The sequence below is a fragment of the Equus quagga genome, chromosome 14 (genome assembly GCF_021613505.1).
Source record: "Equus quagga isolate Etosha38 chromosome 14, UCLA_HA_Equagga_1.0, whole genome shotgun sequence".
Lineage (NCBI taxonomy): Eukaryota > Metazoa > Chordata > Mammalia > Perissodactyla > Equidae > Equus > Equus quagga.
In genome coordinates this window covers 96,025,431-96,150,952 of record NC_060280.1, presented here as the reverse complement: position 1 = coordinate 96,150,952, position 125,522 = coordinate 96,025,431, and the positions used below count along the sequence as shown (strand labels likewise).

General features: G+C 58.4%; 4 protein-coding genes across 17 annotated transcripts; 1 reads left to right on the top strand and 3 right to left on the bottom strand.

Moving 5' to 3' along the window:
• Positions 1-17,102: 17,102 nt before the first annotated feature.
• MKNK2 (MAPK interacting serine/threonine kinase 2) lies at positions 17,103-29,624 on the bottom strand. 2 transcript variants are annotated; one of them, XM_046685831.1, is made up of 14 exons: positions 29,486-29,624; positions 29,218-29,334; positions 25,720-25,807; positions 25,474-25,575; positions 25,297-25,394; positions 23,269-23,348; positions 22,910-22,983; positions 22,525-22,629; positions 22,372-22,427; positions 22,199-22,294; positions 21,562-21,756; positions 20,277-20,441; positions 19,542-19,585; positions 17,103-19,237 (listed from the first exon to the last, which is right to left on the bottom strand). In XM_046685831.1, the coding sequence occupies exons 2-14, from the start codon at positions 29,266-29,268 to the stop codon at positions 19,000-19,002; spliced, it is 1,392 nt and encodes a 463-aa protein (XP_046541787.1). In that variant the 5' UTR covers positions 29,269-29,334; positions 29,486-29,624; the 3' UTR covers positions 17,103-18,999. The 2 variants fall into 2 exon arrangements, with proteins under 2 accessions (XP_046541787.1, XP_046541788.1); XM_046685832.1 differs by having other exon boundaries at positions 17,103-19,231.
• A 16,338-nt stretch (positions 29,625-45,962) lies between these two features.
• MOB3A (MOB kinase activator 3A) lies at positions 45,963-62,317 on the bottom strand. 2 transcript variants are annotated; one of them, XM_046684917.1, is made up of 4 exons: positions 62,189-62,317; positions 53,121-53,666; positions 49,288-49,490; positions 45,963-47,359 (listed from the first exon to the last, which is right to left on the bottom strand). In XM_046684917.1, the coding sequence occupies exons 2-4, from the start codon at positions 53,539-53,541 to the stop codon at positions 47,330-47,332; spliced, it is 654 nt and encodes a 217-aa protein (XP_046540873.1). In that variant the 5' UTR covers positions 53,542-53,666; positions 62,189-62,317; the 3' UTR covers positions 45,963-47,329. The 2 variants fall into 2 exon arrangements, with proteins under 2 accessions (XP_046540873.1, XP_046540874.1); XM_046684918.1 differs by lacking the exon at positions 62,189-62,317 and adding an exon at positions 57,052-57,182.
• A 138-nt stretch (positions 62,318-62,455) lies between these two features.
• Positions 62,456-66,523, top strand: IZUMO4 (IZUMO family member 4). 11 transcript variants are annotated; one of them, XR_006891878.1, is made up of 10 exons: positions 62,456-63,096; positions 63,182-63,262; positions 63,359-63,399; positions 63,805-63,831; positions 64,195-64,242; positions 64,327-64,341; positions 64,647-64,664; positions 64,930-64,944; positions 65,249-65,821; positions 66,390-66,523. XR_006891878.1 is itself a non-coding variant. In XM_046684912.1 (10 exons), the coding sequence occupies exons 1-10, from the start codon at positions 62,556-62,558 to the stop codon at positions 65,337-65,339; spliced, it is 984 nt and encodes a 327-aa protein (XP_046540868.1). In that variant the 5' UTR covers positions 62,456-62,555; the 3' UTR covers positions 65,340-65,559. The 11 variants fall into 11 exon arrangements, 7 of the variants coding, with proteins under 7 accessions (XP_046540868.1, XP_046540865.1, XP_046540872.1 ...); XM_046684912.1 differs by lacking the exon at positions 66,390-66,523 and adding an exon at positions 63,931-64,006 and having other exon boundaries at positions 63,359-63,430; positions 65,249-65,559; XR_006891879.1 differs by lacking the exon at positions 66,390-66,523 and having other exon boundaries at positions 63,359-63,430; positions 63,805-64,006; positions 64,327-64,398; positions 65,249-65,344.
• AP3D1 (adaptor related protein complex 3 subunit delta 1) lies at positions 66,497-107,139 on the bottom strand. 2 transcript variants are annotated; one of them, XM_046684907.1, is made up of 32 exons: positions 106,829-107,139; positions 93,681-93,776; positions 92,840-92,920; positions 91,636-91,716; positions 89,244-89,351; positions 87,583-87,712; positions 86,017-86,156; positions 85,773-85,846; positions 84,309-84,358; positions 82,902-82,951; positions 82,248-82,296; positions 80,945-81,090; positions 80,719-80,867; positions 80,412-80,642; positions 79,652-79,883; positions 78,836-78,981; positions 78,208-78,349; positions 77,394-77,465; positions 76,485-76,560; positions 75,964-76,157; positions 75,522-75,595; positions 75,091-75,295; positions 74,416-74,487; positions 73,722-73,832; positions 72,652-72,798; positions 72,204-72,251; positions 71,677-71,866; positions 71,162-71,250; positions 70,914-70,999; positions 70,240-70,361; positions 70,053-70,132; positions 66,497-67,731 (listed from the first exon to the last, which is right to left on the bottom strand). In XM_046684907.1, exons 1-32 carry the CDS (start codon positions 106,922-106,924, stop codon positions 67,636-67,638), a joined length of 3,663 nt encoding a protein of 1,220 aa, XP_046540863.1. In that variant the 5' UTR covers positions 106,925-107,139; the 3' UTR covers positions 66,497-67,635. The 2 variants fall into 2 exon arrangements, with proteins under 2 accessions (XP_046540863.1, XP_046540864.1); XM_046684908.1 differs by having other exon boundaries at positions 73,722-73,793.
• Positions 107,140-125,522: the final 18,383 nt, after the last annotated feature.

Genomic DNA, 125,522 nt, shown 5'->3' with positions numbered 1-125,522 from the left:
AGATTCTAGATCCTTTACCTCAGACCCCAGGACCCAGATTCTAGATCCTTTACCTCAGACCCCAGGACCCAGATTCTAGATCCTTTTCCTCAGACCCCCTCCAGCCCCAGATTCTACATCCTTGACCTCAGACCCCGGCCCCAGATTCTAGATCCTTTCCTTCAGACCCTGGGTCCCAGATTCTAGATCCCGTATCTCAGACCTCAGATCTCACACTCAGACTCGGATCCAGAATCCTGGGCCCCAGATCCCAGACCTCAGACCTCGGACCCCAGATCCTAGATCCTAGACCTCATACTTCAGATACTAGGCCCCAGACCCCGGAACTGGGACCCCAGACCTCAGACCTCAGAGCCCCGACCTCAGATCCCAGGTCAGCAGCCTCCGCTCCTACATCTTCAGACCCAGGGGTCCCATCCCTTTGATCTCAGACTCTGAACCCCGGGGCCTGGACCCCAGACTGCAGACCTTACATCCCAGACCTTAGGCCTCAGACCCCGGGCTCCAGATCCCAGAACCCAGACCTCAGGCCCCAACCCCAGACACTGAAGCCCAGTCTCTGGATCGTCGATCTCCATCTCTGACCCAGAACCCCAAGTCCCCAGTCCAGACCCCGTCCCAGACCTTGGACTTTGCACTCCAGGGTCCACACCTGGGATCCTGGACCCCAGTCCCCAGCCCCGGGAGCTCTGTCTGCCCGGCGGAGGGCACCCCACTGTGCACAGGGGTGAACTCAGGCCCAGGGAGCTGCCACTGAGTGGGAGAGGTGCTCTGGGCATTCAAGACTCAACAGACACACGGCGCCCCCCGGGGCAAGGGTGCAGCCACAGGCCCGGGGGCCGCCCCCACCCCGCCAGCTCCACGCCTTGCAGCCGCTGCTCACGGGGCGCTCCCCCTGGCCCCGGGCCCACCGCCTCCGCCCTTTGGGGAGAGAGATTCACCCCAGTAAACAAGCCTGACACTTACACCCACCGCCAAGGGCTCCCCGAACCTGGCGATAAGCTTTTTCCCAAAGCTTTATTTTTTTCACTCTAAGAGTAACAATACATGAAAAATAAAGGAACTTGGAAATGCCAGAAAAATATGGGAAAAGAAGACGAATGTCATCTATCGTCTTATTGTCCCAAAATAAGTAGTGTTAACACTTCGGTGTATTTCTTTATTGGTTTTTTTTTTTCTTGTTTGTTTTTCACAAAGAGTGGGAGCTTTTTATATAGCTGGGGTCACCCTGAATGCCCACCATTTGGTAAGGAGATGGCAGCCTTTAGGGTGGGGATGCTGAAAAGTGGTTCCTCCGAATAAAATCAGGCGCGGCAATTATTGTACACAAATTTGAGGCAGAAAACTACTTAAAGGCTACTTCACTGGTCGGGTAGTCCATACAGGGGTCCTCAGCAAGTACAGCCTGCCTGCGGGCCGGACTCGGCCCTCCAGCCGGTGTTGTAAATAAAGTTTTATTGGCACGCAGGCACGCCCACTCATTTGCATATCGTCTCCAGGCTGCTCTTCCAGGCGTCCAGGGTGCATCTGAGTAGCTGCCACTGAGACCACATGGCCGGCGAAGCCAAAAATGTTTACTCTCAGGCCCTTGACGGAAAACGTTTGCAGACCCCTGCTCTATAAATATATATAAATTTATATATAAATGATATATAAATATCATTTCACCCTTTTCTTTTAGCATTTGGTGAACCCCGCACATTCCTAAAGATCCCGATTATAGCTTATGTGGCTTCTTTATTCGTTTGATCTGTTAACGTAAAATATAAGCCCAGGCCCTAATAATCATATCGATAGTATCTTAAATAACTGCTAGTTGAAAATTAAGATCTAACATCCCGGAAGCTACCCAGGGGATGGGGTGGGGCCGGGGTGTGTGAATGACTCGCCTGCTGATTGGTTCAGGGACTGGGCACGTGACCAGTCCTGGCCAATGAGATGCGAGGAAGAGTCTCCAGGGATGGGGGATTGGTGGGGAAAAGGTTTGCGTGGAAGGAGCCTCAGGATGGCAGAGCCGGGAAACGGAAGGAATCTGAGACTGGGCCGGCGGTGTGAACCGTGCTGATCCGTCAGGGCCTGGAGGCCGCCCCCGCTCGGGGCTGTCTGCTCTGCGAGCTGGTGAAGGTCTTTATGGAGTTGGGCAGGCAGCGTCAGGTGTAGCTCAAGGCGCCTAATGGATGCAGCTGTCCCCGTGGCCTCCTCTGCACCCCTGCCAGGAAGGACAGACGACGAAATGTCTCTGTTCCTGCCTCCCTTATGATAATCCTGACGTCGTGGGGTGATTTACACAGACAGAGGCCTGGTGCGCATTTCGGTTATCAGCATGGAGCAAAAACACTGGAAGATCTCGGGGCTTCACTGGGAGAAGGGGCAGGAGAGGAATTTCGGGGAGCGTGCATGTTTCTAGGGGCGCAGCAACAAATCAGCACCAATGTAGCCACTGAGAACAGCGCACGTTTGTTTTCTGACAGTCCTGGGGGTCAGGAGTCTGACATGGTCCCACGGGGCTAAATCCAGGGCTGGTCCCCCCGGAGGCCCCAGGGGAGGAGCGTGTCCCACCTCCTCCAGCTTCCAGAGGCGCCGCGTCCTGGGCTCAGGGCCCCTTCCTCCGTCCACACGGCCAGCAGCGCAGCGTCTCCATCTCGGCCTCTGACCCTCCCGCCTCCCTCTGCTCAGGACCCTGGGGTGACCCTGGGTCCCCTGGGTTAATTTCCCTGGGTTAATTAGTGGGATAATTTCCCCATTTCAAGATCCTTAACGTAGTTCCATCTGCAGAGTCAGCTTCTGGGGCTCAGGAAGTGGACATACTTGAGAGCCATTATCCAGCCAACCGCGGGGTGAATAGAATGTTCTACACCTTAATGGAGGTTTCAGTTGCACAGAAGCGTGCATTTGTCAAAACTCAGCAAATGTATACTTTTTTTTAAACTACTCTTTTTTTTTTTTTCTTTAAGGTGTGCTTTTTGGTGAGGAAGATTGGCCCTGAGCTAACATCTGTTGCCAGTCTTCCTCTTTTTTTTTCTCCCCAAAGCCCCGGTGCCCAGTTACATAGCCTAGTTGCATGTCCTTCCAGTTCTTCTATGTGGGACGCCGCCACAGCACGGCCCAGTGAGCAGTGTGTAGGTCCACACCCAGGATCTGAATCCTTGAACACAGGGCCACTGAAGCCGAGGGCACAAGCTTAACCACTAGGCCACAGGGCTGGCCCCAGCAAATGTATACTTAAGAATGTATATTCACAGGTTCAGATCCCGGGTTCAGACCTACACACCGTTCACCGAGTCATGCTGTGGCAGCATCCCACATACAAAATAGAGGAAGATTGGCACAGATTTTAGCTCAGGGCCAATCTTCCTCAAGCGAAAAGAGGAAGATTGGCAACAGATGTTAGCTCAGGGCCAATCTTCCTCACCAAAAAAAAAAAAAAAAAAAAGATTTATGCAAGTCATCACCTATAAATTTTACTTCGAAAGAAGAGATATAAACGAATATTGAACTCTCATTTATCATAAGCTGATGATACGCACACCAGATCATTTAGGGGCTGTGGACTGATATGTGCAACTGTGAAATGCATCACAGATAAGATGGAGCGATGGCTGGACAAGGGGATGGATCACCCATAGGTACTGTGAAAGGGCAATGGTAGAATGTATGTGTCAGGCATATGAGGGTTCCCTGCAAAATTATTTAAACTTTGTTATACACTTGAAAATTTCCATAACCAAATGTTGTCAGGAAAACACTCAAATTATTATTATTATTTATTTTTTTGAGGAAGATTAGCCCTGAGCTAACTACTGACAATCCTCCTCTTTTTGCTGGGGAAGACTGGCCCTGAGCTAACATCGGTGCCCATCTTCCTCTACTTTATATGTGGGACGCCTACCACAGCGTGTCCGCACCCGGGATCTGAACCTACCAACCCTGGGCCACCGAAGCAGAATGTGCGCACTTAACCTCTGCGCCACCAGGCCGGCCCCTCAAATTATTTTTCAGCATTCTGTGGGTCGGCTGGGCTGGAAGGTGCAAGACGGCTTCCCTGGCATACGGGGCGGTTGGCGCTGGCTGCTGGCTGGGAGGCCTCCGTTCTCCGTGGAGCCCGCCAGCCTCCGAGAGGCCACGTTGACTTCCTCACATCGTGGCGCTTGGGCTCCCACACCTCGCTTCTGCCACATTCTGTAGGGCAGAGCGAGTCACAGGGCCAAGCCCGGGTTCAAAGCGGATGGAGGAACAGACGACCCGTCCGGGGCGTGCACACACAGGGGTGTGCATGTGGGGATGGAGAAATTTGGGGCCTTTGCACAAGCCACCGAGGTATTCCAGCCCCGTTGTTTCAGTTCATGTTCTGTTAGAAGGTGTTTGGGCTCCTGACATTTCTCGCTCTGGAGCTTTAAGCCGCCGGGTCTTACCTGATGATGGCGTTTAGCCCCCAGAGGGTCGCGGAGGTTAGCTGTGAGCAGTTCACTCATGAGACGGAGGGAAAACAACGTGGGCCATTCGACGTCTGAAGCTTTCACCAAGAGACCCCGCCACCGCCCACCCGCGATGGAATTTGTCCGTGGAGACAAGTTAGGATTCAAATGCACACAGCCTGCAACTCACTCTGAAGCTGGAGGGCTTCTGGGCTTGCCGACCGGAAGGCTGGTGAAGCGGATGATGTCCCCAAGGGTTTGCATTTCTTCCGGGAATGAGCGATCCAGGCAAAGGTTACCCGTGTCGTGGAGACCCTTGGGTGCGTTGTTGATGGGGACTGAGCCGTCATACTGCTGGATGCTCATCACGCACACTGCTGTCTCGTATCGCCATCGAGACCTCTCAAACAGGGGCCAGCCGAGTGGCGCAGCGGTTAAGTGCACATGTTCCAATTTGGTGGCCCGGGGTTCGCCGGTTTGGATCCCGGGTGCAGACATGGCACTACTTGGCAAGCCATGCTGTGGTGGGCGTCCCACATATAAAGTAGAGGAAGATGGGCATGATGTGAGCTCAGGGCCAGTCTTCCTCAGCAAAAAGAGGAGGAATGGTGACAGGTGTCAGCTCAGGGCCAATCTTCCTCACCAAAAAGCAAAAAAGAAAAAAGAAAAAAAACAGACACAAAATAATACATGCAGTATAATTCCGTTTATGTAAAGTTTTGAAAGAGGCAAATTAAATGTATTTCGGCTGCATACTCCTGTGGTCAAACTATAAACAAAGCGAGAAAGAAATAATCGTAAAATTCGAGTTACTGGCTGCACTGGGGGAAGGGAGGACGGGGTCCAGACGGCTCCTGTGGTGGAAGGGAGCGAGGGAGAGCGTCTGAGGTCCGGGCAGTGGTCATCTGTTGGTTTTGCAAGAACTTGTTAAACTATCCATTTGCACTGCATGCATTTTTCCAAAAATGCATTGTATTTCACAATAAAAGGGTTTTCACAAATAATGTTTTAAAAGACATCAGCCAATTAAATTATAGCGAATTTTGGTCATAAAGCCATTTCACAATTTATTTTACATAGTAGTAGTCCCCCTTCTGGCAGAGTTTTTATTCAAGTGCAGAGAAGAATTCAGAAAGTTTTCGCCATTTCAGCTTTGGTGCAAAAATGGGAATCTTTGCAAGGATTGAGACAAATAATTCTCAATCGCCAGTGTGGTGTCCTCTCGTAACCGCCCTATTGCTAGAGAGATGGATTAACGCTAAAAAAAAAAAAAAAAATCTCTGGGACATATTTCTTTTATTAATAAACAAGGAAATATTCTGAAATGTGAGAAATAGATGTTTCCATTTTAACACGCCACATTCTTTATTTTATTTTAAGCGGAAAGCCTTTCACAAAAGCCCGTAAATTTGCAACCATTTTGAATCGAGCAGGATGATCTTTTCTAAACAAATCAGCCTGAGACACAGAAGCTGGCGGATTGACGACAACGGTTTTTTCAAATGACCATTTTTACGACTGACCCCCTCAGCGGTCAAGGGGGTGAAGTTGCCTTTGAGACATAGTTTACAAGATCCTTATTTATTTTGGTTTAAACATCTCACATTTCCATGCCCGGCCAGGGGGGCAGAGAAACCAACACAGCCGTCAAGAGAAGCGTTTATGTTTCAAGGAAAAAATGCTCTCAGTTTCTCGGAACACGAACTCTCATACCTCTGGTCACACGTTTACGAGGGGGCAGCTCTTCAGCCGGACGCTGGGGACATCCTGCTCGTCCCAACTAGATGGACATCCCGGAATGGGCGTAACTTCTGCGGTGACAGAAATCAGGAAGATGGCTGTCCGGGGAGTGGAGGGAGCTCTCTGGGATGCCGGAATGTTCTAGAACTTGATGGCGTGTGGGTGGCACAGGTTCCTGCCTTTGCTGAAACCCATCAAATGACTCTTTGGGTGCGTGCAGGTCCCTGTAAGTAACTGCACCTCAGTTCAGTTCCGTCGGCATTAGGATATTACATCTTCAGCTCCTGGTGTCTTTCTGAAGACACACACACACATTAGCTGTGAAAGCAGAAACCTGAGCCGCCTCGGTGACAAGGAAAAGCCACCAAGCCTTTCTGCCCCACCTCATTGACAGTTTTTGCTGTTTGCTGATCCAACACCTGTCCTTGAACCGCCGCGCCCTGTCTAAGCTGGTGTTGGCCTCTAGGGGGCGCTGTTTACATAGCCAATCCAAAGAATTTTATTATTTTTTCCTTTTTTTCCTTTTTTTTTTTTGTGAGGAAGATTGTCACTAAGCTAACATCTGTTGCCAATCTTCCACTATTTTGTATGTGGGACGCCATCTCAGCGTGGCTTGATGAGCAGTGCTAGGTCTGTGCCTGGGATCCGAGCCTGCAAACCCCAGGTCACTGAAGGATAGTGTGAGAACTTAACCACTACACCACGGGGCCGGTCTCTCCAGGGATTTTAATATCATTCACAACAAAAATGCCTGGCATTGAGACAAAAAAAAAATAGGAGGGCTAGCAATAATTTTGGGGACTGCAACTGAAGGGGATCAGGATATGCTTCCCCAAAATATGCCACTTTGGCATAAAAATTATTTTGAGCTGAAGGCATTTGAGTTCCTGAAATCCTTTATCTGCCAAAAAGGAGAGCCTCCCAAAAGAACTCAATCGTCATAAATCCCTTTCCAGATCAACTCTAATTTTCCCTCCTCGGAGAAGAGAAGTCAGCCCTGCTCCCAGAAAAACTTTGTCACAAACTATCGCAGCTCACATTTGTTCTCCTAAAGCCCATTTATCTTCCTTAAAATTCATTTGCTCTCCCATAAGTGGCCTTTCTCCCTTCATTTTCCCCTGTTACGAGGGTACATGGACTCTCAAATCTCGCCATTCCGTTGGGCATTCACTTCTTCCTGTGATACCCTGAGTGTGTAAAATTCTATGCCTTTTCTCCTGTTAAAATACCTTTCATCAGTTTAATTCGCAGGCCTCCAGGAACAGATCATAAGAGGGAAAGGTTCTCATCCTCCATGCAACTCAAGTTTGCCAATAAGATCAGCTGTGGGCTAGCACTTCTTGATTCCACTTGCCCAACATTAGCCTGAGTTGAAGGCGGAAACACTTCCGACAAGCCAGCCCAGGCTTCTCCTTGACACCCTGGCACGGGAGGGGACCTCCTACGAATGGGTCAGTGACCCTGAACGGGTGGGGCTGAGCCCAGGCCAGTTGCCTAGTGCCAGTGGACTCAGCCTGGATTTACTCTCTGGGCCATTAATAGTCTCACACTCAGTCAGGCTGTGGGATTTGCCCCGGCACAGAACGGAATATTCACTCACAGGGACAGCATGGCCCCGTTAGGTCATGAATGGGGCATGTGAGTGGGTTTACGGAAAGAAAGAAGACACCTTCGACTGAGACCGGCCAGGAGTCTGCAGCTCTTGATGAAATCCTGGATTCAAGCGATGGTGATTGGTGGCGTTGAGATAATTAGGTGAGCCGTGAAAGAGGAACCAAGCCAGTCTGTGTGCTGGGATCTCATCACACGGGTCACATCCACGTGACTGGCATCGCTCTAGCACGAGGATGAATCGTAGCACCTCTAACTGTGGAACGGCTGATATCATGAGAGGTGATGCAAGATGAGGTACCCAGCGCCACCTAGAAAGTGCTGGAGCCAAAAGTGTTAAGTGGACTCCACCAAAAGCTTGGGATCCAATATCCCACTTCTGAGAAATTCAGGGGGTCAGGAAAGGAGCTAAAGCCAGTGGGTGACCTTCTGCAGGAACAAGTGGCTAAGTCCACCTGCTGTTGGTCCCCACCTGAGGACGTCTCCACAGCACAGCGGTGTCCTCACAGCATGGCGGCTGGCGTCCCCCGGAGCGAGTAACCGGAGGGAGCGTGACGCGGAAGCCACAGCAGCTTTTAGGACCTCACCTCAGAGGCCACACTCCATCATTTCCCCAACATCCCGTTGGTACCCGGGTCCGCCCTGTTCCACGGGGGTGAGAGAACCACGCAAGGGCATGAGCATCCGAAAGCACGGTCACCGAGGGCCACCGTGGAGGCTGGTGACCACCAGGAGCAAAGGGAACGAACCGCGCCAGGAGCCCGGACCGTGGCGGGCAGCCAGTGTCAGCAGTTCCACCCTAACGGCCCCCAGTGCAGGGTTTTTAAATGGGTCTCCCGCCCTCCCGGGGCAGCAGGAGATCCGAGCCTGGGGCCACCTGCTTGGTCGATGGCCACATGTTGGGGGTTGCTGTGCATTTTTATTCCGCTTACACAGCCCGTGGGGCAGACGCTGAGTGTCGACCCCTCTGATCCTACTAACTTTGCTCGTGCACACCTGCCCCCCGGCAGCCGGCACCCTCTTCTCTCTGCCCTTGAACAGCCCTCAGGCAGCTGGAAACTGCTTCACCTGAACTCCGGTCGAGCTGGGGAGAACCTGGGAGTCACGTCCCCATGGGGATGCCCCTAGCGGATGACTGACGGGTGTGGGGTACAAATAGCCCAGCTCCCGTGCCCCAGGCTGGATGGCTCTTGGTGTAGGAGGCCGTCTTGGGCACTGGAGGGTTGAGCAGCATCCATGGCCCCCACTCACTCGATGCCAGGAGCTCCCCCAGGGTGACAACCACAGGTGTCCCCAGACATGGCCCAGTGTCCCCCGGAGAGGGGAGAGCCAGGATCGCACCCCAATAAGAATCATCACCCAACTGGGTTTTCCTGGGGAATCCTCATAAACCACAAATCCTGTCTCAGGACCTGATTCTAGGGATCCCGGCCCAAAAGAGACAGCAAAGGAAAAACTAGAATTGGGGACCTCTAGTTTTTCAGATAATCAGAAGGGCCTCTGAGACTCATAGAGCGATGGGTCGGACTAAACGCATTGATTTGTTTACAACCCAACGGAGCAAATCTGTTCCCCACGTCAAACGTCTTCTAGAGACTGGCCAACAATCTAATAATGTTTTACAGGCTCCAAGGTCAATCGTTTTACTCCAGGAAGGTGGACCAGGAATGTGTATTTAACGAGCTGGAATGTTCTGGAATGTTCCGGAATGTTCTGGAACATTCTGGAATGAACGGTGCAGCTCTCGGGGACCTTAGTCAGAGGAGTGGTGGCACCCAAGCCAAGTGGTTAGGATCGTACCTGTCTCCCTCCACCCCTCCTGGAAGTTATCAGGGAGGGTCACCCGTCAGGACTGGAAAAATCTGAAGTCCCCACAGAAAGAGATTCTTTCTTTACTGACGAGGTTGCATCAACGGTTTGCGAGGCATCCCGCCTCCTTCCCCGAGCCGGCCTCTGGGAAGAGAGAAATGTTAACCGGTGATGCTTAGAGCCGGGGACCCGTTTTGCAAAGTCCGGGGTGGCGACGGGGCTGACGCGGTTTCTGTGTCGTTTGCCGCGGTGTCCCAGGTCTTTACACGGGGACACAGAGGGGAACGGATGAGAGGTGTGCGGGTGCAACGGCGGCTGGACGACAGGGAGCCTGGCCTGACTCAGTGGTGAAGTGCGGGTGTCGATTCCGCCCCGGCCGGTTGGGTGACATGAGGGGGACGGCAGCGCCAGGTCCCGCCACGTCTCGTCTATTCCTCTCAATGTGCTCCCCTTGCCCACCAAGTGCCGGTGCCAAACCCCGTTCTCCGCAGAGCTCCCGCCCGCCAGCCCCCACCAACGCTGCAGGACAGAGCCGGGCCCGGTGGACCCCTGGGCCCAGGCCCAGACGAGGAGCCAGGAGGTCTGCTGTCCACGTCTTCGGCTGCAGGGCCGCGTCCCTGAGTCCCTGAGGCTGGGCGGGCTCCGTGCAGGGTCTGGCCGATGAGCTGTGAACAGAAGGGGCAAGACCCTCCAGGTGCCCGTCCCTTGCTCCCACTGGAAATGGAGCCTGCGTGTCCAGGATGGGGGGCCGTGGGCAGGGCCCCAGCCACCCGGGAGCTGAGCCGGAGATAAGCCTGTGGTTCTTTTTTTCTTTTTTTATTATAATAAAATATACATAATATAAACTGACCATCTTAACCGTTTTTCAGGGCACAGCTCAGCGGCATGAAGCACATTCCTGTTGCTGTGCCACCATCCCCTCCATCCGTCTCCAGAACTTTCCATCTCCCCAAACTGCAGCTCTGTCCCCATGAAACACTGACTCCCACCCCTCCCCCAGCCCCTGGCCCCCCATCCACTTTCTGTCTCTGTGGATGTGGCTCCTCTGGGGACCTCCTGTGAGTGGACCACACAGTGTGTGTCCCTCTGTGTCTGGCTCACGTCCCTGAGCATCACGTCCTCCAGGTCCATCCACGTGGGAGCAGGTGTCAGGACCTCCTTCCTTTTCACGGCTGCATAATATTCCAGGGTGTGGATGGACCACACTGTGTGTATCCATCATCCATCCAGACACTTGGGTTGATTCCACCCTTTGGCTGCCGTGAACATCTGTATTCAAGTCTTTGTGTGGACGAAACTGATGTGGTTTTAAGCCACTAAGGTGGTGGTGCTGTTTGTCACTGCAGCGTAACCCAGAAGTGTGACTACCGTGCTGTGTCTGGAAACTTCTAGAAGGAGAAGCACCCTGTAGAGACAGAGAGAGGCCCACCATGGAGGAGCCAGCCCTGTGAGTGATGTTACTGTCTTGGACGTGGACCCTCCATCCTGGCGGCCTCAGCTGATGGCATGAGGGTCCCAGACACACCCCCCGGCTGAGCGCTTCCCAGATTCCTGGCCCACAGCATCACGAGCAAAACAAAAGGGTTGTTTTCAACTGCGGTTTTGGGGAATGTCATGCAGCCATAGGTCACTGGAACGCGGCCCTCTCCCCAGGTCCTTGCACGGAGAAGGTGCTGGAACTCTGTCTCGGTTTTGTATGGCTCCCCGTAGCAGGTGGGATGTCGTCCCATCTTCGCCCCACCCCCTTGGGTACCGAGTCTGGTCTTGTTCCCGTGACACGAACCCAATTGCAAAGCGCAGCCCTTAGCTCTCCCGACCAACCTCCCAAAATGGATTGTGAACATTCTGACCATTTGGGGAGGGGGGGCGGTCCCATCTGAGCTCCCCCATCCCCCGCCACATCTCTGTTTCCAGTCTCTCACCTCCTACCCCTCTGAGAAGGTTCTGGATTCCCAAATTCTTCTTACGGAGAAATCCAGCCCTCCCTGGCCCCTGCAACCTGGCCAAGCGACGGGAGGGTCCAGGCCACACCAGACCCCAGGAAGCCAGCTGGAGAGGCCACCTTCCCCCGACCCACCCAGGCGGGATGGAGACGCCAAGACGTGTCACGGACCTCCCGCCCCACCCCGCCCCACCGATGGTCAGGAGAACAGTCATCCCCACCCCCCCAGGGTGGACATGGTAGAAAAAAACAATTATTCACTTGGGAATGTTTAAAAACCCACAGCACAAATATATTTTAGATATATTCATCCTGGGAAATAAAGCAGTCCTGGATATACAGCAAAGAAAGTTTATGCCGCTTCTTTTTATCATGGAGGGGAAGGGAGGGAGGCGGGAGGGAGGGAGGGCGGGGTCAAGGAGAGAGAGAGAGAGGGAGGGAGAGGAGACCAGAGAGTAAAACGACTAAAACTCTGGATGATGTCAGAGAACCCAGCTCCACCTGCAAATACATTGGCCATTTGCCCAGGGGCAGATGACTTGACATGGTCGTGCCTCAGTTTCCCCATCTGAAACTGCCTCCTCCTCCTTGCTCGGGATGCCCGGCGTGCTCCCTCCTTGGCCCCAAGTGGAGGGGTCAGGGGCTGTCTTCCCACTGGGACCTGGTCCCTTGCCTCCACCCTTGCTGTAGAGTGGGGGTCCGGGTGACACCCTCCCCCAGATGCCACCCACTGCTATAGAGTGTGTTTATTATTCTAGGTGGTTGTCATGGGCCGTGAACCCCAAGAAGCTGCACATGTGAGGGGGGAAGGTGCAGAAGATGAGGGAGCCCCCCTCCCGGCATTACGACGCCCCCACCCCATTTCACGGATGCGCATAGTGAGGCCCTGGAGGGGACAAGCCCAGTTTCACCTGGAAGGGTCAGAGTTGGGGGTAGAAGGTCAGGAGGGACCACCCATGCAGAGACCTCACCCACTCAGCCTCTCTGCCTCCATGAGCATTAATTGAGCGCCAGCTGTATGCCCAGAGCTCAGGACTAACGAACCGAAGGCGTGAGAGCTGAGGATCAACCAAAGACAACGCGGGGGGCCGGGCCTCCTGGGCTGAAAAGGGAGGGCTTGACCTGCCGCATAAATTTAACCGATTAAAATGCACTAAATGAAGCATTCCATCCCTCGTTTACACCGACCGCGTTTCGCGTGCTCAGGAGCCACATGCGGCTGGTGGCTGCTGTACTGGACAGTGCAGATGGAGAGCATGTCCATCATTCCAGAAAGTTCTATGGGAAGGCACCAGGTTTGATGGTCCGGTCTGATGTGCTTTTATTTCCAAGTGAGAACACGCGGCGAACAGAGCGTCCTCAAATTCAGGGAGGACACTGTTCTGTTTTGAGTGAAAGGGGCAACTTCCAAATAAGACACTTTGTAGCCGTGTCAATATCCTGGTTGCAACATTGTCATCGAGTTTTGCAAAATGTTACCACTGCGGAAAACTGGGCAAAACGTTATTTCTTACAGCTCCCTGTGAATCCACCAGTGTTGCAGCAAAAATTCCCAGCACAGAGTAGTGTTATCTTGACGGCTAGGTTTTTTGGTCCTGCCTTAAACTTTGCACCCTGGCAGGGGTTGTGCTCGCCTCTCCCTGGTCCTGGCCCCGACATGGGGGTGGCTGTGAGCCGGTTTCTCGCCATTGCATGCCTGACACCAGGAACCGGGGAAGGGATAAAGCCACCCCGGCAGACGGCGACGGTGACGGATGACAATGAAGGACCAGAGGCTGGACAGGGTTGAGACACTAGGCTGACGACCTCAGGTTGGGAGTGACCAGCGCTCAGATACACAACCTCGATGTGGCCCCTGTACCCAGGGAGTAGATGCCGCTTTGAACATGCGGATAAAACGCTGGCCACTTGAGGGGCCGGCCCGGTGGCGCAGCGGTTAAGTTCGCACGTTCCACTTCTCGGTGGCTCGGGGTTCGCCGGTTGGGATCCCAGGTACGGACATGGCACCGCTTGGCAAGCCATGCTGTGGCAGGCATCCCATGTATAAAGTAGAGGAAGATGGGCATGGATGTTAGCTCAGGGCCAGTCTTCCTCAGCAAAAAAAAAAAGAAAAAAAAAAGAGGAGGATTGGCAGCAGATGTTAGCTCAGAGCTAATCTCCCTCAAAAAAAAAAAAAAAAAAAAACGCTGGCCACTTGAGCGCGTCCCTGTTTGTCTGTGAGTCTGTTCTGGGACTCGGTGACCTCATGTCAGATGCTGCCCCAAGGGCCTTGAACACGGGTGGCCTGGGCCCCAGACCCCGGAGGTCTCCCAGACCCCTGAGCCAAGGGTGCAGCTTTGGGCAAGTCCCCCTTTGTTGGTGTCTGAGCCTTCTGCCACCTCACATGGAGGTCACAAAAGGGAAACTGAGGCAGGGGAGGATGGAGCTGTTGCTTTCCCATTCCACGTCGGGAAACTGAGTCTCCATTGGGGTGATGATGGACGTGACGGAACCCCCACAGCATCTTGCCAAGGTTGCCCACACACACCAAACCCTACGTAGGGGAGAGTGCCATGCCTGTGTGACAGAGGGTGTGGACGCAGCCCAGAGCGGGAACAGACGGGGCCAATGGCACATGATGGCCGGCCCAGCTCCAGCTGCCTCTCCAAACCCCGGAGGCGAGCAAGGTGGGTCGGGTAGATCCCGTCCTCCCCCAGGTGTCCCCGACCCCAGGAATCCAGCCTTCCCTCCCTCCCTCCCACTCCCTCCTGCCCAGGATCACCCCATCCAGGCTGCAACCAACGAGGTGACTTCTTCGTCACGTCTGACTTGATTTCATTGCACTTTACTTTGATCCAGTTTCTCCTCCTTCCCGGGGAGTCTAAGGCCAGGACAGGTCACGGGCTTCCTCTGGAGATGGGACGACTAAGAAGAACAATGAGATGGGGCGGTTCGGAGGAGGGCCCGGCACGGTGACTAGTGACAATGACGGGAACAGACTCTGGCACGAGTCCCTGAGCTCTAGGGAGGAGACACCCGAGCTGGCCTCCTCCCTTCCCTGGGGATGATGTCACTCCTCCATGCATTTATTGAGCATTTGCTGTGTGCACCGCACCTTACACAGACTCAGTCTCACTGCCTTTTTAATTTTTATTGAGGTGAAATTCACATAACATAAAATTACAAAGTTAAAAAAATAAACGTTTCAGTGCCATGTAGTACATTGAGCATGTTGCACAGCCATCACCACTATCTAATTCCAGAACGATCCGCCATCCCAAAGAGAAATCCCGTCGCCATCAGCATCACCCCCCCCCCCCCCCCCCCCCCAGCCCCTGGCACCCACGAGCCCGCTCTCTGTCTGTGGATCTGCCTGTTCTGGACGTTTCACGTCCATGGGGTCACACGCCGTGTGTCCTTCTGTGTCTGCTTCTCTCACTTTATTATTTTTTTAATACAACTTATTTTTTAATAAACAGTCTCATGTGGACAGAAGACAACACACAGTTTTCGTGCCCCCCCTCCTCCGGTTGCCTGTTGGCGCTGACATCAGTGTGTGGCGGCTCCCCAGATCTCGGGTGTGACCTCAGGGTGACCGTCTGATCTGCACGCGCTCCGTGCTGGCTGGGACTCGTGGGACCAGGGGAGCCCCGAGCTGGCGTCCCCACTCCAGGGGTGGAGCCTGGGCCCAGGCGGTCGGGAAGGGCTGGGTTTCCTGCCACCGCTGGAGGCCAGCGCTGCGGGAGGGGCGGGCGAGCGGCAGGAAGCGGGGCTGCAGCGAGTGAGGCTGGGGAACAGGCTGTGCCCGCGGCCCGGGCTTGGAGGGCGGCAGGGGGCAGGGAGCGGTCAGCGGCGGGCCTGGCAGGGCTGGGCAGGGCTCGCTGCCACCTGCAAGGGAGGGCGGTGGCTGGGCATGTGACACCCCCTCCCCCACGCATATGCCAGGCCCGGCCAGGGCCAGGGCGGGGCCCCGGGAGTTGAGGGGGGACATTGGGGGTGGCGTGGGCCAGGAAACCAGGCGGGTCAGTGGTCCTGGAGGGGGCTGGTGGGGGCCAGACTGGGGGTGGGGTATCTGTGGGGTCTGAGAGGAGGGTCTTGGAGGTAGCTGAACAAATTTTGGGGGCAGGGACCAGGCCCAAGGGTGCCCAGGCTTCCTCCTGATGGGCCGGGTTGGGGGGTGTGCCACCTGCTGATGCTGGGCTCTTAGGCAGGAGGGGGGTGACCCACTGCCCCCCACTGCCCCAGAGGATCCTGGAGCCCATGCCTTGCCAGGCGAGCCTTGCCCACAGCCACAAGAGCCCCCCTTCAGCCCCGACCCATGTTCAGGTTGTCCCCAGGCACTGCCAGGCCACCCCCCCACACGGCCTGGCGTTTGTCCTGTGGCTCCTGGCCACAACGCCCACCAGGCCCGTCATCCCTCACTGGGCTGGCTCTGAGGGTGACAATGGCTCACTGGGTCCCTGGGACCCCAGGTCCATATTCCATGGGACGGCCAGAACGGTTCTTCCGAAAATGACATCCTGTTGGTCTGTGCCCTGCTCACATCCTCTCCGAGGGTCCACCCAGAAGGATGAAAACAACGTCCACACAAAACCCGGACACAGATGTTCTCAGCAGCACAACTCACACAGCCACAAAGTGCGAACAACACAAATGTCCACCAATGAATGAACAGATCCACACACGTGTGCACCCACACGCTGGAGTATGACGCGGCTGTGAAGAGGAGCGAGGCCCTGACACGGCTGCACGTGGACGGACCTGAACACACGGTGCTCAGGGAGAGGAGCAGACACAGAAGGCTCCGGGGGCTGATGCTGGACCGGCCCATCCAGCACTGCCTGCTCCCCAACCCCAAGCCCCATAGAGTGATGGCACCTGCTTCTTCCTTGTCCCCTCTCATCACTGTGCTAGCTGCTTGTCACCTCACGTGGCTTCTCTCAGATCCCCACTCATCAGATGAGGAAACTGAGGCACACGGCAGTCTGGAGGGAGCTGCGATTCCAGCCCAGGCTGATGTCCTCAGCCACTGGGCTTCCCTGCCTCCTTTGGGCTCCTGCCTCCAGGAAGTTCTCCTTGATTCACTCCCTTCCCCCCAGGATCTGAAGTCAACCCTGGGCTGTCCGGCACAGAAGGCTGCATCCAGCGAGAGCTTAATCATGGCTGAGGGGATGGAGTCGAGAGGGAAGAGGGCCAGCCACACGGGGGATGTTTGAATGACTGGGGCTTCCCCCCGTGAATCTGGGACAGCTGAGCACCTGACCATGGACGTGATGGGCAGGTGACGCCAGATCACCTGCAGCTTCTGCTGTGGGCCGGTCTTGGACCCATCTGCCACATTGTGAGGAGGCCCAAGCCACGCAGGAGGCCACGTGTGGGCGCCCGGCCCTCCTTCCCGTCTGAGTGGCCTTGAAGCCAGCCCAGCTCGAACCTGCAGACGATGAGGCTTCCCGGCCGGACCAGGCATCCCTCGGCAGGACCAGCCAGCCCACCCGCGGGGGGCCCCAGCCCATCACCAGGAGGCACTGAGACAGTGGGGCCACCAGGTTGGGGGTGGGGGTGGCTCGCAACGCGGCCCCAGAAAACCAGGACGCACAGGCCCACGCGAGTTTTTATGGTTTTATTAAATCCTTACAAAACAGAATACAAAATTCCGGCTTTGACAGTTGGTTGTAAAGGAAACCTTCTGAGCTGTATCAGTTTGCCTGGTACAGTGGAGTTTAAAGTGCTTTGATGTTTTTCCCCCACTTTTAAAAAAGATTTGAGTTTTTTTTTTTTTGTCTTTTTTCACACTTCTTAACATCGAAACACTGCCGTGCCCCCCGCGCCAGGGCGGCCTGGGACCCAGCCGCTCGTTCACAGTTAAGGGTTCGGACCAGCTCCCCCAGCCGCCCCGTCGAAGTGATGGGGGAGGAGGAAGTGGCTGTCCCACCTTTGGGGAAAAGAAAAAAACAAAAACAAAAACAGAAACAAAAAACACAGCTGCTCATAGCCCAGCTTTCCAAAGGAACATGGACACAGCGCCTGTTGCGTCTTTTTACAAAAAGGCGGACTCCCCCGTTGCGAAACGTGGGGTCGCTGGCGGGTGAGCCGTGGAGGGGTGGGGCGGCCCCACCCCGGGTCTTTGGGAAGGCCAGTCCACAGATCCGGGCGGGCGGGGGCCGGGAGGGCTGGCGGCCCCCACGACCTGCGACAATCGAACGAGACTCGAGGGGCTGCAGTGACGGCATCCCAGCCCCCCAACCCAGGAGGCCCCCCCCGACATTCAAGTATTTCTTAACAACGAGGAAGGGAAGTCAACCGATGTTTTTAAAAAAACTAACAGAATAGGATGAACAACTAGAAGCCGTCGGCCGGGCGGCGGGAGCCCTGCCCAGACCACGGGGCCAGGCTGCCCGTGGGGCACGGAGAAAAGGAAGCCAGTATTGCATAGTGTCACCGCCCCAGGACCGGGGTGGGGTGCGGTGGCCAAGGCCGGGGGTCACGGGGTCACGCACGTGTGACCTGTGCGCTGGGGCGGTCGGAGGGGTGCCCGGGGGAGGGGGTGGTGGCAGCTGCAGCCGTTTTCCTGAAGGTGGGCGGAGCAGAAGCCTTGCCCCAGGTTGGCCCTGCTCCAGGAGGGGCTGACAGCGCTCACACCAGCCCCGAGGGTGAGAGGGGCAGGACGTGGCCATGGTCAGACTGAGCCCTGAGAAGGGCACTCGGGTGCCCGGGGAGGGGGTCAGTGGGACCCCCACGTTGGCTGACGGGTGCCTGTCCAGCCCCTCCCACTTGCTCGGGGCCACCCTCCTGGGGGGCAGAGCCCCTGGTGGAGCGGGCAGTGGGGGCGGCCCCCATCAGCTGCAAGCTTAAGGTCAAGGTTCAAGGGAGCCCCGATTGTCAGTCAGTGGGGGGGGTCCGGCGGCCATCCACCCTGCCTGCCTGCACCCAGACCCCCCTCCTGCCACAGGGGAGACCTGAGATGCCCCGGTGCCCACCAAGCCGTCGGGCTGTCTTTGGGGGAGGGAAGAAGGACCCGCCGTCCCATGAGGGGGGCGCCGAGGGGGGCCCATCCCTGAAAATACTGTGAGGGCCGGGGAGGGGCAGGCGTGGGGCCTCCTGCGCCCCCGGGGTCTGGAAGACGGCCGACGCCCTCCTCTCCTGAGTCACTCACGTTGGGGGGGCGGTGGGGGCAGCGGGGGCCTTTCACAGTACAGGCGAGCAGCGGGCAGCGGGCGGCAGACCCAGCCACACGCCCCACTCCCCCCGCCAGCCCCGGGCCTGCTCTGCTTTAAACACCGTTAAGAGGAGAGAAAAATGGAGGGGGCGCAGAGAACGAGGAAAAAACCCAGAGCAAAAACCTCATATAAAAAGACCCCCCCAGTGGAGCTCGGCGCCTCGGGATCCAGCCGGGGGGAAGGGCAGCCTGCTGGTCACCGGCTGGCAATAGCTTAAAAAAATCTTTAGATTTGATGGGGGTGGGGGCACCTATGTACAGAGGGAGGGAGGGAGGGAGGGAGGGGATCACGCGTGGTCTCCCACCAGGACCACGGGGGCCGCGGACAGGCTGGCTCGCTGCCGCCGCTGGGCCAGCTTGGACTGCGAGGGCGGGGACAGCTGCAGGCAGCGTGAGGTAGCTCTGATGACCACGGGCTGGCCCTGCCCCGCCTCCTCGGCCGCGTCCTCCTCGCGCTGGGCCAGCTGCCGGTTCATGGCGATGGCCTCGGCCGCGAACGACGTGAGGTCTTTGGCACAGCTGTTCCTGGGGGCGGGGCGGGCGGTCACCGAGGACACGGAGGGGAGCTGCCAGGCGCACCCCTGCTTCCCTGGGGACCCCCGGGGTCTGTGCAGGGCCCTGGGGGAAGGGCTGCGAGACCTCAGGCCCCCTCAGTCTCCCCAGGGGGCCAGGACTCCAGCTGGGGGCCCCATCAGTCACCAGGTATGAAAACACTCAAGCGCTTGGGTGACTTCTCCCCAACTTACACATATTTTAAAGCTTTTCCAAACACCTTAACATATAGCCCCACCCCCGGGTGTGGAGCTCCCCTCCGAGCCGAGCGCCTCACCTCTGCAGGACCATGGGTGTGGGCAGCGTGTTCTCCGGGGCGCACTGCAAGGACACAGGAGACGCAGCTGCAGAGCAGACACCACCGGGCCCCCAGGACGGCCCTCCCCCGCAGGCTGTGACCACCCCAGATAAGCGGGTGCACGTGCCAGGACCGAGCCAGGCCAGGGGGAGGGGACGGGATGGATGACGACAACACTGCCCGAGCCCAGCTCCCCAGGCCAGACCGCTCACCAAAGCTGACCCCTCCTGCGGTTCCAGCCCAAACCCGTGGCAGGGGCTCCCCTTCCCGACCCTGCTCTCCTGACACTCCTGAAGCGGGGCAGCCCCTGCACCGGCTCACCTCAGGAGCAGGGCCCCGGTCTGTGCTCCCCACGGGGGCCCCGGTGCCAGCTTTTATTTTTGGCTAAGCTCCCTGGCCTGGGGTGGCAGCCCGGCTCAGATGACCACTGGGCGGGAGAAACACGAGCTCCGCCGACAATGGTGCTGGGCGTGGCAGGCCTCTACTGACCCTGGCTCCAGGCCCGGCCAGAGGCTCGCCCCCCAGCTGACCTCAGCTCCGGTGGTCCCGACCCCTCCCTGGCCTTCCACGGCTGCGCCCCCCCAGCCCCCCACTGTGCCTGGGCTCCTAGCAGACACCACCACCAACCGCCTGACCACATCTCAGAGTGGCGACACGCGCTCCAGGTCACCCCCGGGCCGCGGAGGAGGCTGGGTGGGGGCGGCCGGCACTCACCCCCCGCACCCAGGGGTGCTGCAGGACCTGCGCAGCACTGAGCCGCTGCTTGGCGTCACGGACGAGGAGCTTGGAGATGAGGTCTTTGGCGGCGAAGGAGATGTGGGCCCAGTCTTTGTCGGGAAACTCGTACTTGCCCTCTTGGATGCTCTCAAACAGCATGTTCTGGTGGACGCGGGGCGGAGGATCAGCCGCAGCCAGCGAGGGCAGAGGCCAAGGCCCCGATGACGGGACGGCCGAGCCCAGACCCAGGTAGGGACCGAGACACTGCTGAGTGACAAGCTCCTTCAGGGCCCCAGACCCCACCACGGGGCCTGACCTGTGACCCGGGGCCCAAGTTCAAGGATCCCCGACTGGCCGCTCGGACAGCAGGATGGCTGGAGAGCTCTGTGGGACTCAGGACTGGTGTCCTCAGGTTAGTGGGCAGGGCGGGGCTCCGGGGGGCGAGGGGCCAAAGGTCTGGGGGGTCTGGAGTAGAGAGCCAGTCTCGGGGGGGGGCCCGCACTGGGCTCTGCCCAAGGGAAGCCTGCTTCACAGAAAAGCAGCTCCGGGGAACCGGCCCTGAACCCTCAACCTCGCCATGCGGGCAAGAAGGCTGGAACCCTGTCACCCCAAATCACAGGCCTCACCCCCTCCTCAGCTCCCTGAGCCCTGAATGCTCTTCCCTGTGGGCCAGGGGACCCAATGAGCCTCGGGAGACCCAGAAAGGCCACACTGGCACTGCCCAGGGGATGTGTGGCTGATCTAAGGCCAGGCCCAGGGAGGGACACTGGGCAGGACCCAGGATAGGGTGGGGTGCGTGTGTGTGCGCACAGACTGGGCCTGGAGCTGTGCACGGGGAGTCCTCAGGGTTCATGATAGTACCCAGTCTAGGTCCCAGGGTAGGAACGGGGGTGCACGGGGTGCCCAGGCCAGGTCCCAGAGCGGGCGATGGGGTGCATGGGGTGCCAGTGCAGGCCCAGGGTGGGATGCCCGATGCAGATTCAGGGTGGGGGTGCCCAAGGTGCCACTGCAGGGCCCAAGTTGGGGCAGGGCTTCCGGAGTGCCTTGGGCAGGGCCAAGAGCAGGGTGCACGGGGTGCCCAGGGTGCCTGGTGCAGGGGCCCAGAGCAGGTGCACGGGGTGCCTGGTGCAGGGCCTGAGTGGGGGCGGGTTGCCTGGTGCAGGCCCCAGAGCGGGGTGCCCAGGGGGCCTGGCGCAGGTTCAGGGCAGGGTGCCCAGGGTGCGGTGCTGGGCCCAGGGCGGGGTCCCCGGAGTGCCTGGTGCAGGGCCCGGGGCGCGCGCACCTGGCAGGCCGGGCAGGCCTCGCCGCGGTCCCAGCCGCAGTCGCTGCCGCAGTGGCCCACGAAGGGCGGGTAGCCGCTGAGCAGGATGTAGAGGATGACGCCCAGGCTCCAGAGATCGCAGCGCTTGTCGTAGATGCTGGCCTCCTCGCTGAAGGCCTCCACCACCTCGGGGGCCATGTACTCAGCAGAGCCGCACTGCGGGCAGAGGGTGGGGTTGAGGGGTAGGGGGGGCCCGTCAGCGCCTCGGGACTTCCCGACGTCACGTGAGGCGCTTGAACTCGGGTCACCCGAGCCCGCCGCGCCTCAAGGCCCCGCCCCGCCCCCACCCCCGGCCAATCAACAGGCACCAGGAGCCCGCCCTGTCCAATCAGGAACAAGTGCTGGGAGCCCGCCGCGCCCGCCCAATCAGCGGCAGGATCCGGGAGCCCGGCCCGCCCCGCCGCGCCCGTCCGCCCAATCAGCGGCAGGCTCTGGGAGCCCGCCCCGCCAATCAGCGGCTGTTACCAAGCGGAAGCCCGAGCTCGCAGCGGAGCCTCGGCCCCGCACCTCGAGGTTACGCAACCGCAGCCGCAGCTGCAGCCGGACCGGATCTGCACCGGATCCGGGCCGTCCCACCCCCCGTCGGGGCGCCCCTCACCGGGGTGAGCAGCTCCGGGGTGGAGATGGGCGAGCAGTCCCCGTTGAGTTTGATGCCGCTGCCCAGGTCGAAGTCGCAAATCTTCACCGGGGAGACCTGGGGGCGGCGGGCGTGAGCGCGGGCTGGGCCTGGGGTCCCCGGGGAGGGGGGGGGCCGCCCCCTGCAGCCCTCACCTGGTTGGGGTGCTCACAGAGGATGTTCTCGGGCTTTAGGTCCCTGTGGGCGATGCCTGCGGGAGGAACCGCGCAGAGGGTCAGTGGTAGGTGGACAGAGGGCATGGCTGGACCCTGGCGGATCCCCAGGACCCCTCCGGGGATGGCACCTACCTTTGTTGTGCAGGAAGTCCAGGGCGCTGGCCACGTCCTGCACGACCACGCTGGCCTCCAGCTCATTAAAGTGCCGCCGCTTGTGGATGTGGCTCAGGATGGAGCCTGGGGCCGGGCCATGGTGGCGGGAGAAAATGCTGTAGTCACCTGCGTGTCCCCAGGCCACTGCCCAGTGCCCACCACCCCACCCCACCCCACCCAGCACGGACAACCCGGCTTTAGCCTCACTGGGCCCAAACTGCACCCTGAGCTGCTGTGTGGATAGAAAGCGCAGACCCCACAAGCCCCCTCTGATGGGCAGGACCCTCTGACAGGTTCTCCCTGGTGGCCCTGAGTTGGCGGCCCATGAGGACCCAGCTGGAGATGTCCCCCAGGCCCCACGTACCCCCTCGCATCTTCTCAAACACCAGATAGAAGCGGTCTTCCTCCTCGAAGAACTCGATCAACTCTAGAACGTTCCTGGGGTGGGAGGTGGAGAGGCAGGAAGGGAGTGAGGCCTCCCGAGGCCCCTGGACCCACAGCCCAGCCCAGGAGGGCCACCTTCTCCACCCCTGGGCCCACAGGAAGGCTGGGACTGGGGCCGCCCACCTCCGACTGTCAGCCCCCTGCTGCTGGGCCGGCCCACAGCGCCCAGCATACAGTGGTGCTCACTAAGTGCTTGCTGGGGGCGGCGAGGCCTTCGGGCCCATTCGTCCCCTGAGGGACGGCTGGGGGCCCGGCGTGTGACAGGCTGGGTCACGTTACCTGTGTCCCTGGCACTGATACAACATCTCCACCTCCCGGAAAACCCTGCTCCGAATGTGGCCCGGCTGCTTCTCGATGATCTGAGAGGGCATGCGGATGGGGGGGGGGGGGGGGAACACAGCAGCTGGGTCAGGCAGACCCTCCATGGCCTGAAGGCCCCCCCAACCCAGAAACTCCCCCCATTTCACGCCTGAAAGACCTTTAAGCTCTGCAAGGCAGAACTCTCCTATGGGGGCTCAGAACTTGCCGGAAATCAGAACGGTGGTGTGAGCAGCAGCTGGGGACAAAGCGTTTCCCCTGAACTGTGTGTGTGTGTGTGTCTGTGTGTGTGTCTGTGTGTGTGTGTGTGTGTGTGTAAGGGACAGCAAGAAGGCACAGAGGTTTCCCAACAGGCCTGCAAACAGGACCCATGTCAGGGTCTCTTGGACTGGCCGGCCTCCCCTCCCTGACTAGGAGCCTGGTGGCCACTGTGCCAGCTCACACACCATTCAGGAGACTAGAAGGGCCTCGGGGTACCAACTACCAGCCAAGCCATCCCCATTGGCCAAGTCTCACCCCCAGTTCCACACCGGTCTGGGCAGATGCCCTCAGCCTATGGGGCCGGGTCTATTTCAGGCCAGCCCAGACTGGCCGCCTGCCCACCAGCAGGTACAGCCTCCCAGGAGCCCAGAGCTCAGGAAGCCAGCCCGTGCCTCTGCTCCCAACCCCCACTGGCACCCAGGAGCTCCGAGGACCCGGGAGTTCTGGGCCACTCCCCTAGGAGCGACCCCAGCCACCTAAAGGTGGCAGCCAGTTCTCGCCCCGCAACCTCGGGCCCCACGCACCCACTGGGAACCTCTTCCCAGGGCTGGACCCTTGAGCTCCACCACACAGGCTGGGTCCCCACCCGCACCCAGGCGCCGGGCCCAGCACCACAGCCCGGAGGAGGAGCTGCCGTGTGTGCCACTGGCCACCAGGGCTGGGCCACTACCCTATGCACTGTCTCACCTGTCTAGAGACAACACACCTGTCCCAAAGAGGAACAGAACAAGCAAGTTCTACAATGCCACCAGCCACACCCTCCTGGAGTAACCTGAACCTCCTCCTGTCCCTGGGGAATCTGCTAAGAGCCCCGCTTCATGGAGAAGGCAGCTGTCCCTTGCACGAGGGGGACGGCCTTCTAGGTCACACACCACGTGACCCGGGCTACCTAAGCACCCCGAGCCTCTGTTTCCATGTCTGTCAAACGGAGACAGGAAGCCAGAGTACCGACAGGATCCGCAGGAGGAAGGGCTCAGGACACCTCGTGCGCAGAAGGTGTGTGCGGCCATCCCATCGCCCACCCCTCCTGGGAGCTCCCTGGAGGCAGGGACCACAGCCACCTCTGTTGCCAGACCTCCCCCACGACCCGAGGCTTCTGGCCAGCCCACAGTGCCCCCCCAGCCCAGAGGCAGGGTCATGGGGGACCTGGAAGGCTTCTCAGAACCTCCGATCTGACCACCTGGCTGGGCAACCCAGGTGGCGAGGCCACAGCTGCCAGGCCACTCGGCCACCCCTGGCCAGACGCTGCACGGGGTGAGCAGGAGCTCTCACAGCCTGCCCTGATCTCCCCCCCCAATGCCGAGCCCCCCGGGGCCACGAGAACTGTGTCGCCCTCCTAATCCTCGTAACCGATACAGAGAAGCATTTGTCATCCCTGGGGACGGGACTGGCCTGAGGTGACCCAGGAGACGAGCGCCAGCTCTGACCAAAGTCCCTGGCTCTCAGAGGCCACTCAGCACCAGGCCCACGGCCTCCTGCACAGGGGCTGCCCCTCGCCGTCACTTCCCATGGGGACTCGGGGGCCCAGCCTAGGCTGACCCAGATTCCCAGGGGCGGCCTGAGTCACCACCCCTGAGGCCATTTTTAGACACTGGTTTTCCCCAGATGGCTGCTGGTCTGGGAGCTCGAATGCCAGCACGCCGCCTCCTGCCACCCCTCTGGCCAGTGCCGGATCCCAGGCCTGCGGGTGGCGGGGGGAGGCGAGTGGAGCCGGCGGCATGTGCCCACCTTGACGGCGTACTCCTGGTTGGTGATGAGGTTGACGCAGGTTTGCACGCGGGCGTGGGCACCCTCCCCGAGCACGTCCTCCTGCAGCTGGTAGACATCTGGGGAGCAAGGGACAGTGAGAACCGCCCTGGGGGGGCCCCTCGCCCCGCCAGCCCTCGCCCCACCGGCGTCCCTCACCTTCGAAGCGGCCCGAGAAGCTGTCGGTGGCCCGGCACCGCTTCTTTTTCTTGCCCCTCTTCTTGGCGTCGGGGATGTCGATGGGCTGGCTCGAGGGCATATCTGGGCAAAACCAGGAAGGGAAGCCCACCAGGTTCAGGAGGTAGCCCCTGCCCCCACCTGCCCCCGGGGCTGGCCTGCCGCTCTCAGGCCCAGCCCAGCCCTCACCCCTCCACCAGTAATGCCCCCTCCCTCCCGGCCCCTCACCAGGGCGGGCCGGGCACTCCAGGCTGAAGTCCGCCTCCCCGAGGTGCGCCTGGTCTAGGGAGAAGGCCAGCTCGAAAGGATTCTGCCCCTGCAGGGGAGAGAAGAGGAGAGAGCGCTCTCAGCACCCCTGTCAGGACAGCCCCACCCCACAGAGAGACCGGCCGTGAAAACACACATGCTCCCCCCCACCCAGCCACGTGACCACACGCCGATGGGGAGAGCCTGGCTTTGCTGACCATGAGCAAAGGGACCTTCTACCCCGAGCCCAGGGTCTTTGGGGTCTCTGGGGAGGGGGGCCGTGTGGGAAGGGGCCGGACAGACACAGGAGCAAGGGGCGCTGCCTCCCATGCCAGGACCAAGTCCCGTGGGGCCCAGGCCACACCTACCCTTGGTGTGCTGGCCTGCAGAATGGGGACAGCTCCACAGCCCGCCTGACCTCGGGCACGCAGTGGGAGGGGTGAGTCACTGGCTCCTGGGCCAGGCACCCAGCGGGGAGGACTTGCCTACGTTCCCACGGCCTGCTGGGCTCCATCCTACCTGCGCAAGGCCCTGGTCCTCCTGGCCTCAGTTTCCTCTCTGTGAAACAGGCACCACTGCCCTCCTTGCCTCACGCTGCCCTCTCCCGGCACCACCGTGCTCTCTGCCCCTGGATGGTTTTCTTCGTCCCCCTGCCAGCCACACCTCCACTCCTGGGGCTGCCTGTGAGCCCCCCAGCTCTGGGCATGCTGAAGCCACCGCTCTGTGGTCTCCCGGTGCAGCCCCACCCAGCTCCGCCTCCTCTCTCCCAGCACCCCGCCGCTGATACTGGACTGCAGCACACTCCCAGGGGTGACGGGAGAGGCACCCACAGGCTCCAGTGTGAACACTGGGCCACCCTCTGCCTGGCCCTGCCCAGGCCACAGCCTGCACTGTCCTACTCACCCCTGACACCCCCAGGAGGGTGCCCCTCACGGGCCCCAGTGCCCAGCTAAGAGACCAGCCCTGGTGAGGAGGGGCCCACTCAAGCTCCCTGCCTGCCCCCAGGACTGGGCACAGGGTGGGAGAACCCACCCATGCAGGAGAAATGGTTTTCTGTGCCCCAGACAACAGGTTGCTGGAACGTAAACATTTCTGCAGAGCAGATGATCCAGCGTGAGGACAGGCGGTCCCTGCCTCATGGGCGAGGCTTTAAAGCTGGGACTGAGGCCCAGCCAGGTCTCTTTAGGAATCAGCTCTAATGGCCAGGGCCTCGGGTGGACGCCCAGGGGTGGTGCCAGCACCGATGCTGGGCGACCTGAGCCAAATCACTGCCTCTCTCTGGGCCTTGGGACAACTAGGGCATGGGCTTTGGCAAGAGGATGATCCAGCAGATAAGAAAGTCCAGGAGAGCCCTAGGGAGACCCCAAGGGGCGTGCCGGCAGGAGGGGCCAGGCCAGATTCCTGCAGACAGGAGCCCGGAAGCCAGGCTGGCCTCAGAGGGGGCAGGCGGAGGTCAGAGGGAGCGGCTGACAAACAGGCGTGGGCCCTCCCCGCCTCCCCACCCACCCTGCAGATAGCTGCTGGGAGGCCCGGGCAGGGGAGGGGAGCGGGAGGGAGGGGGCACTCCCGCCAGCCGGCGTGGGGCTTGTCCACCAGCCCCTGCCCACCCAGGGGTCCGGCCCCCACGGGGAGGCAGCCACACGGCATCGCCAGTGCCCACATCAGCACTCTGATAAGGCTCCATCCACAGGTGCCTGGTGACCACTTCCCCCTGGGAGGGGGGGGCCTCAGAACGGCCACATAAGGGGGTCATCAGGAGGGAGAGTGGACGTGAGGCTGGCAGCCAGCACTCGGCCTAACCACCTCAGCCCTGGGCCTGACCAGCATCCAGGGTGACACGGGAGAGAGCTACCCCCAGCTCGTGCGACCGCATAAGGGCGCAAGGATCCAAGGGGGCTACCAGGTCCCATCACTGTCCCCACACGCCTGTTGAGCCTCCAACTCAAAGCAGACAGAAGAGACAGCCAAACCACCCAGGTGAAGGAGCGCGACATTCAACAAGCTCTTGTGTCCTGGTCACCACCTGCAGGGGAACCCAGGACAACCGCCACTCTTTCCGAGCCTCCACTTTCCCATCTTAAAATGGGGAAAATCTGTGGTCGACCCCGGCAGGCGTGTCACCCTGCTGAGCTGCTGCCGGACCTGAGGGAGGGTGGTGCCTCTAGCCCAAGGGGGCAACCCCAGGGCAGTGGGAGGAGACTCCAACTAGGGTGGCCGGCCCAGGGCCACCTCAGAGCCAGGACTCCCTGGCCAGTGTCCCTCCTACCTCTTGTGGGACTCCCATAGTCCCACCTTGGCTCAGGGCTGTCCGGCAGCCTGCAGAGGCCAGCCCGCAGTCCCAGGCAGTCTGGGCGGGCTGGGCCCAGGGCTGGCTAGGGGACTCCAGTCAGCAGGCCTTGGCAGGAGGCGGCTGGAACCATCCAGAAAGTTCGCGTTTGCTTTGGCTGCTGTGCTGGCCCCACACACTGACCCCATCTCGGCTCACACCCAGCCCCAGGAGGAGTGAGACCACCGCCAGTGACGCCTCATGTCCACGCCCCTCCCACCCAGCCCTGGACACTTGGACTTGCCAAGGCTGTTGCTGCCCTGGGGGGGGGAGCGAGAATGACAGGCGTGTGGGCAGGGGTGGGGCGCTGGCCAGGGACGCTGGCTGGACAGGCCTGGGAATTCTAACCCAAACAGTCTCAGCTGGCTCCTCCCACTCTGGCACGCCAGCATATACACATACACACACACACACTCACACACACCCAGGTCCTGCCTCCTCTACTGGGCAACAGGTCCCCGTCCGAAGCGGCCCAGAGAGGTCATTACATAACTCCACCGGTGGGGTGGGGCGGCGGTGACATCACTGCGTCCCCTGGGCCAGGCCCGGTGAGGCCCCTGCCCAGCACCTGCCCACCCCCCCTGAACTCGCTCATCTGAGACCAGCGCTTGGCAGCCATGGGGCCACCGCAGAAACTTCCCGCTCCGACAGGAAACAGTGCTTGGGCCTAGAGTGTCTGGGAGGTGCAGGACTGGCGGGGCATCCGATCCACTCCCCCATTCTGCAGACCACCTAGGAGGGCATGCAGGGGTGCCTGCAGCCCTGCCTGGGGCTCCTGGAGGAAGACCCCTACAGATCCCACAGGCCCCATGGAGCTGGGGACAGGACTGGGGCCTGCTGACTCCCCCAACAGCGTGCACCGGGCTACAGCTTGCAGGGGACACACAGGCAACGGTCTCCACGGGTAGGGGGCCCTCAGCCCTATTTGGGGATCCCGGAGGAAGGACCCCACAGGCCCCATGGGGCCGGAGACTGGATTATGGCCCACTGACCACCCCCCTTCACCGTTGTACACCCGGCTGGGGCAGCCCCAGGCGCACGGCGGGGGCGGGCACGAACCCCGGGGGAGATGCTGGGGGCGGGCTCCGCGCCCCCTCCAGCGGCCACTCGGGTGGTCTCACCCGGAGCGCCCCCCAAACCAGCCTGGCCCTCACCTTGAACGAACGGTGGAAGCCCTGAAGTTCGGCTGTTTTCTTCTGCACCATCTTCTGTCCGGGCCCCGCCAGCGGGGGAGGGGACGCGGGGCCCGGGGGGCGGCCGGGGAGGGGACCCTGCGGGCGGGAGCAGACAAAGGAGGGCGTGAGTGGCCGCGGCCGGCGCGCCGGGAGTCAAGGCCAGCGCGGCCGGGTTCCGCGGGGCCCGATCCGTGCGCCCAGGTCGGGGCCGGGCCGGGCCGGGCCGGGGTCGCCGGGCTGCACTCACCGGGGTCGGGCTCGGGCCGGGGCCGCAGAGCCGCCGCCGCCGCCGCCGCCGCCCGAGACGCGCAGCCCCGATCCCGCTGCGCGGACCGCGCGGGGAACAGCGCCGCCGCCACCGCCGCCGCCACCGCGGACTCCTCCGCCTGGGCCGCCGCCGCCGAGAGGAGCCGCGCGCGCCGCGCCGCCGCCGCTTTTATAGGCCAGGCCCCGCCACGCCCCCAACGCAGGCCCCCGCCCCCGGCCCCGCCCACACGCGCACGGCGTAGGGGGGTCGGAGGGGGCGCTCCGGGTCCGAGTGCGGCTGCGCGGTCCAGCCGCGGGGCCCGCCCGCGCGCCTGCGCAGTGCGGCGCGGGGAGGGGCTCTTGGTGCGCGAGCCGGGCAGGATTCTGTCGGACGTGGGCGGGGCTGCCCGAGGCTCGGGGAGGCCGGCGGGACGCAGGCGCGGAGCCGAGCCCGAGCCCTGCCCTTTGACACCACCCCAAGTCTCTCTGCCGGAGCCTGGGATCCACCGACTCCCGTGGGCGATGCTCCAGCTCTGGGACCTGCTGTGGCTGCCTCGTGCAGTTCCCGATCCCGGCTCCGGCAGGCGCACCCCAACACGCTTCCAGGTCCAGCCGCCTCCCCCGGGGGGCTCTCCAAGAGTTCGCCCCATCGTTGGCAGGGAAGGAGGACCACAGTAGCGGGTGGGGACAGATCTGTGAAGGACCCTCTCTCAGTCCTGCAAAGGAGCGTTTTCCTGGCCTGATGGGGAAAAAGCCCAGGGGTTGGGGGCAGCCAGGACAGGACAATCCTATTTTGGCTGGGCACCCCTTTCCCCAGGCCCCGAAAGAAGCAGCCCATCCTAAGCTCCGTGGCCCTGCAGCCCTGCGGTGCCAAGTCCTCAGTCCCTGAGCTCGGGGCACAGGCCTGCGAGGTGGACAGTGGTCCCTCTTCTGGAGACCCCAGCCTGTCCTTCCAGAGGCTGCCCACCTCCCACCCCCAATTGTTCCTCAGCCAGGCGTGGCTGACCTGAAGCTGGCTCAGCCCCTTCGCCGCCAGCCAGCCTCTGCTTATGTGTTGCCCCCCCAAGACCACAGCTCAGGCCACAGGAGCCGGGAGGCCGGACCTCAGCCAGCCCCAGGGCGTCTGGGGAAACCTGGAGGGGACTCCCCAGCCCGTCCCCTGCGTGTGCATGCGTGTTATGTGTGTAGACACGCACGTTGGCTCCAGGTGCCTGGGGTGGGGCTGCTAGACCTGCCAGCTCAGGGAAGCCTCGGGCTCCCTCCTCATCCTCCCCACCCCTCTCCTCACCTGGCTGTCCCCTCCCACTCCTGCCTCGGGGGACATGGCCCTGTCTCTGTGTACGTGGTCACCTGCAGGTCTAGGTGCCATTCTGGATGGCAGGTGGGTACAGGTCGGCTCTGCCAGAGCACAGACCTGTCCGCCGCTGCCCCAGCGCCTGCAGAGGCCTGGCGCCCAGAAAGGGCTGACCACGTGTTGCTGAGGAGAAGGGGTGTGTCTGAGTGTGCCTGCGCATTTGTGCACGAGCACATAGGGTCGTGAAGTGTATGAGCTTCCCGGGCTGCTGTCACAAAGTACAAACACGCCGGAGGCTTCAAACAACAGAGATCTCCGCTTTCACGTTCTGGAGCCCAGCAGTCTGAGATCTAGGCGACACCCTGCCCGCAGGCTCCGGGGGAGGAGCCTTCCTGCCTCTCCCGGCTTCTGGTGTGGCCGGCCATCCTTGGCGCTCCGTGTACGCACACCGCCCTGAACTTCACCTCCGCCTTCATGTGGGCGTCTTCTCTGTGCCTGCGTCTGCTCTCTTATGGGGACGCCGGTCTCCTCTCTTATGGGGACGCCGGTCACTGCTTAGGGCCACCCCACTCCAGGACAACCTCATCTTCACTCGATTACACCTGCAAAGATCCTATTTCCAAAGGTCCCATTCACAGGCCCCCAGGAGGGTTGGGACATAGACCTATCTTTCTGGGGCACACGATTGAGCCCTGACAGTGAGTGGAAGCGTTTTCCGGCCGGTAGCTATTCTGTGTCCTGGCGTGGGTGTTAGCTGCGTTTGTCCCTGTACCGACCCACATGGGGCTGCCGTTCATGCTGACCTCAGGGAACAGAAATGAACTGAGGTCTCACCCGGGGCCATCTTTTGAGGTCCTGATTCAGGAGCTCGGCCTGTGGGGGCAGATGTGTTCCCAAAGCCAGAAGCTGGGCCCAGCCCTGGGCACCCGCTCAGAGGAGCTGCTTCCCCTCACACGGGCTAGACACGCAGGCCCCTCGTGTCTGCAGGGTGCAGGTGGGGAAACAGGAAGCTCCGAGACGGGCGGGCAGACGGCTGCTGCCTCTGGGGTCTTTCTACCCAGGGGCTCTCCCCCGCCTCCCCTCAGCACTGCTGACATGGGGGCCGGGTCACTCTCTGTGGGGGGCCATCCCGGGCACTGTGGGGTGTGGAGCAGCATCCCTGGCCCCCACCCATTTGATGCCAGGAGCACCCCCAAGTCATGAAAACCACAGATGTCCCCAGACATCACTCAGTGTCCCCTGGGGGGACAGGATCACCCCAGAGGAGACCCACTGCTTCTGGGCACCTGGCCCCGTGAGTCCTGCATCCCCCGCCCCGTGCGTGAGGAATTGGGGGCCAGGCATGTGTGTGTACATGCATATACAACACTTGCAGGAAATATGCAAGTCCTTGCACATGTATGTATGTCCCTGGGGGCATACATGTAAGTTCAATCAATGGACATCCTGATGCCCTGGAACAGGACAGGTTGGAGACCCTCAGGACCCACCAGAGTCCCCCGGGGCTCAGCACTGGTCCAGCCTGCACTGTTGGGGGGGTAGCCAGCGGGAATCGGGGAAGAGGAGGGACCCCTGTGCCCAGCCTGCTGGCTCTCAGCCTCAGCCCTGTCCTGCCGGGGGTGGGCCACCAGCCCAGACCGCCAATTCTGGTCATCTTCCTCGAGACAGACCCTGTTTACAAGCCGAGGTCCCAGAGGTGCTGGGGGCCCAGCTGGGCCTGGACATCCTCCCCACCTGTCCCTGGGCCCCCAGGGGTCTTGCCTGCCTCCAGGAGGGAGATCGGCCCTACCCCGGGGTAGAAGGGACCTGCCAGGCAGGCAAGGCAGGAAGCCTGGGCCCCGGTCCTGCTCCTCCTCGGGCCCCGCTTGCTGGAGGCCAGTTTCCTCCATCCTTCCGGAGCGGGGTCTGGGCTGGGGCAGCGGCGGTCGGTGGGGAGCAGGTTCAGCCAGGTCAAAGGACCCAGACAGAACTGGTGGGCAGGACGGGCGGGGCCCAGAACGAGGATACTCCCCAATGCCCCCAAGGATGCCAGGGGAGGCGGCCAGCCTTGGAGTGGGGCTCAGGGTTGTCCTGGGGGGCCAGGCCAGCCTGAGGCTCCCAGAGCAGGAGGTACTGGCCTGAAAAAGAAGGACAGGAGGAAATGAGGTGGCTGGGGCAGCCTCTTGCATCAGCTGCAGCTATACACTGGCTCCCGGCGTCCCCTTCCCCTCACCTCTCCCCCCACCCCCTGCAGTTCAGCTTCCCTTGTGGCTCCCTTGGGGCCCAGAAGCTGAGGGGTGCTGGCTCCCTTTCCCGCGCCAGCCATGGAGCGGGCTTGGCAAGCCTCAGGCCTAGGGAGCAGGGAGCCGGCTCTCTCAGAGGCGTCCCGTCCCCAAGAAGCCCCTTGCTTCTGCAGGTGACTCTCAGTGGGATCTCCTCAAAACCCCAGAGCAGACACCAGGCAGGTCCTGACTGCCAGCCCTGGGGCCTTTGCTTCCCCCTGCCCCCTTGGAGCCAGGAGGAGGCATGCTGGCTGGGTGGTGTCCACTCTGACCACCCCCTCCTCGGCCTGGCCGGTGGCTGGAGCCCTGGGATCCTGGGGGCTCAGTCATGCAGAGTTCACCTCCTGGGCAGCATCTGGGGGAACCCAGGGCAGCTCAGGGCCTCCACAACCCAGCAGGAAGAGCTCCCAGATCTAGCAAATAAAAATACAGACGCCCAGTGAAACTGGCATTTCAGATAAACAATGACCAACTTTTCAGTGTAAGTCCTGAGCACAAGTATATCCCCAACAATTGTTCATTGTTTATGTGAAATTCAAATTTCACCGGGCGTCCTGTGTTTCATCTGGCCAGCCTACCAGGGGATGACGGTAAAGACCTTTGTCCCCTAATGTTAAAAAAAAGGGCGCTAGTTTGGTGTGCGTGAGTGTGAGCAGAATGAGGTGTGTGTGTGTGTGTGTCTATGCACATTTAGAGAAGCATTGAGCCTGGGTCTGTGTAAGGCAAACCGTGTGAACGTGTGGGAGCAGAGTGGAGGTGTGTGGCCCGTGCACACACCTGCTGGTGTATGCACACACATGAGAGAGTAGGGGGTGCCCAGGTACAGGGCTGGAGCGGTCGAGCCAGTGCTGGGACTATTACAGTATCCTCACAAGCCTGTGCATACAGGAGGAAGGCTGTGTCCTTCCCTCCTCTGCACAGAGCTGAGCACCTGAGGCTCAGAGGGGGCACAGGGCTGGCCCTAAAGCACTGAGCTGGTGTGGGGGGAGCCCGGATCCCAGCAGAATTTCTAAGCTAGGATCCGGGTGTGGGAATCGGGGCCAGCACCTGGGGCTGGAGCAGCTGCAGATCCAGGAGGCAGGCGGAGTCGGAGTCCTGGGCTGTTGCCCAGCCTGGCTTGCGCCCCCTCCACGTGTTCCCACCTGTCTGGCCCCCCCAGGGACAGGAACCACAAGCCCCAGGAGGTCCCCAGATAAGGGAGGGTCACAGGCAGGGCTATTGCTGGGGGGCTCCCTGCCCGGCTGGGGCCTCTGGCCATGGGGCCACGCGGCAGGAACATCTGATGCAAGTGGCTGTAAGTGTCCCTTCCTGCTGGCTGACTCACGGCTCACTCCATTCCAGCGGCTCAGCAGTCCTGGGGATGGAGCCAGGGCCGCTGTCCTCCGTGGGGGTGGGGGAAGGGCAGGGAAGCGGGAAGGCGGGGGTAGGTGTGGCCAGGAGCTCCCTGCGGCCCCGCCTGCCCGGCTGTGGGTGTCTTGGGCTGCTGTGGGGCCCGCCCTGCTGTGATGGGGGGAGCACTGTGAATGTCCTGCCTCCCAGGGGTCAGTCCCTGCAAGTCCCCAAGGGAGGGGTGGGGCGGGGCCGGGGGCTGGGCAGGGCTGGTCCAGCAGATGGCCAAAGGCCACCAGCCTGCCCCAGTGACCGAGGACAGGGCACTTGGCTTGTCAGGCCGCTTCCTCTCCACCCTGTCATCCAAGGCAGTGGAGACCCAGGTGGCTCTCGGGGGAACCAGGTGGCCCACTCCCAGCTGGTCTGCTCCCCAAGAGCGACCTGGGGCATCACACACAAGGGCCCCTAGTTTTGAGGAGGGTGGGGGCCTTCAGGGCATGTGTGCAGGTCCTGGGAGGGGCGCAGCGAGAGGACAGAGAGGGAGGTCCAGGTGTGGCTGGACGGGTGTTGGGGGCAGGGAGGAAAAGGGAGGCGGATGTTGGGGGAAGCCCTCAGTCTGGCCAGGCCACACCGCTCAGCTCACGTGCCGCAAACCCTCTCGCAGCACTGGGCCTCTCCCTGCTGGCTGACTCCAGGCATGGTTCAGAGGCCCCCTCCTTGGGGCAGCTCCTGCCAGGCCAGGCCAGGCCCCAGGCCTGGGGTGGCACGGAGTTCTGCATGTCATAGTGACACTCCTTCTAGGGCCGGGCAGCGGGCAGAGCTGGCTCCACGCTGCAGAAACCTCAGTCAAGCCTTGGAGTCGGCAGGATAATGGCCCCCAAATGCCTCCCATCCTAATCCCGGGACCTGTGCACGCATCACCTCATGGGGCAGAGGGAACTCCGCAGACAGGTTGTGTCAAGGCCCCTGGGATGGGGGTGACCCAGGATTCCCAGGGCTGAGGGTCATCCCAGGGTCCTGAGCAGAGGGAGGCGGGAGGGTCAGGGGCTGAGATGGAGATGCTGCGCTGCAGACAGAGGAAGGGGCCCGGAGCCCAGGACACCAACGCCTCTGGAAGCTGGAGAAAGCGCCACACGCTCCTGCCCTGGGGCCTCTGGGAGGACCCGCCCTGCCCCGCCCTGGGTTTTAGCTCAAGGAGGCCAGGTCCCACTCCTGACCTCCAGAACTGGAAGAGAATAAATTCCTGTCATTTTAAGCCCCCAAATCCGTGGCACTTTGTCACAGGAGCCCTGGGAGACTCAGACAGACACTAAGCCTGCGGCATGCCAGAGTTCCCATTCCCCAGGTGGGCAAAGTGAGGCAAGTCCAGCCAGGCCCCCAGGAGGCCGACCTGGGCATCCCGACCAGGGTCCCCTGATGGGGCTGGGAACAGGGGCGACGCGTTCAGCGGGGGGAGGCCTGGCAGCCCGGACTCCCGGGCCCGGCGCCCGCTGACCTGCCGAAGGCCACGGAGGCGGCGGGTCCTCCTGAGCACGGCGCGGTGCAGGACCAGCTCCAGGAATGTCCTCCCCCAGGGCTGGATTTGCTTGTGCCGCTAAGTGGCCCCAGCCGATGTGCGCTCGGGCGCGTGACCAGCGCCCCTGAACCCGGCCCACCCCGTGCAGCTGGAGGCCAGCGACCCCCGCCAGGCGTGCTGTCTCCGGGGCGCCTCCCCCTCCTCCGCGGGCCATATTCCCCGGACGCCCCTCGCCGACTGCCTGGGGTCGCGGGCAGAGGGGACGGCGCGGGGCGCGTGGGCTCAGAGATCCAGGCCGTTCGCCCCGGGGAGCCGCGGCGGCCGCGCCTGCGCACTGGCTCCGGCTCCGGGCCCAGGACCCGGTGGCGGGAGCGGTTGCCGGGGCAACGCGTTTACGTCACCGAACCTGGCGCGGCGCCCGAGCTCCCAGAGTGGGAGGTGGAGCCCTGGCGATGGGCCAATAGGATTCCAGGGACCGAGCGCGAAGGGCGTGGCCTTGGCCCGCGCTCCAGCCAATGGAATGGTTGTTGTCGGGCCGCGCGAGAAAGGCCGCGCCCCTCTTAAAGGGACCGCGCGCATCTCTCCGCCGTCTGTCTCCGGGGTCCGGGCCCGGAGAGCGGCCTGCGGTTGGGAATCCCAGGTCCGGCCCCCCGGGTCTCCTTGAGCCTCAGTTTCCCTAGATGCGCCTAGCAGGGGTGCGGGGACGGTGCATGCAGAGCCCACTGCTCCCACGAAGGGCGCCCCTGCGTTTATGCGGCGCCACTGTGTGCACCTCGACCCCATGCTGCGCCCGCCCCCACCCCCCACCCCGGAGGTCACCCACGCCCCGCGGCTTTAGGGCGAGCGCGCCCCCAAAAGGCCACACTACAGGTGGAGGGCTGGAGTCGTCCCCTCTGCCCCGGGGCCAGGAAACGTCCCCTATGAGAGGACCCCTTCCCCACCTGGAGGGTCGGGGAGGTTGGTCCCCCTGGGTCTCAGGTCTCGATGCCCGGGCGCTATCCCCACCAGGGCTTCGTTCCCTGGCGATGTAAGACGTTAGCTTTAGGGGAGGCTGGCTGGGGGTGTCTGGAAACTCAGTACAATTTTTGCAACTTTTCTGTGTCTAAAACTAGTTCAGAATAAAGGGAAATGAAAAAGCACAACGTGAGTGTTAGGTAATTTCTAAACATGGTTGTTCCCCCATGGCTGACCCAGAAGAGATGACCTCCAGGCGCAGCATGGCCCCCCTAGGCACGCAGCCCGACTGTCTCCCAGGTGCCACGGCCTCCAGCTGTTCTGGAAGCAGCCCTGCCTGCCTCCAGGCGGGCCATGGCCGGGGAGGGCTGGCTTAGGTCTGGGTGGGCAGGGGCTGTCCCCTGTCTCCACACTCCCCTGGGGCCCCCTGGCCAGTGGGAAGCTCGCCCACGTGTCCAGGATTCTTCAGAGGCTATGGAGGTACCACAGGATGGGCTGTCTGTGTGCAGCACGCTGCGCTGCTGGCCGTGCGGACGGAGGAAGGGGCCCCGAGCCCAGGACGCGGCGCCTCTGGAAGCTGGAGGAGGCGGGACACGCTCGTCCCCTGGGAGCTCCGGGAGGACCCGCCCTGCCCAGCCCTGGATTTAGCCCCGTGGGACCCTGTGGGACTCCTGACCCCAGGACGTGAGGTGATAGATGTGTGTGGTTTTAAGCCACAAATTTGGGTGAATCATCACTGTGGCCACAGGAGACCAACGCCCCCCGACTCCAGCTGACCCTAGGGGATGAGGGGGCACGGGCCTTCTGTGGCTGCTGTCACAGACCAGCGTGGCTCTTCGGTGGCTTTGGGGACTGGACTGACGGACGAGGGTGGTCACTGACAGAGGGTGGGATGGGTGCACCCACTATGGGCCCTTCCTCCAGGACAGGACGTCTAGCCTGTTCTTCTCTTGGCCGGGCTGGGTGGTTGGAAGTCACGGCGGCACCCGGAGCTGAGCTGGAGGAACAGGCAGGAAGGTCTGCTCACAGAGGCGAGAGGGGCCGGACGACAGGAGGACAGGGGGCCAACAGATGCAGGGCGTCTGTGGGGACCCTGGGCTCGTGGCCGCCTCCCTGCACGATGACCGACCAGGGGGCCTTGCCGTGGGGTCCTGGCCAGTCTTGTGCCCGTCCCTCGCTGAGGTCAGGACCAGGGCTTAGTGCCCTGCAAGAGGGAGAAGCTTCCAGCAACTTGGTAAATGGGTGCTGGGGATCCTGGCCTGGACCTGACTCCATCTCCACTTTCCAGTGAAGTGCTGGGGAGGGACGAGCGTCACCAGTGTGAAACTCAGGTCAACCCTCCACCTGACGGACGCTCAGACAGACCCTTGAGGCCAGGCAGAAGAGCGACAAGGGCCCCAACGGCCTGGCCACCGCCCTCATCTGTTGAGGACGGACAGAGCTGTCTCCCAGGTGGCCGTGCTGGGAGCAGAGTTCCCACCCAGGGCTGCGAAGCCGCAGCAAGGGGTGAGGGGGGTGTGGGGGGGTGGCAGCTGCTTTGGTTTTTCATCCAGACGGCTCCAGAAATATCTAGGAATGCACCCCCCCGGGTGATGACCTGCGGTGGCATCAGAGGTCAGCAGAGGTGCAGTGTCCACGGGAGCTCTGAGACAGCAGCGCCCGGCAGAAAGCTCTGCATGTGACTTGTGACAAGCCATGGTGGCAACAGCCCAGATGTTACACAGTTAGGACACAACGTGTCCACCCACACGCTGGAGCACCACGCAGCCGTGACGAGGAGCGAGGCCCTGACACGGCTGCACACGGACGGACCTGAACACACGACGCTCAGGGAGAGGAGCAGACACAGAAGGACACACGGCGTGTGATCCCACGGACGTGAAATGTCCAGAACAGGCAGATCCACAGACAGAGAGCAGGCTTGTGGGGGCCAGGGGCTGAGGAGGGGGCAGGGAGTGACTGCTGATGGGGATGGGGCTTCCTTTAGGGGTGATGGAATGTTCCGGAACTAGATAGAGGTGCTGGTTGCACAACCTTGTGAATGTACTGAAAACACTGACTCGTTCACCGTTAAGTGGGTGAACTGTCCAGTATGTCAATGACGTCTCAATAAAGATGTTCACCAACCACAGGACCCTGCACGGTCGTGGCTTGTGACCGTGTGCGGGGGAGGTCACCAGCGCCAGGCGGCCATCCAGGGGGCTGCCGTCCTGTTAACCAAGCGTGGCCCCGGAGCTGCCAAGCACAGACCCCGGTGCCTGGCACGTTTCCTGGCCGAGACAGGTCAGCGAAGGAAGGAATCTGTGGGTGAACCGGCAGGAGGAAACCACTGGGCACCCACGGGAGCCTGCGACGTGCATCTCTGGAGCTGAGCGCTGTGGACCGCGCTGTCGAGAAACATCGATGAACAAAAACGCCTGCTTCTCACAAGAAGTTTCAGGAGAACGAGCTGTGCGCTGAGAGAGAACATGAGCCCTCAGTGGTGAGGGTGCGACGTCAGCAGGAGCCCCCAGATCTGCCCAGCGGCGGGTGCAGAGGGCGTGGAGGGTGCCGACACCCTGTGCCAGGGACGTATCCTAGACCCTTCGCGCCCAGAGGTGATTCTGCCCCCAGGGGACACCGGGTGACATCTGGGGACCTCTGTGGGTGTCACACTGGGGGTGCTCCTGGCATCGAGTGGGTGGGGGTGGGGGATGCTGCTCAACCCCCCCCCCCCAGTGACCACTTCTGACCAATTGCCTCACTGGTCACAGCAGATTCTAATGCCCGTCTGGTCCACTCTCTCTCTCACTGGCTCTGATGAAGCATGTGGCCATGTTGGGGTGGCCCACGTGGCAGGGAGATGAGGGTGGCCTCTGGCCAACAGCCAGCAAGAACCTGAGGCCCGGGGCCGGCCCGGTGGCACAGCTGTTAAGTTCACACGTCCCGATTCGGTGGCCTGGGGTTCGCCAGTTTGCATCCCGGGTGTGGACATGGCACCGCTTGGCAAGCCATGCTGTGGTAGGCGTCCCACATAGAAAGTAGAGGAAGATGGGCACGGGTGTGAGCTCAGGGCCAGTCTTCCTTAGCAAAAAGAGGAGGATTGGCGGCAGATGTTAGCTCAGGGCTAATATTCCTCAAAAAAAAAAAAAAAGAACCTGACGCCCTCAGTCCTGCAACCACAGGGAGCCGAATCCTGCCAACAACCACGAGAGCACGGAAGCAGATCGAGGCTCCAAGTGAGACCCTGGTCCCAGCTGACATCTTTACTGAGCCCGTGAAACCCTAGGTCCCCACCCTCGACCCCAATAAAAGCAGAACCCCAGGCCTGTTCGCTCTCTCTCTCTCCGTGTGACCTGGCTGTGTGGCCCCAGGCGTGCCGTGTCATTTCCAGGTCCTGTAAGTAATAAACCTTTATTTTTTTCCCCCAAAGTTTCCTGATGGTTATTGCTGAAGGGCATCTTGCAATCATAAAAAGAACCATAAAGGCCGGTGGAGCCACAACATTGGTTATTGATAGGCTGAGACCAGCACATGACTGCATTCTGATGAGAGGCAGTGGCCTGGACAATTTTTGGTGTTGTTTATGGGGTTTGGAATTTGACATTTTTCATATAGTCGAATATAAAATCAATTAAAAAAGAAAACAGATTTTTGCAAGGTGTGTTTTTTTTTTTTTTTTGCTGAGGAAGATTCACCCTGAGCTAATGTCTGTTGTTAATCTTCCTCTTTTTGCATGTGTGCTGCCACCACAGCATGGCCACTGACAGACGAGTGGTGCAGGTCTGTGCCCAGGAACCCAGCCTGGGCCGCTGAAGCGGAGCACGCCAGACTTAACCACTAGGCCGCCGGGGCTGGCCCTGACAAGTGCTTTTTATGGTCATCAGGCAAAAGAAGAGACTCTAGGGGCCAGCCCGGTGGTGTGGTGGTTAAGTTTGCATGCTCCGCTTCGGCAGCCTGGGGGTCCCAGGTTTGGATCTGGGGTGCAGACCTACACACAGCTCATCAAGCCATGCTGAGGCAGCAACCCACATACAAAATAGAGGAAGATGGGCACAGATGTTAGCTCAGGGCCAATCTTCCTTACCAAAAAAAAAAAAGAGACTCTAGTTGTTGAGTAAAAAACTTTAAAAATAGCCAGTAAATAAACTTTGGTAAATTACATACATAAAAACATTATTTTAATTTAAATTATATATTAAATTAATGTATTAATTCATAAATGATGTCACAGCTGCTCAGCCCCCCCCCCCCCCCCCCCCCCCTAGTGGAGAGTGCCCTAGGTGATATGCAAATGAGCCAGCAGGGCCGTGTGCCAATAAAACTTTATTTACAAAAACGGCCCTCGGGTTCCAGTTAGCCCATCCCCGTCCATGACTGATGGGCTTGGTTTTCCATGAGCTAATCTTCTGTTATCCTTTCAAATATCCATCCTTGCTGTTTTCTGTATTTGCTGTCTTTTGTAGATGCTGTTTTTCCTGTCTGTATTCCTCTAGTTAATCTAAAAGGATGTATATTATTTTACCTTTTACTAGTGGTTAACTATATATACGTATTTTAATATATTGAACTTAATTTTGCCAGTTATATCATCTATGAAACGGTTTCTACTGATTCTTGCCATAAAAATGGATATAGTCAATGAACATCATCCAAAATGTGATTGTTTGCCTAGAAAACGCAGGAGAATCAACTTAAAATTCAGGAAAAAAGCCAGTTGCAAAATCAATGGCAAAATACAGAGATTTTCTACAAATTCAAGATATAACCCTTTAGAGAGTACAATGGAAAAAAAGACGTCATGGAAAAACATCTCATTCATAGGAATAACCGAAAATAACAAAGAATTAACTTTAAAAGAAATGCGCAGCTATGAAATGTCCAGAATAGATAAACATCCAGAGAGACGGAAAGTGGCTTCACAGTTGCCAGGGGCTGGGGGAGGGGATGGGGAGTGACTGCTGATGGGGACAGCATTTGTTTTGGGGTGACGGAATGTTCTGGAATTTGATGGCAATGCTTGCATAACGCTGTGAGTGTACGAACAGCCACTGAATCGTGAGCTCTAAGACGGTGAATTTGATGGTATGTGACATGTCTCAATTTTCAAAATTACATCAGGCAAAGGAAAGAAAGAGCAAAATACGCCAAACCCTACAGGATGGAAATACAGAGGGATGTGCGCGGCTGGAACAGATGGAGAGATGCACGAGCCTCCCGGCCCAGGGTGACCAGCTGGGCTCACGTTATTGTGCAAATTTCCTATTTTCACCAAAATTCCAAAGGCAATCGTTTTGGAACTTAAAGTAATTGTAAAGTTCATCTGGAATACATACTTAGAATAGTCAAGAAAATATTAAAAAATAAAAATGGGGAAATTATATTGCGAGATAGGAAAATTACTCTAACTTTATAAGGCACATTAAAACTGGAGGTGGAGGGGGCCGGCCCAGTGGTTCAGTGGTTAAGTGCGTACGTTCCGCTTTGGCGGCCCGGGGTTCGCCGGGTCGGATCCCGGGTGCGGACATGGCACCGCTTGGCAAGCCATGCTGTGGCAGGCGTCCCACATATAAAGTAGAGGAAGATGGGCACGGATGTGAGCTCAGGGCCAGTCTTCCTCAGCAAAAAGAGGAGGATTGGCAGCAGATGTCAGCTCAGGGCTAATCTTCCTCAAAAAAAAAAAAAAAAAAAAAAACTGGAGGTGGAATATGAAAATTCCCAGAAAATCCAGAAACAGACTCGCAGGCAAATAAGTAGCATTTCTGATCTGTGCAGAAGGGGGTACCATGCTGGAATAGGGGGTTCACTTGTTATTTAAAAAATAAGCATTTCCGAACAACCTTACATGATACATGGAAATTAAACTCTGTAGTTTATCTGGTGTTGAAAAAAAAATAGAGAAGCAGAAGAAATCAGGAGAATATTTACATAAAGACCTTCCCCAGCCCAAGTTTATAAGTTTATCACCAAGAGTAGAAACCACCAAGGAAAAGATTGACCAAAAATGTCAAAGTTAAGAAAAACGATCTCAAAATGGTCACAAAGTTAAAGAGAAAGAAACCAGGAGGAATTTGTGTAACCTATATGACAACTTATATATAAAAAAGCTTTTTATAAACAAGTGTATAGAAAACGTTTATAAACCCATATGTAAAAAGTTTTAAGAAATCAATAAGAGAAGACCACTTCCCAATGGAAAAATGGACAAAGGATATGAATTGGCAATGGAAACGGTCCACAATGCGTCACCACAGTGAGGATGTTTCCCTGTCAAATTGATGAAGGACACAAGGCCTGCTATCCAGTGTTGGGAGAGGATGTGGCAAGATGGCAACCAGGAAACCTGCTGGTGGAGGTGTCAATTGGCACCCCCTTTCTGCAGGGTACTGCACAATGCATCGAAAATATCCTACAATGTAATTCCCTCTGACATCGACACCAATCCTGGCATTTTACCTATGTCAACAATTAGGGATATTTATAAAGATTCAACTAGAGGAATATTTATTGCAGCTATAAAATAATACCAACAACCGAGAGGGAGTTTCTTAAGTTATAGGGCATCCAGAAAATGCATGATTCTCTAGGGGCCGGCCTGGTGGCGCAGTGGTTAAGTTTGTGGGCTCTGCTTTGGTGGCCCTGGGTTCACAGGTTCAGGTCCCGAGTGCAGACCTAGCACCTCTCATTAAGCCGTGCTGTGTCGGCGTCCCACATACGAAATAGAGGAAGATTGGCACAGATGTTAGCTCAGGGCCAGTCTTCCTCACCAAAAAAAAAAATAAATAAATAAATAAGGCATGATTCTCAACAGAGAGACAAGTATATCTGGGCTTTTTCAAATCGCCCATCCTTCCCCAGTGCCAACTCCCCCACGTCACCCCGGGCCTGCCCACCTTCCATGACCCCACGCTACCTCTCCTCCATTTGGTGGTCAAGATGAGAATCACTCCTCAAATTTCGGGACCTAACCATCGATTCTCATAAACTGGAAAGGACTCAAACTGTCTCTACCTTGACTTTCGTTCCAACTCAGGACCTGCCTCTGGAAGCAGTGTGCTGACCCATCACGCCTCCAGCCGTGCTAGAAACAGGTGGCCACTGAGACCCCACTGATGGGGACATGTGTGATGGAGGAGCTGAGGGATTTTTCATTCTAAATAATTGTTTTTTTTGAGGAAGATTAGCCCTGAGCTAACTGCTGCCAATCCTCCTCTTTCTTTCTTTTTTTTTTTTTTTTGCTGAGGAAGACTGGCCCTGAGCTCACATCCATGCCCATCTTCCTCTACTTTATATGTGGGACGCCTACCACAGCATGGCTTGATAAGCGGTGCCATGTCTGCACCCGGGATCCGGGTGGAACGTGTGAACTTGACCACTCCGCGACCAGGTCGGCCCCTAAAGAATCTTTAATGAGACTTCAAACAGCCACGTGTGGCTTGTGGCTGCCGTGCGGGACCGCGTGGGTCAGGACAATTCCAGCCTCGGTTTGGAAACTTCAGGTAACGGCGGCCCCCAGTCTCCTAAGACGGCCCGACTGAGCAGTCCGCGAGCTCCTGGCAGGACGGCCCTTCTGTGTACACTGGGATGCCTTCTGGGTTGTTTTGCCCTCTGTCACATCATTGGGATGATAGAGATCCGCACGCACTCCGGAATGACAGCCCCTCGCTGGTTCCTTCTCGCACCACCCGTCCGACCGGATTTCCAGACACCAGCACTGTCCCCCATCCGCTCTCCTGGCTGGACTAGTCTTGGGGTGACCCGCTGCTGTCAGGATGAGCAATTCTCAGGCCAGTGCAGGGAGGAGTCAGCCGGAAGGAAGCTGGCCTCTCGGTCTTGTGTTCCCGGTGGCCCAGGTCAACGGTCTGAAGGTGCTCTGTGTGCAGACCGTTTCCCTCTAAAGGGTGCATGACTTTCCTCCAGCTGCCGTAACAAACGACCGCGAACTCAGTGGCTTAAATAAAGTACGTTTATCATCTCACGTTCTGGGGTCAGGAGTCCTAAACCCAGGGGCGGGCAGGGTGGGTCCTCCCGGAGGCCCCAGGGGAGGAGCGTGTCCCGCCTCCTCCAGCTTCCAGAGGCGTCGCGTCCTGGGCTCGGGGCCCCTTCCTCCGTCCGCACGGCCAGCAGCGCAGCGTCTCCATCTCGGCCTCTGACCCTCCCGCCTCCCTCTGCTCAGGACCCTGGGATGACCCTGGGCCCCGGGAATCCAGGGTCACCCCCATCCCAGGGGCCTCGACTTAACCCATCTGCAGAGTCCCCTCTGCCTCATGAGGTGACATGTCTGCAGGGCCCGGGACCAGGACGGGACGCCACATAACAGTAACAGCTCCTGAATTCTTAAACTGGTCCTGGAACCCGCTGGGATGCATTTGCAAAACCAAAGGGCAAGAAAACAACAGATTCTTTGAAGGTCTTTCCAAATAACGCGGAATTAAGACCTCTGCCTTCCACGGGGCCAGGGTGCCCTCTAGCGGCGAGAAGCCACACACGGGGCTCAAGGGTCCTCAGCGGCCCACCCAGGGCTCCGTGTCACCTCCGTGTCCTCCAGGCCGCCCTTCCCCATCTGCTCTTGCGCGGCACGGGTTGCTGTCGGCCCCTGGAACTGCGACATCGTTACCCCTGAGCGTCAGGAGTCGGTCCCATTTTTCACACACAAGAAAAAGGTTTTAGGGTCAATTCATCACGAGTCCAGGATCACAGGCTCGTTCGTAACTGGCTGGGACAGAAAACCCTCCTCGCTCTTTCCCCTCTCAATCTGCTCTTCTGTGTTCGGTTCAAAGTTCTCTGGAAACTTCTTTTACACAGCAAAAGGCAAAGAGTTAAAATTGTGTTTGGAAAGGGCCAAAAGGGACTCATTCCGAACAGAAACGGGAGAGCAACGCGGAGGCCTCCGTCACGGCGTTTCTCAGCCTGGTTCCCACTTTGTCCCAATCGCCCCCGACCTCGCACCCCAGGAAATTTGAATCCCGCCTATATTGTGTGTGTACTCCTGTTTGGGGCGCTTCGGTGAGCCATAAACCGTTGGGACATCTAAGATTTCCTCGCCCCTTGGGGACGAGGGCACCCCGGTGACAGTGGTGGGGACGTGTCCCAATGCCAGGCCTTCGTGCAGGAGAATAGAGACAACCAGCAGCAGCTGAGGGTATGAACATGGCACAATTTATTCTGAGGTTCATGTGGGGCACCCACGGGCACAGGAGCGCGGGGATGGGGCCCTCCCTGCCCCCCGGGGTCCTGGCCACCTTCCCGACGTGGCCGGGCTACGGGGAACAGCGGGCGACCCTGGGGGACACAGTGGTTATGGCCTTCGGCTGTGGTTTTGCATTTAAAAGGAGCTACATTCGTTCGGACAGTTTCTGGACGTCCTGCAGGTCCATCTCCCAGGGGCTCCGAGCTGGACCCCAGTGGCTTCTGGGAGGATGGAGGCAGAGGTCACGGTAATTGCACTTGGTCGGTGTCGGTGACGGGACCCCAGACCCCCAGAGGCACTCGGAGTCACTGTGGTCCGGGAGGGAGGGCTGCCCCGGCGAGGGGCCACCGAGGACGCTGCGCGGGAACAGGGCGCGGCTGCCGTGGTCCCTTCAGTGCGGGCCGCGGGGAGCCCCGGCCACACCTCCCAGTGCTCCACGGGGGGACAGTGCTGGGAGTCTGGTCCTGGGACCACGGAGGGCCACGCACACAAAGGCTTTTGACAGAAAGCAGGAGGCCTGTGAGGAAGCGCCAATTCCAGCCAAACGTTAGGCACAACTCAGCTTCGAAACCTGGAAGAGGCGATGCGCGGGAGGCGCACTGGGGTCACAGGGTCATCCGTAAGCGGGAGGGCACGGTTTTCGAGAGGGCGCACTATGTCTGGCTGAGAGCCTTGGCCCTCGACGTCTCAAGGCGGTCGCTGGTGACTGTGTAAAAATTACATCTTTTTTGATAAACGAAGGGGCCACAGGAAACCCGGGGCGCAGGCATGGGGAGCTCTAGCCAGGCGGGGCCGACGTTCTGGAGGGACAGAGTGGACAGAGCGAGACGAGGCGGGGACGGAAGCGGGCCACGGCGTACCTCTCGTGGAACAGGCCCGCGGCTGCCGGAGGAGCGATGGTGACCCGCGGCTCCCAAGCCCGGGAGGCGGCCCTGGGGCCCCGGGTGTGCAGGCTGCCCCGCAGGGAGGGGTCGGCGGAGGGGCTGGGGGGCCGCCCGGTCAATGCCAGCGGTTTACAGACAGAGTGGGTGTTCCCGGTGGCTCACAGCACACGGCATCGCAGAGTTCAAGTTCAACCCCCTCCTTCCTGGACGGCGGTGGAGACAGCGCTCAGGGAGGCCGGGGCGCCACTGTGCAGCGTCCCCCGGCGGCCACCTGGGAATCGGAGAGGGGACTCGGCCCCGGGGGGTCAGCGGGGCACCGACAGCTCCAAGCTCGCCCTGACGCTGGCCTAGAACACACGGGTCCATGCTCCGGAGACGTGGCCCTCCCGTCGGGGTGTCCCCCGGGCTCTGCCTTGGTGACAGCGGGCCGAGGGGCTCTCAGTGGCACATCCGTGCGGTCATTTCTTTCTGTTGAGAACAAGCAGGACGTCAGGCATCGACACAGGAGGCGACGGAAATCACACAAACCGAAAAGCGGGGGATTCGGTCTCAAGGGACCCAGGGCCCGATCTAACGCCAACCTCACAGAAGACGGACAGACAACGGCTCGCTGGGGACCGGGGCGGGAAGGGCCGGGCGGGCGACGCCGTCTGTCCAGCTGCTCGGCTCTGCCCGGTCGTGGGAAAGCAGTGGTGGCAACGTGTAAGCCACCGAGTGTGCCCACGTGCCAATAAAACTTTATTCACGAAACCAGGCACTCAGCGCGGGGGCCACAGATTACCAGCCCCTGCCTTGTACAGTCGATCGGACACTGGAAAGAAACTTCTAGAAAGCAGCCTGGAAATAAAGATGAATACTCGTAGGATGACCTTGAGACCCTGTGACCCCAGCCTTGGCAATCTGTCCTCACAAATGACATCACGTCACATCCAACGGGAATGATCTGGAAAAGCTCCTTATGCAGGACAGCTGCCCGGACCATGACACGGCCCGTTCCACGTACAGAAAACCCCGGGGACAGCCACCAACTTATTACTTTATTCGCTGGCTGTCTCCAGAAAGAACTCTGAGCCTCCATGTGGGAGAAATGATGACAGGATTGACATGAACTCAAAAACAAGCAAGCAGATCGCAAAGCTGGACGCTACAATTTTTACTATTTGGTAAATAGTATATGGAGGCGAGAGTCACAGAAAATTAACCGTCGTAAAGCAAACACTTGGTGCATTCACACGCACGACGGCGCGCAATCTCCACCTCTCTCTCGTTCCAGAACATTCCATCACACCAGAGTAAAATGCCTCCCCCCATAAACACGCGTACTATGACTTTAGCTGTGGAAAAGTGTTTACTGAAACATGGAAAAGCTATGTGATGATGTTTCTAGCAATTTTCCAAAACATCCAAGCTTGGGGAGACGCCCAGAGAGGGGGACGCGGACGCTCCAGCCCCCCATGATGACCTGGGGGCTCTACGCACCAGCCCCAAGTTCTCACACGCCGCCCCCAGGGCCCCCTTGGGGATGTTCTAGACCCTCGGGAGCAGCGGGGGTGGCTGGAGGGCCCTGAGAGAGCAGCCAGCTGCCGCCCTTTGACCTCACAGGTCCTGTGTCCTAACTGGGGAAGCATCGGACGTCCACCATGGATCGGCTCCATGTCCCGGCCTGCGTGATGGGGGGTCCCAGTGAGCCGCCCTGGCCACCTGAGTCGTTCCATCTCCAGGGTGGGGTCAATGCCATCCTACTGGCAAATCCACGGAGACGGAAAGTGGGGTCGTGGTTCTCAGGGGGTGGGGGGGGGGGGCAGTGACTGCTAATGAGGATGGGGTGGTGGAATGTTCTGGAATTAGAAGTGATGGTTGCACTAAATGCCAACTGAATTGTAATTTCAAGTTATGCTAATTTAACCTCAATTAAAAGCAAGAATAGGGGCCTGCATGGTGGCTCAGTGGTTAAGTTCGCTCGCTCTGCTTTGGCGGCCTGGGGTTCACGGGTTCAGATCCTGGGTGTGGACCTACACACTGCTTGTTCAGCCATGCTGTGGTGGCGACCCACATACAAAATAGAGGAAGACTGGCACGGATGTTAGCTCAGGGCCAATCTTCCTCACCAAAAAAAAAAAAAAAAAAAATCATTCCTTGCTCTCCTGCCAGGCAGAGAGAAGGAGAGTATGGGAGATGGGGACACCGGCTACCAGGCTGCTGGGCATTCAGCACCTGTCCAGTTTGTGGAGACTCAGTTTCTCCTGCAGGGGAGGGGGGCAGCTGCAGGAAGGAGCTCCCCGTCTCCGGGGCCCCTCCAGGGGGCACCTGCGCCCCCAACGCCCAGCAGCAGGTGGGTGGCCCAGGCCAGGCCCGGGACAGAAGCGACCCCCGTGAGCCCCACCCCACCCGCTCACCAGCGGCTCCAGCTCCTTGGTGTCGATGAGGCCGAACTCACGCACGAAATAGTAGAAGTGCTTGTAGCAGGTGTTCACGTGCGCCTCGGAGCCCAGCTGCGCGATGCGGTCGAAGTGGTGGATGTAGACGTGCACGAACACGCGGAACAGGCGCGACAGGATCTTCTTCACCACCTGCAGGAAGTTCTTGGGGAACGGTGTGCCTGCGGGGGGAAGGGAGAGGCCGGCCGCTCAGCACATGCCGCTCCCAGCCCGGCTCCCCGCCTGCGGCGCCGCCCGGGCGCGAACTCGTGGGGCTCAGAGAGGCTGAGACACCAGCCCAGGGTCACACAGCCTACGTCCCAGGTTCCTTCCAGAAGGCGGGTGTCAACGCAGCGGGAGGCACCGGGTCTGTCCCAGGAAGACAGGGGCCGCTTTCTCTGGGACTGTGGCCTCCAGCTCCCCTCCTGCAGCGACCGGGGCCCTCTCTGAAATGCCACCTCTGCTGCTTAACAATGCCTGGGGGACAGGCCAGCCGTGGCTTGTAGGTCACGCCCACAGTGGCTGGGAAGGTGCCGGGAGCCACATTCCTCCGTCTCAGCCCGGCCGGCCTCTGGCGCCAGCGCGTTCCCTCCCCAGCCCGTCCCACCCGCGTCCGGCCAGCTAGGGACGTGCTCTCCCCCTTCGGAGTCCGGCCCCAGGGCTGCCGTGCGTGCGTCTTTCTAGTTTCATTTATTTTTCTTAACAGAATGGGACAACCTATAAAAACATATTTTTTGACATTTGAAATTTTCCTCTTGATGTATTCCTCTCTCCCCATCTTGTTTTGCTAATGTCATTTTCCTTGGAGGGTGCTCATCGCGGCTTAACTGCGTGCATCCGCCACGTGGCAGTTTTTCTCCTGTCGTTGACGTTGATACCGTTTTATTTCTTTATTGTTTTGAGTTGCGGTAAAACCCACACCGCGTGAGATTCCACCCTGGCCATCCAGGCGCACAGTTCGTTGCTGGGGCCCCCATGTGCTCCTTCCTGCCACCCCCACCCACCATGACCTCATGGCCTCTTCGTCCCACAGGACAGACGGAAGCCCCGTGTTCACTCGATCCGACCAGACGGGGCGCCCGGGACCAGGATGGACAGACTCCCCCGTCCTTGAAGAGAGGGGCTCACCAGCTAACGGCGTGGTGGGGACACAGAGATGTCACCGACTGCGGGGGAAGCCAAGGTGTGCCAGGCCCAGGCTTCCGGAAGGTGGGGACGTCAGCACTGGACGGCACGGTGCTCTGGGGCCTACGCTCGGCTGAGCACCAGCCCCAGCAACACCCAAGCAGGTGCCGGAGGTCCCCATGCGGGAAGGGTCCCCACGAGGCGTCCACAGCCAGCACCCGGCCCGGGGAAGGTGACACAGCGGAGCCCACATGGCCGCCCAGCAGCAGGAAAGGTCCAGGACGTCGAGAGAGCAGACTCGTGAGGACCGGCCGAGGCTGCTGCGCGTCCTCGCTGCTGCTGTCTCGCTCCCCTCCGTATCTGGGACGGAGGACGTCACCAAGCGTCACGGCTCATGGCACTTGCCTTCCGGCCGCCCCCAGCGCGGGGACGTTTCCGTGTCACGGTGAACGGGGCCCAGGGCTCCCGGGGGACTAATTCTGCAGAAGGTTCGTTCAGCATCAAACAGGTGTCTGAGTTTTCTCTGTCGATCTGACTTTGTCCTTGAAGACCTTTGAAAGCCACATGGGGGGACGGTCACCTCAAGGGGGTGGTCATCCCTATGCACGAAGGTCCTCGAATAGTGGTTACAGAATCCGAGAGCACGGCAGGCCCACGGCAGGCAGAACGGAGGGGGCTCGGCACCAGCCTAGGGGACCCCAGGCCTGATGCTGCCGCCCAGCTCCCAGGGGCCGAGGGTGCAGGCGCCACCAAGGGCGATGCTGGGTGAAGGGGAGCCATTTAAAGCAGCCAGACTAGGGGTGGGGAGCATAGAGATGGAATCTTCCAGGACGCCACTGCCCACCTTTGTGACAATGCTCGCACAGGGCTTGCCCATCCGGCCCACCGCCTGTTTTTGTAGATAAAGTTTTATTGGCACACGGCCCGCCCGTTTGCTGACACAGTGTCCACGGCGGCTTGACACAGATGGCCGATCTGAGGAGTCGAGACACAGACCATCTGGCCCGCAAAGCCGGAAAGATTTACTCTCTGGCCCTTTCCAGGAAAAGGTCACCAACACCTGCTCTAGTGTTCAGAGCACAGGTCTTGGGGCCTCAATGCACGTCCAGCCTGACTGGCACCGAGTGGGACGCAGGAGACAAGCTGGACCCCGTCCCTTCTTTGCTCAACTGCGGGTCTAACCCTGAGGGGCGGCCGTAGGCTCTGGTTCCTGAAAGGACCACAGACAGAAGCAGGGACGGTGCCCTCTGTGCGGAGCATCACACTCCGCGGGCCGGCCAGGGGTCGAAGCAGGCCGGGGGGCCTGCAAAGCTGGCCCCGGGGAACAGGGCAGGAAGGTGCGGCCTGGGCCAGGTGGGACCCCAAGGGAGGCGGCAGCAGCCCCAGAAGCCGGGATGTACACGTGGCAGGGGCCCAGGGCCGGACAGCCAGGAGGACTGGCCTTAGATGCCCGCAGGGTGGCCCCGTGCAGTCTGCCATTTGCACATGCTCTCGCCTTCCAGAAGGTTCTTCTCTGGGAAAATTACGAGATCCACCTTTCACAGCAAGGAGCTGACCAGTGGCACTCAGGGTCTCCAGTTCTGGGGTGTAGACATCTCGGGAGCCGGCAGGACTTTCAGGGGTGCCAGCGGGGCTGTGAGTCAGGACGATGGGGAGCACGTGCAGAGGCGGACGCCAGGGCCGCACACGGGCCTGCCCACCCGACAGGGGGCTGCCGGAGTCTGTGCTTTGGGAAAGTGCCGATTGTGGGACAGCCTTGCCCGGGTCGGCCCCCTCACCACACAGACAGCGAGGGGGCCAGAGGGGCGGAGGCTCGACGGGCGCTGGGGCCCGAGACCCCTGAGGACGTGGCCCGGAGCCCGTTCACTGGCAGGTTCTCTGCGACGCGGTGCTGATGCTGATGGCGAACAAGAGCAATGCCCGTGTGGGTCTCCCAGGGCCGCTCCAACCAGTGGCCACCAACTCCACGTGGCGTCCCTCCACAGTCCTGGAGGCCGAGCCCCAGTCAGTCTCCCTGGGCTGGAGTCACGGCGTCGGCAGGGCTGGTTCCTCCCGGGGGTCCATGGAGAGGCCATCTCCTGCCTCTTCTGGGCTCGGGACCCCGTCCTCCTCCCACCGCCCCATCGCCTCGGCTCTTCCGTGCGTGTCGAATCTCCCTGTGCCTCCCTTGTATAAGGACCCTTGTGATGACACTGAGGGCCCACACGGATAATCCCGAATAACCTCTCCGTCTCAAGATCCTTAACTTGAAGCAAGATGTGGTCCCCCCACCCACTGGAACATGACGCAACCGTGAAGAGGAGCGAGGCCCTGACACGGCTGCACGTGGACAGACCTGAACACATGACGCTCAGAGAGAGAAGCAGACACAGAAGGACACACGGCGTGTGACCCCATTGACGTGAAACGTCCAGAACAGGCAGATCCACAGAGAGCGGGCTCGTGGGGGCCAGGGGCTGGGGAGGGGGTGGGGGCACTGTTGATGGGATGGGGCTCCTCTTGGGGCGATGGAATGTTCCGGAACTAGACAGAGCTGATAGTTGTAGGACTCTGTGAATGTACTAAATGCCTGGGCCTGGCTGGTCCCTTCTGTTCTCCGCTCGGCGCCACTGTCGCATACCCGCCCCATCGCTGAGGCCCCTCGCGGGTGCCGGGAACCCACCCTGCGCCAGGCGTGCCCGACTCACCGACGTTGGTGGGGAAGACGTCCTCGTTGTTGATCTGCACCTCGATCCAGTCCATGAGCAGGTCCATGTACTGGGGCGCCGAGAGCGCCGTGGGCTTACGGAAGCGGTGCTCGTCCTGCCAGCGGTACTCGTATTTGGGGCCGCCGGACATGATGGGGCAGGAGCGCTCGGTGCAGCCGTCGCTGATGGTGCCGTAGATGAGGTTGACGCGGTTGAAGAAGTCCACCACGTGCACGGCCACCCAGTCGTGGAGCTCCTCGCCGGGCGGCAGCTGCACCGCCAGCTTCAGGTCCAGCCCCGCGTTCAGCGACGCCTGCGCCCTCTTGTGCAGCTCGAAGCGCTGGGTGCCCGGCTCAAACTTGCGCTTGGGGCGGAACGTCTTGTCCTTGTTGAACACTTGCTTCAGGAAGGGGTTGGACATCGTGGCCGCCCACGCTCCCGGCACGCTCCCCTGCGATGTCTCCTTGGGGATGGCCTGGGCGGGACGCGCGTTGTCGGCCGAAGGGCGACGGGCAGCTCACAGGGCCCCCGGGTCCTCCTCAAGATCTGGAAGGCAGAAGGAGGGAGCATCGTCACCCGTTCCTGCAAAACCCGTTCTGGAAGCATGGGGGGGCGGACAGGGGGATGCATCCCAGGACTTGTGGTTTTTTTTTTTTGAGGAAGATTGGCCCTGAGCTAACATCTGCTGCCAATCCTCCTCTTTTTGCTGAGGAAGCCTGGCCCTGAGCTAACATCCGTGCCCATCTTCCTCTACTTTATTTGTGGGACACCTGCCACAGCATGGCTTGTCAAACGGTGCCATGTCCGCACCCGGGATCCGAACCAGTGAACCCTGGGCTGCCAAAGCGGAATGGGTGAACTTAACCACTGTGCCACCGGGCCGGCCCAGGACTCGTGATTTTAAGTGTCACGGAAAGGGTGCCAGTTCCTCGGGGACAGTGCAGTGTCCTCAGGGCAGAGGACGCTGAGATGGGCCCCCTGACAACCCAGACCAGCCGGCATGCCCCTCCCCAGGCCCAGAGGCTTTCCATAAAGTGAGAGAGGGCGAGCCGAACCGTGCACACTGGCTAAGGGGACAGTGTGCTAAGCGGTGGCCTCCGTAAGGAGATGCCACATCCAGGGACCTGCAAATGGGACGTTACTTGGAAAAACGGTCTTTGGAGATGAGAAGAAGTTAAGCATCTCGGGATACGCTCATCCTGGAGTACCCGGGAGGCCCTAAATCCAAGGATGAGTGTCCTCATAAGCGAGGACACAGACGCACAGGGAGCCGGAGGAGACCTGGGGCAGACGCCCCCTCGGAGCCTCCGAAGGACCCAGCCCCGTGACGCCGATTAGGGCGCTGGCTCCAGAACGGGCGGGACAACTCCCTGTGGTCTGTCTTCCCTGCATGTCTCTCGTCCCTGGATCAGGGCCCGCCCCAACCCCGCATGATCCCACCTGACCACGTCGATGAGATCAGCAAAGACCCCATCAACGGGTGGACATGGACTCCGGGGCACACGATGCGCCCCAGGACGCTATCTAAAGTCTCAACGAGCTCGTCAGAGTCTTGTCCCCACCGGGGCTGTGTCACCCCCTGGTCACCGTGGCTCTGCTACGATGACGGTGCCGCCTCGGGCTCTCCATCTGCAGGCCTGGGGTACACGCCCTCCCAGCGTGGACCCGGAAGGGACAGAAGGGAGGGCAGGGTCGTGGGGCCGGCGGGGTGGGGGTGGGGGTCCCCCGGGAGGTCACCGGAGGAGCAGTCGCGGAAGGAGAAGTCGCGGAGGGGAAGGGGAAGTGGCTCCCGGCCCACGGCGGGAGCCCACGCAAAGGACCAGCCATGAGAACAGTGCCACACCCACCCCGCTCCTTCTTTGCTCAAAGTGCGGGACTTCGCGGCTGCCCTGTGACCTGGCCCGGTGGCCCGCCCCTCCAGGCCTGGCACGATCTGTAGCAAATCATTGCCAACTTAGGGGCTTTGAACAGCCCAACTTCCTCGTCAGAAAGTTCTGGACGCCCTGTGTCTGCATTGGGCCCCATCTCCGTCTTCAGGGACCCCGAGAACTCCCTCCCGGCGAGGCCGGGCTCCGTCTGCCGGGAGCCTTCGAGGGCGTTCTGGAGGCCAGATCTGCACCACGCAATGCTCACCCAGGGCTCTCACCGGCCGACCCCGCCCGGGGCAGCAGCGGCAGGGCAGACCCGGGTCGAGCGGTGCGGGCAAGGCGGACTCCGAGCGGTAAGGACCTCAACAGAGAGAGGCTGCTTGGGCTCAAGGCAACGTGAGCTCTGGACCGAGGACACGGGGCCTCCCATCAACAGGCCAGAAGTGCCTTCACTTCCCAATGCCAGCCCTGGGGCCCTGGCTGCCGTTGTCACTTCCTGCCACCTTGGCAAACACCCGGCGAGGCACTTTACTGTCACCTTTGAGGGAAATGGTATTCCTACTTTAGAGCTAAGAAGACCGAGGCCCAGGCCGGGTCCCCCTCGGCACTGCGACATCGGGGCCGGGTCATCCTCTGGGGGGCGGTCCTGGGCGCTGTGGGGGGTTGAGCAGCATCCCTGGCCCCACCCACTCAATGCCAGGGGCTCCCCCAGTGTGACACCCACAGATGTCCCCAGACATGGCCCGGTGTCCCTGGGGGCAGGATTGCCCTAGTGAGAACCACTGGGTTAGAAGAGAATGCCTCAGTACTAACTAGTTAATGACTAGTTAAGCCAGCCTTTCAGGCCTCGTGTGGCTGGCAGAGAGGGAGGGAGCGGGAACCCTGGACCGGTCCTTTCTGCGGGGCCACGTGTGCCTCCACCCTCCCCACCTCTCTGCTGTTCGGGTTTCCATCTGTCTAACCCCAAGCCCAGCCTCAGACCCCCAGGAAGAGCTGATGTCAAGAGGCCACCGCTGCGCCCCCCTGTCTCCGAGACTGGCCGCATCCCCGGGGTTGGGCAGCCGAGGACCCCTCCACGCTGCGGGCATGTGTGCTGGACGCGCCTTGTGGTGACCCTCGGCCCCCACCTGTGACAGTTCACTGCCCAGGCGATTAACCTGCAAACAGAGGCTCCCAGGCCACCCCGGCTGCAGGTCCAGGGACAGACACTCCCTGTGGGCCGACAGAAAAGAAAGCAACCTTCTGCCGGCCCACTGCCTGGTTTCTCCCCCACCTGCTGCCTGGTTTCTCCTGCACCCAACACCTGGGGACACTTCCTCATCTGCGGTCTTACTTCGGCCTCCAGACGGCCTTCCCCTGGGGCTGAACGTCAACCCCCTCCTGTGATGAGAAGACGAAGGGGGGCGCCGCATCCCCCGTCCGGCTGGAGGGGCCGCAGAGCCCCGGCCCCCGCCTCCATGCACTGACTCGCCTCCAGGCTCTGATTTCTCCCACAGCAGCCTCCCACCCTGAGGGCAATCCCGACACAGCGGGAAACGCAGCCCAGTGCTGCCTTCTCTTGAGTTCGGGTCCTCCCCAGGGAAGATTTGGGGAATTTCACCTCCGACAAGGTCGCCTGCGCACATGTGGCCTGCGTGGATGGGAGTGGGGCCACCAGGCGGGTGAGCAGGCCCTCAGCAGCTCCGCCTGAGCCTCAGGAGCAGGGGCGGCCCCTGGCTGGTCCAGGCAGGCCGACAGCTTGTCCCGCGCACAGCGCACGCCACAGGCGGGACGCGCCAGGACGGTTCCCGGGGACGGGGCAGGGCGCCGGGGGGCCTGCAGGCTCTGCCCGCCTTTTTGGCTCTTCCCAGAAAGGGGGAGGGTTTTTTGTCTTAAGTGGATGCAATGATTCTCTGAAAGACTTCCTGGATGGGCCGAGTTCCTGTCAAAAGCAAACAGCTCTCCGTGGGAAACACACACGTCCCCCGGCCCTGGGGGGGCCCGGCCACCGGAAAGTGCCTTTGCCTTGAGAAAGGCCGAGGAGGCCAGGGCGGCCCGGAGGCGACCCCCCACATCCCAGTTACCGTCTCTGGTCCCCGTCCCTCGGCTCTTCCCAGAACACCTCCAAGGACGGCGGGGGCGGTCTTCTGGAAATTCAACGCCAAGAGCGAGTGCTCCTGGCTCCCCGGCTCGTCCCGCAGCAGAGATGTGTGTGGCGCTTAGAAACTTCTAGAGCGACACAAGGTAAGATGACAAAATTCCCCTGCCACACACACCCAGCCCTTTTTTTTTTTTTTTCTTTTTTTCTGAAAACAAAACAAAACACAGTTCCTCTAAGCAACCGCCTCGCGTGACCCTCCGGTTGAGGTGCAGTGGGCGCCCGCTCAGCGCCACTTCCTTCCGGTGCCTCCACATCCTGCCTGGGCCGCTGACAGCGCCACCGTGGCCACTATGGCAGGGACGCTGCCCCGGGGCTCAGGGGCACGGCGGCCAGGCCCCACCCTCAGAGGCCGGTCCCGTATGTTCTAGATCCTGCGAATCCTGGCTCCGCGGCCGGCAGCCCAGGCACCGGGCAGGAAGATGCTCGCGGCCCTGAGCCATCAGCCACCACCGACATGTGTATTTTCCACTATGGAGACGCCCCCTGTGCATGCCGGCCGCCCGCCACCCTACGGGGCCACATGGGGCCCACACTGTCTCGGTGTCTGGCCCTCGTGTCTTGGTTTTCTGGGTGAAGCTCCCCAACTTGTAGGAAGGCAGCAAGTACGGTTTGTGGGGGCCACTCGAGCCAGGTGCTGTTGAGGAGCCCCTATATTCCAGCCGTCCTGAGAGTCTTTTTTAAAAAATTGAGACATAATTCATATACTGTAAATTCCAGTTTTTTTTTTTTTGAGGAAGATTGGCCCTGAGCTAACATCCGTGCCCACATTTCTCCACTTTATATGTGGGACGCCTGCCACAGCATGGCGTGCGAAGTGGTGCCTTGTCCGCACCCGGGATCCGAACCAGTGAACCCCGGGCCGCCGAAGTGGAACGTGCGCACTTAACCGCTGTGCCACTGGGCCGGCCCCAAAATTCCACCTTTTAAGGTATATAATTCAATGGCTTTTAGAAACATCAGAGAGCAGGGCAACCAACACCACTATCTAGTTCCAGAGTATTCTCATGACCCCAAAGGACCCGCCCCCCTTCCCGTGCCCATCAGCTGTCACCCTTCGTTCCCCCGTTAGGGGTGAATCGAGTCCCCCAAAATGACACGTTCAAGTCCTGTGAACTGGCTCGTTTGGAAACAGGGCGTGGCAGGTGTCATTAGTTATGGAGGTCGCACTGGACTGGGGGCCCTGAGACCAGCGGCTGACGTCCTCGTAGGAAGAGGGAAGTTGGACACAGACACAGTGGTAGCTGTGTGACGACGGAGGTGGAGACTGGGGGGGGGATGTGGCCACAAGCCCAGGAGCGCCCAGGACTGCCGGCCACGCCAGAAGCTGGGAGAGGTGGCAAGGACCCACCCCCAAGCGCACTATGAGCCCACAGGGCAGACGTGGGCCTGGGTCCTGGACCCGGGGTCTCTGCGTCCACCGCCTCCATGCTGCCGGGGACGGAGGTGGGGTGCTGGACCGCCCGGAGCAGCCGTTGATCCTGCAGCTGAGGAATGCTGAGCCTATGCCTGCTGCCTCAGTTTACCCCAGGGGCAAACACAGACACACTGTTTTACAAAACCGCGCCCCCCCGAGGGGCGGAGAGGAGAAATGTGAGCGAGGTCATCTGTGGTTGTGGCATCCGCTTAGGGGACACGCCTCTTCCTTCTGAGGACCCAGCCCGAGGTTTCAGAAGAGGCCATTGCATGCGAAGGGACCAGGGGCGCGTGTGTCAGAAAGCGTAGGACCCCAGAGCCGGGCCCCGAGCTGCCTCGGTGGCTGTCCCTGCTTCCTGTTAATGCAGGATCCTTGGATGTGGACTTGAGTGTGCACGGACCCCAGGCTGAAGCGGGCGGGGGAGGAGGCGCTGCTCTGAGCATGCCCGCTGCCCAGGGGGCTGGGAAGAGCTCCCAGCTACAGCCGTGGGTCTCATCCGGGCCATCCTGCCCCCAGGGGACCCTGGGGACATCTGTGGTTGTCACACTGGGGGCGCTCCTGGCATCGAGTGTGTGGGGGCCAGAGGGATGCTGCTCAACCACCCCCCCCTCCAGTGCCCAGGACGGCCCCCCACAGAGGATGACCCGGCTCTGAGTGTCTTACTTGGCACACAGGAGCCGCCAGAGTGACCATCTCTTTCCCAGAACCCGGCTTCTTAAGTCACACTTGCCTTTTCTGCTTAAGAAATCGGAAGCTCGAGATTCCAGGAACTCAGAAACAGGGCTCCCCAGCCGGGGCGTGTCAAAAACTTCCCGGAGGAAAAACCCCAGTTCCCAGCCGGCGGTGTGGGGGGATTTTCTCGAACCCTCCACCTTAGGCAGCGCTGGAGATGGGAGAAGAGCTCCCGGAAGGGTGACTCACTCGGACTCTCCAGAACCTAGCGGGCTTCGGGCGTTTTTACCCACGGAGCAGGCAAACATTAGCATATGAAGCGTCTGAGTTCAGGAACTGAGACGGCCCTTCTGTGAACCCCCCGAGGGACTAAAATAACCGCTGGGGCCGAGAGAGACAGACGGGAACTCCGAATTCAGCGCGTCCGTCACAGGGACGAGGGGCGCCCGGCTCTGCGGGAGACTCGAGGATGAGGACACGCTCTCCCCTCAAGTAAAAAGTGAGCCATCGAGCCCGGAAAAGACGCGAGGAACCATAAAGGCACGTTACTAACTGCACGAGCCAGGGTGAGAGGGCGACGCACTGTGAGTCCAACTCTAGAACCTTCTGGAAAAAGCAGAACCCGGGAGACATACAGGATCTGTGGTTTCAGCGGTTGGGGGAGGGACAAACAGGCAGAACACGGGGGTTCCTAAGGCAGTGACACTTTTCTGTATGGTGCTATGACGGTGGACACACGACACGCTTTTGTCCCAACCGACAGAACACACAGCACCGAGAGTGAACCCAAATGTCAAGGGTGGACTCTGGGTGACAATGACGTGTCCAGGAGGTTACTGGGATGTTGATAATGGGGGGGGGGGGGGGCGCCGTGCATATATGGGGCAGGGGGCATATGAGAATTCCCTGCACCTTCTACTCAATTATGCTGTGATCCTAAAATGGCTCTAAAAAAAATAAAGTCTCGGGGCCGGCCCCGTGGCCGAGTGGTTAAGTTCGCGCGCTCTGCTTCAGCCGCCCCAGATTTCGCCGGTTCGGATCCTGGACGCAGACACGGCACCGCTCATCAGGCCACGCTGAGGCGGCGTCCCACATGCCACAACTAGAAGGACCCACAACTAAAAATACACCGCTATGTACCAGAGGGGCTTTGGGAGAAAAGGGAAAAATAAAATCTTTAAAAAAAAATAATAAAATAAAGTCTATTTAAAAAAATTATAGCCAACACTAATTCATCATTACGACACCCCAAGCATTTGGCTGGTTGTCTTGGAGGAGCTCACCCCACTTAAGAAACAACTGGAGCCACAAACAGGAAGCAGAAAATGACGAACCTGATGAAAGCGGGAGTTGGACATGTACGTGTGAAAGGAATCAATGCCACGGAAGGTGCTAGAAATACAACGTGCACCGCATGTGTAATTTCAAATTTTCTAGTAGCTACATTGAAAAGTAAAAAAAAATGAACAGAAACAGGTGTAATTAATATTAATAATATATTCTACTTAATCCAGGAGCACCAAAATACCATTTCGACACCTAAGGAATATAGAAAATATTAAGGGGATGTTTTCCCTTTTTTTCTCTTTAAACCGAGTCTCCAGGACCCGGTGTGTAGTTTGACTTATAGTGCATACAATTTGCAGCGGCCGCGTTTCGAGGGTTCATTAGCCACGTGAGGCCAGCGGCTGCTGCCCTCGACGGCTCAGCCCGAGGGGGCCGAAGGAGAGGGAAGACGGGGCAACGGGACGGGTGCTGTTTGAGGCGGGTGCTGGATTCAGAGCCGGGGATGGGGCTCTGCCTTGTTGGGGGTGAAGGAGCAGAGGGTGCCTCCCAGGAGGGAGGGGAGAAGCAGGGTGCTGTCGGGCGCAGGCTGGGGCAGCCGGGACTTCACCTGCTGGGTTCCCACTCCATCATCAGTGCACTGGTTCAACCTGACCCACGACACACGCAGGGAAATAGTCACTTAGTCCTGAAAGCGTCAACTCGGGGGCACGGGGGCTCAGGGCTCATGCGAGGCTGCAGGGCCCTGTCCTGATGTCCGCCGGGGTGGGACCCTTGGCCCCACTCAGCGCTGAGTCTGTGAAATGGGCTAATTAGAGTCTCGGACCTTTGGGCTGGGTGGAGGGGGAATGAGGAAGCGGCTGGCGGGGCCCCGTGTAACAGAACCAAGTTTAAACCCAGAAGTGCAGGCAGGCGGGGAGGGGGGCATCGCATGTCAAAATTTACCCAGCTGTGTGCTCTGCACACGTGCCGTCGACTGTATGTCAATTAAACCTCTATAGGACTGCGAAAAAAGGATGCGCCGGGGGAGAGGTACGCGTGTTCAAACACCGGAAGACGCTCACCCCAAAATTAACAGTGGCTCTTGCACACTCATTTTCTGCTTTGTGAGTTTCTGGGTTTTCCAATTACCCACCTTCCCTTTTCAGTGACATTTATAAAATACAGTCACGCGTAAAACATACCTAAGAAAAAGGAGCTGTGAGGTCACCCAAGGTGTGCTGACCCCGGCCAACACCTCTGGCCCAGTCCTTCCCAGGGCTCAGTGACTCTGGGCACCAGGAAGCAAGAAGCCTGCTTTTAAAAGGCCGGGGTGCCCCTGGTTGGGGGGGGCCCCGAAATCCTAGGAATTTGGATCCCAACCAGGAGGCGGGGTCCTGGCGATGGGGACAAGGCGCGGGGTTGACCCCAAAGGGACACTAGTAACCACGAATGCCACCGAGGGCCCACAGAACCCCCTCCCGCCGCCCGATTTCGCCCCTCCCGACAGATCTGGCCTCCCCGCCGACCGCGTTCGCCCCTCCAGACGGATCTGGCCTCCCCGCCGCCCGCGGTCGCCCCTCCCGACGGATCGGATCTCCCGCCGCCCGCGGTCGCCCCTCCCGACGGATCAGACCTCCCGCCGCCCGCGGTCGCCCCTCCCGACGGATCGGATCTCCCGCCGCCCGCGGTCGCCCCTCAGAGGACCCACCTGCCGCCTCACGCTCGCCTCCGTCCTCCGTCCCCGGTCTCGGTCCCCGTCCCCGTCCGCAGGCCGCCCGCCAGCCCCGGCCTTGCCGCCGCCCGCCGCGGATGGACACCCCACACGCCCCGCCCGGCCCCACCCGCCCAGATGGCCCTACTTCCGCTACAGGCTGAGGCCTCCCCGGAAGCGGAGCCGGGGCGCGGACTTCTAGCCCGAGGGGGGCGCGCCCGGCCGCCGCGCTCTCCGTCGCCTGGCAACCGGGGACGGGCCGTGACGCCATTGGCTGGTGCCGGAGGCTCGCGGCCTGAGGGCGGAGCTTGGGCCTCGAGCAGGGGCAGGGCGTGGAGGAGGAGCCTACGCCAGCCGTGGGCGCATGCGTGGGGCGCGGCCTGAGGGCGGGGTCGAGCCGTGGGTGCAGTTTCCTCTGGGAGTGGCGGCTCGTGGGCGGGACCTGGGGGCGGAGCCGGAGCCGTCAGTTATCTTCTGCTGGGGCGGGGCCTGGGGCCGAGGAGGGCGCCGTTGGTTGGTCGGTGCGCGCCGAGGGGCGTGGCACAGGGCGCTGTTGGTTGGCTGGCGGCGGAGGGGCGTGGCGAAGGGGCACCGTTGGTTGGTCAGTGCGCGCGGAGGGGCGTGGCGCGGGGGCGCCGTTGGGTGGTCCTGGTGCGCGGGAGCCATGGGGGGCCGGGGCGGCGGGGGCGGCATGGCCCTGTTGCTGTGCCTGAGCCTGACAGTGGCGCTGGCCCGCGGCTGCCTGCATTGCCACAGCAACTTCTCGGATAAGTTCAACTTCTACCGCGACCACGTGAACCTCAAGTCCTGGTGGGTAGGCGACATCCCCGTGTCGGGCTCGCTGCTCACCGACTGGAGCCAGGACACGATGAATGAGCTGCACCTGGCCATCCCTGCGGAGATCAGTGAGTGCCGGAGCCCCGCCCCGCACCCCCGGCCCGGCCAGACCCCGGCCCAGCCGGCCCGCTCACCTGCCTCTTCCGCCCGCAGCGCGGGAGAAGCTGGACCAGGTGGCGAACGCTGTGTACCAGAAGATGGATGTGCTGTACCAGGGGAAGATGTATTTCCCGGGTAAGGTGGAAACTGAAGCTGGGCCGACCGGCCCCAGGACCCCTGCCTCTGCCCATGGCCCAAGCCTGACCACCCTCCTCCCGCCTCCCCCATCAGGGTATTTCCCCAACGAGCTGCGAAACATCTTCCGAGAGCAGGTGCGCCTTATCCAGAATGCCATCATCGAAAGTGAGCAAACGAGGGCTGGGGGAGCCAGGGCTATAGGAGGATTTGAGTCCCCTTCGAGGCTGGGGGCCCCGGCCAGGGCAAGGCGAGGTTAGAGTGCTGTGAATAGGGAGTCTGTGCACCATGCAGCCGGCGTTAGAACTCGGAGCCTGCAGCGGCTGGGGACAGAAAGCGGGGAGCAGGGCAGCTCCCAGAGGAAGGGGCTCTTTCATCCTGGGGCCTTGAAGGATAACCCCCACCCTTCCCTGCCACCTCCCTGGAAGTCACGCTTCCTGGTGATTTGCCCCATCTCTTGGGCAGGCCCAGGAGAGTGGGCCAGAGCGGGAACGGGCTGGGTCTGCTAAGGCGGCGCTGTCCGGGCTCTTGTCCCCGCACAGGCCGCATCGATTGTCAGCGTCACTGTGGTGAGTGCGCCTCTGTCCAGGCCGTGGGGGATGGTGGCGGTGGCAGCGTGGGGCCCCGGAGGCCGAGGGGAGCCCGCCGCGGCCTGTCGTGTGTTGCAGGCGTCTTCCAGTACCAGACCATCTCCTGCAGCAACTGCACAGACTCGCACGTCGTCTGCTTTGGCTACAATTGCGAGTAGGGCTCGGCGGGCGGCTGAGGGCCCCGCTGTCCGAGCGGTCTGAGGTCCTCCCCAGAGGGGCCCCTCCTCCGCCTCCCCCGCCCCTGGCCTTTCACCACCTGGGCAGGCAGGGTGGGCTGGAAGCCCCCCTAGCTGGCCCCCTGAATTTGGGGCCACGCCACCTCCACACCCCGTGTCCCCGCAGGTCGTCGGCGCAATGGGAGATGGCTGTGCAGGGTCTCCTCCGTTACATGTGAGTCATGCAGCTGGGCTCGGAGGGGACCCCGACCGAGGCCACATGGCTTCTGACTCCAAACTTGCTGTCCTGTCGTTGTAGAAATATATGGCACAAGTAAGTCCCCTCCCCCAACCCCAGTGAGTTGATCAGAGGCGGCGTGTGCATCCTCCGGTGAGTATGCGCCAGGTGGGCCACGGGAGGTGGTGCCTGGTCCTGTGCGCTCAGGTCGATCACTCTGGTTAGAGTCCCCGTAGAATCTGGTCCTACCCCTGCCCCAAGTGGGAGGCAGGGCTGTGGTCGGAGCTGGGGAGGGAGGGCGCTCCAGGATGGATGCGTGCCCCAGTGGAGGGGCCTGGGGCCACAGGCACAGCTTCAGTCCCAAAGCTCGGGGCTAACCGGGGCCCTGTCGTGTCTTTCAGACAGAACACCAAGACGAGGTAAAGCCCCCTGGCCCATCTCCTCCAACGCCCTGGCCTGGCCTTCCAGAGGGAGGAGAGGGGAGGGGATGGGGGGGTGAGGGAAGCAGTGCTCTGGGGTCCTTCGGGTCAATGGGGGTGGCCAGGGGGTTTGGACAGGGCGAGCACAGCCAAGCAGGGGTCTCTCTGCACCTGGGACACCCCAGACCTCACCTCTGCAACCACACCCTGCAATCGCTTCGTGAATAACCATGCGTCCCTCTCCCCCTCGCTGCCGGATGCACAGGACCACTCCAGCCTTGTGAGCCACCTGGAGGGACCTGGGTGGGCTCTGGGGGTGGGGATGTACCTAAGCCAGACAGCAAAGCTATGGCCACTTTGGCGCAGGCCCCCCCCCCCCATGCCCTTTTGACACCCCAGTCGTGGGGATGTTGGTGTGACAGAACCCAGTGCAGTCTTGGGGACACAGAACAGGCAAGGCCTTGGGGTCCAGCCCATCCCATGCCCCACTTAGGAAGACAGGCCCAGGCCCCAACAAAGGCCCCCCAGGGAGGGGATGGCAGGGAGGGGAGAGAAGGGACTGAGGGCACCGTGTCCCCCCGCAGCCTGGTGTCGCCCAGCTTCACGTGTCTAGAGCCCCCAAACCTGGCCAACCTGACTCTGGAAGACGCTTCCGAGTGTCTGATGCAGCACTGACGGCCGCCAGGCCTGCCGGACCCACCCCAGCTGTGATGCGGGGCCAAGTCGGCTGGACTCTCCCAGCCCGCACATGCGGAGCAGCCTGGCTGTTGCCTCGGGTCCTCGCCGCCATCCAGCCGGGCCGGCCGGGAGGAGGGGAGGTGGGTTTGTATATAGTGTTGACGCCGAGTGGGACCACAGAGCTACTGGACGGAACGATTAAACTCCCTGACCTTTCTCATCTCGGAGTGGTCCTTGTGGGGCAGGGAGAACGGCGGGGGCTCGGGGGCTCGGGGGCTCGCAGGGCTGGGTCCCGGCAGGACGGCGGGGCGGGCTGGCCGGACAGCAGCCTCCACGGTGAGTCCAGGCGCAGCTGCAGCGGTGGACAGGCACACAGCTGACCAGCGTGCTCCGCGGCTGACTGCTCACCACAGCGAGGGAGGCCTGGGAGACCGGCACCGCCAGGAGACCACTCTGTCAGAAGAGCTGCCGCCAGCCAGGCAGGCCTCCGGCTCGGGCGCTCGCCCCTCTCCCCACCAGCTCCCTCTTGCTCTTGCGTCCAAGGGGGTCCCAGGACGGCTCTCGAGAGCTGATGGACCCCAGCCCTGCACACGCCCTCCCGTAGCGGCTTCACTGACAGAACCCGGCACTGCTTCCCTGGGAGCGTCCGTGTCTGGGGTCGGGGAGATGCGGCATGGTTGAAAATGGTGTGGGGAGCCTCAGGGACGTCCCGGGGAGACTGCAGAGTCTGGTGGCGGAGTCACATGGCCCACGTGCTGGCAGCAGGTGGTGACAGCCAGGCTCTGGTGCTCCTGGTGCCCCCCCATTGGCCTGCGCAGCCCGAGGGTGGCGAGGGCGGTGTGGATGCAGGCGGCGCCTACGTGTTCCCACTGAGAGCGGGGAAGGAGCCTCCTGGCCAGCATTTCTGGACAGGACAGTCTTCTGGAAGGGACATTGGTGGGGCGCCCTGAGCTGGTTCAGCCTGGGCTGTCTGTGCCCGGCTCCTCGCCCTCCCACACTTTGGCATTCAAAGTGGAGTTGATTTGGGCTTTCCGTCTGCTCACACAGCCTGACCTGTCTTGAACTGTCCATTGTCCACACGGTGTCACCAAAGCCAGCGGAAGTGTGGTGAATTAAACCCCCATGGAAGGCAGGGCCGGGCAGGACAGCCGACATGGAGACGTGTGTTTGCGAGTTTATTGAATCATCCTGACACAAAATCATACAGCAGCGTGATATGTCTCTCTCCTGTATACGGGAATGTCGATGGCAAATAAAGTCTGTATAACACATCATACAATGTCGAGATTCTAGAATCACTGCACGGGATTCTGTAATAGATTACTCTACATGCTAAAGTGACAGTTTTCATCAAAAGGAAAAGTTAAAACGTCATTGAGGACCATCGTCTCTGAGGAAGGTTCAGTCTCGGGGTAGGCCGGGGTCCCCTCGCCCTGGCGGAGGTGCATTTCAGGGGCCCGGCCGCCCCAGGATGCATGTGCCTCGCTGTTGGGGCGACGATGACCAGGACTGGCCCCCCGGCAGCTGCAGGGACAGCCCTGCGGGTGTTCAGTGACGAGACGCGGCAGGCAGAGCTGCAGCCCTCTGCCACCCACCCCAGTGGGGCTGACGAGACACTGTGCCGAGCAGGGCTGTCCAGTCCCTCTCCGGGAGGGGGCCTGGCTGGATCCCCCGCCTCGGCTGCAGCCCCCCACCTCTGGTCTGCCACCCTTTTTCACCCGGCACACGAACACGGTGGTGGGACGCAGAGAAGACAGTGGACGACAGGCAGCACGACCCTTTCCCACCGTGTCCTGGGGAGAAAGATCCTGACCCACGGCCGACAGAGGAGCAGGGAACGTCAGCGCCGGGAGCAGCCAGCCCACTCTTCCCACAACGCGCCACCGGGCAGGGTGCCTGGGGCTCATGGGACTCAGATGACTCCACAGAAGGATGCGCCACCCTGCCCCGACGGCTGAACGTCCCTCACCCTGGACCCGCCAGGTCCCAGCCGGGGTCCCGCTCGCCCCTCGGGCAGCCCCTGCAGCCATGTGCACAGTTGGCCTCCAGCTACAGGAGCCCCTGCTGCTCTGAGGCCTGGAACGGGGCTTCTCGCCAGAGACAGTGGGAAGAGCCAAAGTAAAAAAGATGATAGGAGAAATCAACGCAACAGAAAACCCTGACGTCTAAACGACGGACGACAGTGGACTTAAATTAACGCCCGAGCTGGGTGCAGTCCATGCGACAGAGAGAAACCTATCACTTGGAACCGGCTCTCCCTCGTGTGTCCTCCGTGGCGGGTCGCAGGTGGCACTCAGCACGTGGCCAGCGTGGCTCGCATCTCCTCCAGCAAGTTGCTCAGCAGCGTTGAGTCGTTGCATTTCCCGTCGACCGACACGGACTTCTCGCCCTGAAGAGGGACAGCAACGGGCAGTGTTCCCACCCACTACACGCAGACACCGCCCCCGGCTGCACGCCCCCACTGGCAGTTTTCCAGATACTTCCAAGGGCAAGCGCTCTGACAACCGACCAAAACAAGGAGCGCCGGGTAAGACGGAGCGAGCATGCTGGCCTGTGTCCCCTACACGAGGAGCTATAAACCCGGGACGGAGGCGTGGAGCGGCTGCCTGCGGGTCTGGGGACAGGACCAGAAGTGGCAGGGCCCGGGAGGTCCTGGGTGGAGCGTGGGGAAAGCGAGCCGTCGAGTGGTTTATGCCCTGCTGGGTCCACCGGAGCACGGGCGGAGCTCAGCCTAAGGAGCGCACTAGAGACGCCGGGAAGACAGACCACCGGCCGGCCCCACGGGGGTGCACGGAGGCGGCTCTGAAGAGTGGGACAAGGGCTGTGGGAGTGGACGGACACATCATCCCCAGAGGATCTCAGCGAGCCCCACAGGCTCATCGTGTTCAGACGTTCAGGACAGAACCCAGAACTGCTAGGGCAGTCCCGGCTCCCACGGACAAGACAAACCCAGGCCGAGACGCAAGGTCGGAAGAAGCTATCCCAAGAAGGCTCCAACGAGCGAGCACAACTCTCTCCAAACGGAGAGAGAGCAGAACATCTCAGCAAAGAAACGGAAGACCCAAACACCCACCAAACACGTGTGTTAGCTCTGAAAAACACAACCACCAAAATAAACAACTCACCGGATGGGCTCACTGGCAGAATGGATAAGACAGAGAAGACAGTCAATGAACTCGACAGAGTGTTACCAGAAATAACCCAACCCGAACAGACGGGAAAAGAGGTCGGGGGAGGGGCAGGGGCGGAGCCCAGAGACCCGAGGAACAGCAACAAAAGTCTGAGATTCACGCCATCGGGATCCCAGAAGAGAGGCTAAGAATGCAGTGCTGAAAAACTATGTACCTAATAGCTGAAAACTTCCCAAACTTTGAAAAGACAAACGCATGGATTCCAGAAGTTCAGCAGACTCCAGAGAGAGAAATCCCAAGAAAACACCCAGATACGTCAAAAATGGCTGAAAACCGAGGACAAAGAAAACTCCGGAAAACACCCAGAGAAAAATGGTGCACGCCCTACAAAAAGAATAATGGTGCAGGTTTCTCATCAGAGACCACGGACGCCGAAAGAAACGGCGTGTTTCTAACGTACTGAGAGAAAAGACCATCGAAGCAAGAACCACCTCGAGGAGCAGGGAGATAAACAACTGGACGAGGAAAACCGAGGCCTCGGCCCCCAGGCTGCTCTCAGGAGCTGCTGGAGGAAGGTCGTCGGAGGGAAGGGGACCACCGGCACACGACGCGCAGCAGCCGCACGCAGAGGGGCGGGGCGGCCACAGGCGAGCAGCGGGCCGCCCCCTCGGCTCCGGGAGCTGTCTGTCCAGGGCGAGGGCAGCAACTGTGACGCGGCGTGACGGAGTCTCTGATGTCCGTGAGGCCAACGCACAGGACAAGTGCTCATACAGAGGGACGGGCAAGGGACCAACGCGTCCCACTCAAGTGGTCAAACGTCAGTTCCAAGAAAACTAAAAAGCTAAGCGTGCGTAGAACGTGGCCCCACACACAACGCCCAGGAGCCAGCGCCAACAGCACAGCCAGATCCGAACGGGACGCCGGCACCGCGCAGCTCAGCCCGAGCAGCAGGGGCGGGACGGAGGACGGAAACAGGAGGAACACGAGGAAACAAGCCAGACAGACCAGCAACGCTTCCCACGCAAAGGCTCTCCACACACGCGGTAAGAGGCAAGAGGCTGGCGGGTCGCACAGGGCGTCTCCAAGGAGTTCTTCCAAACGCCACGGTAAACACAGGGCCAAAGTAAAGATACACGGTGTAGACGCCAATCGAAAGACAGCGGGAGTGGCTAGACTGACAACACACAAGACGGACTTCAGAGCAAAGAAAATAACCTCGGCTAAAGAGAGATACCGCGTCTGTGCAGGAGGCTCAGCCACCAAGAGGATGCCCTGAGTCTAAGGGTCCACTTGTCGCCCTGGTGAATTCCACGAAACACGGAAGGAAGAACTACACCAATTACACACAATGCCCCCGGGAAACCCAAGAGGAGGGGACAGCTCCCCGGCTCGTTCAACGAGACCCTCAGTGCCCTGACGCCAAAGCCAGACCAAGAAAACCGAAGGTGGGGACTCCTTGCGAGCACAGGCTCCAAACCCTCCACACGACAGCCACAGACTGAACCCAGCCACGCGCTGAAGCAGAGGAACCCACAGTGACTTGAGGGAGGGGGGCCGGCGCGGACGGGCCCGGGCTCACCTTCTTCATCAGGAGGCAGACGTGGTGGCCCTGGATGGAGCGGCTGTACATTGAGGCGCACGAGTTCACTCGCTCCACGACTGCAACAGAGCAGGCAGGGGTGAGGCCGCTGCCGCCCCCTCGGCGACAGGGGACACCACGTGTGCACAAAACTGTGCCATCCATCAAGTCATGGCAAATCTCTTACCGGAAAAATGGTGATGAAAACAGATCTTTGCCAGAAGGTTCTGGAAGGACATACTAATGCCGTCGACTTTGATTGAGCTCATGCTCAGGTCCCCAGACTCCAGCAGCTTGGCAAAGGCGTCGCTGTGGGGAGGACACAGGACAGGAGGCTGACAACAGGCAGGCTCGCCAGCACCCAGGCAGACAAAGCCCCCAGCCCCGGCGTTGGGGGGACACCCTCTTCCGTGTGCTGGGGCCTGGGAGGTCTCCAAGGGTCTTGAAAGACGTCATGGGCTGAACTGTGCCCCCAAAATCCCTATGTGGAGGTCCTGACCTCCAGGACCTGAGACTGTGATTGTAATCGGAAACAGGGCCCTGATCCACCAAGACTGGGGGCCTTAACGAGGGCATGAGAACACAGACACGCACAAAGGGGCGACCACATGAGGACACAGGGACACGACGGCCCCTGTACGCCAAAGGAGCCTGAGGGACCAGCCCTGCCGACACCGGGACCTCAGACCCCTGCCTCCAGCACTGGGAGAGCGCCAACGTGGCGTCTGAGCCGCCCAGACCAGGGGACTCGTCACGTAGCCCAGCTGGCCGACACATCAGAGGAGCTGGACTCGCCCGCTAGCTGCCCGCTGTCACTGACCCGCCGCGCCCTGCGCTCTTGAGGGCGGCGGGCTGGCACACCTGTAGCACGGCGTGGTGATCAAGTACGAGGTGCAGCTGAAGTGCAACTTGAAGTCGAGCTTCTCGTGGGTGGAGCCCTCGTCGTTCTGCCGGGAGCAGGGCAGGGGGAGGGCGAGCAGGCCAGGCCGTTAGCTTGGGGGGGCCGGCATCTGGGCATGGCTCCCACCCCAGAACTGGGTGCTCTTGGCAGGTGGAGCGGGCAAAGGGGGGTCCCGTGGGCCCCCGACGGCACCCTGAGCGCCGTGTACCTTGGCAATGAAGGTCAGGGTGCCCTTGAGCTTCTGGGCCATGGCGATGCTCTGGATGGTGAACACAAACTGGGCTTCGTTGGAGATGCCTGGTGAGGGCGAGAGCCGGGGCCTGAGGAGGAGCGTGGGGCTCGGCCAGGAGGGGTCTGGCCACCCTTCTGACAGGTGGCAGTAACGTGACCCCACCCAGGGTCTGTCCTCAGTGCTGCCTGCCCTGGTTTGGAAGCTGTGCTCAGCCCCCAAGGGGGCGTCATGAGTCAGACACAAATGAGAGCCTCCTGGTGTCCTCCGCGTGGGCCCGGCCCCACCCACCCACAGCAAGCTCGCGGGCGCCCCTCATCTAGGCAGAGGCTCGGCCATCAGAGCCCCAGGACCAAGGAGGAGGTGGGCGCCCAGGGCTGACCTCAGGGGCCTGCTAGCCTGGGGACCAAGAAGTAGAGACCCAAGAAGGAGCTCTCAATCCACGCGAAGCCTCAGCCTCCGAGCTCTGGACGTCAGTGCAGTGGCTGCCTCACCTGGGGGCAGCTGGAAAGGCACGGGGACGCCGTCGTGGACGGAGGAGCCCTCGGGCCGGGCCAGCTTGGTGTTGAGCGAGTCCAGCACGTTGAGCTCCATGTTCTTCAGGAAGCTGCTGCTCTGGTTCTCCAGGACGATGGACACGGTGACCCGGCTGTCCTCCTGCAAGCTGCCCTGCACCTCGTAGGTCTGCACAGAGCAAGGCCGGGTCAGCGGGCGTGGCAGGAGCCAGCACACAAGGGGAGCGTGAGCAACACTCGTTCCACAAGCACAGAGAGGGCAAGGAAAGGAACTCGAGTCCTCACACACAGAAAGCCAGGTCTCAGCTCTGTCTGCGATTCTGAGCCCTTCCTGTTCTCTTTGAGAACCACCATTGCCCATCCCAGCAGCCCCTGGCCCCACCCACAGGGTGGGGGCCTCCCCTGGTGCCCTGGGCACTCACTGATGCCCCAGGGCGCAGCCACCCCCACACCCAGAGCACAGACCCCACCCCGCCTGCCGCACTCCGGAAGGCCTAGCCGCTCACCATCCTGATGTAGGAATTCTCAGCCAGGAGGCAGTAGCTGGACATGGGCTGGAACGAAAGCAAAGAGCTCAGCGCTACGAGTGGGGCCTGAGTGACGTCCGCTGACGTCTGCTCACAGAACGAGGCTTGTCTTGAGCTGCCAACTGTTCGGGGAGGGAGCCACGAGGACCACGAGAACAAGGTGGGGGGAGGCAAGGAACCCCCACGGGCCCCAGACAACTGTGGCCACACTGCACGGCTCCTCGGGCTGGCACCGCTGGGGAGGACTGCCAGGTGACAGCGATGCCTCCCTGCCACCCAGTCCCTGGGGCCACCAGCCTGCTGCCCACCGAGGCCCTGCTGCCCGCCTGCCGGCTCCTCGGCGTGGCTCGGCTCTCCCCCAGCACGGAGGCCACGGCAAGCGGTGGGGACGCCCTGGGCCGCGGGAGGCGTGTGAAGTACCCCTCACCGGGAGGGGCTCCTCATCCAGCGAGCCGTTCTCCACGGGCTCTGCCGCCCCGCCGCCCGCCGGCTGCTTCTTCTTGGATTTCTTCCTGTCTGCAGACCGCTCCTCCTGCTCCTTCCGGTGTTTCTTCTTCTTATGCTTGGAAGGTTTCTGCGACCAAAGGAGAGATCAGGGTCAACCCTGAACTTCTCCAGCGAGTGGCACACGGCGATGCTTCCCCTCATGTCACACGGCTTGAGACGTGGGCCCAAGTGCACCAAGGTAAAGGGCACGTGTGTTAGAAGGGACAGGCCAGCAACCCCTGGGTCCATGGAGAACAGATGAGACGGGGCCCAGCTGAGCCCAGGACCCGGGGACTCAGTGCTCGGCTGGACGGTCACTGCCTACGGGGCAGACACGCACGGGAGACGGCAAGAGTTCAGACACGACAGCCCAGCAACTACGGCAGGCCTGAGCATCCAGCCCAGAGACGAGAAAGCAAACGTCCCACGGAGACCTGGACACGTGTCCACGGCAGCACGACCCACAACAGCCAAAAGGTGGACACAACCCCGCTGCCCATCAACTGAAGAGCAGACGAATGAGACGTGGCCCACCCACACACTGGAGCACGACGCAGCTATGAAGAGGAGGCCCTGACACGATTGCACGTGGATGGACCACAAACACACGACGCTCAGGGAGAGAAGCAGACACAGAAGGACACACGGTGTGTGACCCCACTGACGTGAAACGTCCAAAACAGGCAGATCCACAGAGAGCGGACTCGTGGGGGCCAGGGGCTGGGGAGGGGGTGAGGAGTCACTGCTGATGGCAACGACATTTCCTTTAAGAGAAATGGAACGTTCTGGAACGAGACAGTGCTGGTGGCTGCATGACTGTGAAGGAACTGAAATCACTGATGGCTCGCTCTGCAGGGGACTGGTCGCCCTGCAGCAGGGCTGTGACAAGAACCAGGCCCTACAAGCGCAGCGATGGGAGAGCAGTCGGAAGCTGGTCCTGGCGCTGAGGGCCGCCAGCCGTGAGCGCAGGCGTGTGGCCGCCTGTGAGGCCAGCCGGGGCGGTGCCCTCACCTTCTCAGGGTCTCGCTCCTCCTCCTCCTCCTCCTCATCCTGCTCCTCCCTCTTGGGCTCCTCACGCTCCTCCTTCGGGGCAGAGATGACAGCGTTCACCTCGGGCTCTGCCTGCAGGCAGTCAGGGCCAGGGCTCAAGCGGGCAGCCAGGCCCCGGGACGGGGTGTCTTCCACCCTCAGGCCCTGATCTGCCCTCATGCTGGGGACACTTCCTCTTGCAGCTGCATTCTGTCAACACGCAGGCGTGTGGCCATCAGGCAGTACAGGTGGCAGTAGCGGGAAGAGGAGGCCCCGCCTGAGGCCGCCTGGGTGCTGACCAGGGTCACTGCCTGAACCCAGAGCCGCCAGGCCCCATCCGCTAACACAGGGCGACTGCTCAAGGCTGCTGCCCGGCTCGAGGGGCGCCAGAAGCCTAGCCACCCTCTTTCCTGCAGCCGATGCCTGGGGAGACCTTGGGCAAGGGACCAAGCTGGCCCAAATCTGGCTCAACGTGTGAGGGTTCCCCAACACCCACCCCTGGGGCATAGGCTGCGGGGCAGGGCTGACAGGCAAGGGAGGGCAAGGGCCAGGCTGGGCAGTGCCTAGAGCGGGCATCCCTAAATGCCTGAGAGAGGGAGCTGTGCCAAAGTGGCAAACTGCACGCGCCCAGTGAGGACTGTGTGGGGCTGGCAGAGGCCACCTGCCAGACTCTTACCGTTGCCAGGGCGGGAGCAGGAGCAGTGGCAGGCGGCGGCATGGTGGACAGCCAGAAATCTAAGTCCTCACCCTGAAACCACAGGATGACAGGCCTTTGGCCGAGGTAGCAGACGGCCCCCAGAGGGCACAGGTGGACACGCGGAGGCCCCGTTGGCGGGGCCCTCCTGGCTCCCGCCCGGCAGAGGACAACTCTGGCTCTGCAGGCCTTGGGAGCTCCAGTGTCCGAGGAGCTGAGGACAGTGGCCAGACCAAGGGGGGTGGCATCTCTAGCTCTAACTGTCCTGTCATAAGAATGGCAGCCACAGACAAACCCGCATGGTTCCAAATGCCAGCACAGCCACGTGCCCACCAGGACACCACAGCTGTGGTCACAGTACTGCGCGGACACATGGAGTCACCCAGCTCTGTGATGACAGAACATGGCCCCAGGTACACGGTTCTTTACACACCCACTTCCTGCCCGGGGCACAAACACGCACATGAGCACTGAGAAGGGCCTGGGGCTCACAGGGCGGCTGGCGGGGCTCACTGGCCCTCCATCACGACTCGCGACAAACCTCACAGCCGCCAGGGGCTGGAATGGCTGTTGCAGGCGCCCTGTGTCCCAGTGCCCCGCCGTGGCCGCAGGGCCGTGGGCTGCGCCTGAGGGAGGGAGCGGGAGCGGCCGCCTCACCTTCCCCTCCTCTCCCTTCTCCTCCTTCTCTTTCTTCTCCTTCTTCCTGCCTTTCTCCCGTCCCTTCTCTTTGTGCTTCTTCTCCTTCTTCTTGGGCTTCTTGCTCTTCTTTTCGATGACGGGGACGTCCTCCTTCTCAGGGGACTTGGAGGTCTCGGCGTTGCGGTGTTTCTGGACGGGCAGCTTCTCGCTGTCGGCTAAGGGCCTGCGGAGGGGACCAGGTCACAGGAGCCACCGGCCTGTCCTCCTGCATGCACACACTGCCTGCACGCAGTGCGGCCTGTGATGGGGCCTGGAGAAGGGGCAGGCCCTATGCGACCCCATCTATTCACGTGGGCCACGGTGAATGGGCAACGAAGAGGGACAGCGAGGACAGGGAAAGCCCGGGCCCACATCCAGTCGTGCCCCTAGTCCCCAGCCCCCACGCTTACTTATCCAAGTCAATGTCCAGAGCCCGGTAAGGGTCATTGGGGTCTTTGTCATCCTCATCACTGGGCAGGGCATTCTGCAGGAGAAGAGGAAGTCAGCGTCCACTTCAGCAGCCCTGGTCCCCGATTGGCGGAGCCAAGCCGGTCGGGTCTGTGGGACCCCCCCCCTGCACACAGACAACCAGGCCCACCCCCGTGAGGGGATCCGCCCCGGGGCCAGGTGCCCTGAGTGCCCGGCGAGGTCGGGACATGCCAGGGCTGCCATGCCATGGGAAATGGACTGACAGCAGGGAAGGTTTGTGTGCTGACGACGGCTCGAGCCCCCCACCAGGACCTGGGGCACAGGACAGGGCAGGCGCGTGGCCTCCCGGGGCCAGAGAGGCAGCGACGGGAAAGCTCCCTGGAGCGGGTGCGAACACCGGCAGGCCCAAAGGGCATGACTGACCTCGGGCATCTCCTCGGTGACGATGTCCACCTGCTGGGCCGGGGCGATGTCCTCGTCGCTCTCCGTGTGCAGCGCGCTGTGGCGCCACGGCCTGCCCTTCTCCTTCTTCTTTTTCTTCCTCTTGTCCTTCTCCAGCCTCTGCCGGTGCCGCCGCTCCTCCTCCAGCTTCACATACTGGTCTGACATGGGCAGCCCTGCGCGCGTGGGGACACTCAGCCCAAAGCCGCGCAGACGTCTGGCCCGAGGGCCTGTGCAGGCAGCCCCTCGGCCCCCATCACGCACTCTACAGGGGGCGAGGGCACACGGGGGCTCTCTGAGTGCCGACGGGCAGCGCACGGGGGGGCGGGCAGCTGGGGCTGGGACTCGGGGGAAGAGACGAGGTGGCACCTGCACACAAACCGGTAGGCTGGCGTGTGCCTCTGTCCACCCAGGGACCAGGGACCAACGCCAGACGAGCAGGTAGGACAGGGAGTGGACACAAGCTCAGGGATCCCTGCCCCTGTGCTATCAGCCACACTTGCCTGGCACCTTCAAGGGCACGGAGAGGTCGATCTGCACCACGGGGATGTGCTCCACGCCTGGTGCGTCCTGGTACCGCTGGAGGAGCAATGTCAAGACGTTATCAGGCTGGACAGACAGACGACACCTGGACAAGGGTCATCACCCAGCGTGACGCCCTGGGGCGCTAGGGGTCATCCTGGGGAGCACCGTTCCTTAACCACTAGGGGAACAGTGTATCAGCGTAAACAAGGACAGGGTGACATGCAAAAAGCCTATCAATTTTTGCCATCTAAAACTTCTTTTTCAAGTTGAGAAACTAACACAGGCTTGACAGCACAGTGAGCCAGCATTTCAGACCCAGCAGTGCAGCTGGGATCAAAAAGCCAGACAACACAGGTGCTGGCCAGGCTCGGGGGAGTCCCAGCCCTCAGCACAGCGTGCGGGACACGGGCTGCAGCCTTTAGGAAGGTCGAGCAGAGTCACCAGGTGACCCGGCAATCCCCAGAGAAGGAAAATGCTGGAGTGTCTCCCACAGGGAGCCCAACATACCCTGAATGGGGGGGCCGTGGGGCGGAGAGCATGGATGAAGACAGTGAGCATCACCTAAACCAAGCTCTAGAACATTCCAGCCAAATTAGACATCTCCTATGTCCGCTCCCTTCCTGCCAGGAAGCGCCTCCTCTGCAGCCCCACCATTTGTGGGGGCGGCGTGCCCTCCTGTTGGCCCCCTCACCCACAGGGGGTGGCCTGACCGCAGGCGAGTGAGGACTGCCCTTCTCCCAGGCCTCAGTGTCTGGAAAGGCCCTCACAGTCTTGTCATCTGGATCGGCCACGACAACCCACAGCCACTGGTGTCCACCAACGGTGGGTGGACAGGAGCCCAGTGGAGCCAGGGAATGTCCCTCGAGAATGATCCGGGCCAACCTCACCTTCTGGGGGGATGGAGAGCTCTTGATGTAGAACGGGTTGTTGGCCTGCTCCTGCTTCCGCGCTTCTCGACGCTGCAGAGAAAGGATTCAGGGTGCGCGTCAGGGAATGCGTGGACTATGAGCCCTCGTGTCCCCCATGTGTGGGCTACCTCCCAGCAGCAGGCCCTGGGTGGGGGCTGGGACCCCTCAGCACTTTGATTTCTAGCCTGTGACCCACAGGGAGCCGAAGGCCCCAGGGGGAAGAAACCAGTGTGGGTACAGACAGCAAGTCGGTGGTAACCCCAGGAAATGGGGATGACATCTCCATTTTAAGGATGGGGCTCAGAGAGGCAGGGTGAGCTGCCTGAGGCCACTCAGCTCCGAGGGAGTCGAGACAGCAGCAAACCAGACCATGAGTGACAGAGGGATGTGTCTGTCCCTAACTTCAGAGAAAGAAGAGCTCCACACGGGGGAGGAGGGACCTAGGGGGCGCAGCATCCCGGTCCTTTTCCAGGCTGTCTGAACATTGCACATCGTTACAAGATGCCATGCCAAGGAGAGCGTGGAGCAGACAGTCGGGGCGTGCCAAGTGCACCCATGGGCCCCTGGGCACCTGCGGCTCTCTCTGGGAAGCTGCTTCTGGTTTTGAAAAAACCCAACCTGGACATCAAAGGCCAGCTCAGTGCTCCCCAGAGAACAGCGGGACACAGAGCCCAGATCCGACAGAAGCATGCATGGCCCCCCGCGGACATGGGGTCAGAGGCTGCTCTGAGCAGGGCCGCCTGCCTGGGAGCCCCGGAGAAAGGCAGCCCTGCCTTGGGCACGGAGTGCTCACCCGGGCCAGCTCCTCCTCGTCCGCCTCGGGCTGCCGCGGCTTGGCCTGCCGCTGCTCCTCGTCGTGGAAGATGGCCTTGGGCTTCTCATCCTCAGACTCGCTGTCCGAGAGCGGCTCGTTGATCCAGGCATCTAGGTCCAGGCTACAAGACACAGCAAGGTCATAAGGTGGCTCCGGCCTGAGTGCCCAGCCCTGGACACTCACGGTGGCCGATGAGGCAGGGACTCTGCTGTCCCCTTGGAGATAGGGACATGAAGGCCAGGTGGCTGCTCAAGATCATGGCAGGCAAGGCAGAGTCCAGGGGCCCTGGAATCCAGGCTGGCCCTCATGGCCCTCCCCATGTTCTGGGGCCCCCACAGAGGCTCACGGTGCCCCTGAGATATGTAGACAAGGGCTGCCAGGAACCCACTTTCCATGGGGTGGCCCCAGGACCTCACAAGAACTAGTGAGTGCCCTGGATACAGTCCGCGTGAGGGGGTCTGCCCAGCCTACGGGGCTCAGGCCTCAGGGGCCTTCCTCCCACATTCCTGCCTCTCCTGGCTGGACAGCAAGTCCAGGGTGTGGTTCTGCTCCCGCTGTCCCTCCTGCCGCCCCGGCCTCCTGTGTCCCGACAGGCCGTGTGGCTCACCCTTCTGGAACCGGAACCTTCTTCTGCGCCTTGGGAGCCACAGGGTTCAGCTCCCCGGCAAAGAGGGCGCTCACTTCTTCCGCCACCGGCACATCCTTGGCCTGAAGCTTCTGGATGTGCTTGACCAGCTGCAAGATGCAGGACGCCTGTGGGGGCCAAGGAGGAGTCACGGAGGAGCCACGGGGGACTGGCCCTGAAGGCCACTCAGCAACCAGAGAGCATCGCTCACACCACACGGATGCTTAGCCCAGGAAGGCGACACGGCCGCTCCCCGCTGAGCCCCAGGGAGAACATCTGGAAAGTTCTACAAGTGGCCGTCGGGTGCGGAGGAATCCAGCCAGGAAGAGACCAGCCTGGCTGCCGTCTCCTTTAGCAGGAGGAGAGGGAAGAGGAAAAGAGGCCCACGAGAAAAGAAAGTGCCCTCCTACGAGAATCGCGGGCAGCGCCTGCTCCCAGGAGGCACCTGGGCAGCTTCGCACTGCTGGTCTGCACGCGACTGTGACCGGGACTCCACTGGAGTGCGGCTCCCAGGAGCGCAGGAACCAGCCCACAGCCCCCAGCCCAACACCGGCCTTGGGATCATCTGGCACAAGGCGAGCTAATGTCACACACATGCCCCCAACAGTGGAAGGCCCCCTTCCTCCCCAGTCCCCTGGGCCGGGTAGAGCAGGCAAAAGGGGATTTCCTCAAGTTGCTTTTGGGAAAGGAGCGCTGTCCACTGCTGGGAAGACCGAAATGCGGCCCGCAGGCTCCTCCTGAGGCGCAGCTCCCCGTGGAACCGCGACCGCGCAGCGCCCGCCCGCCCGCAGCTCTCACCCGCTCCTGGACCTCCAGGTCCGCGCTCTGCACAAACTGCGGCAGCCGCTCCAGCATGAGCTGGGTGGCCTCCCGGGCCGCTGCCGTCCCCGCAGCCTGCTCCTCCTGCCGCAGGACGCACGCGTACAGCTTGACGACATTCTGCACGTAGACAGCCTGGATGTGGCCGGGCAGGGTGGTGACCTTCGGCCGCAGCATGGCCTCGAGGGTCTGATGGGGCTCCTGCAGGTGCCTGAAGATGCGGGGGGTTGGCGTGAGCACGCGCCCCGACGGCTCCGCACCACAGCGATCCGGAGCTGGGCGCTCGCCCATCCCGCCCAGGCGCCGGGGCTGAGGGCGGGGGCTTAAGGAAGGAACCATGGCCACGAGGCGACAATCAGGGAGTAGCCAGCCAGGTAACAGTTACAAGGACAAAGGAAGGAAGCAGATCAACGGCGCGAACGTGGAGACGGGAACCACTCACACCAGGCGGGGATGTGAGGAAACCGGGACCAGACCCGGCCTCGTGAGGGCACGGCCAGCGGGCCCTGGGTCACACTGCCGCTGAGCCCTCACTCGCCCTCAAGACCAGACCCGCTTATGACTAAAGCAGCTCTTCCCTCAGTGAGAAAGGAACCGACAGGGGAGACGACGGGCTGCGGGTGCGGCAGCACCGGGGAGCGAGGGCCCTGCGCGATGCTGGGGGCATGAGGTGGGGCACAGCCCTCCTCTCGGGAGCACAGGTAGGGTGGCCATCCTGTGGCCACTCCCACTGACTCACTCGGAGAACTCCCCGCAGATCCAGGCGGCCGCGTAGAGCACCTCGCAGATCCCGTTGCGCTGGGTGCTGCTGGCCACCAGGTGGGCGCTGTCGAGCAGCGCGGACATCTGCGACACGGCGAACTTGCGGATGGCCTTGACACGGATGGCCACGTCCAGCATCTGCGCAGCGATGAGGTGGCCGTGGCGGGTGCCCTCCAGCCGGGTCAGCTCCACCAGGATGCTGATGTACCTGCAGGAGGGAGCAACTGAGAAGCGTGCAGCGTGCTGCCGGCCCCCCACATCCACCTGGCCGTGTGGGGACGGACCACTCGAAGTTGGTGATGTGCTGGTAGTTGGACTGGCTGCAGATGTCGATGATCTTTGTGAGCAACTCGTCGCGGTAGGTCGTGCCCTCGGCCTTGTCCACGTGGGTCATCAGCTTCTTAACAATCTCCATCAGGTTCTTCTTGGACACCTGGGGCGGGAGGGCTGGTGAGGGTGGGCTGGGTAGGAACACAGGAGCGGTAGCCAGCCAGTGGGAGAGGCACGCACCATGCCGTACAGGAGGTCGAGGGCCCGCAGTCGGATGGACTCATCCTTGTCGTCCAGACACTGCAGGACAAGGTCCTTGTGGGCCTGCACGGACTTGGGGTGTGTTCTCAGGATCTTAGACATGGCCAACAGCCCCAGGTACTTCACTACAGAGAGGGCGACACGTGGTTAACCCAGCCATGCCTGACGGGCTTTGGGGCCGCCCAGAGAGCCAGGCCAGGTCTGCAACACAGCCCCGCCGCCTGGCCCTGGCAGCCGGGGGGCCCTTGGGGCGCATCTCATGGCCGGACCCCAGGCATTCTGGATGGCATGGTAAGTGTGGGCAGAGCCGGCCTGGGCCTGATAGGGACCTCACACTCACCAGGCGCCACTGTCCCACCCTGCCCAGCCCAAATACACGCTCATCTAAACCAGGGGCAGCGAGCATAGCCGGAAGCCGGCCTCTGTCAATGAAGGCTACGGCCACGCCCACCACCTACACATCCAGAGCTGTACAGCCTCAAAGCTGAAAAGAGTTACTGTCTGGCCCTTTCCAGGAAAAGTTTGGTGGCCCCTGTTCAAAACAGACAGATCTGGACTCAAAATGAGCAGCCGACACGCGCAGGCCCTCAGAAGCCCTTGCCACCTGTCCCAGCACCGGGTGAGCGTTACTGGCTGGGATCCTTCGAGAGGTGTCGATCACAGGAAGATCGCTCTCGTACAGACACATGAGCAAACGGACAGCGAGGCTGCTTCGTGCTCGGCAGGAAACCACCGGGACCGCCAAAGGGCAACTCTCTTACTCATCACAGGACCCCAGGCAGCCCAGCAGGAATAGACACAGCTTCACGTGTCGCGAGACCCAGAAGCAATAGATGCTAGCCTGGCTCTGTCCTTCGGCCAGTTCTCTGCTTCCGTTTCAACTGGGCTTCCACGGCCCCTCCCTCAGGGCCTCCCGGGAACTGGGGCTGGAAAAATGAGCCGGGTCCTTCGCAAAGACCTCACCCGGGGCCCCCTCCCGTGATGTGAACACATGGCCCGGAGGCTGAGCACAGGAGGGCTGTCCCCGGAGCCATACACTGAGACAGCGGCCGGAAGGTGTCCGCCGGGCAGACGAGGGGAGTGGGTGCGGGGGGCCACACCACGTTGATAGAGGAGGTTCCTCTAGAGCCCCGCTGAAGCCCAGCTGTCAGCCTGCCGACACTGGCTTCCAGAGGAAGGGTGTGGGTAACACGGCGCCTGCTTTCTTCTCACAGGAAAGAGCCTCAACTGCACAGTTTAGGGCCCAGGACCCGCAGGGCTCAGACAGTGGGGAGCAACTCACGGTTCTGATCGGAGTCTTCTATTAATATTCTCAGCTTCTGAACACAGAGCTGCACGTGGGGAGAGGACACCGGTTACATCTCATACACTAGCGGTGAACTCAGCGGCCCTGGCCTGCCCCACGCCCGAATCTACCCCCTGCCGAGGGCCCGGCCAGCAGCCCAGGGGAGGTAAGGAGCGCTGAGGCCAAGGAGAGGCATCACAGACCCGCGGAGGATAGAGGGTCTGCACTCTGGGCTTCCAGCCCAACATGCACCCACCACACAGCAGGGGGGCTGCTGGAAGCAATGACGAACACAGACAGCAGGCATGCTGCAGGCAAGGACCGCAGGCGCCCAACACGGACACGAGGGGAATGCCCACAGAAACATGAACGGGACACCCTGGTGACTTCCACGGGTGCCAACACATGTGTCCAGAGCACAGATGTGCACTGCACAGGATGCAGCCATGCCCACCCACGGCACAGTCAGGGGCCAAGAGTGAATGATGGCAACATACATGGGCGGGGTGGCACCTGTCGGAGCACAGGGGCAGGGGACTCCCAAGGTGGGGACAGGGGAGAAGTGATCTGGCTGGCCGGCTGGTCCTTGGGCCCTGCCCCCTGCCCGTCACCGACTCCACTACCTGGTGCTGCCTGGCACTCAGGACCCACCTGGATGCTGGCACTGTGGTTAGGCATGCCGGAGGACAGGGAGATGAGAACTGAAACAGACAGCCTCGAGTTAGGAGCCTGCCCCCAACCCAGCATGCAGATGTCCCCTCACACAAGTCCACTGTGGCCATGGCCCCTGTGCCCGGTAGGAGAGACATGAGGTGGAAGTACCACCACGTCTGGAACGGCTTGGCCCAACTGACATTTGTCAGTAAAGGGCTCTCACTGCAGGCTGGCTGCTCTCCCTGGAAGGGCCCCTCACGGCGGGGTGCCTGGAGCTGCACTGGGGCTCCAGATGCCTAAACACCAGCGCATGAGGTCCCTGCCGAGCACCTGCCCTCCTGGGCGCTGGAATCTCACCCGTGCCGGCCCTGGTGAGAACCCTGCGCGCAGGGTCTCCAAGGCTAAGAGTAGACAAAAGCCCCAGGGGCACCAGCGTCACCATCCAGGCCAGTTCCAGGGAGCTGGGGCCAAAGCCGCCTGCCCTGCTTGCCACACCATCACCTGAGACCCTCTGCACTGTGACAGGCCGGCCCGTCCCCTGCACCCCACTCCTCAGCCGTCTCCAGGGCCACCTCTGCTCCTGCCACGCCCGGCCTCCCCACTGACCTTCCCAGACGCAGGAGCCCGCCCTCCGAGTCCACTCCCTGGCCCCAAACGCCCCCCCTTCCTCTCCCTGTCACTGTCGCTGAGCCTCGGGGCAACTCACAGCCCACGCAGATGCAGTCACGGGGCACGGCCCTGGGGCCGGCTGCCTGTGAGGTGCAGAGTGAAGGCCACCCCGGGTGCAGGAGGAGGGACCAGGGCAGGCAGGCAGCGAGCAGCCGCAGCCCTCGAGCCACCAGCTCTAAGTGCCAGTCTCCCAGACACCTGGGCACAGGAACAAGTGACCCGGCAGTAACTCAGGAGGTGGCCAGCCGGGCTGGGGAGCAACGACTCCGGTGCCGACAAATAAAGGGGTCAAGGAGCCTCTAATCAACTGCACGGAAACACGCCAGCCAGTGCTCTGTGGCCCTCGGCTGGATCTCGACCCAAACAAATGGACTCTAACGAAACCTGAGAAACACGTTCTAACTCCGCTAAAACACTCAGAAAAGATAAGGTGCTGTTGGTGGGTTGAAGGGCGGGCCGAGAGCAGCAGGACTGGCACTGGAGGCGGGGGATGGGCAGCGCACTCTGGCGGCAGACGTGCAAGGAGCCCCTCACCCTCCAGAAGGGCCTCCAGACAGGCTGGGCCGCCGAGCGGCTTCAGAGCCAGAGACAGACATCCAGCACAGGGGCAGGAACCTGCGACTCCAGGTGTCCTCGTGCCACCTGGCGAGGCCAGCGGATGCCACCGGGGACCAGGGGAGGGCCTCCCACCAATGAGAGCCATCTGCTCTGGAGCCGGGGAACGCGGGCTCTCACCTGCGATGACAGTGTTCACACATTCGTAGAGCAGGGACATAGCAGACGTGCTGGGGACAGAAACAGAGAAAAGACATGAGGACCAGACGGACTGCTGTGCTGGACTCAGGAAGATGCTGTGGGCACTGCCTCTGAGAAAACACGGTCGGAGGGCGACAGAGCCCAGGAAACCCGACGCCAGAAAGCCACTGGGTGCTGATGCCTGGGGGAGGCTGGGGCAGGAGTCCTGGCGATCACCCGGCCGCAGACCCCGAGTCCTGTCTGACTATGGGTCCTCAGCACCTCTACCGGTCAGCGCGGCCCAGCCACACTGTCATCTGGGTCATCAGAACCCTCCGAAGGGCACAAGCATCCCCCTTCGAAGCACCGAAGGCGGCCTGAAACGCTGCCCCCACTGGAGGCCAGTCCCCCACCCTTCTAATGCTGTGATCCCCACGAAAAAGCCCAGTTCCCTGACGGCCTCCACCAGCCCAGACCACCACCCCCTGGCTCCGCTCTAACGGGGGCCTGAGGGCCAGTCAGACGTGGCCAGGCCTCAGGGGCGTCTAGGGGCCTGGGGAGCACAGCCCAGGACAACGGCGACCAAGGGCGGGCACCAGGCGCATCTGCTCCCCCTCAATATTCTCTCGGGTGGGCCCTGAGCCCAAATCACGGGAAGCCAAGTACACGGACGCTGTGCGTTCCAGAGAGCACGTGCCGTCAGAGCCAGCCCAGGGCCATGGGACCCACAGCTTCTTGTTCTCTGGACACACAGCTACCTTGTGAATTTGGTGCTAAATTATTATCTAAAACCAAATTTTCCAAGGCCAGACATCCATGTTTACTATCTGTTACCGTCTGACCCACTTACAAGTCAGGAAACTGAATCCCAGGGGACGGCGGAGACGTGCCTGAGGCCTGGGCCGCGCAGACAGCACGCAGCTCTGACGTCCTGCGTGGCCTCGAGACCCAGCTCCTCCTGCTGCCCATGCCCACCTCCCTGGGGGACAGCACGGGCAGGATCTCCCGAGCAAGCTGCTGCTCAGCCCCCGATTCAACCACAGGCACCCAAAGTGGTGTGGAAGCTCTTAGAACATTCCAGAACAGGCCAGTGACCTAAGTCACCTAAGGTTCCACTGGACCACTGAATCGACTTGTGAACCTGGGAGGCTGCAGGGGGTCTCCTTCTTCCTTCTGTTTTGTTTTCGCAGTTGCTGTTTCAAAAAGTGAATCAAAGGGAAAGCAAGCCCCAGCCCTGGTGTCCCACGAGGGCCAGGGACGCTCCAGAGACACAGCTCGCTGCCTGGAGCAAAACCACCCAGTGTGTCTATTTCCTTCTCGATCCTGGGAGACTGTCCTCGAAGCTCACCCCTCCCACACGACAGGTGCGGGTCCTCATGCGGGGCAGGAAGCAGAGGCCCGCCCGCGGTGGACAGCAAGGATGGCAGGCTGCCCCAATGGGGCGTGTGGGGAACCAGGGCTCACCTGTGGATCAGGTTGGTGAGAGGCTCAATCAGCTTCTTGCCCAACCTTGGCTCCAAGGGAGTCAGAGCACCAAACTAGGGGACGAAAACCAGTGGGTCACTCGCAGCAGGAGCAAGACCACACGTCCTTGTCCACAGCCAAGAGACGGACGCCCAGGGTCGGAACCTGACTCCACCCCCGCCCACGGGCCCAGGGGCACTCCGGGACACCCAGTCACTCCCGTGGAGACAAGAGGAATGCTTGCCAGTTTGATGATTTTAATGAGGACCCAGTTGTTGGTCGAGGAGGTCATCAGCTTGAAGAACAGCGGAGCGAGCGAAAGGTAGTTTTTGGGGTTGCGCCTGGCTAGCTCGCAGATGACGTTGACTGCTGCGGACTGGACTCCTGTAAAGTGTGAAGGCATCCTCATCAAAAAGGGGGCGTCTGCAGGGCCAGCCCCACGGCCGAGTGGTTAAGTTTGCGTGCTCCACTTCAGCGGCCCAGGGTTTCACTGGTTCGGATCCTGGGCGTGGACCTAGCACCGCTCATCAGGCCATGCTGGGGCGGCGTCCCACATGCCACAACTAGAAGGACCCACAACTAGAATATACAACTATGTACTGGGGGGATTTGGGGAGAAGGAGGAAAAATTAAAAATAAATTAAAAAAAGGGGGCGTCCTCATCACTGGGGGGCCCTCATCAATAGGGAGGGTATCCTCGTCAATAAGAAGGGCCCTCATCAATAACGGGGCCTTCATCAATAAGGTGAGGTCCTTATCAATAAGGGGGTTCTCATCAATACATGGGCATCCTCATCAATGGGGGGGTCCTCATCAATAAGGCGCATCCTCGTTAATAAACGGGCATCTTCATCAATAAGTGGGCGTCCTCAACAATAGGGGGTCCTCATTAGTGAGGAGCGGACGTCCTCATTAGTAGGGGAAGGGCCATCCCCTCAGCAGGCTGCTGGTTCCGCGTGCAGGAGCCCTGCCTGCACCCAGCGCTGCGCCCATCACCTTGGGCACGGCTCAAAACCCGACCACCTCAGGGCTGTCACCACCACCTCCTAGGGAAGAGGGCCCGAGGCACCAGGCATTGTCCCTCGCCTGAGGCCACAGGCCAGGCCCCGGCAGGATCAAAGTGACTCCAGGGGCAGGACACCCACCAGGGAGAATGACTCCATGTTCCCAAGGCACAGCCCTAGCCCAAGGGGCCTGCTCCAACTTCCCCAAGCAGAACCTTCCTCACCCTGTGACCCTCCGTGACGCAAGGCAGATTTCCCTGCGACAGACGGTGTTTAGAGAAGCTATTTTATGTCAGCACAGCTAGGGTCTCCCAGCTGGAGGAGAGTTACAACAAGGACAGACGAAGGCTGGAATGCGCCCTGTGCTGCAGGACTGGCGTCAAGGCACTGGGACAAGTCGTGACTGCTAACATGCAGCCAGCCAGGCGGAGCGCTCGAGGTGTGCGGGCGTGGGTGGGCGTCTGCCGAGGGCCAGCAGCAAGGAGCACACCAACCCAGACCGCCTCCAGATCCCGCCCCACGCACAGCAGCAGGGCTCCCTGGAGAAGGGGCGGATCCCAGGCCAGGGCAGCGACAGCGGGAGACGAACCTGGCATCTGAGGTGCCAGGAAGTAAGAAGGTGCCCTCTGGGGGCATTCTAGGAAGGGGGCCTGGGACCTAGGGCCCCTCGACTCCTTCCTTACAGCACCTCGCACCAGGTCTTCGCAGACGCTGGTGGAGTGCCACCACCACCGTGTGGAGTCCCACGTGGTCCCCGAGTGGTGACAGTGTCTGGGATGCCCCCATCTTAACTCAAATCCACAAACCAGGATCGGGGTCCTCCAGCTTCTCCTTCAGGCGGGGGAAGGCAGGGCGCAGCGACTCGGGGTACTTCAGGAACACCTTGTACATGATCAGCACAGCCTTCTTCCGGATGTATGGCTTGGTGTGCGACATCTGTGGGAGCAGAGCGCCATCGGTGTCCCCTCAGCACTGCTGCTGTCTTTCGCACCCCCGCCGCGTTCCACTCCGTCCCCCGGAGGAAACCCTCTCTCCCAGCTGGTCTGGCTTCTAGCCTCGGGGCCGCCTGCACGCCCGCTCTACTGCCCCGCCAAGCCCAGGGATCACACACAGGGTCGTGGATGGAATCGAAACCTGCCTCCCTGTGTTGTGTCCATGACCGTAGGCCAGCCTTCCAGAGGCTGAGACCTCCGCCCAGACTCCCTGGGGCCATCTGAGGGATGGCAGGTCACACTGCAAAGAGAGCCTCGGCCCATCAACGAGGGCCTCAGGCTCTTCTGGCTGCCGAGGCCTGTTGCCAAAGCGGAGCGCCAAGGGGTGTCCCAGGCTCCCCTTGTCAAGCCTGGGTCCCCTGCACGCCTCCACCAGACTGCCCTGGAGCTCCTGTGCACTTTGGGGATGTGCTCTGGCCGGAAAGGTCTGCCGTCCCTGGTGGGCACACTCCTCACTCGTCAGGGCCCCCGGGAGCCTCGCCCTGAGACAGTCACGCAGCCCACCGTGACCCAGCCCAGCAGGTGCCGGGAGCAACTCCCAAATGGCCTCCCGTGGGCATGTGACCACCGTCACCGAGGCCAGGGCGCACGCTTTCTGAAAAGCGCCTGCCAGGCAGTATTTTTGGCTTTGCGGGCCAGACGGTCCCTGTGCGACTCCTCAGCTCTGCCCTCGCAGCTGGGAGGTCACCAAGGCGGGGCTGTGGGCAGACAAAATGATTCACAACAGGAGGCCACTGGATGTGGCCCCTGATCCAGAAGCTGATGATGCCAGCGGTCTTCGAGACCATGAGCCGAGACCTAAGCATCCGCATAGCAGACAGGTGGACCAGGACAGACAGAACTCTCTCAGGAGGAAGGTGAGCACCCTCCGCAACGCTTTAACGTGACCGAGGGGAAAAAGGCCCTCCCGGTTAGCTAGGGATGCAGGCGGACAGCCGCCATGCCGGAGGCCATGATGTGGACGAGGACAGCCACACTTGAGAACAACACCCCAGCACCGTGGGGATCAGCACTGGCTGGGCTTCCTGCCCTTCTGACCGACCGAGCCGTGAGAAGTCAATGCAGCCAGATAAAGATGCGTGGCATCGGGGACGGAGCACGAAGGCTCACCCTGACTGTGCGCTGTCGAAACAGGAGCGACCGCCACCTGCACCTCACAAGAAAGTAACTGACGGGTCACTCGTGACCATGCAGGTGAGCATCCTCAGCCAGACCTCACCTGTCGGTGACACACCCCTTCTCCCAAAGGGCTTCGAAGCGGGGAAGACTTGCGGCTGCCAGAAGCTGAGCCCCATCAGGTGATGGACAGGGACAGGGACTCGGTTTCCCACTTCATGCTGGGGACCCTGGCCCGCTTCCACACGCCCCGGAGTTCTTGGTGTGATGTTTTAGCCTCAGTTTTCCCGGCACCCAAACAGCCCAGATCACGTCATAGACCAGAAGTCAAGGGTGGCCTGGCACGCTCACAAACTCACCAGTGTCATGATGTCGTTGGCCAAGTCTCTGGCAAGGTCTGGGGTAACAAAACAGGACAAGCCAGTCAGTGCAACGCCAGTGTCGTACTGGCTGGGGCTGCTCAGGTCCTGCAAAGGGAGGGAGGAGGGTCAGCGGGGGCACTGACCGTGCATCTCCCGGCCTAGCTGTGCCTGCCAGCCTTGCACGAGGCCTAACAAGACGCAGACAGTTCCGCACTGTCACCAACAGAAGGGCAGGGGCGGGTGGAAGAGGAGGGACAGAGGTGAGGGGAGAGCTGCCCCTGGCTCCGGGTACAACCCAGTGTCCCCAGGCGCAATCGGGGCTGAGCCAGCATCAGTCACTGGGTCTTGAGGTGGCTCCCTGCTTAGAAACCTGGGGAATGAGAAGGCGCAGCCAGCCAGTCCCAGGCGCCGAATAAGCACATGGCGGGGGAGCCCCCCAGCAGAACCCCAGAACCTCTGCTTCCCCTGGGGGGGTCTCTCCTACAGCAGCCAGGGACAACAGCGCTGGGCCCCTCCCAAGGGCGAGAGCAGCTTTGGCCTGGGCTTCCCCATCAGGCAAACAGGAGAACCAGCGGAGGAGGAGACGCCAGGCCTGGCCGCCATCATGCTCTGAAGTCACGCCCCTGCGGCTCGTCTACAGCTCTCCCTAAAGCGAGCGGAGAGCCTCGGCTCAACGCCGGGACAGCGCTCTACGTCACTCACTCGCTCTCGGAGCCGGCCTCTTAAGGGACCTCCCCAAACTTGCTGCGCACGGTGGAGAATACACCGAGAGGCGTTTTAAGAGCTAAGCCTGCAGGCTGTGCTAACAGTGTGAAAGCACCGGTTTTTCCAACCCACTCCAGCCCAGGCTGAGGACACAAAACCGTGTCGGAACCCACAGCACAGAGCCGGGCCCTGACCGCCCGCTGCCAGCTCCACGTCATTTACAGGGAGGAGAACGGCAGAGGCCACGGAGCCGCCGGCGCCCGTCAGAAACGAGGGTTTGCAGAGAGGACGCTCAGGCCAACGTCCGCGGGGCAGGCCTGCGGCAGCTGTGCTGCAGAAGTCACAGGCTCATTTAAAGTGACACGCATGGGGAGTGCCAACACTGGGGCCTCAAGGGAGCAGGACAGCAACGGCAGCGGGGCTGCAGCTGCACAGCCAGGACCCCGTGCCCGAGGTGAGACGGCGACAGGCCAAGGAGGGAGCAGCGGCGGGCGGCGGTCACGGTCACCTGCCCAGATCTTCTGGTAATGGGGCGGGTGCACCGCCTGCTCGGCTGTGAGGGCGCCTCGGCTCAGCCGTCCCTGCAGCAGAGTGGAGCTGAGTGACCTGCTCTAGCACATCTCAAGTGGTGACCGGTCTGTGTCTAAACTGAGGTTGGCACACAGGGGCAGGCAGCGGGGGGGGGGCCGAGCCGAGATGGCCACCAGGAAAGCTCAAGCTGGGCCTTGCCGAGCTGGCTGGCAACCGGGTGCTCAGGAGGTGAGAGCCCCTCCGCCCTGCTCTTTCCCGCTCCTCGCTCACCGTCCCAGTGCGGCCGCCCACCCTCTCCCTCCTCCTCTCCAAGGCCGCCTGGCCAAGCTCGCCCCTTGTAGCCCATGGCACCTGACGCCTGGTGCTGCTGCTCCTTGGCCGTGAGCTGGCCTCCCCAGCACCGTGAGAGTGGCAGGCTCGTGTGCCCAGACCTGCATCTGACCCGTGCCGGGCACCAGCACCTCGGCCACTGCCGACACGGCCTGACTATCCCATGGCGCCCACCTGGGAGAGAGCCCAGGTCACCAGGTCACCCTGCGGGGCAACCACAGCTCATGGGGGTCCGGGCCTTGCCCCTGGCCATCCGTGAGCCCAGGGCTACAGCCTCCAACATGTGATCTGGGGCCAGGAAAGGAGGGGGTCTCCAAATCCTGGGGCCAAGGAGGAAATTTACTACTCAGTGGTCTTCAAAGATCATTTCAAAACATAAAAAAAACTACACGTGACTGAAACACGCATGTGGTTTGACCCACGAGACCCAGCGGCAGGAAGTCCTACACCAGGAAGGGTGTACACCCCATGCAGGCACGCCCTCAAGAGGGAAAGGCATCTGAAAGAAGGGGGGTGACTGCAGAGGCAGCCCCAACGCCAAGAAGTGGAAACGAGAAGAGGGGAGTCTAGCCACCCGCCAGCCCTGCCCGTCCGCCTGCGAGCCCCAGGGCAGGCGCCCCACCACTTCAGGGCATCTCTGAGAAGACGGGCATAGGCGATGTGCTCGCTAAGGGGCTCGCAGGGGGTGCGGCTGGCCTGTGCTTTCTACTCGCCGCACAGAGCGACAGAACAGCCAGCGTGGAGAACAGACGTGCAGGCGTGGGGACAGCAGAGCTGCACTGTGGAGCGAGAAGGTCGAGGTGCTGCGGGAAGGGCCACCTACCTTGCGGATCTGGTTGGTTGTCAGCATGATGACGTCGGTCCCTTCGTGAAAGCACTGAGAAGCAGCGAGGTAGCCGATGCGCTGTCGAGGGGAACATCGAAGGCGTCAGAGGTGAGACGGGAACCACGCCCCTCGGGGCAGCTCCAGCCCCTCTTGAGCTGCTGCCAAGCCAACCCCCAGGCCCGGCAGCAACACCCCGCAGCCTGGCCCCAGGGGCACAGGTGGGTGGGCGCTGGGAATCCATTCATGAACCAAGACAGGGGTCTTAGTCTGACCCCGGCAGGGACCCGCAGGCGGGCGCTCAGGGCTGGCAGCAGCCTTAGCCTCAGCTGCCCAGCGGTGGACGGGCCCACCGAAAACTGAGCCAACTCAGGAAAATTACAGAATACCCACCAATGGGCCATGGGTGTGGAAAAGCACTTTTCAGAACGTTTACTAAAACGGGAGACATGCTTATGTCATGAGATCAAGGGAGGAGAAAGCAATGTCACAAACTGCTCCCAAACAATGGGACCCCTGAGGCACAGAGAATAAGGGCTCAGAAAATGACTAAGAGGCACCGGGACAGGTGACAAGGTGGCCTCTGAGTGGGATGATCAGTGTTTGCTTGGCTTTTTTGAGGAAGATTAGCTCTGAGCCAAGATCTGCTGCCAATCCTCCTCTTTTTGCTGAGGAAGACTGGCCCTGAGCTCACATCCATGCTCATCTTCCTCTACTTTACATGTGGGACACCTGTCACAGCATGGCTTGCCAAGCGGTGCGTAGATCCGCACCCAGGATCCGAACCAGCGAACCCTGGGCCGCTGAAGCAGAGCGTACGAACCTAGCCACTGTGCCACCGGGCCCAGGCCCCCCTCCTTGTTTTTTTTAAAGAGTTACAAATTTATTTTAATTGGTATTAAAGATATATATAACCAATCCTACAAACCCATAATTTCACGGACATTACTTAAGATTGAAAAAAAAGCGTTATGTAAACAGTATGAATAAACAACTTGACGAAAGCTGTAAAGGGGACATTTGGCTCCAGCCTGGCGGGACCAGGTCACCAGTGCTTTTCCTGTTGTTTTTCACGGCTGGGCCTCTGGCCTCAGGATGGGCTGCAGTGATATCCGGGGATGCCCCACTTCCACCAGGGACCCCCCAGCCGCCTCCCGCCCCAACAGCACGGGGTTTGGGACCCACAGCAGGCTCCTCCACGCACCTTGAATGTGAACTTGGAGGCGCTCATCACTTCTATGATGTTGAAGGCGGCCCAGCTGATGTCGTATCCCAACATCTGTAACTGCAGAGGAGCGAGGCACAGTGACTACCTCACGAGCCAAAGCTGAAGCCAGAGCACGCAACGTCCCGTCACGGCACGCGGAGAACGGGCGCCACCCGCATGCCCAATACGCGGGCTTCACCAACACACGCCCTGGCGCAGGGCCCTTCTTCTGACAAGCTAGTCTCCACGTTAAGACACAGAGACAGGTCAAGAACAAACACTTCAGAAGGATAAACGCCTGCGGCCGAGGTCCCAGAGCTCACACGCACTGGTTAAAACCCCACAACCGTTGCCAATCACTCCTCCTAGACGTTACGCCGCGACGGGACCTCTGGCAAGCCCTTGTCGCCCTCCCCAACCAGGAAGAAAGCCCTGAAGGGGACAGCCCAGCCGGCTCAGGGCTGAGCCCCACCCGCTGGCTTCTGCGGTCCAGCCCGCGTGGGAGCTGAGATGCGGGGGGCACTCCCACCAGCCTCCGCGTGGGAAAGGGCCCCACAGGACCCAGGCCGGCTGGACGGAGGGCTCCACCAGGCCCTGCGCATGTGGTCGTCACGGCTCGCCTCTCCCTCGACTCTAAGGCCTGTGCCGGGAGCTGATGGCGTCAATCAACACCTCGTGGGTGGACAGATGGACAAATGGGTGGCGGGACAGACGGATGGGCAAACAGATGGACAGACAGATAGACAAATGGATGGGGAGAGACAGACGGATGGAGGGATGCGGCATGGCAGCGGGCGTGGCCCTGCGGTGCCCCCTGGGCAACCACCACAGTACTCACGTAGGTCAGCTTGCAGACGGCGTTGGCTTTCACCGCGATGTTGTCCTGCTTCAGCTCCTGCTTGATCTCATCAATGCACTGAGAGATGTATTTTGCCTAAAAGGAAAAAAGAGAAATTGAGAAACTGCAAGTAGCTGGCTAAAACAGTTAAGAATAATCTCTTCAGAAAGAAGCCAGACACAGAAGGCCACGCAGTGTACGGTTCCACGTCTCTGAAACGTCCAGCAGGCGCAGATGCAGAGACGGACAGTGCATGCGTGCAGTCAGGGCCAGGGAGGGGGCGGGGCAGTGGCTGCTGATGGGGCTGCTTTTTGGGGTGAGGAACGCGTTCTAAGACTGACTGGGGCGATGGTCGCGTGACTCTCTAAATCTACGAAAACCTCTGAGCTGTACACTTTAAATGCGTGACTGCACGGCAGGCGAACCATGTCCAACAGAGCTGCTGCTGAAAAGCCAGGGGCCGCCCCGGGGCCGAGCGGCTGGCTTCATGAGCTCCACTGCGGCGGCCCAGGGTTTCGCCGGTTCAGATCCTGGGCGCGGACGTGGCGCCCCACATGCCACAACCAGAGGCACCTACAACTAAAATATACAACTGCGTACCCGGGGGCTTTGGGGAGAAGAAAAAAAGAAGACTGGCAACAGATGTTAGTGCAGGTGCCAATCTTTAAAAAAATGAAATAAATAAAGGGCCATCAGTAGGACAGGACAGCAGGAATCCTGCAGGATCGTCCTCCCGGAGGGGCAGGGAGGTCGTGAAGTGGGGAGGAGGAAGACGCACGCCGAAGCAGCCACATGGAGGTCTGTCCTTCTGGCTTCTCGACTTGAGTGCGTATCTGATGTTTGCTAAACTGAAAAGTTTTAAAAACAACAACAAAAATAACCGTTTCAACACAGAATATTAAGACATGGAAATTTTCTCAGTCCTCCAGTTTCGCCTTTTAACAAACTGCAAATGAGAGAAGGTACAAGGCTGGGAAGACATGCCCACGTCTTACTGCCCGAAGGCTCGTCCCTCGAACTGTCTGAGTCACAGCTCTCGTGTGTGACCACGGGGTGGCTGGTCTACCTCAACCCCACGCTGCCACAACACATGGGGCCCAGACTGACATGCACCCCTGCAGGCCAGCGGCTCCCACTTCTCCAACAAGAAGGGCTGCAGCCAGGTGGCGGCCACCAACCTTCCCTGCACCTCCAGTCACAGGATGACCTGGGGCCTCCCCAGGGTGACAGGCGACTTCGGGATCCTCTTCCAACTCCTCCTTTTGCTCAAGACAACAGAGTGCGTGAGGATGCTTCCCGCGTGCCGGGTGCCCTTCCCAGTACTTTATAGAACCCACTCATTTGATCCTCAGCACCGTGTCCCCAGGTGACAGGAGTACACCAGCCCAGGTAGGCGGAGCCTTTTGCAGTCCCTGCGGCATCCTGCACTCACAGCACACGCGTAGCAGTCCCTTGGCTGGACCCCCCAAAACCTGCCGCCACACTGTAATTCAGCGCACCCGAGAGTCCTGGGAGGGGAGAGCTTGCAGGGGAGCCCCAGACCACCAGTCTGCTGGGGCCAGAGGCAAAGACTCCACGAGGGGAGGGAGTGCCAGGCCCCTGTGCCTCTCGCTCGCTCTGGGGTTGGGGCCACCCAGGAACAGTGTTGACGCACATATAGCCCAGGCAGGCCAGCTGGTGCTGGCCCTCGGGCCGTGACTGGGGGCTGGGGCACAGACGAGGAGCCAGGCTGGGGGAAGATCGGCGTGAGCAGCCCACCCTGCCTTCAGGGCCACAGGCACCAGTGCCTCCCAGGACACCACCCACAGTGGGCTGCCCGCACCAAGGGCCTGGCATCCGTGCCCAACGGCCACCTCAAGGGCTCCTCTGAGGCTGACGCCCACGCTGTTCAACATCAAGCTCTCCGGGCCCTCTCTGAGCCATCTCCGGCGGCCTCTCCCGCAGCCGGGGCGCTAGCTGGGTGCGGTTCCCGCCGCCTTCTCCCTGTGTGCAGTCCATGACACGAGCAGCGCCTCCTTCCGTCTCCACCACGTGTGCATGGACCACGTCGTGTTTATCCATTCACCAGCGGATGCGTACTTTTCGGCTTGCGTGAATCACACTGCACGGACATGCTGCTGTGTACAGGTGTCTGCGTGGACAAACGTTTTCAATTCTCTCGGGTTTCCTCGCTAATTCAGCACGTGTACTAAACCAGCATTCAAACAGGTCTGACTGGAAGCAGTACTGAGACACGGGGCCCAAAGCAACTGATGTCCCCTCTGGGAGCAGCAGGGCACAAGGCTTCTAGCCCTTCTGCCCCAAAGACACACAGAGATGTCACCACAGCAGCCCAAAGAGAACCCAAACCTGCTCATGAGGTGAGTAGTCACCACGGGGTTCAGAGCGAGTCTGTCCAGGCGATGCCCCAGGCCCACATGCACCTGGCACCCCACAAGGCACGAGCAGCTCCCTCCACCATCTGAGAAGAGCGACAAGTGAGAACCCGCCCAGCTGTCCACCCAGTGGCAGGATTCAATGGTCCCCCTGCCACGCTGTCCAAAAGTGGCCGCCTCCCCAAAGACCAGGGTGGCAAGCACGGCCAGTGGAGTCCTGCTCCAAGTGCCCTGCACACTGACCTCCACTGCACACACATCCTCCATCTAACATGTCACCCCGGACCATACCCCGACCGGGCCCAAGACCCTTGGCCGCCCCCAGCTCGGGCTCCAGGGGAAAGAAGCCATTTGAGCACTCTCTCAGCCACAGAATATTTTATGAATATTTTATGATCGAGAGTCAGAACAATGGAACAAGCGTCACCATACCCTTCCAGCAGGCTTCAAATGACTACATCCTGCTCAGGGATCCTGGGTTCCTGGCCCTGCACACGGATGACCCCTCCCTGCACCCTGGACTGTGGCTGTTAATGATTTAAAAGCACAGAACAAAAGGACCTTCCCCGGTGCTGGAGAGACCGGCCTCACACATGGAGGCGGCATGGGAGACGGGGCAGCCACTGTGCAGGGCGGCCTGGCAGCTCCTCCAGGTCAAACAGAGTCCCGCTCCTGGGTGTCCACCCAAGAACGCTGAACACAGGTGTCTAAACAAAAACCGGGACCTGAGTGCCTGTAGCAGCATGAGTCACGACATCCCCGAAGTGGAAACCAGCCAGACGTGCCCCAGCGGATGGATGGATGAACACCACGTGCTGCGCGTGCATGTACCAGCTTCCTAGACGCCCCAGGGACACTCGCCCCAGCTTTCAGGAGGGCCGGGTGGAGTCCACTCCCGGTATGTCCGCGTAGCCCCTATGAGACCAAGCCTCCCACACAGACTGTGTTAAAATAACTTCCTGGAGGCAGCAGAGAACGAGCAGAAGCGCTGGGTCAGGGCCCGGCCTCTCGTGGGTTTTCCCTGAGCGCCATGCGAGTAGCTGAGACTAAGATAGGAGGGAGACCTGGGAACAATTAGCTTCAACAACCAGAGAGCAGAGACTGGGTGAAGACAGCCGCTGGAAAATGAGGAGGGAAATCCCAAAGAAGGGAGAGTTGGAGGGTACCCATGTTGTGCATATAAACTCAGCCCAAACCTCAGGCCGACCCCAGAACTGCGCATGCACGGGCATGATCCCTCAGGGCCTCGCTAAAGCTAAAAGAACCACACTGCAGCTTGCCCACTGCAGGAGAGGCAGAGCCAGACTTCCAGACGAGCTCACTGCCCCTAAAGGAAACGCTCCCCCTACAAAACCACCCTCCTCAGAGGACGTAACAGAACCCAGATTCTCCACACTGCGCCAGTGGCGATGCCCAGAATACAACCCCAAATTACTCAAAATGACAAGCCGAAAAACATAATCTCCATTCAAGAAAAAAAGACAACTAACGAAGACGGGCACTCAGATAACCCAGATGACGGAATTAACACACAAAGATTTCAGCCCAGCAGCTGAAACCATGCTCTTATGGACTAAAAAGAAAATACGCACATAATGAACGAACAGAGAGGAAATCTCAGCAGAGAAAGGAAAGTGACGTGAAACAACCACACAGAACTCTAGAACTGGAAAATAATTTTCAAAATCAAACATTCACTGGATGGACTGAACAGCGTATTGGAGACGAGACGAGACAGTCAGGGATTTGAGGTGGAACAATAGGAAATCACGCAGTCTGGAGGAGAGGAAAGTTGGGAAAAAAAATGAACAGCCTCCGGAACCGCAGGACACGCCAAGGGTGCAACACACATGTAACTGGGGGCCAGGACGGAGGAAATGTCTGGGGGACTAACAGCTGAAACATTCCCGAACTGGGTGACAGACACAGATTCACAGATTCAAGCAGCTCAGCACCCCAACAGGAAACAGAAAAGCACGCTCAGACACACGGCAGCCAAACGCCACCAACCGAAAATACAGAGGAAAATCTTAAAAGCAGCCAGAGGAAAACACACCCTACACACCCGCAGACAGCAAGGGCCACACGGCAGCTGACTTACGCCCAGAATCAACAGAGGCCACCGGACGCGGAAGAAACTACTGAGCCAGAGCCCTCTCTCCAGAGAAAACATCCCTCAGGAAGGCAGGCAGCGCAGCAGAAGCTGAGGACGCCCGCCCTGCGCTCAGAGCTTTCGCCGACCCGGGGACAGACCAGAGCCCCAGGAAGCGACGGCCTCAGGAAGGTCCGCCCGGACTTCAGTTTCTAGGCATAAAACAAGTGCTCGGGCTCATGGCTCCCACACACAAGAAAAGGGTGGAAAGAATTATAAAAGACACGAAATAATGTTTTGTACTCCCTTGGGAGCGCTTAAATGTTCATCTAAAACAGTCATGTGAAGTTGAAGTAAGGAAAGGGGCAGAGAGCGGTGACATTAATCTTTTATTTACACACAGCGCTGCTAAGAAAAAAGCACTTATTCCCCGTTTTACAAGAAGGAAAAGAAACTGGTCAGGGTATACCAACATGATCCAGACCCAGAAAATCCTATTAAAAACGTAAATTAGAAACACTTTAAGGTCTAAAGTATAAATGGCTACATAGCATCAACATTTTTCTTAAAAAAAGAATCACAGGTGCGAGCATGATCACGTTCTCAGACCCCCGCCCGCTCGGCGCGGGTTCACACTTCACCACGGAGCTGCGAGGCCGCTTCACTGCTCCAGAGTTTAATTTAGAACAAAGGGTCCAAAGTCCCTCCCAGGGTGACTCCCCAGGGACACAACAACATGGCAGTTCTGGCCCGCCTGCTCAGCAGAATGCCCCAGGACACTCTTTAAAGAAAACCCCAGATTCCCGGGCCCTCCCCAGCCCAGTGGAGCTATCTTCACGCCCGCGCTGCTGCCAGGGCAGGGCGAGCTCACAGCCACCGACCTGGCCCGGGCTCGACAGCTTCTGTAAGGAGCAGGTCAGGTTCACAGCAAGACCGAGCGAAACGCAGAGGTTCCCTGCCCCCACACACGCACAGCCTCCCCCACTCTCAACACCCTGAGAGGGACATTTGTTACAATACTCGAAGCAACAGGGACACATCGTTATCACTCAAGGTCCACAGGCGACGCCAGGGCTCACGCCCTGCGTTCTACGTTCTGTGGGTTTGGACGAATGTACGACGACAATATCCACCATTACAGCATCATACAGAGCAGCGTCACTGCCCTGAAGGTCCCCTGTACCTCACCATTCCTCCCCCCTCAACCCCTGCCAACCACGCATCTTCTCAGCGTCTCCACAGTCTCGCCTCTTCCAGAACGTCCGAGGGTTGGAGTCACACGGTGGGGCCTCCTCAGATGCGCTTCCTTCACTTCACAATGTACACCCCGTCTTTTCACGGCTTGACGACAGCTCAGTTCTTAGCGCTGAATGGCGCCCCACATCTACTATCCCTCCACCTCCTGAAGGACATCCCCACCGCCTCATCCCCGCCATTTCCAAGAGGTTCCCTCTGGACTGCCCCAAACCTCCAGTCCTGTGCGCGCCCAGAGCTGCCCGCGGGCTGGGCTGAGCTCCATGCTGGCAGCAGCCCCCACTGACTCCGGGCTCAGGACTCGAGCCCACACCCCCCTGCTCAGGAGCACAACCCCGGCGGCCCTCAGGCCTTCAGGGGCTCCGGGCGGTGGAGACCGCCGGGGCCGGCGTGCAAGGCATGGCCTCGTGATGGGTCTCAGTCAGTCAGCGTTTCCAAGGCATTCGAATCTCAGACCAGGAAAATGTCACCAGTCGTCACGATAACTGGGGCAGGGAGGGGACCCCTAGTTAACATATGTATCTTGCCAAGAATAACCCAGTCACCAACTATGATCACCATCACTTCAACAAGAAAACACATTTTAACCCCAAAAAGTAGGAAAGTCAGTGTTGAGATGAAAGAAGTTGCACTGACTACATCTGTGCATGACCAACGACCCAGGACTGTTCTCACTTCCTCTGTGCCTCAGACAGGCTCAAACAACCCTGTGGCAGGAGGAGCCCCGGCCCCCTGGAGAAGCACAAGGCTGAAGGCCCACACCGTCAAGATCGACTGCGAGTCCAGGAATCAAGCAGCGAGGGTCCGGTGCAAGGAGAGACACGCTGACCGACGGGCCAGGGCAGGAGCCCGAGCGCCCCGTGCAGGACTGCCCGGCCCAGAGCGCCCCCGCTCAGTCCTGCCCAGCTCCCACCGCCTGCAGTCAGCCCCGAGACCCTGTGCAGACACATCAAGGAGCTCTTGACAGCCACTTACGGTCTTTCCCGTCACCCCCGGTTCACAATGGACACCCACGAGGGGGCCCAGCCCACCGAAGGGGTGGGAACACTGTTAACAAGCCTTTGACTGCAATTCACACAGACACAAGTAGATTAGTGGGGGCTGGGGCTGGGGTGGGGGACTGGAGCACCTACGTGGGCACAGGGTTTTCTTTCGCCGTGACAGAAATGTTCTAAAGTTAGGCTGTGCTGATAGCTGTACACTTTTGTAAACACACTAAAATTCACTGAACTCCAAGCTTAAAGCAAGTGGATATTACGGTACGTAATTACATCTCGATAAAACCGTGTACAGAAAAAACCACCCTGGCTGGACCAGAATCGCCAGCTGATGCTCCACACGTGACCTGCTGGCCCCTCCTCCGGCAGTGGGCGACAGCAGTCCGGAGACCCCGGCCCAGCTCCTCAAGCACCCCCTCAGCCAGCTTCAGGGCCTGAGTTGCTGTGCTGAAAAAACATCTGCCCGGTGGACTCATGCGGAGGCAGGAGGTGACCTCACCCAGGGTCCCACCAGCAGTGGGCGGTGGCGCCAGAAGCTTGCCTCCAGGCACAAGTGGGCTGCCCAGCACTGGCTGCCCGACAAGGACAGGAGCAAAGGTGCGTGGCTTGGTACGTGGCCTGTGTCAGTGGCTTTGGGAAAGCCAAGACTAGGAGGGTCAGCGAGGTTCCACCCAGATGGCGAGGCCAGGAGCGCCTGTCATCTCTGTGCCACCGCAGGGCAGAGTCCAGGACTTAGTCATGGATGAGCCATGGGGGGGAGGCAGCAGGCAAGCCTCAGACTCCCCAACCATCAACCTCTCACCCTACCCCTACCCTCCTGGAGAAGGGTTCTCCGTGGGGGTGACCATGCCGCCCAGGGGACACTGCGTGACGTCTGGAAAGGTTTGTGATTGTCATGACTGAGGGTGCTCTTTGCATCGAGTAGGTGGGGCCAGGGATGCTGCTCCACACCCCTCAGTGCCCAGGACAGCCCCCCACAGAGAATGACCCGGCCCCGATGCCACCGTGCGGAGACAGGCCCTGGCCTAGAGCACACCTAGGCCACCACGCCTTCCTTTCCTCAACCCCTCCTGGGCTCTGCCAAGCGCTGTGCGCACAACCATCCCCAGGAAGCTGGTTACGAAGGCAGACACGACCCCGACCCCATTACACAGACCCCCTCCCCAGCTGTCCTCATAGCTGCCCCCACCCACGGCCTGGCCACACACTCCGCCCTGGGCCTGGAGGGTGCCCTTTCTACAAACGCCCACAAGTCAGTAAGCCAGACAAAGAGAAAGAGGCCACAGCCCTGAAGAGAAGATCCGGCTTCATGAAGGACGCACACGGCCACCACGCCAGGGAAAGCGTGCCCAGCCACACTCCTAACGGGGACGGGAAATGCCAGTTCTGCCATGCCGCGGGGCACGGGGGCCTTCACAGCGGCTGAGGGGATGGAAGCGGAATGAGCCACTTGGTGGGCAGGCGACACGATCCTGCACGGCTGCGGCTCCCCGCCCCACTGCAGCAGCTCCACTCCCGCAGAAGGCCATTCAGACAGGGGCCCCAGTCTGGAACTAACCCCAATACCAGCACCGCTGATCGGACAAACAGAAGGTGGTGTAGACAGACAGCAGGACGCTGGCAGTAACGCAAGGAGCCGGCTCCAGCGCGCGCCTGCAGCAGGGAGCGGAGGAAGCCAGACAGGAGAAAGCCAGACAGGAGAATGAGGCTTCCAGCACAAGCAGGGCAGACCATTTAGGGACACGCTCCAAAGCAAGGCAGTACCCTGGGAGAAGGCAAGACAATGCACCGAGCTGTGTGATGCGCCCTGCACCGTGTGCTTCCTGATTAACGAGGAGAACACACGTGCCTGGACGCGCCCTCCGGCTCTGTCCAGGAAGAACACACTTCCTCTGTCACTCTCACTGCTGGTGGTGAGAGGGGTGGGGGGTCATTCCCACACCGACCAACTCTGCGACCCCAGCCGGGTGTCGTACAATCAACTCAGTTCTGACACTCTGCCCGGAGTCAGCACAGACCCCACAGCTTAAAGGCTCAGTCCTACGGGACGCCCCACTTCAGACGCCAATCGCAAGTCCAGGTTGTCACCTCGGCTTCTGACCAACGACCATAAATCCGGGTTCCCGCGAACCCCGCTCCTTGCATTTGAGTAATTTGCTAGAGCGGCTCATAGAACCCAGGAAGCAGCCACTCACGTTTACCAGCTACTACACAATAAAGGGTACGACAAAGCACACAGGTGAGCAGCTGGATGGAGACGTCTAGGAGAGCCCCAAGCAAGGAGCTTCCGTCCTTGTGGAGCTGGAGTGCGCCACCCTCCCGGCACACAGACGCTTTGACGGACCAAGAACCTCCCCGAGCCCCACAGTTCAGCGTTTCCATGGAGGCGTCACCACACAGGCGTGATCCATCATTAACCCCATCTCCAGCCCCTCTCCCCTTGCTAGGAAAGTGGGGGGCGGGGTGAGTGCCAAGCTTCAAACCACGGCCTGGTCTTTCTGGTGACCAGTCCCCAGCCAGGAGCCACCCAAAGTTGTCTCATTAGAACAAATGACGCTCCTAGCACCCAGGAAATCCCATGTGATTTCAGAGCTCAGTGTCAGGAATTGTGGACAGAGACAAAATACACGAACAAGGATGCTCCTAGTACCTTTGCTGCTGAGGAAATTACGAAGGTTTTATGAGCTCTGTGCCAGAAACCAGGGACAAAGGCCAAAATATATATTTCCTATTATATCACAATATCACAGGGTCCAACAACACGGTGACAATGTGGGGTACAAGAGGTGCCTAGATGAAAGGGAGAGCATTAGGGAATTCTGGGAGATTTTTCTTATCAATTTGGGTCAGTCCTGCCCCCAGGGGACACTGGTGATGTATGGGGACATCTGTGGCTGTCACACTGGGGGTGCTCCTGGCATCGAGTGGGTGGGGCCAGGGATGCTGCTCAACCCCCCACAGCGCCCAGGACGGCTCTGACGTCAGCAGTGCCGAGGGGGAAAGGCTGTGATTTAGGGAATGACCCATGTTATTAAAGTAAAGAACAAAACTCACTTCAAACTTAACATCTTTATTCTCCTCAGAAGTCGTTAAAATAAAAGGAATCTACACAAAGAGCCAAAAGCTCCGGGTGCCCACCCTGTGCAGACGCCATTCGTGCTTCGGTAACGGTCCAGCCAGTGGACCGCAGCCCTGCACACGCCTCACAGCCCGCGGGGACCACACCTCCAGCGCCAGGGGAACCCCAGGATGGTGCCGCTTCTGAGACCAGAAGCGACAGAACATCAGCACTTCCCTACGGTCCAATCTTAAACGCAGACCATGCCCAACCTCAGAATATTACTCTGCACGACTAAACTACGGAGTTCAGAAACGCCAGGTAAGTGGTTGGAAATGCTCATACCCGAGCGAAAACACTCGGACGCTCCCCAAACGCTAAGATAAGTGTGGAGGGCTGTGCGCCACAGAACGAACTCCCCGACGGAAGAGAAGACGCTGGAAGCCACGCAGATGCCCGTCTAGGGGGAGCAGCTCAAGAAACGACGTGCACCCACCCTGGAGAGGCGTCTGGAACGCCCCGGGGGGCTTTGATGCTGGTGCCCGTCACACACGGAGCTGTCGGCGGGGACTCCTCCTCCAACAGGCGAGGCCTCCATGCAATCCTGAGGGCCGCTCAGAGTCGCCCACCACTTCCACGCTCAGAGCAAAACCTCAAAGCGTCTGCACCAAACTGATGTAGACAGTTTCCCTTTTTACTTAATAAACCCTGAGCTTATTACAAAAAGTTATGGGCATAACTTGTAATTTAAAGAGACTCAAAGAAAACGCTTCCCCCGAAATACGAAAACTACCTGCAAGAATTAAATAAATAAAAAAATAAAAGTCACTTGGCTCTTTTTCCTAGTCACAGCCAAGTTTTAGAAACAAGGATTCGCAAGGGGAAATCCTCCTCCTACCTGCCAACATTACCCATGCTGTTATCCTAAGGATTAAAACAACCTCAAGCACCCAGAAACGTGTGAATTAGACCACTATTTCTCAAACTTTTTGACTCATTTTATGAAATATGTTTTCCCTGGTAACCCAACACACATGCACGCACACATTCAGATGCCATCAGCCGAAATCAGAGTTTCAAGAAGCAACAGTTGGTCTGCAAGCGTGCAATCTGGGATTTTCTAGTTTCTTCTTTTTTTTTTTTTAACATAATCCATTAAACTGAATTCACAACCCAGGAAGGGGTCACAGGCTGAGGTGCGGACACAGTTAAGGAGACAATTTCGAGGGTGCTCAGCGTTACGTCACTGGCTGCATCCTCCTAAGCACCCGGTGAGGTGGGGAGGTGGCTGTCGCCCCACTTTACACGGGGGGCTCTCCCCAGGTCACCCAGTCAAACAGGCCCGAGAACCTGGACTCAGGTCCCCCAGAGTTCACGCCAACGACTCCCACTAAAGCACGCTGCCTTTCCACGTGGCTGTGAAGTCACTACTCGGCCTCCCTTCCACGAGGCCACACACGACTTCTCAGCTAACATCTGTGTACAAAGCAAACTCTGGGGAAACTTGACCACTGCAGACACTGCGGCCTGTCAGAACCCCGTGGGGTGCGCCGGGCGGGCGGACGGAAAGGGCCTACTCCACAGAGAGCCAGGGACCAGAAGAGGGCTTCAACCATCCGTCACCTGCTCGCTCCCACAGGGACGGAGATGGACATCTGGAGTCAGAAGTTACACCCCATTAAGGAGCCTCCAGACCGTGACGGTCCGCTGATGAGGAAACCACGGCACCCAGATGCCACATCCTGCTGGGAATCGACTGCCATCAGGCCAAGGGCAGGGCCCACGCGGGCACCCGGCCTTGAGGACGCCCAGCACCAGCCTCTCCCACCTCCAGAACCCCCGCCTAACGGGCCCCAAGCCCGTGGAGATGGCGCCACTAACTCCCACCCATTCCAAACAAACAGACCACGGCTCAGGGCACTGCCCAGTGGCAACGCGCAGCCCCCTAAAACGCCAGGCGCCCTAATTGGAGCGTGCCTTTCCCCACTGGGAAGACCCTGCAGCCTGTCCTCAGAACCCGGGACCAGGCTGCTCACTGACATCTGCTAACGGAGGAGGGGGGAATCAGGAGGCCAGCCAGCGCAGGAAAAGAAACCTGCGGATGCAGACACGCCCCAAATTCACTTAGCCACGTGCAGCAGACAAAATCCAGGCCAATCAGCTCCTCTTCCAACTCAGAAAGCCACTGAAGAGCAGGACACTGAAACCGACACGCTGGCCAGGCCTCCAACGGGATGGAACACCCAGGTGCAGCCAGAGAGGCGAAGGGGAGGGAGTGAACTGAAACATCCTCACTACTTTCCAGCGAGGTCACACCCCTTCCAAAACAGTGCCAGAGAGCGGGAGGGACTCAGGCTCCCAGCAGAGGCAATTGGGCCCCCCCCCCCCCAGCATCGGGTGTGGGACCTGCAGCATCCCCAGCAGCCACTTCCTCAGGGCAGCCGCTCCCTGCAGGAGGGGCGGCTGGCCCTAAGGCTCCCATTGTCGGAGTGCGGGCTTCGGTCTCCTCCACGAAGCCCGCAGCCTGGTGGCCACTAACTGCCCCCATTCCTCCTAAATCTAGGTCACAGGTTGGGGGCAGCGGAAAAACAAGGAAACGGTGCCCACAGTTACAATTTTACTTCTGGAAAACCCGTCCCTCGCCCTGGCTTTCGGGTTCCTAGTTGAAGTCGGCTTCCCTATTCCAGGACCCCTGAGCGGCTTCCTTATTTTGAATGAAGACACCCGCTGCCTCCGCGTCCTCCTCGAGGGAGGCGGCCCCACCTTCCCGGGGACTCGGGCCCGGGCCCAGGCCCCGGGGAGAGACCTGGACACACGCTCATCCCATACGGGGTTCCTCCGGGGGCGGCCCGCGGAGAAGAGGGCCCCGCACCCAGGAGGCCTGGGGCGGGGCCGGGGGCCGTGCATTTGAACAGCTGATCCAAAAACGGCCTCCAGGTTGGAGGGCCGCCGTTCGGGGGGACCTGCGTGCGAAATCTCTTCCGGAGCCACCCGCGGGCAAGGGGAGGGGGAGGCGGGCGCCATGGCCGAGCGGGTAAACTGAGGCTGCGGGAGGGAGACCACCCAGCAGCAGGGCCCGGGGCGCTGCCTTGTTAACAGTGCCCCCCAGGTGTTCCGATACATACGGGGGGCCGAGGATCGCGGCTCGGGGGCCTTCGGGGGTCTCATTTGGGGCTGCCTTGGGCCCCCGAGGGTAAACTGAGCCTCGGGGAAAAAGTGGGCGTGCGGCGGCCCAGGCAGCGGGCAGGAGGAGCTCGAGCGGGGAGCTGGGTCTCGAGGGGCGAGCCGGGGTCCGAGATCGGGGGATGGGGTCGGGGTCAGGGCCGGGGTCGGAGGTCGCAGTCAGGCCCCGCGCGGCGCGCCGGGCTCACCTCGTCCTCCTTGTGGTTGCGGATGCCGCGCACCAGGTCTTGCAGGTTCTTGTCGAACATGCGGTCGATGCTGCCCTTGACCATCTTGAGGGCCATCGCGGCGGCCGCCGCCGGGCTCGAGCCCCGGGAGGCCCGCGACCGGGCGCCGTGCGGTGGCCCGGGGGCCGCGCCTGCCGCCCGCGGAGCGCTGCACTGCCGGGCGCCGCGGCGGGGCGGGCTTCCAGGCCAGGTCGGCAGCGGTCCGGGGGCGGCGGCAGCGGCGACCGGCTCGGCAGGCCGCGCTCCCCTCTCCTCCTGCTCGCGCCGCGCCGCTGGCAAATGGCGGACAAGATGGCGGCGGGTCAGCTGACGGCGGCGCCCCGGCCCCGCGCCCCGCCCCCCGAAGCCCCCCCCCCCCCCAAAGCCCCGCCCCCCCACCTCCGGGACGCCACGTTTCCCTGACGACGCCAAGCCGTCCAATGGAGACGAGGACTACGCGCCCGTCGCCGTTTTGGCCCCGCCCACCAGGACTCAGGGCTCTTCCCTCTCATTGGTCAGTGGGCTCCGGAACTCCACCCACTTCCTCGTTCCCGTCTTTAGCCACGCCCCCCAGGAGGCCCTCTCTGCCCCGCCCCTCAACTAAGTGACAGGTGTGGGCGGGGCGCCCACGTGGAGCTTCTCAGGCAAGTTCCCGGACAAGAACCCAGCTCCGCCTTTTCTGCGTCTAAAAGCTGACGCTGCGATGAACGGATGCTGTGTCTCCTGCGCGTCTCACAGAATCCTGTATATGGACAGGACGGGGGATTAACATGCCCCTGGAGAAACTGAGGCCCGGAGCTAGGATTCCAAAGCAGTCATTCATTCAACAAACCTTTATTGAGGGTTTCCTGTGTGCCAGGCATGGCAAGTGAGCGAGAGACCCTTGGTTTCTGCCCTCCGGATACACCTTTAAGAGAATAAAGAAGCATGACACCAACTGGAATAAGATATTTGCAATGCAAATATGTGACAAAGAGCATATCCACAGTATAGCTGACTGAACAGAAAATAAAGCAGAGCGAAACAAAAATTCCAACAAATCACGAAGAAAAAGACAACCTGGTTATTAAAACGTGGCAAAAGACGAACGTGCACTCAGAAAAGAAGACATTCAGGTTCCCAATGGGTATAATGCAAAACATGCTCTATCTTATTAGTCATTAGGGAAATGTCAATTTAAACCATAATGAGATGCCTTTATACTGCTATGAGAATGGCTAAAATTGGAAACACTGACAATATCAGGTGTTGTCAGGATGTGGAGCAACTGGAACTCTCCCCTCTTACACTCTAGGCAAGAATGCAAAACTACACGGTGACAGTGGAAACCTGTCTGGCTGTGTCTTTAAAAGGTAACATATGTATACCCTATGACCCAGAAATCCCACTCTGTTCTCACCAAGAATGCATAAGTACAACCACCAAAGACTTGGACAAGAACTTCACAGTAGCTATGTTTATATTAGCCCCAAATCCAAAACAACCCAAATGTCCATCAGTGGAAAATGGATACATAGCTCGTGGAATATCCATACAGTGGAATACGATGCAGCAATGAAAAAGAACAAATGACTAATACACAGAACAAAATGTATGAACTGCACAGATACAGTGTTGAACAAAGTATGCCAAACACCAAAAAGTATACACGGTATGATTCTACTAATATGAAGTTTGATTACAAGCAAAACTAATTTATGGTGAAAGAATTAAGTAACTGGTCATAAATTTTATAACTAAACGAGGGAGAACTGGAAACTGGATGAATAAATTCTGGCATATCCATCTTATGGTTCCCGACCAGCTTTTAAAAAGAATTTGGGGGGAGGCCGGCCAGGTGGTGCAGTGGTTAAGTTTGCACGTTCTGCTTCTTGGTGGCCCAGGGTTTGCTGGGTCGGATCCTGGGTGTGGACCTACACACCATTTGTCAAGCCATGCTGTGGTAGGCATCACACATATAAGGTAGAGGAAGATGGGCATGGATGTTAGCTCAGGGCCAGTCTTCCTCAGCAAAAAAGAGGAGGATTGGCAGCAGATGTCAGCTCAGGGCTAATCTTCCTCAAAAAAAAAAAAGAATGGTGATGGTAACTGCTATAGGAATTGCCTTCCTACCCTAAACAGCTAGAGAACCGGACAAAACATGTGAAACAATCGCTTTCAGACAGCATACAAGAGGCAGTGCAGGACGATGATCCCTGAGAGAAGGGAAATAAACAAGACGAACCCTACAATTGTGCCAGAATTCTGCCTGTAGACGATTTCCAGGCTCTAGGTCATGGAGGGGACACCCAAGAGAACATGGTGGCTTCATGAATTGAGGGGATAAAAGTGGGAGATGAGGGAGTCCAAGATGGCTAGAATTTTCAAAGCAATGCACTGGAGAGCGAGGAACTGAACTAAGAAAGAGCTCATGAATGTTCACAAGGGTCTCCTTGAGTCTTTGGCTGAAGATCAAACTGCGTGTGCATATAGTAAAGCTTGTCTAGGTCAAGCAGAGAAGAAAAGCTGGGGAAAAGACAATCCCGACAGCTCACAGTCTGGGAATACCTGTAGAAGCCAAGATAGAGAGAATTTGTTGAGTACACGGGGCATTCAGTAGAAACCCCCAGAAGATTTGTGCTTTATTGTAAGGCTAAACTAGCCCTGGAGTGAGCTCTGTTATAAACCTGTCCTCAAAGAGATTTTTAAGTCTCCAAGGCATCAAATTACTCGCAAGTAATTTTACTACCAGGCAGAAGAAATCCAATGTTCTCTAAAGATAAACAACATAAACCTGGGACTTATTAACATAAAATTCACAAGGATGAGCACTCAATAAAAATTAATAGATATGTGAAGAAGCAAGAAAATGCAACCCATAGCCATGAGAATGAAACGGGTAAAATAAATGGGCCCCAAAATTACAGAGATGAAGGAATTAGAAAAGATCATACTACAGCCACTATAAATAGGCTCAAAGATTTAAAAGACAACATGTACACAATGAATGGAGGAAAAGATTTTGTAAAAGAACCAAGTGGAACTTTTAGACCAGAAAAGTGCAATATATGAAAAAATATTCATTGCATGAAATTAGCAACAGATTAGACACTGAGCAAGAAATGATTAGTGGAATTAAAGACTTCATAATAAAAACTATCTAAAATGAATCACACAGAGAACAAGAATGCTTACAAGATAAGCAGAACCTCAGTGACCTACAGGACAATATCAGGTAACCTGACATACACGTAATTGGAGTCCTAGAAGAAAGGAGACAGAGGAAGGACAAAAAAAAATTTAAGAATAAATGGCCAAAATCTTTCCAAATATGGTGAAAATGATAAACCCACGGATCTAAGAAGCTCAATGAACACCGAGAGAGATAAATACAGAGAAAAGCACACCCAGGCATGTCATAATTAAAATGTTAGAGATCAGAGATAAAGAAAATAAAATTTGTTAACTCAGAGGAAAAAACACATATACATAGAAACAAAGGTAAGAATGACTGACATTTTTATCAGAAACAGTTCACACCCTAATGAACTAATATCTTTCGTTTATCAAATGAAACAACAACAAAAGAACATAGAAATCTGTACCCAGCAACAATATCTTTCAAAAGTGAAGGCAACATATATTTTTATTTTTTATTTTATTTTTCTGAGGAAGATTGGCCCTGAGTTAACATCTGTACCCATCTTCCTCTATTTTATATGTGGGATGCCTGCCACAGCATGGCATGATAAGTGGTACATAGATCCACGCCAGGGATCTGAACGGGCGAACCCTGGGCTGCTGAAGTGGAGCATGAGAACTTAACCACTATGCCACCAGACCAGCCCCTACAATGCGTATTTTTAGACAGATAAATGCCAAGAGAATTTGTAACCAGTAGACCTACATTAAAGGAATGTTAAGAGAGAGATGTTCTTTGGGCAGAAGGAAAATGATACCAGAGATTTGGATCTATGCAAAGGAATGAAGAGCACAAGAAACGTTTAAAATGTGGTAAACATAATTATTTCTTAATTTCTTTAAATGATAATTGACTCTTTAAAGCAAATATAACAACAATGTATTCTGAAATTTACTGTATAACGTATTGAAGTGAATAATAGTATATGAAGAATGGGAGGCAGAAATGGGAATATACTCTTGGTCTTGCATTATCTGTGAAGTCGTATGTTGTAACACTAGAAAAATCACTAAAATCTAAAATAAGTCAAAGGAAGAGAGAAAGTTTGCAAGGAACAGAAGGAAGATTTATGCCCAACCATATTGAAACTTCCGTTAAATGTAACTGGTCTAAACAGTAATTCAGAGCAGAAACAGTCAACATGGCCCCAACCATACGTTGTCCACTTTAAATATAAAGGTATAGATAGTGCAAAAGTAAAAAGTCGTAACCAAAACAATTTTTAAAAGGGCAAGATTGAAGGACTATTTGTTTTTAAGACTTATTATAAGCCTATAGTCATCAACCAGCGAAAAGACAAAGGAGAGTCAAAAAGGTAGACCCACACTTTTATGATCAATTGATTTACAACGAAGGTGCTAAATAACTCAGTAGGGAAAAGAATGGTCTTTTCAGCAAATGATGCTGTAACAATTGAATATCAAAATGGAAAAAAAGCTGTCCTTGACTATTAATGTGCACCATATACAATTTTAACTCAGAATGGATCATAGACCTAAACGGAAAAGCTAAAAGTATAAAAACTTCTGGAAGAAAATGTGGGAAAAATCTTCGTGACTTTGCTTACTCACGGATTTTTTTGATAGGACATAAAAAGCACAAACCATTTTTGTGTGAGGAAGATTGGCCCTGAGCTGACATCTGTGCCAGTCATCCTCTGTTTTGTATGTAGGACGCCGCCACAGCGTGGCTTGATGAGTGCTGTCTACACCCACGCCCAGGTCCACGCCCAGGATCCAAACCTGCGAACTCCGGGTCACCAAAGCAGAGCACGGGAACTTAACCACTACACCATTGGACTGGCCCCACAAGCCATTTTTTGAAAGCAAGAAGATAGACTTTATCAAAATAAAATTTTGCTTTTCCAAAAAACGTTGAGAAAATGATAAGACAGCCACCAACTGGGAAAAAAAATATTCACAATACACATATCTGACAAATATTAAGAAATCACACAAAAATAAGCAACCCAATTTTTTAAAAGAGTGGCAGATTTGAACAGCAGATACTTCACCAAAGAAGATGATGAATGCCCAGAAGATTGTGAAAAGATACTCGACATCATTAGTCATTAAGGAAATGCTCCCCAATGGGATACCACAGTATGTCTGTTAGAAAGATTAGATTAAAAAGTCTGTTAGCACCAAGAAGATGCAGAATTGGAACTTTCCTGCGTGTCTGGGGTGAATGCAAAATGGCACAAGCACTTTGGAAAATGGTTGGGCAGTTTGTTACAAAGTGAAAGATGCATCTACCATATGACCCAGCAATTCCTGTCTTAGGTATTTCCCCAAGAGATGTGAAAACATTTCCAAACACAGACTCCTCGTGTGCAGACAATCATCACATCTTTATTCGTAATAGGTCACAGGTAGAAACAGTTGAAGCCTCCTTTAACGAGTGAACAGTGTGGAATGGAATAACCCTCGGAATAAAAAGAGGTGAATTACTGACACATGCAACAAGTCGGATGGATCTCAAAAACGTTCTATTAAGTGAAAGAAGCCAGACTCAAAACACCGCATACTGTATGATTCCGCCCTATGAAATTCTAGAAAAAGGAAAGCAATATCGACAGAAAGCATAACAGTGGTGGCCTGGAGGCAAGGGGGAGGGGAGGGTTGATTGCAAAGGGAGAAAGAACTTTGGGGTGATGGAAATGTTCCATATCATGATTGTGGTGTAGTGATGCAAGCATAAGCAATTGTCAAAACTTATCAAATTGTACTTACAGGAAATTGCTTACAAGATTACAAGATCACTTACAAACTTAACTTACAAGAAATTAACTTCCTTATGTGCAAAATATGCCTCAATAAAGCCGAGGGGGAAATGCTGTGAGTGGGGCGAAAAAACTTTATATTGGCAAACAAAAAGTAAAAGATGGAAAAACTATACCATCCAAACACTAATTATAAGAAAATTTGAGTAGCTATATTTCTATCAGAAGAAAATAGAATTTGAAAAAGGAATATTACCAGGATAAAGAAGGGCATTACACAATATTGGAGAAGATTCACCCAGAGGACATAACAATCCTAAACATATATGCCCCTGCTAACAAGGTTCAAAATACACAAAGCAAAAATTGACAGAATTGAAAAGAAAAAACAGTCAAATCCACAATTATGGCTAGAGATTTCAACATCCCTCTCTGAATAACTAGCAGAACAAGAAGAAAATTAGTAAGGAGAGAGAAGACTTGAGCAATGCTATCAACCAAATAGATGCTTATAGAACATTCCACCCAACCACAGCGGTATGTACCTTCTCTTCAAATGCACATGCAATATCCGTCAAGATGGATGGATAATATGCTGGGTCATGAAATGTCTAAATTCGTACAGAGTGTGTTTCCCAACCACAATGGAATGAAATTCAAAATCAATAGCAAATAAAGAAAGATATCTGGAAAACTCCAAGATATCTCTATGTAATTAGTAAACATCTTAGTGGAGGTACTTTGAGACTGCGTAATATCTTGCTTCTCGTCTTACGTTTCCCCTGCGATCTTAGTGTCTATTGCATTTATCCATTTCAGACTTGCTGGGACACAGCACAACTTTTGGCTTTTCTAGCTCACAGCCTTTTCCGAAACCTCCTCCACGTTGTGCCTCAATATCCCCTCCCCAGAGGAAACCACCATTAGCAGTTGAGGGTGTCTCCTTCCAGACCCTTCTCTCTGCATTCCCACACTTGGGTGTTGAGCTGTTCCTTTCAGGGGTGACTGCATTTTCATATAAATTAGATCACACGGCTCTGTTGCTTCTCTTCACTGATCAATATGTAATACTAATTTTGTTCTACTAATTATTGGATGCTGTGGTCAGCAGTATGACGTTCCCAAAGACGTCCCCGTCCTGGTCCTGGAACCTGCGGACATTGTCACCTCACGAGGCAGAGGGGACTCTGCAGATGGGTTAAGTTGAGGCCCCTGGGATGGGGGTGACCCTGGATTCCCGGGGCCCAGGGTCACCCCAGGGTCCTGAGCAGAGGGAGGCGGGAGGGTCAGAGGCCGAGATGGAGACGCTGCGCTGCTGGCCATGCGGACGGAGGAAGGGGCCCCGAGCCCAGGACGCGGCGCCTCTGGAAGCTGGAGGAGGCGGGACGCGCTCCTCCCCTGGGGCCTCCATGAGGACCCGCCCTGGCCACCCCTGGATTTTAGCCCATCGAGACCCATTTTGGACTTGTGGCCTCCGGAACGGCACAGGTATATTATGCGCTATTTTAAACCACTACCTTTGTGTAATTCACTCCAGCAGCAATTAGGAGTCTGATGCGGATAATTTTCTGCAATGGTTTACAAAGCTCTGTGTTGCTGTTTTCTGTTGTAATTACTGTCTTGTTATTTTCTTACTTAACCTATCGGTGGAAAGAGAAATTGTTTCCATGTTTTCCCCTTTCAACTGTTGTGGCTACTGCGAGACAAGGGCGAGGGGCGTCCTGGGCACACAGGCAGGGAAAAGCAAGCTGGGGAGGTAACGAGCATCATGGCACATTTGGGGGCTGTTTTGCATGTGTGGAGAGGGAGGGCAAGTGGTGGGGGCTGAGAGGGCAGCAGAGAAGGGACTTGGGGTCCTGGGAAGAAGAGGACTCTGTGGGAGCTCCCTGTCACCCTCCCCTGAGCACTGACACGGAAACACTAGTACATTCCTGCTCCAACCCAGGCCCTCCGCCCAGGCTTTAGCGTGCAACAAAGGGTTATGACGGGAGGGTGGGTCTTTAGACGAGTGACTAAGTGTTAATTCCCAGCTGGGCGGTCTAGAGCAGTGTGGTCCTGTAGAACTTTCTGCCATGACAGACGCACTCTCCTCCTACGCTGTCCGATGAGGCAGCCGCTTGAAATGTGACTAATGAGACTGAGAAACTGAATTTGAAATCTTTTTTTTTTTTTTGAGGAAGATTGGCCCTGAGCTAACATCTGTTGCTAATCTTCCTCTTTTTGCTGAGGAAGACTGGCCCTGAGCTAACATCCATGCCCATCTTCCTCTACTTTATATGTGGGACGCCTGCCACAGCATGGCTTGCCAAGCGGTGCCATGTCGGCACCCGGGATCCAGGCCGCTGAAGTGGAACGTGCGCACTTAATCGCTGCACCATCAGGCCGGCCCCTGAATTTGAAATCTTATTTAAAATTGAATATGATATTATTAAGAAGCCAGAAAATAACAAGAGTTGGTGAAGACGTGAAGAAATTAGAAGCCTTGTGCACAGCTGATGGGAACGTAAAATGGTGCAGCGGCTGCAGAAAACAGTCTGACAGTTCTTCAAAACTTAGACAAAGGGTTACAACGTGATCTAACAATTCCAACTTCTGGGTACAGATCCAAAAGAATTGGAAACAGAGACTCAAAGAGACATTTGCACACTCGTGTTCACAGCAATGTCATTCACAGCAGCCAAAAGGCAAAAGCAACTCAAGTCTCCATTGACGGATGAGTGATAAACAAAACATGGGTTATCCACACTGCGGAATATTACACAGCCGTGAAAAGGAAGGAGGTCCTGACGCCTGCTCCAATGTGGACGGACCCTGAGGACGTGATGCTTAGTACCATGAGCCAGACACAGAGGGACACACACTGTGTGGCCCACTCACAGGAGGTCCCCACAGGAGCCACATCCACAGAGACAGAAAGGGGATGGGGGGCCAGGGGCTGGGGGAGGGGTGGGGAGTCAGTGTTTCATGGGGACAGAGCTTCAGTTTGGGGAGATGGAAAGTTCTGGAGACAGATGGAGGGGATGGTTGCACAACAGTGTGAATGTCCTTCATGTCGCTGAGCTGTGCACTGAAAAATGGCTAAGATGGTAAGTTTTATTTGTACTTTACCACAATAAAAAAATTGAACATAGTAGCTGGTGACTGGCGTGTTGGAGAGCTCGGGTGCAGAGGGTGGTTAAATGGTGGAGCGAGGGGGACGGCAGTCAGAAAGACTCCAGTTATGCTCCCAACCCTGTTGGGAACTCACAGTGTGTTCTCAGGCAAGCCATATTGGAGCCTCAGTTTTCCCAAAGGGGATTTTAAAAAAAAACTCACAAGTCCTCAATTCATGGGGCTGAACAAGGATTAATCCAGGATTTCTCAGCTGTGGGTAATTCTGTCCCCAGGGGACACTGGGCCATGTCTAGGGACATCTGTGGGTGTCATGACTGGGAGTTCCCCTGTCATCAAACGGGTGGGGGCCAGGGATGCTGCTCAACACCCCACAGTGCCCAGGACAGCCCCCCACAGAGAGCGATCCGGTCCTGACGTCAGCAGTGCCAAGATGAAGCCTCGCTCTGAAAAATGCAAGCTAACCTAAGTGACAGAAAGTAGATCGTTGATTGCTTGGGGACCAGGGGAAGGGAGGGGAGCAAAGGAGGGATCACAGAGGGACACAGGGAAACCTTTGAGGGTAATGGAGACGTTTGCTATGTTGATTGTGCCAATAGTCTCATGGGGTTTACATATGTCAAAACTTAAATTCTGTGATTTAAATGCGTGCATTTTATTGTATGTGGATTATACCTGGATAAAATGAAGCCCCTACAATATCTGTTCCCTTCTCTGCTGGATATTTCTCCTTAAAACTTTCCACTTTCTAGGGGCCATCCTGGTGGCGTAGCGGTTAAGTGTGCACATTCTGCTTTGGTGGCCCAGGGTTCAACAATTCAGATCCCAGGTGTGGACATCGCACTGCTTGGCAAGCCATGCTCTGGCAGGCGTCCCGCATATAAAGTAGAGGAAGACGGACACGGATGTTAGCTCAGGGCTAGTCTTCCTCAGCAAAAAAGAGGAGGATTGGCAGCAGATATTAGCTCAGGGCTAATCCTCCTCAAAAAAACCCCCCAAAATAAAAAACTTTCCACCTTTAACACACCATATTTTCACCTACTCACTTTGTTTTTTATCAGCCTCTGCCACCTCCTCCACCCTGAACACAAACTCTATGATCTAGGGATCTTTGTCCTTTTGTTTGCTGCATGAGTAGGCGCTCAATAAATGTTAAGTTGGGGCCGGCCCCGTGGCCAAGTGGGTAAGTTCGTGCGCTCTGCTGCACTGGCCCAGGGTTTCACCAGTCCGAATCCTGGACGCGGACATGGCATTGCTCATCGGGCCACACTGAGGCTGCGTCCCACATGCCACAACTAGTAGGACCCACAACTAAAAATGCACAACTATGTACCAGGGGGCTTTGGGAGAAAAAGGAAAAATAAGATCTTTTAAAAAAAGTAAATGTTAAGTTGATGAAGACGAAAGAATGGGACGAGAGCCAGTGTTTACATTATGGGAGCTGGTGGGCTGCCTGCAATCTCCAGGACAGCCAGCAGAGAGCAGAGCTACACAGGTTCAGAGAAGGAGTGGCTTTTTTCTGATAGGTTCTTGGCTTGGAGCCCTGAGCAGGGGGATGTGGCAGGAGGCTGGGACATCTGTGATCAGTCCCAGCTTCAGCCTTGAATCAGTTCTCTCATCCATAAATGACCCATCCACACATCCATCCAGGCATCCATCCATCCATCCATTCATGCATCCATCCATTCATCCATCCCTCCACCCACTCACCCATCCACCCATCCATCCATCCATCCATCCGTCCACCCTCCCACTCACCCATCCACACATCCATTCAGGCATCCATCCATCCATCCATCCAGGCATCCATCCATCCATCTATTCATCCATCCCTCCACCCACTCACCCATCCATACATCCATCCAGCCATTCATTCATCCAGCCATCCATCCACCCACCCACCCACTCACTCATCCACACATCCATCCAGCCATTCATTCATCCATCCATCCATCCATTCTACCATCCCCCCGCTCATCCATCTCCATCCATCCATTCATTCCTTCAATAACAACATCCTGTCTACTATGTGCCAGCTTTGGTGATGAGCTGAGATCGAGGACAAGAATCATAGCCAGGAGAAGCTTTGAGGAAAACGGTCCAAGCAGACATCAGGACAAAGTGAAGGGTTAGAACACACTTAGTATTGTGGAGGAACAGAGAGGAAGCTGGTGAGGTCTGAGCAGAGCGAACAAGGAGGGAAACGGAAGAAGGTGAGTTTGGTGAAGTCGACAGGGACCAGATCAGACATCACCTTATGGGAGCATTTATTGACCACTGATTACCCTCCGCGTTCTTTTATTTTGATCCTCAAGACAATGGATGAGAGTCATCTCCATTTGCTCTTGACAGCAGAGGCTCAGAGAAGTGAGGTCAATAAACCGAAACCCTGTTATGTCGATAGATTTGAACCCAGGTCTCATGTTTGTCTCCCGCTCCCAGCTCCCTCTGGACTCAGCTCTGTCCCTATGAACAGATTCTGTCATGTGCACTTGGATTCCCTGCTTTGAAGTTCTCTTCGTCCAATAAAGTGGTATTTATAATACCTGGTGTATTAGCCAGAAAGTGTTGTGATAACGTTGTGTAACAAACTACCCCAAAACTCAGCGGCTCAGACCACAATCACATCTTCTCATCTTTGGCTTGGCTGGTCTTGGCTGCAAGCTTTGGCTTGGCCCATGTGTGTTCCATGCAGGGTGAGCTGGTACATGTTTCACAGCTGGCTCGGGGGTAGAGGACATTGACCTGTCACCTTTGCCAGTTTCTACGGTGTAAGTTCTCCCACTGTGGCTGATTTCAAGCTACCATTGTGACATCACTGAATGCAGAGTTGGGAAGAGATGTGCAGAAGTGGGCCGTTATATACGGCCTCAGCCCGTTCGGGCTGCTGTAACACAGATCCCACTGACAGCGGGGCTTATAAATAATAGAAATTTATTGCTCGCAGTTCTGGAGGCTGGAAAGTCCAAGATCAAGGTGCCAGCAGATTGGGAGTCTGGTGAGGGCCCTTTTCCTGGTACATAAACGGCCGTCTTCTTGCTGTGTTCTCTTTTAGGAGGGCACTCATCCCATTCGCGAGGGCTCCGCTCTCACGACCTAATTACCACTCAAAGGCCCATCTCCTAATGTTACCCCATTGGGGGTTAGGTTTCAACATATGAATTTCTGGGGTACATTCAGTCTCTAGCATATACTGTTTCCACCATACTGATATAATAGATATAAATAACCTGAAGGGCGTAGGAAATGTAATAAATAACACCAAGGGAATGTAAATAGGAATAGTAAGGTTTTTTTGTTTTCTTTTTTAGAGGATGATTAGCCCTGAGCTAACATCTGCTGCCAATCCTCCTTTTTTTTGCTGAGGAAGACTGGCCCTGAGCTAACATCCATGCCCATCCTCCTTTGCTTTATACATGGGATGCCTGCCACAGCATGGCTTGCCAAGTGGTGCTATGTCCACACCCGGGATCCGAACCCACAAACCCCAGGCTGCCGAAGTGGAAAGTGCGCACTTAACCGCTGCACCACCAGGCCGGCCCCAGGAATAGTAAGTTTTGAGTATTGATCATCTTTACTGTAATTACAAATTATTTAATTGCCTGTTTATTTAATTTCATTTTTAATACCGAGTATGTTTAAAAACCGGGTCACAAAATTCCTAAACATTTAACAGTGGGCTCTCAAGAGCCAGCGCGAGCCGGCTTCAGCACGCCCCTGGTCCCACAGGTCTGTGCTCACCCTCCTGGGGCGAGCCTGCTGCCAGGGGCTGTGCTCCTCTCAGGGCGAGCTGAGCACCTGCAGTCACCCCATCGGCCAGAGCAAGTCAGGACCACGCCCACCGCCTGTCGCGCAGGGACGGACTCTCCCTACAGTTGCAAGAACTTCAACGTCACCTGACAAAGTGTGTTGACACAGGGAGGGGTTAGGAACACGGGAGAATAAACCAAGGAACCACATCTGTCGTTGCACCGCCTTTAAATAAAGCACAGCTATTGAGATACGTCTAGGAAAAAGTCACTTCTCCTCCTGGGCGTGTCTCCTTTACTCTCACGCTAATACCGCATTCACACTTCCGACACCACGTGTGTGGGGCTTTTCCTACAGCGAGCAATTCTCTGTGACCCCAGCTGGGTGTCCCACGTTTTAACTCAATTCTTATGTCATCTGCCTGGAGATAGCATCAGATCCCACAGGGGAAAGGCTCAGTCCCACAAGACTGTCCCCACTTCAGGCGCCAACTGCAAGTCCAGGTTGCCACCTGTGCTTCTGGTCGACCAGCTATACATCGGAGGTTCCCATGACCACCTCCTTGGGTTCAATTAATGTGTTATAGTGGCTCACAGAACTCAGGAAGACAGTTTACTTACTGTTTATTGGTTTGTTATAAAAGGGTGTGATAAAGGATACAGACGAACATCCAAATGGAAAAGATGCACAGGGCAAGGTACGTGGGAAGAGGTGTAGCATCCATGCCCTCTCCACGCACACAGCTCTCCCAGCACCTCCGCTTGTCCACCTACCAGAAGCTTCCTGAACCCTACACCTTCGGGATTTCTGTGGAGGCTTCGTCACTTAGGCCAGATTGACTATTAACTCAATCTCCCTCCATGGAGGATGGGGCAGGGCTGAAAGTTCCAACTTCTAATCATGGCTTAGTCTTTCTGGCGATCAGCCTCCATCCAGGAGCCATCCAGCAATTGCCTCATTAGAACAAAAGATGCTCCTATCACCCAGGAAATTCCAAGGGTTTTAGGAGCTCTGTGCCAGGAACCTGGGGCAGAGACCAATATATATATATTCTATGGTTTCACAAGGTGTAAAAGCAAAAACCCCATACCCATTGACAGTCTTTCCCTATCCCTCACCCCAGCCCCTGACAACCACGAATCCACTTTTTTTTTTTTTTGAGGAAGATTAGCCCTGAGCTAACATCTGTCGCCAATTCTCTTCTTTTTGCTGAGGAAGACTGGCCCTGAGCTAACATCTGTGCCCATCTTCCTCTACTTTATATGTCGGACGCCCACCACAGCATGGCTTGCCAAGCGGGTGCCATGTCCACACCCGGGATCTGAACCAGTGAACCCCAGGCTGCCGAAGCAGAACGTACGAACTTAACCGCTGCACCACCGGGCCGGCCTATATTTTCTCCTATTCTATGGGTTGTCTTTTTATTTTCTCAATGGTGTTCTTTGAAGCAAAAAAGGCTTTCATTCTGATTATGTCTAATTTATCCAAGTTATGTACATTCTTGTGTATATGTTTTTGGTAGACAACTGTTCTCATTTCTCTTGGCTACATATCCAGGAATGGAATCGCTGGGTCATGGGTAAGCGTATGTTAGTTTTAGTAGTTGAGGCCAGTTTCCCAAAGTGTTGCACGAATTTACAATCCCAGCGGTGGTGGGCGAGAGTTCCACTGCTATCTATTCTTGCCAACCCTCGGTTTTGTCAACGATGTTTGTTCAATGAATGCGAGTGCATTGTTATGGTGTCCATCTGGCAGATGAGGAAGCTGGGTCTCAGAGAGAGGTCATTTGCCCTGGTTAGCCAGAAGATGAACGGCAGAGCATGAACCGTTTGGTTCAAAGTCAGAAAAACACCTTTTGCTTCTGCGTTTGACGGGCAGAGTCACCAGGGCTGTGCCTGGGTGAGTGACTGGGCACCTCCAGCCCGCTGAGACGCCAATTAGGCTGCCTCAGTTCCCTGGTGGCTGGGGAGGAGTTCCCAGCAATGAAGCCATCATCTTGCATCACCTGTGGTCCTGGTAACCACAGGCACCAGGTCTGCTGGGAGGATGCTGAGGGGCTTACAACTCCTGTCGAGACAGCAGTGGGAGCCGGGCTGCCAGAGCGGTGGCTAAGGAGCCTGGAGGGGCCTGGTCCCAGCCAACACTCCAAGAACCCTGTCCACCAAGGTGATCCTGGGCCTCGGTTTCCCCAGTTGTAAAGTGGGGTTACGATATTCCCTGTTGGCCTAATCTCATGGGAGGAAAGTAGAGCAAAGGAGTTAATTATATTGACATTGATAATAACAGACATATATACTGAGCATTTACTATAAGCTTTGCCTATGGTGCCTCATTTAATGCCCATATGCAGTTCACATAAAAACCAGAGGCTGGTGATTTTTGTCCAAAACACAAAAACCGCCAAGGGGCAAAGGCTGAATTTGAACCCACTTTTATTTCTACCCGAGAGTCCCATCTTCAACATTCCGACAAAGGGAAGCTCTGATTGGGCCACTAACTCACCATCCGTGCTCCTATTGGCTAGAACTCCAGGCCACCTGATAGGCTGCCTTCTCATCCTATCACTGGCTGCTTTGGCAAGGGAGCCAATCCCCGTCAAGAAACTATGGTCACGTGACAGGACCACGTGATAACAAAATGGCTACCGGGCCCAGGAAGTGTTTAGCGCCATTTTTCCAAAAGGCTGCTTCAGGTTTGCCAAATGCTTCGATTTCTAGTGGGAATGCCCCGTAAAATACAGGACTACTCAGTTAAGTTCGAATTTCAGATAAACAGTGAATTTCGTTTAGTATAAGCATGTCCCATTCAATATTTGGGACATACTTACACTAAAAAAATTATTCGGTGTTTATCTGAAATTCGTCTCCACTTGGGGATCGTGCATGTTTATTTGCTAAATTTGGCAATCCTAATTCCAGGGACCTCCACTGCAGGCAGTTCACAGGGAGGAAAGAGGAAAAGGATAGAGGGGAGAAGCTAAGGAGGACTCTTGTCCCCGCGTGGGGACTAAATCTGTTGCTTGTTGATCCTACCCCTATCTACTCCCCGCCATATTGCAGCCCCACCTTTCCCCAAGACCCTTCCTGTCCCTGGGAGGAAGAGGACGTTGAAATATATCTTATTTCTCTCTCCTCCTTGATTTTCACAACATCCACTGGAAGTTCAGTGAAACAAATTTACTGACCCCATTATGCTAGTGCAAAGACTGTGCCTCAGAGCCACTGAATGGCTTGTCCAATGTTACACTGAAAAACTGAGTCTAAGGACCTGGGATTAGCAACAGCCCTTTCCCCACCACCATCCCCTTTCCTGGTGAGACCCATCTGATAAAGACGTCCAGGGATGCAATTGTGGTCCCAGAAAGTTAGGTTTACTAACTTCCTGCAGCAAGAGAGAGTGCATAATAGAGGAAAGATGGAGTGACACACACACACACACACACACTCACACAAAGAGACGAGTGATTATAGGAGTTGGGGAAAAGTAGAATTTAGGTACTATTTACATGAAGCAGAGTTCAATAGGCTCAGAGCTGGGCAGAGCTGTGAGTAAAGAGGTTGGCATTAAGCTTGGACTGAGATGCGAAAACAGAGTCCTGTTTCCCTGGAAACTACCAAGTGGAATATTGTGTCTAGACAGCCTTTATCTGAAGCTCCACGCCCAGGTTGGAAATCCAGGCTGCTTCCATGGGTCAAAGTGACCTGCTGGGTTCAGACCCTTCAGACGAGAGCAAGACATTGCATTCAGTCCAATGGGACTGGAAACAGCAAAGATTCTGACAGGATGATTTTAGAAAACAGTGTTGTCCAGCACCGTATCCTCAGTGTGATTAACAAAAGTCATTTGTTCAGACTCACATCACATATCCCTGTCCCGTCACAGGGAACACTTAAAAGTCCACAAAACCCAGCCCCCGGATCTTGGTTTCTAATATCATTCTCTAACAAAGGGAACCAGAGCTTCTTGGAGAAATGGCTGATTCCAGAGTTGGGGCAGGACATAGACAAGAGGAACCTGGAGCATCTTGTAGTGCTAGACAGTAAGTGCTTAAAAATCTACCACAATGGGGGCTGGCCCGGTGGCGCGGCGGTTAAGTTCCCACGTTCCGCTTTGGCAGCCTGGGGTTCACTTCTTGGGATCCTGGGTGCGGACCTACACAACACTAATCAAGCCATGCTGTGGCAGGTGTCCTACATATAAAGTAGAGGAAGATGGGCACGGATGTTAGCTCAGGGCCAGTCTTCCTCAGCAAAAAGAGGGGGATTGCTGGCAGATCTTAGCTCAGGGCTGATCTTCCTAAAAAAAAAATCTACCTTAACGAAGGGGGTATGTCAAAGAGACACAAGAACCAACTTAAGGAACTCCTGATGCCCAAAGCTGGAACAGTTTTTGTGACAAGATAAAGCAGCATTGGATTGTAACCGAAAACACAACATAAATATCCACTGCTCCATATTGACATAAATAAATGATTAAATAAATGGGAGGATAGAAGACCTCCCAGGCAGAAGAATTCAAAATAATTTACATAAATACTTACCCCTCATGGAGGGGGAGCATCACTTTTACCCCATAAGTATGGGTTGTGCATGGCAACTTCTTTCCAAAGAGAACAGGATGGAAAGGGAGGGGAAAGTAAATTTCCAGCGGAGAAAACCAACAAACACACCTCAGCCAGGTGATCAAAGTCAGCATCAACAGCGATAGGTCACGTTGATAGCATGGACCCTTGATATGACGAGATGAGAAGGACCCTTCACCTCCGTGGTCTTCCTCCCTAATACCCATAACTCAAATCCAATCATAAGAAAAACACCAAGGTATGAGAAGTATTCTATAAAATCCCCAGCCTGCGCACCTCAAAACTGCCAAGGTTATCAAAAAACAGGAAAATCTGAGAACCCATCTCAGCCAAGAGGTGCTTAAGAAGATGGACATAGTGACTAAATGTCATATGGTGCCCTGGATGATATCCTGGAACAGAAAGAGGACATGGAATTGTCAAATCCGTAGAGGCAGGAAGTAGGATGGTGGGTGCCAGGGCTGGGGGAGGCGGATGGGGAGTCAATGTTTGATGGGGACGGAGTTTCAGTTTGGAAAGATGAGAAAGTTCTGGAGACGAATGGTGGGGATGGCTGTACAGCCATGTGAGTGTGCTTCATGCTACTGAGCTGGAACTTAAAAATGGTTAAAATAGGGTGCCAGCCCAGTGGTGTAGTGGTTAAGTTTGCACACTCTGCTTTGGTGGCCCGGGGTTTGCCGGTTCAGATCCGGGGTGCAGACCTACACACTGCTCATCGAGCCATGCTATGGTGGCATCCCATATGCAAAATAGATGAAGATTGGCAGCAGATGCTATCTCAGGGCCAATCTTCCTCACTAAATAAATAAAATTGGTTAAAATGGTAAATTTTATGTTATGAGTACTTTACCACAATAAAAAAAACAGATCTGGAGACTCCAAGAATCCTCTGTGGTTGACCAGATGGCTTCTGGAGACTGCCACAAAGTCAAAATAGCAGAAGAGTTTGTTTTTGTTTGTTGATTTCTTCTTCGTTTTTAACCGGCGTGCTCAAAGCGACTGGTATAATTTGAAGCCAAAACTTGGGCACTTGAGGCTGTCCGGGAGTGACCTTGCATGATTCCTAAAAGATACGTCAGTAAGGGGAGGGCTTCCTTCCATCACAGATCTCCCTACATGGGGAATCTCGATGTGAAACTATTTGGAGATTCCAGGAATGCTCCAAGCTCTTGGGCTGCCCTTGAACTCAGGGCTGACTCCCAGCTTGAGGCCAAGGAAGGACTGGAAATAAGGAGCCCTGGGGTGTAGTTAGCAAGACAAAACAGGAGCTGGAACCCCGGAGACCCAAACTCCTGGCCAAGAGAGGCAAGCTGGGGGGGGGGGGGGGGGG

What these genes read in the sequence shown, in the direction of transcription:
- MOB3A (XM_046684917.1), bottom strand. Translation starts at nt 53,541, where the DNA reads ATGTCCAACCCCTTCCTGAAGCAAGTGTTCAACAAGGACAAGACGTTC. An exon ending in CGTCTTCCCCACCAACGTCG is followed by an intron (nt 49,491 to 53,120) that starts GTGAGTCGGGCA and finishes TTCCCCCCGCAG; the next exon opens with GCACACCGTTCCCCAAGAAC. An exon ending in CCAAGGAGCTGGAGCCGCTG is followed by an intron (nt 47,360 to 49,287) that starts GTGAGCGGGTGG and finishes TGTTCTCAACAG; the next exon opens with AAAGAAATGACCGCACGGAT.
- MKNK2 (XM_046685831.1), bottom strand. Translation starts at nt 29,268, where the DNA reads ATGGTGCAGAAGAAAACAGCCGAACTTCAGGGCTTCCACCGTTCGTTC. An exon ending in GCTTCCACCGTTCGTTCAAG is followed by an intron (nt 25,808 to 29,217) that starts GTGAGGGCCAGG and finishes TCTCCCCTGCAG; the next exon opens with GGGCAGAATCCTTTCGAGCT. An exon ending in ACCAGGAGTACGCCGTCAAG is followed by an intron (nt 23,349 to 25,296) that starts GTGGGCACATGC and finishes ATGCCCTCTCAG; the next exon opens with ATCATCGAGAAGCAGCCGGG.
- AP3D1 (XM_046684907.1), bottom strand. Translation starts at nt 106,924, where the DNA reads ATGGCCCTCAAGATGGTCAAGGGCAGCATCGACCGCATGTTCGACAAG. An exon ending in AGAAGGGAGAGGAGGGGAAG is followed by an intron (nt 74,488 to 75,090) that starts GTGAGGCGGCCG and finishes CTGTGGTTTCAG; the next exon opens with GGTGAGGACTTAGATTTCTG. An exon ending in CTGCTCCCGCCCTGGCAACG is followed by an intron (nt 73,833 to 74,415) that starts GTAAGAGTCTGG and finishes GACTGCCTGCAG; the next exon opens with GCAGAGCCCGAGGTGAACGC.
- IZUMO4 (XM_046684909.1), top strand. Translation starts at nt 62,556, where the DNA reads ATGCGTGGGGCGCGGCCTGAGGGCGGGGTCGAGCCGTGGGTGCAGTTT. An exon ending in GAAACATCTTCCGAGAGCAG is followed by an intron (nt 63,400 to 63,804) that starts GTGCGCCTTATC and finishes GTCCCCGCACAG; the next exon opens with GCCGCATCGATTGTCAGCGT. An exon ending in CGATTGTCAGCGTCACTGTG is followed by an intron (nt 63,832 to 64,194) that starts GTGAGTGCGCCT and finishes GTGTCCCCGCAG; the next exon opens with GTCGTCGGCGCAATGGGAGA.